We start from the raw sequence: 144,179 nt of genomic DNA on the forward strand, positions 1-144,179 counted from the left end.
AATCGGAATCGAATTCCAGAGAAACCGAGCAAACAAAAATGACAGTAAAATGACTTTGTGTCGCCTGCATAGAAAACATATAGGGCTAATGGTGTCCAGTGTCGTCGTTCTGAATATTCCGCTGTGTGTCGTCCGCTATAATAATTCATCCTTTCCTGTTCAATATATTTACCAAACTTTTTTGACAGTCTGTATTGAAAGATCTTGCAACAATGGCATGAAATTGAATGTTTGTAATAAAAAATGATATTGCTATCTACTGCAGAAGAGAAATTGTTTTGATTAAACGTTTCATTATGTTTCCTTATTATGACAGCTTACCACCAACATGTTAGCATTAAATTCTCATATTCTAGCCACATATGATTGCTGGCAGCAGGCACGCATTTCATATAATATTTGTTATTAGAGGCCGCGTCTATAGGGATACATGTTTGCAATTGTCAATGGGAAAGTTTAAAAGGAAAAAAATTAGATATGAAAAAAAGAAGATTTGTTAATGATATCAACTCTTACTCAACTTTACTTAAAATTTGTCGTCAATAACCGTTTTGATGCGTGTAAAACTTCCAAAACGTCATATAAAACGAATAAGCCTAATGTTTAAAACAAGAAATTAAAAAAAGTAATTCTCTGTGTTTTTATATTGACTGGTCGCCGGTCAAATATAAGTCCCAATAACGAAATTAACAGAATTAAAATTTAACTGATATAAAATGAAAGTTCAAAGCGTAATTCACACGATTTAAAACAAACATTAATGAATAAAAGTAGGCCAAAAAGGATCAGGCCGAAAAGATATCTTGGCCGAATCGACCCGACACCAATAATTTTATCGGTGGTAATGCAAGGTACCAGTCTACATAATTTACGCATGCCGGAGACGACCGAGTAACTACGATCAAGAAAGTTGATAGTCATAGTTCGGCTATGTCCGTCTTTATTCGGAATGTTAACAATTGTATATATTGTCACATGACTTTATTGAGCCAATTGGGTATCGCTATTTTCCATGTGACACAACGATTCAGCATCCTCCTCCATCTTTTTGCGGGGGAAGAAAACGCGAAAACTCACTATGGTAAGAGGTGTTTTAGGACATTTTCACCAAGGGCAAACTTTGTTTGCTCCATACAATGGCATGCAATGTACCGCTATGGCTCTGGTTACATTATTGGCTTTTTAGTTACGAACACAACCACATGTCCTCATTAACGGCTGTCGATGTAGAGTCTGTATACTGAATGAGGGAAATGCTTTGTATTCTACCATAGTCGAAAGTATAAACGAGGCTCGATATTTATCGCATAATGATTTGCCAACATCCGTTAGGTTTAGAAATGATGTATTTTGTCCGCAATATATGCTTGATGTTTACTATGGTAACGTAAACGGTGATAATGACGTCCATTTGGGTCAATCCCCATGTTTCATGAACATCAATAGATATATATTAATATTCAATAAAACCCATTCAGCCGCGTCTTTGATGCCAACATCAACATTCGTTTTGTTATTATTATGTATTATTTACCTAACTATGTCACAATGTTTATTGGCATAATTTGGACTGATATTGATTAAAATACGGACCCCATTACTGGCTCAACTCATTTGATAAAAGTAAACAAAGGCCATCGACCAATGAAAGCAAGAATTTTAAGATTTTCCATATTTGGCAGACATTGTAGACGCCATTTTGAATGTTTATGATCTGAACTATTCATTTGATATACAGTGACATAATTATTTCCTTCATGTTATACTTAAAAAGGGATCACTTGCAGCTAAATGTTAAGAAGCATGCATTTACCTATAACTTTGATTGAGGTGCTTTTACCTTGATCTTCAGGTTAGACTCATTCGACTTTCATGTTCTGATATTTAATGTTTAGCTTAAGTAATATGATATTCCCGCCTCTAGAGTTTATTTATACTGTTATACTGCTAGGCGCACAGTTGTCTTGCTACGTTCTTGGTGTACATATGTAGATGAAAAAAATGAAATACAAAGTAAAGTTGTATTGTTATTCCATAAACACCAAACATTAAAACATTTCACAACAGTTTTGTTAGAAAATTTTTAAAACAGAAAAAAAACGTAACAAACGGAACACACCGTCAAGTTAATGAAAAATTGTAGAAATGGCTGTGAAACATATTTTCTCCATGGTGTGTATTTCAAGAGAGAGAAAAACTATTCAGGCACTCGCGCTGATTGTATTGCAAAGATAACGCATTTATTTGGATGATATAAGACTTTTGTTCCGGACCAATTGGTCTTGTCTAGCAAACCTCATTAAAAGATATAACCCTAGACACATCCATACGGCTAATTCGATCAAAATGTGTTTGTGATGGATTTTTGTAACGTAGAGGAAATATTTAAATATAAAAAAACATGACATTAAATTGTTACAGTAGTTTTCTATTCAAATCTACTGGTTAAATAGCACGCTGATATAATTATACAGAAACTCTGAATTTATAAATTATGTTTTATTCGTCGGTTTAACAAAAAACACAATTGTCTGTCGAAAATGGGTCCAAATAAATGTTCCGGGTTGATTTGCAGTGTTTCTTGCAAGCAATGGTGCTTTAAAAAAATGTCGCCTCGATAGAATGCAAACCATTTTATTTCTCTATTTCACATAATGACCCTATTTTTGACTAGTCGCTAATTTCTTTTGCAAGGATTAGCTACAAGATGTAAAAACTTCAGTTGAGATAATATACCATACATTATTATGTGTTTTTTCTTGATCTCAACTGAACAACAATAGCCATATTTGATCCACATCCAACAACAATAGACATTTAAAATCTACATCCGAAAACAATAGCCATATTTGATGTACATCCGACAACAATAGCCATATTTAATCCACATCCGACAACAATAGCCATATTTGATCCACATCAGACAACAATAGCCATATTTGATCCACATCCAACAACAACAGCCATTTAAAATCTTCATCCGACAACATTGGCCATATTTGATCTACATCCGACAACAATAGCCATATTAGATCCACATCCGACAACAATAGCCATATTTGATCCACATCAGACAACAATAGCCATATTTGATCCACATCCGACATCAATGGCCATATCTGATCCACATCCGACAACAATAGCCATATTTGATCCACATCCGACAACAACAGCCATATTAGATCCACATCCGACAATAGCCATATTTGATCCACATCCAACAACAATAGCCATATTTGATCCACATCCAACAACAATAGCTGACATCAATGGTCATATTTGATCCACATCCAACAACGATAGCCATATTTGATCCACATCAGACAACAATAGCCATATTTGATCCACATCTGACAACAATAGTTATTTGATCCACATCCGACAACAATAGCCATATTTGATCCACATCAGACAACAATGGCCATATTTGATCCACATCCGACAACAATAGTTATTTGATCCACATCCGACAACATATTTGATCCACATCTGACACCAATAGTTATATTTGATCCACATCCGACAACAATAGCCATACTTGATCCACATCTGACAACAATAGTTATATTTGATCCACATCCGACAACAATAGCCATACTTGATCCACATCTGACAACAATTGTCATATTTGATCCACATCAGACAACAATAGCCATATTTGATCTACATCCGACAACAATTGCCATATTTGATCCACATCTGACAACAATAGTTATATTTGATCCACATCAGACAACAATAGCCACATTTGATCCACATCCGACAACAATTGCCATATTTGATCCACATCTGACAACAATAGCCATATTTGATCCACATCCGACAACAATAGCCATATTTGATCCACATCAGACAACAATAGCCATATTTGATCCACATCCGACAACAATAGTTATTTGATCCACATCCGACAACATATTTGATCCACATCTGACACCAATAGTTATATTTGATCCACATCCGACAACAATAGCCATACTTGATCCACATCTGACACCAATAGTTATATTTGATCCACATCCGACAACAATAGCCATACTTGATCCACATCTGACAACAATTGTCATATTTGATCCACATCAGACAACAATAGCCATATTTCATCTACATCCGACAACAATTGCCATATTTGATCCACATCTGACAACAATAGTTATACTTGATCCACATCAGACAACAATAGCCACATTTGATCCACATCCGACAACAATTGCCATATTTGATCCACATCTGACAACAATAGTTATATTTGATCCACATCCGACAACAATTGCCATATAGATCCAGGCTGCAAATTGGCCATCCTAATCCAACCAGCACAACCATATACGAGTTTTTGTAGTTGTAGGCTCAAAATGCAGACTGATCATGAAGAAAAACACCATGTTTACATTGTGAATAGTGTTAAATACATTTTGGAATATTTCACCAAATGATTTCAATGTTTTACAAATATGTTAAACCATTTATCGATCTATTGTTGAACTAGATGTGTCAAGTAATAGATAACACAGCCCATCATATTTCAACACATTTATTCATTAAAAAATAAAACAAATACATAAAAAAATATAGAAATACAATAAAAATACACATTCCGTTTAATATAAAGCAATCTTCATCGATTATATGTTACTATATACATGATTGCGACCAGACTTTTAACCAGAGTCAAATCAGACAAAATATGAAAACATCCATCTGACCCACTTCTTGGTTACTATGATTAGTCAATACATGCATTGTAAAATACAGTTAAGTAAGTCTAATTAATGTGAAACATACAAAAATTTTGATAGTTTAATCAATGCGATAATTGAGACTCAAGACCTCAAAATTCTAAATTGGGTTTTGTTATAAAACTGCTATAACATTAGCAATTTGATATAGATGGCCTTTCCAACAACTGAGTCTTACAGGTATATACATGTACACATCAGTACATCAAAGAGAGTTTATTACATGAAATAATTCGCTTTCTGAATTTGAATCTCAAGCTGAGACTCGAGACATTCAAGCTAAACATTGTACTGGAATCAATACCATGAACCCAAGCCAATCTCACAACAACATAAAAAATATACAACAAGTTTAGGTTAGCTACAGAAATAAGTAAAATGGAAAATACAGATACAAAAATATATGCAATATTGTGGCACTTTTTTAACTGTGAAATTTGTGGTCACATATCTACTGATAATTTAAACATAATACAGGCTAATATTTTTTATCTATACCTAAATCAAATGCATTTTTTTAATCATAAAATTCCAAGGAGTTCAACGTAATAATGAATTGAAATTTGGCATCAACCTCTATTGTGCACCTTATAAAACATGGCCTCCCAGGTCCAGATAATATCAAGATGATTGACACTCAGTTTTTGATTGAAGCCGATTGTCAAATGTTCTATTTAATATATTGTTTTCAGAAAATGATGTAAACAAATTCATACCTAGTAACAAAATATAACAGAAATTTTGTTTCAAACATATTCTACCTCTCCAACTGTTGATAAATCATCTCAAAAAATGTTAATGGACAACTTAACTGAATGTTTTAATTGTACAAAAGAATGAATAATAAAAAAACTCCTAATAATGTTCATTAAATAATAACAGAAAAGTTCTACTTTCTTGTAAAATGTTTATGAAAATACCTGATAACCATGCTTAACTCTGATATGTTTCTTAAACATTGTGTATTCTATTTATCAACTCTTCCCAGTTTCTCAGAAACCTGTAAGGGTAACAAGCTTTAGAATCTTATTCCAATTTGCAGAACTAACTCAAACTTGGCATTACAACTTGTAGATAACAAATAGATATTTTGCTTTACAATTCTAAGAATTATTCTAAAGGAGAATATTTTGAAGACTATACAAGTAAAGGAGTTATGTCGGAAAATAGCTCATTGAGCTAATGTTTCTTGTTAATACATACCCTACTTAAAATAAAGATTCTTGTATCAACAAAAACATTGAGCTTAGATCAATCATGTTAGAAGGCATAAGAATGTTTGCCAAATTGCTGTCAGTTCTACATGATTTCAAACAGATATACTTGCATGTTGCATTTCTTGTCTCTGTTGGGACTTCTATCATTATTGGCTTATACTGACGACAACGATGTAAAAAATCATAGATATGATAGAAGAATTTATGAGATTCTTATGAATTTCAATAATTTCAGGTGCTGTAGTTTGTGACATCTGTCCACATATATCTTCATTCCTCAAATCTTGCTGGGTGACCACTTGTATGTGCCCGTGTAGACAAAGTTGTAGCGGGCAAATAGCTGATTACTCTCGTCCGGGCCTCGACTGGAATATAGGTGAAGCGCACATGAAGTCAATAATAATAGAACTTTTTAAGGCGCGAACTCTTAGAATATTGCTTTAAAATTCAATTTTCTCATGGGGAAATAGTTTCGAATTCAGTTCTTGTATTATGTCTTTAACCAGATTAAACATCATTTAATTTCATTACTTGAGATATGATGTACAGTACAATGGTGAATCTGTTATTCATTTTGAAGTAATATGAAAATAGTATATTTAATGCATCAAGTTAATTTATTTGTTATTGATAAAAAGAGTAAAATGTGTTTGGAATTACCAATTGTTAGAACAGTCACTCCTCTAGTGATGTTAAGTACAATGTTAAGAACATATAGTTGAAGTCTTCAAATGTATAAGAACATACAATGATTAACATTTTATTGACCTTTATGTAAATATAATTCAGATTTAAGAAATAACTAACAACTATATAAAAAGATATGAATATACAACAAAGAAAAACAAGAGGTCCGAAGAGTAAAAACTTAACTTGTCTGTTGCAGTTTTTTTCAGTTCAACAAGGGGGGAAAGTCAATGATAAGTAAAGCCACAGTTATGCACTTAAGCTATACATTTAGTGCTTTGTCTCTGACAACATGTGTACCAAGTTTGATTTGTACATCCTCAATGGTTTTTGAGTTATTGCAGAGCTATGATTCAACAACACAAATGCTATAACATTACCTTGACATTTTTCGAAAAACAGACCAGCTAAAACAACAACCTGGGATTGTTCTTAAAGAACACACTGTCAGTAATAACAAGGCAGCCAACACATCAAGTCTGTATACAGATCAACTATGGTATGTCATGACATCTTATATGAATTAATAATTACTAAATACCATCAAATCTTAACTGCACCTGCTTTACTTTCAACCAAAAACAAAGTCAATAACTGCTAGACCTGATTAAGCTTCAACGTATAAAACATGAAATTTGTATCTTGCTCATTGATGAAAAGATGATCACATTAGTGAGAACACAATGTTAGTACAAGTTTAAAAGCACCTGCCACATAAAAAAAGAAAAGGCACATATTCTATGGTTTCAAAAACAATGGCTGAATTCTACAAGATGCTTTTAAATGTCTTGCAAAAGATATATTTAGGTATATTTTTGTTTTATCATTTAAAACTATGATGATAATCATGATGGCTATAAGATTCATTTTAAGGAGTATGACAATGATAACAATAAGTCAGTGGTTTAAGATATTTGGAAGCTGTTAAGCTCTTGATGCAAGTATGTCCAACCATCCAAAACTATTTGAACAAACAATACAAAACACTTCTAATACAATGTAAAATAAACAAACAAAAATTGACAGTATAAGTCTGGATTGTCTCACATAGACTACTGCCATAGTAAGGACATTATAATAATGTCTTTGTTCAGCTATATGCAAATAAGCATTATTAATGTTTAAAATAAATCTACAGTTTTGAGCCAGTCTCTGTTTTCTTAAAAAATATGACACTATTCCTTTGTTCGAGATCTCAATATAAGCCCCTCCATTGGTATGAGATTAGAGTTTCTGCTGAGGAGCCCACTTATACTGCCCGGTGTACTTGAAGTCGTACTTGTCACACAGTTGGTCTGACTCCCTCGGTCCACGGCTGAAAACAAGAAATACACCACTGCAAGAGGAAGCACTACAATGGGTGGCTATATACTTGTACAAAATGCATTAAGATACCCGAAACACAAATGAATTTTGGATGCGTGGTGGTCCCATATAACTTAGGTATCATTTAAATAAGTATTGTGTTTGCAGGAAAAACGATGAAAAAGAATACCAATAACAATAAATCATGTTTCAATAAAAATTTTAAGCTTCAAAAATTGCAAAGATGTCATTTCACGAACTATTTCAGTCGACATTATATACAAAGTTACAAACTGTTATAACTTCATATATAAGACAAATATGGTCATTTGTTTTATACTTTTTAAAGCTGTAAACAGCTATTAAATACCTTTCAAATGATACAAAAAAATAATATGAGGTCACCAGGTATCATAATTTAACATGAAGATGTTTACGTCAATTGAGCTATCAGAAAGCTAGTTTATTCGTGGGTCGGATTCCTTCTAGTGTCAGTCCAAGTACCAAGGTACATGCAGCTACAGATACAGATTGCATATACATGAGTGTATCAGACTAAAACATCACACATTTAAGAATGGACTATTAGATGAATGATTTCAGGAATGATATTACTGGTTGTGAAACTATTAACTCCACAGACATAGCTCTACATGTTAAATCAGTACTAGACTAAGACATGCACATCCTGTTTCTAAAATTTGCTATTTCTACCCTTAAATATGTCTGAAAAAGTTTCCCAGTACCTTATTCAATTGAGAATTTTACAAACTACCCCATCATAATTGGCTTGCACTGCAATTTCAGTCCTACTACATCCCTAAACTTGAATGACATTGTGTATTACTAAATTTTACTCAATTTTAAAAACTCAAACCATAAATAATGCTCAAGTCTACAAGAGAGGCATAGAGCCTTAAACAGGGTTTCAAACAAACTTGTAAGCTTCCGGCCACAATCTCGAAATATCTTAAGCATTACAGGTTAAAGTATCATAACTCCTTTCGCCAAATAACTTTCTTATACTTCAACTTTAATAATACCGAGCATAGTTTTTCATGATGATGATTAATATAAATTCCTGTGAAGGTCTCAACACCTTTTAAAAGGAGAAAATTGACAATTTATTTGAAGATGATGTTTCATATATTTAAAGAAATAAATCATCACATTAGTGTCAATTTATGATATAAATAGAATATAACATTCATGGTCATTCAATAAGAAATATTTTGAATAATGACTGACCAATCAATGCACTTCTACTCATAACATGTTCAACATGTTTGATAATCTCAAAGCACTTATAAGCATGGATGTTTTTAGACTTTGTACTCAAACTCTAAAATAATACAATTTACACTATAATTTTATTTCCAAGACAATCATAGTATGTCAAAAATGCCATGAAATGAAAACTACAACCAAGCTGCTTGTTCCTTTTAAAGCTATTTTTTCCAAGTATATAGAGGACTAAATGTGTATGAAACGTGTTAGTAGGATTTTTCTTCCATTAAATATATGTCAGTAAAGGTTTGGAAGCAAATCAATATCAAGGAAATCAATAAAAAGAAAGAAAATAAATCAAGCACTGCACAATACTTAGAGTGAGTCATACAAGACTGGGGAAACACCTATATTTCATACCTGCCAAACTTGTATGGTATAGGTTTGACCTTGTCCTTCTCAATCTGATGAAGGACCGGAGTAAATACCCTCCAAGCCTCGTAAAGTTCGTCCGATCGCACAAAGTTTATCTGAGATCCAGTGAACACATCCAGTATCAATCTCTCATAAGCCTCTGGCATCCTCACATCCTATAAAGTAGAGTAATTGTAAGTAAATGTTTGATCATTTAATGTTAAGGAAAACGTGCAAAATTTTTGACATCACATTAAACAATTTACAAACAACTTAAGCTCTGAAGAGATTAGAAAATAATTTGCAGTTGAGGGGGGGGGGGGGGGGGGGGGGGGTCCAAATGTTTGTGGATAACAGTGCAGAAACTGCATTTATTAGTGAAAACTAGACGCCAACAGGCAACATGTTGAATCTGAAAAAAGCCTTTGACAGCCATTTTTCAACCTTTGACCTATTCACGTGAACATGACCTTCGAGGTACAGACCTAGGCTTTGTGCCACATCACGGTGAACGTTCATGGCATGTTGTTTTTTCAAATCAGCTATAACGCTTGTTTAAGACAAGGATCAACCTTGGTCTCTAAGCATGACCTTGACATTTGAGATAAGACCATGGTCAAGATACAAGGACAAGGATCATTTCAACTTTTTTCCTCTAAAGGAGACCTTTACCTCGGACACACAGACCTAGATCTTTTGCAAGACACACCAACTAATAGCGAACTTTCATGGCCATTTTTTTTTTAAATCCTATAATGGTCAAGACAGAGCTCGGACCCGAATCATTGAATTTTTTTACCTCTATAGGTGACCATTGAGTTTCAGACCTGGGTCTTGTGCATGACACCACTTCATCATGGTGAACCTTCATGCCAATTTTTTTGTAAATTAACTATGCATTGCTCACCGCACACAAGTTTGACATAAAAAATCTCGTAATTAAAGTTTATCTTTTGCCGATCTGTATTTCAAAATTTTAAGTAGGTACATTGCACTATGCACAGAATAGAAGCTATTCAATTAAGGAAAGGCTGAATGTGGTAGAATTGTCTTTTATGCACACTGAATTTAAGTGAAGAGAGCAACTAGTTGGTCAATGCCATTGTTTTATAACTATCCCTGAATGTAGTTTTCCTGTCCAGACCTTGTATCTACTGTGGTAAGTGAGATCCAGCTCCGTCTCCTCACAGTCAAAGTGCATGCCAGGAGACTTGGTCATCATCTTCATATACACGGCCTCATTAGGCTGCACCCGGATCACAAGCTCATTACGCTTCACCTTGCCGTCAGAGAATATGTCCCCAGGAACGTCCTTGAACTGGACACGCACCTCAGCCTTACGCTCATTCAATGCTGTGGATGTGGAATACAATATAGATTTATGAAGACAATACAAGTACTAGTTATCGAAGCGTCCTGTCTGACATACCAACATATAATACGGTTTATGAGGTTTTTTCTCCTCTTCAAAAATAGGTCATAAGCAGGTGTTTTCATGAGCATTTCATACTTTACAAATAATAACCTAACCTTTATATCAGTAAAACATATGAAATAATAAAAATATCTTATTAGCACCGACAGACAGAAAGGCAGTTGAATGGACAGACAGAGGGGAAATCTGCAGTCCTCACAGGCTTAACCTGTAGAGACTAATTACCCTTTTTATATATACATAAACATAATTTCAACATTGCGCAGTTACATATAATATTATGTGAAAAATGGAGCATGGCTGCATTGCATTAGGTTGAATATGCTCAAGCATACTTTGCGATATGTATTGCATTTTGATGCCCTTATTATAAATTCTGATAATTGACAAGAAAGTTCACCTTTGCCACATCTCAGAATGAAGGGCACGCCATCCCATCTCTCGTTTTTGACAAACATGGCCGCAGAGACAAAAGTAGGTGTGACAGAACCTTTTGGCACTGTTGGGTCATCGAGGTAACCCTCGCGCTGGTCTGGGGAGCCGTCAGGGTTGCCGACATACTGCCCTAACACCACGTCCTCCAGCTTGATAGGGGGCATGCTTTTCAACACCTTCACCTGGTTGATAATGAAATTCGGTAAAAAGTTATGATACTGGAGATTACCAATCAAGTCCTGGAGTGACGTTTGCAGCGCCCATATTCACCAAATGTTATATCTCGAGTCAGAGTTTAAGACTCAGAAAAAAGAATTTTAGTGTCTTTGATATACTTATTTTTGACAAAAGGTATATTGTCGTAAAATATGTTATTTTAAACATAAGCAGCATTTGTTACAATTGTTGCTCTTCAAATAGAAATTTGACATTGAAAATAAAGATTTGGAGTTATGAGTCAGTTTCATGATGCTAGTGAATAAGGGCACATGAAGGAAACACATTTATGAGAAATGAGAAAACGCAATATTGATACATTAACAAGAGAGAAACATAAACGTCAAACTAAGAATTTCTACAAGAAGCCTTGAATTAAAATGAATGATACAGTGCACAATACACTTCATTATATATTATATTCTTATAGTCACATGTGAAATAAAAACCTTTTCATTTCTGATATCCTCTGCCCCGAGTGTGGGTGGTTTCTCCATTGCAACCAAGGTAAGCAACTGAAGCAGATGGTTCTGCATTACATCCCTGAAGAAAGCATAATGTAAAATTAAAACAACCAATTCGAAACTCAAGTATCCATGATTGGATAACAGTGTTCGCTAGCATTGTATGTGATCACTTTGTTTACTAGTCTATGACTGTGTCAAACCATTTTTCTGTACTGTGTTAATAAGCCATAATTAAATTGCAAATATCCTGTAAGAATGGGAAAGGGCTTTACTTTTCCATGTCATACAAGTGAAACAAGAGCTATCTCTGAATAAACACCCCTGAACACCATCCTGAAAGGAAATGGCAGTGAAATAATTAGAAATCTTAACTTAAAATGGTAATGCTGTGAATATGATTCATTTGTTCTCTTTTGGATTTTCTATCTAATAGTTTAAAAATAAAAGTACTTTTATCTTCTGCAGTAAATTATAAATGTTAAAAGTTTTTGACTTATGCTGATGGGAAAAAAAATAAATAACAGAAATAATAACCAAAAGAGCACTTGAAATGTCCATTCAATAAAACCAAAGATTCTTTGCTTGAACTCAATATACTCATCAACAAGGTTCTTTTACATTTCAGAAGCAGCCAGTGCAATTATACATATTGTATGAAATGTCATTAAACTCAATAACTTAATAATGTTCTGTACACTGCATTTGCGCTTATCATTCTTAACCAAGTGTCCATTGAGAAATTTAGAAGTTATGCTGTGGAAAAGAAAAATTAACAAAAAACAATAACTCTGTAATTTGCTAAAGCAGAGTTATGGTTCTTCTACACTGTACTTCTTTTCATTGTGTTTTACCCCTGTATGAAGGCAAATTTAATTCCATTCAACAATTATAAAGTTTTTCTACAGACAAGTAAAAGTAACAAAGGGCAACTAACTCTTGAATAAGCTAAAAAAACAGAGTTATGATTTCTATACACTGCACCTCATCATTTAGCAACAATGACCTTGACCCTGACCACCTCAAAAACAATCACAAGCAAGCTATTCACATAAGCTACCTTCAAATCAACTTTCATTACGGTTACCCCGAACCTCTCATGAGCAATGTCATGCTATCTTTTCAAAGAAGCTACCTACACACCAACTTTCATCACTATTCATTACTTAAGTTATTGGGCTTAAACATTTTTTTCTATCATTAGTAACAGTACTTTGACCCTGACCCCATCACTCATAAGCAGCCCAGAGCTAGCTCTTCACATAAGCCACCTACACACAAACGTTCATTACTATCCATCAATTCTAACTGAAGTTATTGAATGGAAAACATTTTCTTTTTTAAATAACACTGACCCTAACCCAACCCCCCTCAAAATCAATTCCAAGCTAGCTCTTGTTTCATTACTTTTCATCAATGCTAGCTTAAGTTATTGGGGTGAAACCAATGTTTGACATTTCATAATACCTGATAATTCCAAACTCGTCAAAGTATCCCCCTCGGCCCTGAGTGCCAATTGGTTCCTTGAAACTGATAACGATAGATGCCACACTGTCCCGATTCCAAATCGGGCTGAATATACGATTGCCAAATCTACAATTTTTGGTAAAAAATAGAAAGTATGTTATTAAAAATAAATGAAAACTTGATGTCAGTTTTAGATAATCATTTTACCATTAAACTGTTTCAAAAAGCAATCAATTACCATACATTTCAATAGATTATTTAATATAAATATTTAAACTGCAATATGAAATCACTTCATCTTTTTAAAATCCATTGGCATATTATAAACTCAACAGTATCAATACATATATACAATGGATTTTCTTTTATTCAACAACTATGAGTACCATAGGAGAACCTGCCAGTACAACAGGAGTTGTAGGAAAAGAACAGGAAGTCACCCACCTGAGAACCATTAGGTTTTGGACCATTTCCTTGCCCAGGTAGTGGTCTATGCGGTAAAGCTCCTCCTCCTTAAATAGTGAGGCGAGGTGTCGAGACAGATGCTCCGAACTCTCAAGGTCATGCCCAAATGGCTTCTCAATGATCACTCTCGTCCATTTGTCTCTGATAAAACAATACAACCATTATTTGGATTAAATTTGATGCATCATGACAGAAGTTTTTTAAGTATTTTGCACTGAAATACATGAATACATAAATGTTGCTTTTACTGGGGTGTTTTAGGCAATAACTATCAGATATAACAAGCATTTTAACTGTTAGCATTAAAAGCATCAACCATTTGTTCTAACTTGTAGCTTAGAAGGAAATGTAATGTATGCTAGGTCAAGATACTGACCCTGACGACATGCATGTGGCTTTGAGGTTCAAGGTCACACTCTCATACACAGAGGGTGGGAGTGCTAGGTAGAACAGCCTGTTGCAGTTCCCTGTAGCGTTGATGGCATCATCAAGCTTCTTGAAGTCGGAAGCTTTGTCATAACTCCCAGCCACATAACTATTCAGCTTTATAAATGCCTGGTACTTTGTTTTATCTTCATCTGAAATCTTGAAATATGTAGACAATCAAGGAAGTAGTAAGGTGTTATTCAAATAGAATTGCTGAAATTGATGTATGAAATATTAGTTACCAGTACGAGTAAAATGTACTATGTGCATGCATGTTTTTAAAGAAGTATTGAACAGGGACAGAAGTGGGTACTATGCTTTACAAAAACAGTAGATCTAATTGAGTTTATATTCATAATAACAGTACTAGAAAGCAGAACATCAATCAGAACATTACGCCAGAGTCACAGATAAGGGCCTTAATTTGTGTCTTTACTCTTTAAATAACAAGTAATACAATTTAAATAAGATTGTGAACAGTGAATTTTATATTTTAATTCATTGACTGTTTATATCTAGATGACACCAAAATGTACAATTCCATTTACAAAATTGCTTTATCTTGTACAATACACTTTTGTCAAAAATGTATCCTGTTATGTGATTAAGTTGTTTGTTAAATTTCAGTCTGTGTAACATGAAACAAGTTAGATTATAAATGTCTTAAGTTAGACTAGCCAGCCTTTCTTACTTTCATGAATGGAGCCCATCTTTTCTCAAGCTCGCCCATTGACAGTTTACTTCTAGCATAGCCGATAATGCATGTCTCTCTTGGCATTAACTCATCTTTGTACAGGTTCCTGCAAATTATAACAATAAAGAAACAGTTTCCTCTGTTCATCTTAAAGTAAGCCATCACCTGATGTACAGTTTACAAATAATATATGCAAATTGATGCCATCCTTAAAACCAACAATCATGTTAAAACACAAGACCATGGCAAGTTGATTAAGGATAATATAAGACAAAAATCATTTAAGCCAGAGTAATGGGGCTTACTACACATATCTGTACTGTCACAGCCTCATAGGTAACATATTTTCATGTGATGCTTCGGACAAGAAAAAGTAACAAAGGGTAGTAACTCTGTAATTAGCTGAAATAGAATTGCGGTTCCTGTACACTGCATTCCCTCTCATTATGATCTATCACTGTATGAAGTTTTATAAAAATTCCATCCAAGTTTTATGTGAATATCTTGAAATAATTAAAGGGTAATGTTTAACATTAACCCTGCAGCGTACACTGAGGCTATAAACGAACCTCGAATATTTTCCTTTGATAGCAAAGTGCAAAGTAAATCTTCTTTTCATTTCTATTATTTATTGAAATACAAGATTCAAAATTAAAAACAACAAATTAAACTTTCCACGCAACAACAGATTGGGAGTGTCTTGTTACCACACAGTAGTTTGATTGCAATGAACTCCTACTTTGTTCTCATATGAACTCCTACTTTGTTCTCATATTGCCTTTAAAGTATTTAGTGACATTTAAACTAAAAACTTTTTTTTTCTTCAGCTTTATCAAACGGGTCACTCCTACCAATGATCAAGCATAAAATAACTATAAATTCATGATTTGATGTATTTAAAAATAAAAATTATAATAATATTAATAATAATAATAATAGGAGTTATAATAATATAAAGTGCATCAGAACTTAAGATAAAAACACTTGATATTATTCTAACAACATCCCAGATGATTAATACAGTTTAAGTTCTTTCAAGAAGGAAGATTAAAGGGGATTTTTGTTTTTCACAATTGTGATAAGAAAAGTCGCTTTTGAGTTGAAGATTGTGATGAGAACAAACTACTTCAAAACAATTAAGATTATACAAGTTCTTGTGGTAAAAGTTTCATTAACTGCATGTTAAAAATCCCTGTATACATATAGATCTACAGTTTTGCTATGTCATTGAAATGTAAACTGTTGATGAAAGTTTAATGAACCAAGGTCATAATGTTACATATTGTTCACTCAAGTTTACAATTTGCTTTACTACGATTATTAATCATTTAAACTCCTGTTTTCAGAGATGATAGAGTGTTTAACATGCATAAAAATCTGTTTAACAGCCTGAGGTCAGCCTTTAGTTTCATTGCTTCTATGTCCATTGTAATGCCTTTGTACGTATGGTCTTTTATATTTGAAAGATCTGTGTAAAAATTTATCATGATAAATAAAGCATTGTTGTTCTGAAGTTTGATAATCATTCAGATAGGCAATTAATGTCTGGCAGCCTCTGGCATGACTACTTCATTCTTTTTCTAACTTGTCATAGTGCAAGAAGATATATCTTTCTTTTTAATACTAACCTAAACATTAGAAACAGATACTTAATTGCTGGTTACATACATTCAAGGTTAAAGTATCTTTCACAGGTATGTCCAGTCATTGAATTTAACCTTTTGGAACAATCAACTCTGGCTCTGTTGTAATAATTAAAGAGATCATAAGGCTTATGATCAAAAATTTGCAGGCAAACCTTGATTTGGGTGTAAACTGCATTTTAATAAAAATATCCTAAAGGAATCATTGCATAGATTATACCCATCACTTTATGGGTGTCCCCGAGCACCTAAGCACCACGGTTTACTAAAGTTTTACTGAAATCTGGCCCTGAACTTATGTCAAGTTTAAATTTACTGTATGCTGTGCAGATCAAATTTCAGAACCAAGAGCATGTGAACCGGATACAGATAAGGCTTGAGGATTGGAAAGTTTGATTTTTCTCACATATATGGCTCTTTGTGGCACAGTTGACTTGGCCGGTTGAGATTTCCCGAGGTTCAGTAAAAATACAAAGCCTTGGTTTCTTTCCAGTTAAAGGGCATGGTAGATTATAATGTCTTATTAATACATACCAAAGGACAGGGTAGATTTTTTTCTTTGCAAGGTCACCCTAAAAAATAAGAACAAAGATTTAAAATTACATTTGCCAGTGCAAACAGTTTTATTCTCATTGACCCTAAGAAACTTTAAAAACAATATTGATTCTTAGTGTTTACACTCATTTCACTGCCATGGGTTTGCTAGAAGGATTCCAATTTAAACATTAAGAAAGCAAAACCTCCAAACCCATTTGTCCTTAAATGGTTTCATTTAGAAGGTCAATGTATTACAGTCCAAGCATGCACACTGCACATTGGCTGGAATAGAGGCAATTCATCGCAAAAAATAAGATAGTTATTAACGCACCCTGCAACAAACAATAACTATAAATTATCTCTGCATGGTCCATTCAGAAAATTGATCTCTGAAATCATAATTTTCTTTCTCATAATCTAAACACATTTTATTGCTTGAGGGTCATTTATTCATGACCAAAATCACTTGTATTGAACATGAAGTAATCCCAGTATGTATGTTAAGATAACGAAGAATATATAGTTCATCTTAACCAACCTGTAGCAATTATATTATATAATAATGAATCAAACTTGTCCTGCAATACAGATAAACAACAAGAACTCAAGCGTAATTGAATCCCTACAGCTAACTAAAATATTCAAAATTGAAAGACAAACAAGAAGAAATTTTGGAAAAAATAATGAGTTCAAATATTCATCAGAGCTCTCTGGGAATAATAGTCTTACAATAAATGAATTGCATTGATTCTGTAAACAGAATGACCAAGTCAGACTTACAGAGGCCCCATTGATTCTGTAAACAGAATGACCAAGTCAGACTTACAGAGGCCCCCATCACAACGAACACATATCCTTGTTTATCCAACTTTGCACTTTGTTTTAAATCCAACAATGCTTGTGGCACTGGGGGCTTGACTCCGACCTCAGGTTTTGTCCGACCTTCCATTTTTCCACTAGCCATTTTATTAACTGTCTCCTTGTACTCCCTATACATAGAGTGACGTCTGCTAATGGGTGTCTTGCCTTTAAGTAGGTATTGTATATCTTAATACAGGATACCTGGTAACTCGAGCGTTTAACTGCAGATTTTAGATCCGGGTTTGTAACTTTTTGTCAAACATGACTCTCAACTTGCTTTGCAGGATATGTTATGTACAATTCATGACTTTCAACAAATGTTAAAGACTATCACAAAGTGTACAGGTGATTTCTCAAAACTGATTAATGTCCCAAATTGTTAACTATCTATCTTTTTCATACAGAAATAAAAATCTAAACTAGAACATGTGACATTGTCACTAGAAAATAGAAGCAATTTAATCCAACAATGAAGAGCTTTCCAAACATAGAATATTAACAATGTTTGCAGAGAAAAACTGTGTTATAAATCTAGCACAAGTTTATAGTTTTATTAAATGTTTATGCTCATTCCTCTGTCAACTGGATTGTCGACAGATTATGAATAAATCAATTAGAAAGCTCTGATAATAATAACTGCCAAATTTTTTATTTGATCATTGATTGGTTTTATTAAGTGAGTTATTTAGGGGTAGAGCATGCAAGCTGGCTAGTAAAGAGACATTCCAACCAACACTAAGTTATTATTCGGTAGCCACATGCAAGCCCAGCTTATGTCAAATTAATGGTTTAGTGAAACTAAAATAAATAAACGCTATTACTTATAAACACTTGAGTCTGACTTGGCAAAACATTGATGATAGATCCAAGTTTCAATTAACAAACAATATTAAATAATATCTCAAACAAGAGGCGGACTTAACTTAATAATTAATCTATAACTATACATCAAAACTAAACACGTAGATCATAATCTAGAATATTGACATGATTAGGAAATACGTTTCGTACTAAAGTACTTTATGATCAGCTCTTTGGTTGTATTTTAAATATCCAACAATGAAATCAATTTTTAATTGAAGGTTTTTGAAATATGTAAATCCTCTTCAAGGGAAATAACTCTGTTGTAACATGAAGTTCGGTCACAGCCTCACAAACCATTTTCTGAATAAAACATGCCGTAATATCATTGTTTGTTTGAAACACATATTTCAATTTATCTTTCTACTATATAAACTGAAATAAGCAAGGATATACTTCAGATTGGTCCTCCAAACCCCAATACCACATTTGGACCCTACTTTTTCCTAGTTTAAATAGTTGATAAGCAGATTTCAATATGGGGATTGCACAAGAACAAGGGAGACAAGTCTCTAATTCAAAATTATTTTCCTGCATACAAAAACCATCAATGTATCAAAATCTAACAAAGTAATATCTATTGTCTACAATAGTTTTGATAACATCATCAAAACCTGTTGAAAAACACACAAGTTTCAATAGTTTTACAACAATATAAAAAAAAAACAATATACATAGATCAACTATCTATATGAAAACATTTTAATAATTTTAATAATGATTTCGTGAACATGACATTATCAGCTACACTTCTGACTCCGTACTTTTCCTTAACCAGGACTGGCAATGCTGAAAGTGTGTAACTTGAAAGAAAACTGATGCCACAAGTTCAACTGCACCATGCAAAAAAATCAGATAAATTCTACATCAATTGCATCTCATACATAAGATCCATCTATTTTTAAATAATGTTCATCGGGCATTTTCCACTGGAAACTTTGCAATCTCTGTGGCTGAGAAATGAATTTATAAGCATTGAATGACTGCATACTTGTTTATGCATTTAGCACAGTCTAGATTTTAAGTGGCATTTTTTTACAAAAATGGCATATTATGGTTTAAAAGATGCACTACATAGGTTGAAGCAAGTACAATTTGTTTATTATAGTGCATAGTCATGTTTAACAAGCTAAATAAAATATAAGCCTTTTAGGCTTTATAAGTGTTTTATGTGGTATTTAATGTTTAACAGGTCCCGAGTTAAAAAAACGCCAAAACATCGCTTTTATCTTTTTATCGGTACCTAGTCAAATGTGTTAGATAAACACGATAATTTAAAAAAAAAAAAAAAATTATCAACATATATCGTGCACCCTTTTGCAGAATCAATTGCATGAAATAAGGCCCAATTTTTTTTGGTTTCACGCCAAACCATCTTACCCCACTACCATTGACTCGTACCATTAATGTTTATTGGTATCGTGCCATACCTTATGAAATTTATAGGGAAAGATGTTGTTATTCCAGAAGTGGGTATAGAATGTTGAACAAATTATGACCTTGAAGTAATATAAAGTAATATGAAATTCATGAAATACTTACTAGCTTACCTGAAAATGAGTCCTTATATTATTTGTGGTTGGGGCAGTTTGCTTGGTTTACCACCATGATAAGGACCTAGTGTGTTACCTTAAATGTGATTTAAAACACACCTGTTCAAAAATGCCCAACATGAAGCAAGTATTTTCTGAGTAGTAACAGTGTGTGTATACCACGTGATAAATTACGTCATATATGCTAAGTCGGAAGGATTAAAATAAAGACTTAAATCAAAGATAACTTTTCCTTTTCTTCACCATATTAAATAAAACGACGGGCAGTATATGCCACTTAAAGAGCCCCACCTTCGTTGTATTACCGAAGTTTGATAAGGTGATTAATTTCACGAAAAACTTGTTTCCAAAATAATATTTTGTGACTGCTCTGTCAGACAGCTTTATTGTGAAAAGGTTTGTCGAAGTGTTTTAAGAAACTAAACTCTCATTCAAACTCTGGTAAAAGACCGAAGGTGGGGCTCCGTAAGCGGCGTAGACTGCGCTATGTTTCATTAAAAATGGTGAAGAAATAGTGAAGTTATCTTTGTTTAAAGTCTTCATTAGAAGCAAAATATTGCCTTCCGACGTAGCATTTATGACGCAATTTGTCACATGGTATACACACACTGAGTAAGTAGAGCTCCAGATAAGGTGTGTATTATTGCGTAAAAACGTATAAATATATATATAATATTCATGAAAAACACAAGGGAGTTTAAACCTCAGGAGTTAAAACCTATGAGTATCAAAATGCCTGGGATAAATGGATAAAATATTAAAAGGTGGAGGGTAAGTAAGGCAGCATTTACTTTCCTTATCATAACAGTTATAATGTCCTATTCAAATTTAAGCGGAGGTCACTGCATCAGAGATTGTTATATCATTAGCAACTGGTTGAGCACCTATTTTAGAAATGATTGTTTAACTTGATACTTAATGATAAAATTGTTTGACTTGTTAAATTCACTTTGGGTTTGAATGAACAGCCTTTAAATATAACATATTCTTACCAAATCAGCCCCATCCTGTTAACATTTCCAAAGACAAGGCTGCCCTTATTTTATTTATTTTCCTACATTGTATATTACATGTTATAAAAAATAAACATGTGTTGTGTTAAACTTTTATTAATAGTTGTGGATTAATCGAAAATTCAAAGAAAATGTGACTTTGTTTAATGCATCCTTTGCCAGGCAAACTGTAGTTGTGAATGAATTAGTGTCTTTAATTTCTTAATGATTTTACAGGGAGTGTTTAAAGAAGATTTGAGTAACATTTATTGTGTTATTGGACTTTCTTTTTATTCATTTATTTTCATTGGAAGCTGATCATTGTTTCAACTGAAATATATAATTATGTTAAATCAGGTTGATGCATTTTTTTAGTGTAAACACACTTGACTGTCAATCAAGGGGTCGCATGTTGGATTCAGAGTCACACCACTAAAAATACTAATCATCTTCCAGAAGGTACAATGAATTGGGGTCCCGTGTGACAGTGCTATACACTGGTGCATGTTAAAACGTCAAGGGTAGCTCTAACCAGGGTACCATTCCTCTTGTGCACTCTTGTGCATTATTTTCCACAGACCTAATATGACTTACAATCTTATCAGAGCACTAACCACATGGGACTTGCCTGCGTGCCAGTATAAACTAGAGATTGCTTTTTTAAAAAGCGCTTGTCTCCCCTATTGTGTGGTCGTAGCTGAGAAAAAATAAATGATGTACATGAAATTTGTAATTTTGTACTGGAGACGAACCAACAGTGAAGTTTGGTTTATTCACCCGTATAAAATAGTGAAGAGAAAAAAGTGTTGTTGATTAATCTTGGAAAATGTAAACGAAGTTTGCATTGTATGACGTTCCTAGGCGCAAGCGTTATTCAATTATTGATCGGAAACCATATTTCAGCTCAAGGTCATCGTGACCTTGACCTTTGACCTACTGATCACAACATCAATAGGGATCATCTACATGACCGACTTGCATACCAAGTATTAAGTTCTTGGGTGCAAGTGTTCTTTAGTTACTGAGCAGTAACAGTTTCTTCACCTCAAGGTCACGGCAACCAAGTGATCTCAAAATCAATAGGGGTCATCTACTAGTCATGACCAACTAGCATACAAAGTATGAAGTTCCTGGGTGCAAGCTTTCTTTAGTTATTGAGCGGAAACCCTTTCTTCACCTCAAGGTCGAGGTGAAATTGACCTTTGACCTACTGATCTCAAAATCAATAGGGGTCATCTACTAGTCATGACCGACTAGCATACCAAGTATGAAGTTCCTGGGTACAAGCGTTTTTTATTTATTGATGGGAAACAAAGTGTGACCTTGACCTTTGACCTACTGATCTCAAAATCAATAGGAGTCATCTACTAGTCATGACCAACTAGCATACCAAGTATTAAGCTCTTGGGTACAAGTGTTTTTTAGTCATTGAGCAGAAACCATTTTTAAGCTTAAGGTCACTAACGTATCGTTTTTTACCTGAAGGTACCCTTGACCTTAGACCTTTTAATCTCAAAATCAATAGGGGTCATCTTCTAGTCATGAACAACCAGCATACCAAGTATGAAGTTCCTGGATCTAAACAGTTATTGAGCGAAAACCGTTTCTTCACCTCAAGGTCACGGCAACCTTGACCTTTGACCTATTGATCTCAAAATCAATAAGGGTCATCTTCTAGTCATGACCAACTAGCATACCAAGTATGAAGTTCATGGGTACAAGCATTCTTTAGTTATTGAGCGGAAACCATTTCTTCACCTTTGACCTACTGATCTCAAAATCAATAAGGGTCATCTTCTAGTCATGACCAACTAGCATACCAAGTATGAAGTTCATGGGTACAAGCATTCTTTAGTTATTGAGCGGAAACCATTTCTTCACCTCAAGGTCAGGGTGACCTTGACCTTTGACCTACTGTTCTCAAAATCAATAGGAGTCATCTACTAGTCATGACCAACTAGCATACCAAGTATGAAGTTCCTGGGTACAAGGTTTCTTTAGTTAGTGAGCAGAAAACATTTTTAAGCTTAAGGTCACTGCCAACTTATCGTTTTTTACCTTAAGGTTACCTTAACCTTTGACCTTTTGATCTCAAAATCAATAGCGGTCATCTACTAGTCATGAACAAGTAGCATACCAGGTATGAAGTTCCTGGACCCAAAGGATCCTTACTTATTGAGCGGAAACCGTTTTTTCACCTCAAGGTCACAGTGACCTTGACCTTGGACCTAGTGACCCCAAAATCAATAGGGGTCATCTACTAATCATGACCAACTAGCATACCAAGTATGAAGTTCCTGGGTCTAAGAGATCTATAGTTATTGAGCCAAAACAAAGTCAAGTGACGGACTGACTGAAGGACAGGGCAAAAACAAAACCCCCTTTCAGGGGGAGACATAATAAATTCCAAACTGCAACCACATATATTGAATTTAAATTCCAAAAATTACAAAAAAGTGTTAAAGGCCTAGTTTAAGCCTTCTATAAGTGACCCCCCCCCCCCAATTCGGTGAATAGTACATAACCTCTTTGTATTGATCTTAATCTACTTGCCTTGATCCCTCTTATCAGGATCTCCAATCTGGGTATCTTGCTGTGCAGTTTTGGAGGTTTCATTAAAATATTGGACCCTAAATGGCCTTAAGCCAATAAACTAATATACAGGTAATTGGCCCCTACTGTAACACCAGTGCAATTAGCAGACACCAGTGCAATTAGCAGAAGATGCACAGCAGGGGATTATCATGCCAAACATTCCTTGTATGTATGTATTTCTTTAGACCTTGTGGTCAAGGATAACCTGTGAAAGTACAAGCACTTATTTCCAACGGGGTCCTTTGTTTTTTGCTGAAGGGACAGCACGCTGAAGAGACAGTGGTGGGATACAAGGAAGTCCGGTTGCAATACCCTAGCTCTTTTTCGAGGAGACCCCTTGGTTCTTTTAAGTGCTCGGTGTAAAGCACTGATCAATGGGGTACAACTTTCCTCGGTTAAACCAGTACTGAGTACACCACTTTTCCAGGCACTACCCTTTAAATGCTGAGCGCCAGGCAAGGGAGCTATTTGTACCAACTTTTAACGTCTTTTGGTATGATGCGGCCGAGGATCGAACCCACGACCTCCCGCTCCGTAGGCGAACGCTTATCCACTAGGCCACGGAGACAGTTAAACTAGGCATTAAAGTGAAGTTTGCAATTGATGACTTGTAATGTGCATTTAATTTGCTACTCTTACTTTATTAGAGATATTAAATTTTATGAATATCTGTTTGTTATGTTGAATCAAAAATCTTTTAAAATCTTTTATTAAATAAAAATATGAAAATATCTACTGTTTTTTTTAATCAAATTAAAACTCACCAAAAAAAATTAGGGGCCTAAATGTTCATGTTGAAAATAAGTAAGGGTCTGCAAATTAAGTTAATATTTATAAGGGGTTGAAATGGCAGGTCCAAAGTCTCAGGCGCCGATTTGGTATTGGGCCGATGTCTCACTAAAATTGAATATACTTTGGCCTTGACCTAGTTCCTTATATTGACCTCTACCTGCAATAATGAGTGATCAGGGATACTTTTATATTATTTAAACATTTCTTACATGTATGTATCCGTGTAACGAGCCTGCCATAGTAAAAAAAAAATCATCAAAAGATTTGTTGACGGCCGTTTAGGTGAACTTCTTGACCTCTTATTACCGGTAACAGAATTTTTGTTTCTAAAAATTCTAACGTGATTAATATAATGACATGAAGCTCTGTCATGGTTGACCATTATGTTTTGGTTTGCTTTCAAACAGCTTGTCCAGGCGTGGACGTCGCCTAAGGCCTTCTTCTTGTTTAAACAATAACAGTATCGCTGTAGCGTATGGTCAGTTAAATCTAAATTTCTAAAATTCTCACACCAATTTTGGACATAAAATCTCAATAAAAATCTAACATAGAATTTACCCTGTTGTCAACAATTGTTATGGTCAGAGGTTATTTAAAATACTTGTCTTTGAAAGAAACTTACAGATGCACCAAAGACAACGAATACATGGCGACCAGTTTTTCCCTTTTCTCTCATCATTGTTAAGGGGTCCGCTTCAACTGACATATTTTGCAAAGAGAGCTTTCTATGTTTTGTTTTTTTCAGTGCAGTAATCAGTACATTTGTTATGAGCTTGATTCTAGATATTAATCGAATAAAAGGTTATTTTCAACTATAAATATCCACTATTTCCCGTACGAAATAGTGTTTTGATGTACTTAAAAGCATTTGATACATGGTAAAAAAAAATAGGTTTACAGTACAGTATGCGATATTAAAAACAAATTATTTTTAATTCTCTGTGTACAAAGCTTTTTAAACAATTCCGTTTTGGAAATGTTGGAAATGGAATATACGGTACGGAGATTATTGATACCAAATAAATTATATGTTGTGTAAATTGCAAAATCACTGGTCAGCTGACTGCATCCAAAATGGAAAGAAATTTAGAAAAGCATCTAGACGATACGTAAGAACCGAAACGTTTTCTTTATTATTTTAATTGTTCGAGTATTCTATTTCATCAATTTATTATTCTTTGAGACCACTCACAGAACTATTCTATCCTGGTATTGTTAAGTTAAAAAAGTCACAAAGATCTATCACTTAACTTACTCCTTTTCAAAGGCTTTTCATATTTTGTTATTTCACTAATCAATTTAGTAAAAAGTTACTCGGTCACAACTTAAACAACGTATTGTTATGAAAATTCTTAAATACCTGTATTATTGATGTATAAATTTACAAGTAAACTGTGTGCGTGAATGAAAATCAGCGCCCTAACGCAGACGGTAGTAATATTCGTAAAACTCCGTAATATTTGTTGAGTTCCAGTCTATTGTTGGAGCTGGTATTCCTTGAAGATTCATGATTTATTTTGTTTATAAATCATGTTACCATTGAATAACATTCAACTTTTGTCCAGAATTATTATCCATTCAATGCTCACTAAATAACATTCCACTTTTGTTTAGAATTATTATTTAATATAATTGTCAATAAATAACATTCCACTTTTGTTTAGAATTATTATTTATGTTTCCTGACTTCTGACACCATGTTATGTTATGGAGGAATACATATAAATATAAGTATGACACTAAATGTGCTCTAACTATTTATTGCGACATGTATTGTACGATATCTAAACTAGAACTGATAAGCATGTGGCTGTGCCTAGGTATTTAACTCACTAGGGCAGATAACCCTTAGATGATAAAGCTATCATGTAACAACGTTGACAGGACCAAGCTTATGGCAAGGCTCCCCTGTATTTTGTCAAGACCAAAATTTAATTTAAACAAGATCACTTATCTCTATAAACCTAAAATTAAAATATCAACCAATTTATTTTTAAAATATATGTTGTTTTATGACTTAGTAAAAGTTGAGATGTTCAGACCCTTGGATGGCGTTTTTTGTGGAGCTAGTAACTTTTCTCCAGATAACTTGCATTTTGTTTCATAAACAAGTTTCAGAAATGTACAACTTTAACACACTTCCAACAACGAATACATATTTTAAGCTCAAACTATAAAAAATAACTTGTGTTTTCAACATAAAATTGCTTGTTAATGAAATAAATTGTATGATAGACCAGGTATATGTATTCTGATATTTGCATCCAAATATGAAAATGGAAGCTTGAAATTATTCATCTGTTTTTGCAGAAATCTTGCATGGCAGGTGACTGGCAGATGTACAGCAGACATAATTTATTTATAAAACACTTAAATATATATATATACTTAATCAAACAAAAGAATGAATGTTTGGATTAATATGGTAAAACATTTTAAAAAGATAACTTTTGACTGTTAAAAATGTTCTGTTTGTGTTTTTGCAGGTTCAGATTGCCGGGTATAGCTGGTGTGATATGCACAGATGAACATGGTCTTTGTCTTGGAGGTGAGAGTCTACGTATAAACAGTGAACAATTTCTTAAAATTAGATATTAAGCTGTATACATGTAGTTGATAACAATGACATGTTTAGTTTTGAAGCTTTGATATTAGCAAATTATTTTTTCTGGTCACTTTTTCGATACTGCTTTTTAACAATAGAATCAGTAGTTTGTATAGTGCTAGTGTCATCATAATTGATGAATTGGCATCTTGCCAAGCCTTTAAGACAATAAACAAGTCATGCAGCTGGATAAATGATTTAATTTACATTTCACAGTCTCAGTATAAACTGCTCAGTAAAATGTAATTATGATTGTAGACATCTATCATGTTGTACAAATACAAAATCATAATATATGAGGGCCATTCACAAGTAAAAATATACTCTACACTGCTATATCATGTTTGTGGAAGCATTAAATATAATATCATTGTACAACATCTTTAATTCAGTAATTATATAAAATTGGTTGAATATATTCACATGAAATTCAAAACACGTTTTACCAGTATTAAATGAAACAATGTACTCATTATATTAATGTGTATCAAAGACATCATTGAGTTATGCCCCTTTATCAACCAGTGTTCACATCTCATGCACCAGATGATCCACTTATTATGATCTTGATTTCATGTTACTACAATTAAAAAAGCTTACACTATTATCTCTTTATCTACTTGGTCACATCATTTTTCAGCCAAAGGAGTAGCAACCCGAGAGACATCTGGTCACATTGCCAACATTGCAGAGAGTGCAGCCAGACTGAACCCAAACCTGCCACCTCCAGTCATTGCCATAGAGTCAGAGGGAGGGTAAGTCTGCTGGAGTTCAGGTCATACTCTTATCATTGGTGTGCAAAAAAACATAATTTTTGCCAAAGTTAAAACATAACACATGAAACACACTGAAAGAATACGAAGATCATGCCATAATATCAATAATTGTCAACTTTTTTGTGGATCAATTGCGAGCAATGGACACACATCGGCACCTGTTCCTTGTGCTGTTGTTCAGTCCTTTAAAGATGCACTCTTACTCCCAAAAACGATTTACCACAAATAGTACTATTGTTTTAATATTCCTAAAATGATTAATAAATGTCTAAAACAATGGTTCTTACGAAGGATGCCATTTTTTTTTAAAGAAATGTGCATAAAACATGTTTTTTTCTACTTTATGAGACTATAGTAGATTTCTGTAAATCTTTAGCATTCGCCAATCATTTAATATTTTTGAGTTTTCAACTATTTAGTACACGGTGACAAATTTAGTATCAGAAAATGATATTTTCCATAAATGCAAGTACAGTAAGTAGTCAAAGGTTAATCAGCCAAAATTGAAGTTTGTTAAACATGTGTATGTTTTGATTTTGAATAAGAGTGTCAATTTAAGTAAAAAAAGCCTACCATGTCCTCTTAGAATAATTAAAAGTTGAAAACTAGGACAAGAATCAACCCATTGCTAGCTAGAAATTCTATAAACTTGAAATTTCAGGTCATCTTTTATTTTTAGAAAGTCCCTCAACAGACTAAACTAAATATATAGAGATGAATTTTCTTACATCAAATGGCAATTCAAGATGCCAGTTAACAATTTGAAAAAAAATATTTAGCAGAAAAAGAAATCCAACTTCAACATAAAAGATGTAGTTAGCGTAGAACTTTAGTCTTTGCATAATTCATTTTGTGAGGTTTTCTATTTTATTTTTCAGGAGTATACTCATCAAGAAAGAAGGGACCATTACTATGGGCATTTACAAATCACCAAATTGAACCACGCTACACAAGTATATGAACTGTGAAACCCATCAAAGACATTTTGTGTCAAAAAGAAAAACATTTTGTATTTGTTTAATTCTATTTTATAAATGAATACTAGAAGTGAGTGTTTAGGGCTGTTTTTCAAATGGTCACATTGTATGAATATCTGATTGTACATTTTGTAATATTTACATTACTCTAGTTACACGCTTCATGGATTTGCATCTCACCCTGGTGTTCATTTCTGCTTGAATACACGAAACATGAATCCATAAGTGATAAAAAGACAGATTATATTTATTAGACTGATTTTACCAATGTGCTTCAGTGCACTTCACCCTTCTATGGTTGCAATTTCTGAATGAGTTTAGTTCCAATTATTTGTACCATATTACATTCAAACATTTTCTATAACAAAATTGTTTTTGATCTTTAAATTTTTTAAGCAAATTATAATTTATTGCTCTTGTATTGTAAATAAATGAAGTATTTGTGCAATAAAATGTAAAATATGACACCTCTGTTTAACATTTGAAGTTTCACATATTGTATAACCCTGCATTGACACAGACTTTTGGAAGGAGCATTTGATTAAACAATTTTGATAAATTGTGTGTAAGAATGATGTAATTAGAGTGATAAACTCTTGAGTGCAAAATATAGCCTATACTAATGGAATAAACTTAATAAAGTAATTGCTCTTAAAATCATACTGGGCCTCAAATTTCTTCAATTATAGCCACTTTAAAGAAAATTTTATTCTGAAACTGTCACATAATGGGCCGATTGTTCAGAACTTTTAACGTCCTCGTTGCCAACTTTTAAATGTGAAAACATTGCTCACATGTTTAAATATAACACGTACAACTGATACAGCAATCCGGTGTATCCATTATACTTCTGGGATAGTAACAAGTTAACACCGATTACATTAACACCTTTGATAACTTAAAATGGTCCAGACCAATCGGCCCATTTTGAGGAAGCACTCGTCTGTTTCATGGAAACATTGATGTGATGAACAATTAGAGTAACAGCATGAATTAACCAAACATTTATTTCATCATTTTAATCATCAAGTCTTCTTATGCAGACTTTTTCTTGCTAGTATATGAAGAGGTGGTCATATTTGAAAGTTCAAAGCATGTAACTTCCAAGTTAATGTTGCTACCAATGATGCATGGTATATTATCATAAGCATTGCCGATACAGATCATAAGTTGCTCAGTTGCAGGCTTTCAATTCAGTCCAACGGTGGGTAATTGTGAATATTGATGTCAGTATTTGATATTTATGACTATACAAGGTTGATCATCCAATTAAGCAGATTTTGACTAGTTTGTTTAATAGGATTAAAACTTCTTATCTAGAGCACAGGGTATTCTAACAGAGGCCCTTTAAAAACAGGGCCTATGCCCTAGGGTCATGGCTTGTTTTGTATTTTTTTTTATCCAGAGCATGCACATATGGGTAATAGATAACATACTAATAGTTCACTTAGAACATTTCAAGATAGTTAATCGGCGCAGCCATAACAGTCCTGTAACATGCAATGTGAATATGGAGGCCTTATTTATGCCAGAAATGTAGCCAATTTCAAAGGCGATAATGGCTGCCTTAACGATCTGGCTGGTCCCGTCAATATTTTAACTGTCCAGGGTTGATAGAATCGGACAAGAAATGGAAGCTCTATTGTGTCCACAAGCTCAATAATAGCAATCAACCCATTTAATCAAAGGCAATAGAGATGTAAGCAATGAAAGCATTGAAAGATTGTAGTTGAGACAAGTGTGGTTTTACTGTTTACAGGCAATAAAAATGGAATCCAAATTATTTTTTGAGTGGGCCCAAACTGTAACCGATAACTACCTGTCATGTAGAATAGGTAAGAATAGATGAGGTAAATTTAATTTATTATTGATGAATTTTAAATACTCATTTCATAACAGTGACTTATAAACCTAGATGTTCTAAGACATATAAACATTGCTTTCAACTTGACAGTGTATTGCTAGTGTAAGTTGATTCTCAAATATAACCCAATATTGGCCAAGAACATTTTGACTATTTATAGTCAAGTATGGCAGTGCCTTTTAAACAACACATTACCATGTTCTGCATTAATATCTATAATTATCTATTCCCCTCTCTTCTTCACGAAGATTTATCTACAATACTTTACTTGCTTTAAAATTCACATTAACTTTGCAATCTTATGAATATTACCAAATAAAGCGGTCTTTTAAATTGCATTACTTTAAAACGACATACATCATTCGTCTCATATTGTAATTCTGGAGAATTAATTATCTTAGCAAGTAATGCCATAAAATTGATAGGATACCTGATTTCGATTTTTGGTAAAAAAAAGTCTGTAGGTCTTATAAAAGAACGACACTCTCTTGAGTTCAGGTTGTCTCCCTTAGACTGTAATTTTCACTTCAAGTGCCATAATCCAGTCATTCATGGGATATTTGGCTGGCTTACAAAAGGTACCAAGCTCTCAGGGATATCTAGCTACTGTATAAGTTTGATTAAGATATAATCAATACTGAAGATTAAATCATGTTCACAGGCAATTGTTTACAGACAGGGCCACAAACTGGACTTACGGTATGTAGACAGAAATTGAGATGTCAAGGTCACTGGATGCACTATCGCATTGATCACATGTGATATTCTTAAACCAAGCAAACCACTTGCCTTGCTCTGCAAATCTTTCATTGTTAACTCAGTCAACAGTAAATGGAAATTAATTTCCTATTTTGTAAATTAACGACCATAAGCCTGGTTTTTGCAGTCTTTAATATAGAGCATATATTGGATAATGCTGTACTTTGTGAGGGTCAACATTTAAAAAAATTGTCTTTTGATAACAATCTGCTTTGAGGAAGAGTATTTCATAATATCGAATTTTCTGCAATAAGTCTTAATGTGAATAGGAGTGCCAGCAACTCATCTGCTTTGTTTAGTTGACAACGGCAAAAACTTGACTGCTTGATGACATGTGTACTAAGTTTCAAATGACTGGAATAAATATTATAAATGGTTAAAATCACCCTTATTTGGCAAGCACATGGGTAGGAAACTATTGGGTATTGTGTTTTGGTAGGATTCATCCAATACTGGAGCCCATGATCTCATGTAGTGGACTTCAACCATTTTTACAGACCATATCTCAATTTGTACATAATTAAACATGTACTTTGAGTAATTTCCTATTACTATCATTATAGTGATCTATAAACAAACATATAACAACTGAATGCATGAAAATGTGTTATCCACTGATTTTGACCAGCACTGTGATTTATATACGCACATCTCTTAAGTTATACCTGGTAAGCTTGTGCCAACAATGCGCTTCATATGTAAAAAAAGAACATTTGCTTGTCATCCATTTATTTCAATCACACATTTGACAGAGGTCAAACAATTTATGGTTTTAATGGAAGCATAACTTTTTAAGCAGGATAATATTTTCCAACAGATGGGAGTTTTGTTTAACATGCACTTTTAATATTTGGTTGCAGGCAACATAACTTGATCATAAAAAAACACTTGTTTTGTTCAAATATCTTATGAAGTGTGAATGACTTGTGTAAGAATTTTAAAACTTCAAAGCTTTCACACATAATGATTGATACTACACAAACACAATTGTTTACAGCAATGAATTTGAAGTCAAAATGAAATAATTATAAATAACTAGTGTGTTGGGTTTTCACCATCTCTCATTTACACATAAGGAAACCATATATAAATAATAATCAACAAATTACATAGATCAGAGAATACAGTTCCTTTCACAAACATTTTTCTATGGATCCGACATGTAATTTTACAATTTTAACCAATGGCAGACACCAAAACTTCAGAGACACTAGGATCTGTAGACCGCACTGTCAGTTGCATGGTGACGCCGGAATCTGCCATGGCAAGTTTGGCTCTAACCAAAGCATCATGTCCACCACGGAACACGCCCGCTAAAAACAGGGAGTGTGAACTTTTACCCTCTGGCACCTTGTCAGATCGCTCACATGGCTGCATTCCCAGGTATTGGATTATATTTTTCACAGCATCTGAAATGAAAGCAAGTATGTCAAGCCTATAAAGCTCTGCAATATTTTGTATAGGATACCATTAATGTAGTTAGCTAATTCTAAAGAAACTTTTGGTGTTGTTTTTTTAAATCTCAAAATAACTGTTCCAGATGTTTGGATAAAGTAACTGTGCTATATAATTAATACAATGCAAACCTTCAAGAGTCTTCATGGTGGAAAGAGCAAATGTGTCCTCCATCTCATTATCAGGGCCGACCTCGTCCCAGGACGCGGCAAAGTTGGGCTTCATCACCTTCTGTACATGGTCAGCTACAGACACCTCCACGTCCTCCAACTGTTCAACAAATATACCATTAAAAATAGGGAAAAGAGATGGAATATAAAATTCTTTACAATTGTTTTCTCAATATTAAATTCTGAACTAGATTTTTAGTTTCCAGACTACAGAAAAAATGAAACTTTTATATTTACCACAGCAATGGAATTTGAACTAATATCCCATGTTTCTTGAGATGATTGTGGCAGGCTTATATCTTAACATAGAGATTGCATAAGTTAAGTAGAAGGTTAAGTCATATTAATACCCCCCGATATCTCAAACGTTAAGTCAACTTAAGTAGACACTATCTTGACTATGAGTACATACCACATATTCATCATCATATCCCTCGTCATCAGCCTCACCAGTGTTCGGATCACAATCTTTCACAACAAACTTCAGGGTGCAACTGAATGTCCCAGTCACTGGTAACATGAAAATAATTAAGACTTACAATAACAGATGCTTTAACACAAAAAACTTTAATTCATTAGCCTCTTGGCAATGGCTAAACATTAGATATGATTAGTTTGCTTTTACTATTTTAAAAGTAGTAATCAAATTCTATAATGAAGAACTCATCATTTTAAAGAATAGGCAGCTCACATTGTTTTATTAAACATACCTGAGGTGGCATCTTCAGGCAGCCTGGCCAGAGTGTAGGTGGTGCCTGGGGTGTCATAGGGCAGACTGGGACAGGGTATGTACTTGAGGACTTCGAATTCGTCCGTATTCTCCATATGAACCACCACTTTCTCCAGCACCTGGTCATTCAGCGTGTTTGTGCAGTCAAACTAGAACCAGGAGAGAAATTGTCCTTCATTGTTAGAATATGAATTGTTCATAAATAATTGCTATGGTGCTTGTGGAATCATTTTCTTGATGGATTTTAATACTTGTTTATGGCACTGTCAGATTGTGCAGCTATTTTCACAATCTGTAAGTGATTGAGGTTACATCGGTGTTGATGTGTTGATATCATTGTTTGAACCAATCGTACTTTTCCCAGATGGTCAGAGATTGGAATTTATTTGGTAGCCATATTTTACAATTATATATAGCTAATCATACTACTTTTCAGAGACCATGCATCTGGAAAAAGCATGTTTCACTCATCGTACCACATTCTGCATCAGACTATACAATCAACTAGACGTCTATGTTACTGGAGTAAGCATGTTCCATACAGCCAACCAACTACTCTGTCTTACTATACTCCATTTCAGACACTACACCCAAATCAGAAGTCTATGTACCCGAAGTAAGCATGTTTCACACAGCTGACCACATACTCTCAATCTCTATCAGACTATACACTCAACTGTAAGTGTATGTGTCTGGAGCAGGCATGTTTTACACCGCCAACAACATACTCTCTCTATGACTATACACCCAACTGGAAGACTAGGTACCTGACCTGGAACACCATGTATCTGGAAAAAGCATGTTTCTCACAGCCAATAACATTCTCTCTCTCAGGCTATAAACCCACCAGGAAGACCATGGAGTAAGCACATTTCATACAGACAACCAACTACTCTCTCTCAGACTAAACACCCACCTGGAAGACCATGTATCTGGAGTAAGCATGTTTCACACAGCGGACCACATACTCCGTCTCCGACTCGGTCAGCTCCACAGGCAAGCTAGAGGACTTGAACAGTGGGCCCAGGTTGGCAAAGTCTGGTATGGCTGCCAGTTGCTCTGCAGGGGAGGAAAAGACATGAAGGTTAATGGTAACTAAAAGGCCATACTCATCAACAGAAATATAAGAATGTAATCTTCATAAATGTTCTTTCTGCAATTACATCTTCAAACTTCCAATTAGACATGATCCGTCAATTATGACTAAAATACCTTCCAGTAGCTTTTTAGGAGAGCGACAAAAGACTGACAAACTAACTTTTTTACTTAATTATCAAATCTAAATAATCAACTATATAGTATTTGCTCAACGTATTGTTGTTTTGAAAACTGAATTCTATATAAATATAAATGAGGCTTCTGTTACCTGCATACACGTCTTGGCGAGAGGAAGCCACCTTGTCCGAGGCTTTGGCCGATACCGAGTCACCAGGCTCCTTGCCTATGAAGAAAATGTAGAAAGATTTTACAAACGAGAAAACACTTAACTTGCAAGACTTTGAGTGTTTATAAAACCAAGTACTTAGTAAATTAACACAAACTTCAAAATAGTATAACAAGTGAGAAAATGCATCTTGGTTGGGGGGAAGGCAATTATTTTCATAGTCTGTATGGGTGGGTGTCTTATTTTGCTAATTAGGGCTCTATCAGAGTAAATTTGCTTCTGTACGGGAGGGGCATCATTGAGAAGTGCCTTCCTCCCATCGGGAATTTTTTAAATGGAATAGCCCTAACCTTACTTAAACACAAGGTAATACTAACCTCCAGCAAGTGGCCTCTGCTCGGTGATAGGCTGGGTGGCGAGGGGCACGGTCTTGAGGTCAAAGGGTTTCTCGACGGGCTCAAGGGTGTACTGGTGCAGGGCACGCTCCAGGCCCACCACAGACACCTGCAGACCTGGGTGAAAATAAACACTGAAATGATTGAACTTTCCTGGTATATAATAAGATGTCTAATAAAAAGAAGTTTGATGTTACAAATAAAGTATAAAACATGAGAATTTTAAAGCTACCTGTTAATGTCCATTTTTGCTCTTTTGGTGTTTTGGTGATAATAATTTAGAACATTTTTTACATTCACATGACTTCAATACATTTTTTTTTTTCAATTTAATGGTCAAACTTAATCTGCTAACTATGAATATTATATAAATAGTTATCACTCTCTCATATAGTAGTAACTTTATCTTACCATTAAGAATGTATGCCGAGTTCAGGGCCTTCTGTCTTTCCATCAAGACATTTACATAGAAGGTGGCCCTGTCACGAACTTCGTCATCAGAGTCAAGGAGGCATCTCTCAAGAAGAACAATACAGCTGTCCAGCAACTCGTCACAGTGTGCACCGAACTTCGCCATAGCTGTAACAGCTGCTGCACGCACTGCGGCATTCTCCAGTATGACTCTGTTATAGATGAACCGGATATACTTAGATGGAGTCGGTGTCCGTGGGCCTTCCCGTCCCAACAGGTGAAGAATTTTCGTGGCCAAAACGGTGTGCTCACAATCCTCAATGAACTCGCAGAGGTGAGCGAGACCAGCCTCCTTGGCTTCAGAGTTGTCCTCAATGATGGTAATGATGCTGTCCACAATGGCCTTCTTGTAGTCGAAGCCTCCCTCATCACGAAGCATGGAGGACAGGAAGTTCATCATCACGCCATGTTTGCGTGGATACTTCAGGCACAGGGACTGGATGGCATGGACAACGACGATCTTGAACTCATCCGAGATTTCTGACATGAACGAGGAGATCTGCTTCATCAGGCGATCCACACTGCTCTCACTTCCAGTCTGCAAGGAAGAATAAAATGCTGAATTTGAAAACAAACCTCCTGAAGTATTGTCTAGACAATTGCTTTTAATTGCTAAAAATCATGTTTTTCAAGGAAAATAGTGAAACAAGCTATTGGTATGTAAGCAACATGAGACCAAAAATTTAAAAGCCTTAAAATGAGAATATTTCGTATCTTTAATGTCATGCTCAAAATAAAAGCTGACCTTGAGGAGAGTGGTGATAGCGAGCGTGGCAATGCTGCGGTTTGTGTCTGTGATGAGATTCTCCAGGTCCAGGTTGCAAGCTGTCACTGCTGCTGGGTGCTTCATGGCAACCTGCTCGAATAATGGGAACAAAAAGTGGCTATATCATATGAATAATTTATTGCATTAAATATTACATATTTACCAAGTTATTATTTTTGTAAAATTCATCACCATTTCTTTCCTTGGAAGAATTGAACAGTTGAAACTATTGTAAAATGTGCAATTTCAATATTACAATATAAGATTTTGTGCAGAAATTACGACAAAAATAAAAAAAGATGTAAAGTATATGGCAAATCAGGCATCTAACAGGAACAAATATCAAACACAAACATACCCTATTCAGAGTCCTGACCGCAGCAAATCTCAGAGTAGGCTTCGGTGAGCTACAAAACAGCTGAAGGACCGACACAGCAGGGGCAAGCTCCTTTGCTGTGATTCCCTTAATGTTCACCATAGCCTGGGCCGCCTCGTAGATCACAATCTCATTCTTGTGACGAAGACAACTTTCTATGAACTCAAACATCGGACTTTCCGATCCAGCATCCTCATCTGCTATTAGCTTGCTTGCAATACGGATCTGGAAAGTAAAGAGGTCATGAAGACATGGTAACAATGTATAACCTCATTATGTTAGAAACAAGAGAAATTAACAAATCTGTTTTATGATAAATATATTATACAAGTTTTTATTTACTATGGCAAAACTTAAAATGGTTGTTGTATGTCATAAATACAAACAAAGCCAATTTGTTAGAGCAAACAGATTCCAACCCATTTCTGTCGTTTTGCCCAGTCTATAATGGGTCATAATTCAACAATTATCAAATCCAGTTATGGAACTTGATACAGCTATGAATGTTGTCTTTGGCAACATGTGTACTAATTCTATGTGAATATTTAGTGTGATGGTTACAGTTTCAAGACTTACACAGAACTTTTCTCTTCGAAATAAAGACTAGCTAAAAACATAGAAAATTCAATAATTGCATGAAATATCTCTAGTATGCAAACATTCACTGTAAGTTTATAACGAGGGGCAATAAGTGATGGAGGCATAATGGCGTGATCACTGACAACTAAATGCAAATTAACATAGTGTTTTACAAAAAACAACACATCTTAAATCAGCGATCATTCTCTGTAAATATCTCTAGGATTGTAGCTGAAGTTGTGACATGGTGCTGTATACTGTCCTTATTGAGTAGCACCGTTCTGCCTTATTGGGACCAACATGTTCACCCTTCTGACGTAACAGAATTAAATGCTTTAGACTAACAGTAAAATTATAAAAACAAACAAACATATTTGGCAGTTGAAACACAATTTCTATTCTAACATTCAAATTCTGCACAGCCCTATACAATTTGCCCTTTTAAACTTTTATATCTTTTCTACAGCAACCTGTCCTTTCTAAAACCTGTCTTAAAGCTTTATATCTTTTCTACAGCAACCTGTGCTTTCTAAAACCTGTCTTAAACCTTTATATCTTTTCTACAGCAACCTGTCCTTTCTAAAACCTGTCTTAAACCTTTATATCTTTTCTACAGCAACCTGTCCTTTCTAAAACCTGTCTTAAACCTTTATATCTTTTCTACAGCAACCTGTCCTTTCTAAAACCTGTCTTAAACCTTTATATCTTTTCTACAGCACCCTGTCCTTTCTAAAACCTGTCTTAAACCTTTATATCTTTTCTACAGCAACCTGTCCCTTCTAAAACCTGTCTTAAACCTTTATATCTCACCAGCAGGCAGTAGGCATATGGAGACTTGAGGGAGTGCTTGCTGAACTTGCTAACCAGCTTTGTCACCGCCAGCTTGTCATGCTTCCGGATGTGGTACAGCAGGCCCAGGGCATGGTACTGGAGTGAAAACACAGGGAATTACAAATTATTACATGTTTATCATCACATCCACTTTGCCAAACCTGATATACTTATCAAGACATAATCTGTTAGGATTATCTTTAATAGGAAAGACATCTCATCTTATTTTTCTTTCAACTTCTTGCACAAGTTATTAAACATCAATAGGGTTTTAACATTTGTATCTGCATGGAGAAATATTTACGTTCAATAATTACAAGAACTCCTGATTTGATTTAAATATATTTGAATGCCTTTTTTGTTTCACTTTATAAAACTGTAGAATATGCTAACAGTTAAGACATAAGGTCTGAACATCAGCATCAACTGTTCAAACATTAGAACTCCTTCAATAGCAATATACTTGTCATCACATTAATGCAGATATTACATATGGAATGTACTTTTGATAACACCATCATCATTGAACCCTGTTAAAAAATAGTATGTTAGCCCTTGCATACCTTGACCATGATGTTATCACATAAAACAGCTTTCTGGGCCTCGTTCACCTGGCTGTTTGTCACCTACCTGACCTATAACGTCATCACAGGAAAAGGCTTAATGGGCATGGTTCAACCGGAATTTTGTCACATACCTGAACCATGATGTTATCACAGGAGACAGCTTCTTGGGCCTCGTTCACCCAGCGCTTTGTCACATCCTGACTTCCTTTGCTCAAGTGCTGAAATAAAGTACAAATACATTTCTAATACTACAATACTTAAAATCAAAAATGGTTCTCATAAAAGAGAATGTCATTTTTGTATTCAGATTATATTGCTACAGGAAATGAAAGAATAAATAAAATCCAAGTACACGTGCATTTGTTTGTATCTTGTAAATCACTTGATTGGTTTAACAGTATGGAATATTTATATCAGGAAGATTTTGCGTAATGTTAATTTTGATACCGATTGGAATTCATAAACTTTTTAATACTAACACATTTGTCACCATTACAACTTGAACTATTCAGAAAGAATGTGAGTTATCTGGGTCTGTAAGCTCTATTGGTTGAGCACCAGAATTGTTCCCAGAATAAACCACATTCTTTTTCCAGCATGTCACTCTTGTCACCTTACCAGAGAGGAGACAAGGGCAGCACTAGCCACAGCATGGTTCTTGTCAACTATTGCCTGCTTCATGTAGCGCTCAATACTTTGCAACATAGTTGTCTGAAATGAATTCCAACAGTTATACAGAGATATTCATAGTGAAATAGTTGAAATAATAATAAATCATTACTTACAATGTTATTGGCAAACGATATACAATGCATGAAGATTGTATATATCAACATCTTGTCTATTAAATCAAGATTTTTTAAGTTCTTACATCAGTGATGGAGCAGAGCGCCCTGATGGCTGGTCCGCGGAACTGGTCATCTTTCCCTGTCATATCCTTCATCAAGCTTTAAATAAACAATAACAGGATCCTGCATCACCAACATTAGAATGTTTGTTCTTTTTCCAAAACATTGAACATAATCTGTTTAAAAATAATCATTGGTGAGGAAAGGCTTAAATTATATATTTTCACTTTCAAATAGGTTTAATTTCAGCAGCGTACTACATGTAGTCTGTTAGATACATGTATGTAATGATGCAGACATCTGTATACTTATTTATCATGTAAACAGAGTGCAACGGGTTTGACTAAAATACAATTAAAATGAATTATGAACAATCCAAGTACCTGCTGGTAACAATGATGACATCATTTGCAATCTTGGACATGTCCTTGATACCCATGTACATCAGTCTTCTCAATGTTTGCTGTTACAAGTATTAGAAACATGTCACTTGTTTTTTAGTACACCTCATTAATACAGAAAGATTGCTGGTTGTAACAAATACCCACTGATGTTAATAAAAACAAAACAAAAAGATAATTCCATAGACTATTTTCTTATAATAACTTACATTGTTAATAGGATCAATTATTTTCATTCACTATACATAATATTATGCTAGTAGACTATTGGTCCGTTAATATCTGTATTCATTTTAAAATGTTTAAAGCACATAAACTGAGCATTTCTTCATGTGAATGTGTTCAGCCAGATGACAAGGATTTATAAAGATGACAATACTCAAATGCATATGAAGGAAAATTACCAGAGATAACTTATTTTCATCTTGTTGGTAGATCGTGAATTACAAATTTTCTCAGGGGTTTACTTACATCCTTGGACTGAAAGAGTTTGGTCATTGCAAAAAAAGCCTCTGTCGCCTCAGTGCTTCCAATGGTCTGATCTCCCTGGTTGATCATGTAGAGTAGCTTGGTGAGAATTAGGCCACATTTCCGTGGGTTGATGGGGGTTTCATTGAATGTCCTGGCCTAAAAATACACAATGACATTAAATGTAATCATCGACAGAAAGGCTAAAGGAATGAGTAATTGCAATCATTATTCGTTATTATGCTTTCCAGAAATAAACTTAAGAGCCTTAATTGAAAGTACATATACCAGGGATGTTGTCATTGTACTGAAAGATTTAAAACATGAGATGTTCTTCACTATTGGTCAGACCGAAACCTTCATATCAAGTTTGAGGGCCATGGGTGCAGGCATTGTCATTTATCACTCGGCCACCTTTTTATCATTCAAGGTCACTGTGACCTTGACCTTTGATCCCTTAAATTAATAGGGGTCATCTACTGGTCAAAGTTTGATGACATTGGTCCAGGAATTGTCAAGTTATCACCTGGACAAGCTTTGGTTTTCAAACAGACAGACCAACCAACAATATGTAAAAGATGCAAACTTTGAAAGTGAAATCTTGAGTGAAACATAAGTAATAAGTACCTCCTGAAGGACACTGGTCTTGTCCAGATTGTAGAATGGATTTCCACCACCTGCAAAAAGATCAAATCAATCAAAACATGGCGTTGCATTATAAAGTATGGCACAGTGACAAACTTGAAATAACTACTCTGGACCAATTTGCCTCCTGTGATGACTAGATACAGTGTTATTTTCCACTTTAAGGGTGGGGAAAAATAGCGTTGTTTTGGCAAAATGAAGAAAATGCTAACATGATTCATAAGGCTCAACTTGTTTTAAAACCTTTTATTCAACAAACCTATCAATGTATTCATGAATGGCACTAAAAAACAAATAATTGACTTCTAAACAGCTTATTCTGTCACCAATGCCTGGACTCAGTCATTCAAGATTTTATCACACTCAATGACAGATCTCAATTGTTCGTAAAAAAACATAGAAAATTTCAGTTTTCTTAAAGCATTAGTAACATCACTTTTCTACCATAATAATGAAAAACCGTCATCTAATATTAAGTCAGCATTTTGCGCTGGTTTCCAGACATTCATGCAAAAATGTAGTCATTGCAAGACAAAAAAATACACAAAAGTTGTCAAAACGGTCAATCTTTGAGAGAGCATCTTTAACTTTTAAAAACTAAGGAGGCTCTAATTACGGTAATATTCTATCAGTGAGACTAATTAATTTATAATATCTGGATCAGTAGAAACTGTTAAGTTGTTAGCTAATATTCTACGTTATAGGTTTATTTCCCAAACTTTAGCCACTGTGGTTGTTCCACTGAATGTTTCGTCTTTGACGGACATCTTTGGCTGGCCTGATTTCAAAACGCTTTCGGTCAATATACTGTGATTTTGATATATATAATCACACAAAAAAAACAAGTAAATACAAACCATCTTCTTCTTCCTTCTTGTCCCTGCGAAGCATGTGCATTTTCACGGAATAGAACCTTTTCCTCGTCTTAAGTACAAGTGCGGCGCTGTCAATTTTCTAAACACGTCACGTACTTGCTTGATTGTGACAGCATCAGAAGTGCTAACCGGTTTAAAATTAATCACTAAAGTGGCAACGTGTACTGCATGCCCACAACAATATGTTACAAATCTTACAAATAATTAATTAAACTAAGAATAAAAAGTATCTGATAAATTCTGCCATCTGAGACTATGCTTAATTAACACTTCAAAGTGCTCCGCCATTGTCACTTGACTACAGTACTGTTGTCAGGCGTGTCTGTCATCGGCCGCTATACTGTTTATTGTTCGGTATTGTCACTAAACTTTGAAGAAGAGTACTTCTCTTCTGGTTTTGAGGATGAATTCCTTACAAAAATATATACTCTAATCTATTGTCTTTACTTAACTAAGCTTTCAGTTCTTTGATTTTAATAGGTATTTGCAGATTTGTGTTATCTTTAAACCGTTATTTTCAGCCGTTCGGTTTACTCAAAATGTTTCTGCTTATCACGTCACATTTTCACAATGATTTACTTAGGTTTATCATTTGGAAGAAGATTTTTAGGAAATATATATTGTAATTTTAATAATGTTTTTCTTGCTTATTCCACAAGCTAGTCCAAGGAAGCTTGCATTATGAAACTTTATGATCACACATTTGTAAACATTTTATTTACATTTTTATAACACTTCCTCAACTCAGAATGGATCTTAAACGAGCAACTTCCATGCCGAGAGAGTGAAAATAAATGTACTGTTGTGTTTGGAAAGTGAAGACCATATACATAGCCATCAACTACAAAAATAAATATTCTTAATACCACCTACACTGCTTGTTTAATTTCTATATAAAACTAAATGATAAATGTAATAACAATTCAATAATGATTGCTTATTTTCGTTCCGACATAGTCTTATTAAGCAGACTTTAAAAAAAGCTGAATAATTATTATCTAATTATCACCTAAATATGCATAATATTTTTATATCAACAAAACCTACTTCATAACAAATATTATTTTCGCGAACATAATTCGTAATTAAGTCCAACATTTTATCTAATATCATTAAGTGGTACTCGTCTTCTAATTCAATAGAATCACATATTTGACAATAACGCAAGTTTTTTCTAGTCTGTCATATATACCAATATGCATTCTTAAAATATTAGAACAAATACGTAAATTTGTACAAGCAATGGTAAGATTTTTTGATAAGATATTATCTAAATAAAACTCAACACTAAATGTGGTTTTCAAGGTCTCTATACACAGTTAAAATACCGTTTTCATTGGGTTCTCTTTGCCATTGTTGTAAATATTAGGCAAAAAGACGTTGCTTAAAAATGGTTTTAAATATTATATTGAAACAAAGCATATATGTAATTCATGACCAATCATGAATATTATTTTAGAAAATGCGTATCTTCGCTTTTACAAAACCAGCTGTTTTTATATTAAACTCCTTTATTAACATTTGTTTAATTATTAATTGTTTTATTTAAATTGAATAAGTTATTTTTTCATTAATCAATTACATGTAATCTTATTATCCCCTTCATTCACACTTTCTCAATTAAAATAAAGAGACCGGATGAGAACAGGACCGGGAAATAGTATCGCCCCAAAATAAGAAGAAAATGTTTTATATTTCAGCAGAAATAAAGAAATTGCTAATAAGAAAACAATAAAGAAAAGTAACATTTATAACGAAAAATAACAATCATAAACGATACTTGTACACGTAATTTCCTGTAGACGTAACGCTGCCATTTTAACAAAATGAAAGTTCGTGGGATTTTTACGCTCATTATATGCACAATTGAGGGAAGTTCGTGAGTCAATCGCTATTACAATTGATGGTTAGAATTCGCTTTTTTGTTTCTATTAGCGAGCTGCTCATGTTTATGATAATGCTACAATGTATGTACCTCGAATTGGCAAACAACTAGTTGTCTAGATAGATTTGAACTGTTATTTGCGTTGTGCTTATCCTCACCTTTCTTTCACTTCCCCAATATCCACTTTAGGGATACCTCTCTATTCCAAAAGGCCGGGGAAATGCTTTACAAGCCCCGTAGAACATGGATGAATCACGTTTTCTTCTGGACACCGACTCCCATTCGGTAACGTAAAGGCAAACCAAGCCGCACCTGAACATCTAGGGAACATTGCCGTCGCCGTATCTAAAGTCCGACAGGTTCCGTGGCAAGATGTGTTGAAGAAAGCCAATGCCAATGGTAAGAGGCGGTATGCAGTATCCTGAAGTACATTACTAGATTCCTTCCTTTTCGGTTTCTAGGTGGGAGGTGGGGGGGGGGGTGATGTAGATGTGTTAGTTGAGAAGACGGATGATTCAACGATATGCTGAAGCGACTGTGCATTTCATGGATGAACATTCGCGTTAATAAAGTGAGTCCACCAGCAGACAGCTATGTCAGTGACCCTATATTGTCAATGAGCACTGCAAGACGAAGGGGAGGCTACTGTGCAGTATCTGAAATCTAATCGATTCAAACACAAAAAAGGACGAGCATTGCCCTCCCATAGTTCTTCACGGCATATCCGGTTGACTTTCATTAATTTATTAGTCTTTATCATAAAATCATTTCTTTTTCAGTGAACGGCTTTGATGTTCTATTGGTAAGACGATAAATTATTGCATCAATGCACGTTAAATGCATTATATTTAGTCATCCCGTTCGCTTGGAACAATTAAAAATGTTGCAAGTTGTTAGCCTCGATTTGGATTTTTTGCTACTGCGCACAGAAGGGTTTCTTTCAACTTTCTTACCCTAAATTTTATAATCTATCGAGACAAGCGATGGAACACATTTTGATTTTTTTTATTAAAGACTTTAAAAATGTAAAACAGTTGCAGTGAGTGATTATATAGATATGTTTGTAAAGACTATTTAAAAAGAATTCTTTTAAAAAAATCAACTCAGTAATTTAGTGCTTCCTAAAGTAAACCTGGGAGGAAAAGTGTGCCCGGTTTGGGGCTCGAACCCACTACCGCCAGAACACTAGCACGGCGCTCTAACCAACTGAGCTTACCGGGCGGCTGGTTCTAACCCACACACACTACACTCCTCCCCCCATTAACCTTTTTAGGCCGACGGAGGCACTCCTGCCATCCCATCACTGCCACCAGTAAAGTAAACCTGGGAGGAAAAGTGCGCCCGGTGTTGGGCTCGAACCCACGACAGCCGGAACACTAGCACGGCGCTCTAACCAGTTGAACTAACCGGGCGGCTGGTTCTAACCCCCACACACTACATTCATAGTCAAATAGCCCCCATTTTAGTCAAATAGCCCCCACTCACATTTTAAAATTGGTCAGAAAGCCCCCAAAAAATGCCCCCAATTTTTACTTTTTTTATGTGTTTGCATACATACTGATGTTATGCCTAAACTTTTTAAACCTTTAATTTTACAAAATTAAGTGCAACCAACACTGTCTGTATATTGATAAATCTCACAATTTAACCATGTAAGAATAACGTTTTAAAATAAATTATAAATAATATATCAAATCTACATTTTAAATGTTTCTAAGCCATATGTTATTAAGTATTTTCTTTCTTTTACGCATAATTAAAGGAACAACAAGAATATATAATTGAACTTTTTCTTAATTTTGAAATAATTTGCACATTGCATTCTTCACATTTTTATTTCACGTCTTTTAAATACACATTTATACTGTATGGTAAAAAATATTCACATTGTAAAATTTACACAATATACATTAACATAGAAGGAAAATGTTTATTATATATAGATAAATAATTCAAGTCATTTGGATTATTTAATGAGGTTATTGTTTATTAATAGTATTTATTATCAAGTTTCAATTTTATTAAATAAATCTCATGTCACACTCATGACAAGAAGAGTTTTTATATAAAATATATTACAGGGATGATAACATTCCGGATTAATCCGGAATTCCGGATTTAAGGCCTCACGGATCGATTTTGAGATTAATGTAAATCCGTTGAGTTTTTTTCTAGGGGGGAAGGGTACAGGGAGCGATTCGAGCTCAGTTCGAACAATATGGGTACGAAAGGTGAGTTTTCCGGAAGTGTTAAGCCGGAAATTAACGAACCTATTTACGTCTTGGCAATCGAGCTATATGATTTGTTAAGATAGCATCCGGTGATTACGGAAATTACCGATGGGACTAGAAGACAGTATCCGGAAGGTCGTATCCGGATATGACAGACGACGAAGACGAATAAACGGGTATTGGAAAAAAAACGACCACCACCAACTTCTAAAACATCGATTCGTCGATTTTAAGGGTATATTTGCCATTTATTTTTGAAGAGCAATTTCCAAAACGTTTCTTTTTAAGTTAATAGAAAGTGATCAAACTGAGAATGAATTTTTCGCATGTAGCATTATTTCGGACATCCCGATTCGGATTGTGTCATAATAATGGATTTTTATTTGGCCGATTGAAGTTTACGCTGTTTCTTTATTTTTCTCATAATGTTTGAAGCATTGTTCTCAATAAGAAGTGGCTGTTGACCATAATGGGAGGTTTAAATGAAAATTGGTTTGTTTCAAATTTAAAAAAACAAAACATGAATAAATATTTTGTAGTAGTAATATATATTACGTAGAGGCAGTCATTTTATTTTCTATTTGAGACAGTTCAACAAAACCTCAAGAGGTCTTGAGGACCCAGTTTGAGTGAGATTTAAATTCTATAGTTGTAATTTGTATTTCCCCATCCAGGTATGTTGATGGTTACAAAAGTCAGGGATGAAAGACACCTCAGCCAGTGCATCCAGTGACTGACAATTCAATCCAGAGGCCATGATACTTGGATTTATGGCTGGACATGCTCCCTGGCACCACAGTAGTGTGTCTTACTTAAGACACTTGCCAAAGATACAAAAGCTCTCAGCGACATAAAACTTCAAAGGTGTACAGCATCATACAAGATGACTTACGGAGTGGCTAGCCATTTCAATGATGAACATGTGGAGGAGCTAATGGATCTCGGTTTTGTTTCAACTAAGACAAGTCAACACACACAAACAATGAGAAAACTGTTGCAGCTATTTTTCGGCTATAGAAAAAGAAATAGTGTTGAGATAATTGGCCTCCTTAAAAATCACAAGGGCTGATTCTAAATCAATTTTCATAGAATTTGAAAGCCTGTTTGAGAGACTTGAACTGCCATGGGACAATCTAGTTTAAGTGTGCTACTGGACTCATGTAACACCATGAGGGGAAAAAATCTGGCTTGGGGACCAGAATACGTCAATGTCCACCATGTCCACAACGGCTACGCTGCCAAAGCATTTAAGTCCCGTTTGGATATTACTTGGAATAATATATATAACATTTAATGACATTATATTCTCATCAAATGTGCAGAAAATGGAATTGAATAAATACCACTTTTACCTGACAATAAACATTTGCAAGCATGATAATTGATATGTTGTTCATTATTATAAATCAAACATCCCACAGTGTAGACTGTTCATACACAGACATTTGATCATAGCCAGTTGAGTTTTATGGGAAGTGGACAACTGAATCAAAATGTCAGGTACAAGTCTAATGCCTGTGACTTCAGGTAAAAAAAAGTAAATTTAACTGTTTAAAGACAAAGGTGTTAAACTTCACTGCTAAGATTCCTTATTATTGTTCTGATTGTGGATGTCTCGTGTTGAACATAATTATATCTACTTAACCGAAAGGTGTACTCCTTGAACACTATTCTAAGGCAAAAAAGGGTATTAGAATCCCTGAAATACAGAAAGCTTCGGGGGGCTTCGCCCCCCTTATCCCCCCACGAGGGCTTTGCCCTGGACCCATCGGGGGCCTTGAGCGGCCCCCTGAACCCCACGCAGACATTTTCAGGATTGGCAACTTGGCTCTGTTATCATCCCTGATATAACTGTAACACAATATTGAGAATGAGACTAGTCTGTATATACTATCTATTTGTCTATTATTATACTCGACATAAGTCCAGCTTCCAATTTTAACTGGCAATTTATTATATCTTGTTCTAATCACATATTTAAAATTGGTATGGTGTATATATGTAAAAGATAATTTTCAAATTCAATTTTTTCTTTTATACAGACTTTACTCTAATTGATGTACTTATCTGTACTCGTACACTATACAGCATCTTTACAAAGTAAAACTAATAAATAAATGCAAGCAAGTGTATTTTATGTTTATATTTTTAACTCATTTAGGGTTCGAATTTTGACTCGCATACTCGCAAAATGCGAGCGACATTTGGAAATTGCGAGTGACTTTTATTCAAGCTCGCAAAATTCTGCGAGTGGCTTTTTCTAGACCACAAAATGTTAAAAGGAAAGTAGAATAAAACATGAACTTAATTCCACTATGTAGTCGAGTGTAAACAGCCTATAAGTGGCATGTTTACACTGCCGGTATAAAGAAGACAGTACGGAGTCACGCTCTAGTAGGTTTTCAAAAATAGAACAAATACGGAAAAGGCCGAGTTTTATCTCGAATCTTTCCGGGATGCTCCGAGGCGTGCATAATACAAAGTAAATACGAATGATGTAATCACCTAGCTCAATCATTGGCTAAATTTAGCGCTTTTGCGCACTATATGTAAACCCCATCATCCTTTGAATATATTTCCGCTCAACTGTCAAAAGGAATAGACTTCGTTCATCGATATATTTCATGGTCCAAAGTATCCACGCTACATTTACTGTTGCTTTTTTATTTTAAATTTATTATTTTATTGTTTTTAATACTTAGAGACTTAATAAAATCTGTAGCGTGCTTATCGAATGGGTATTAAATTACCCGATGGCGTGGGTAAATATACAAAGTGAACAATGTTAAATTATTGGACAGCTTTGTTATCAAAAAGCTGGGCCAGCATCAGATGAGTCTTTCCATACCCCCCAAATAGAATAAGCCATCAACAAGTTCTAGTAGTCGATTCACTCAAGATTGATACTTTTTAATATTCATAATATGTCTTAGGTGTTAATTTCTACTTTAATTAGACAATATTATAAGGGAATAAAGCAAATAATAAAACTGCAAGTTGATTTGTCATTTTGCGAGTTGCCTCAAAATGCACTTGCAAAATTTTGCGAGTGCTCCTCAAAGTTAAATTCGAACCCTGTCATTTCACAAATTTATGACAAAAAAATGTACGAGTACATACTTACATTGGTGCAGAAATGGTGAAACTTACTAACTGAAGTACCACATAGTTTACAATTAATTTATTTTTCACAGTTTTTTCGTATTTTTCCATTATAAAAGATTTCTAGGTATGTCTACCTAGTAGAATTCATTCCTTATGCGTGATTGGCTAGTCAATGTTATCACGTGATATTACAAAGTTAGGTATATAGCTTTAATATTCCAACCCTTTAGGGTAAGCCTTCGTAGCACAGTGGATACAACACTGAATGTAATTTTGGCGACACCGCTTCGAACCCAGTCTCTGACTCAATTTTTTTTTCATTTTGGTATTTTCTTTACAATTATGATATCAAAGAGAAAAAACATTTTATTAAATAATTGTCCTGAGATTCGTTACAGAAAATTCTTTTTTGGTGCCAACCTGATGTACAGTCCCTTTAATCAATTTGTTATGACACAGCCATCGCTAAAATCCAAAATATGATTTAACCTTTCTAAAATCATTTTGTGTGCAATGTTGTGTGAAAAAACAGTGATTTTTTGGTGCAATATACTGCGTTCTAAAAGCTGTTTCCCTTTTGAAAAAATGCCAATTTTATAAAAAAAAAAAATCCCAATTTGATTAATGAAGATTATGTTTATGAATATAAAAGCAATGTATTTCTTGAAATATAGATTTTGCAAGGCACAGGCGGTAAAAACAATTCAAAAAAAAAAAATCACTGAAAAAACTTTCTAAAATCATAATTTGCGCAATGCTGTATGAAACATTTGCTAAATTAAGCTCTTGTTCAGAATGCAATATTTAAAAGAGTGCATGCTATGTGAATATTTTATGCTATTTTAATGATTTACATAGGTAATATTTGTCATATGATTGATTGAGGCAAACTTACAGAAGTATTTTTTCTGTGTCACAATTGTAAACCTGTGTCAGGATTGCCCAAATGTTGTTCTATCCCTTGTCAATAGACAATAAATGGGTACAAAAATGGAGAGTCACCCTGTGATTGCACATTTAACACATTTCAACTAACAAAATGTAGAATATTTTTTTCATTTTTGTTACAGAGAACATGACTTCAGATTACCCAAATCCATATGATAGCACTGACTACAGTGACTATCAAGATCCCTACAAACTAAGTAGGTCTGAAAACTCTGAATACAGCGAATACAAAAGTGAAAACCAACCTCAGGAATATGCAAGCTATGGAGCACAAGATCATTATGGCTCAGAGGATAGTTACGGATCTTATGGAGACAGCTACAGTGACAGAAGTAATGATCAGGAAGAAAGAGACAGGTACAATTAGAAAAAATGGATGATTATAAATGCTATTTTGAAGTGCAGGGCTGTCTGTATCTCTCTGCTCTAGCAATATGTGGCTGAGGCCCTTCCAAATTTTTATCTTATATTCTCAATGTATATATATAGAGAAATATATCTATCGGTAACTGGGAAACCGATGTAGTTTGCTCAAAGAATTAGTAAATACAATGGATGTGATTTCTGACTTACAGTGTAAAATCACTAAAATGTACCACTACCTTAAAATTTACCAAGGCCTAAAAAAAATACATTTGGTTCGGGTGACCCTACCTACGGAATAGGCGCCGACCCAACCGTTTTTATAGTCAGTTTGAATTTTTTTTATGAAAAACCAAAAAAAAAAAATTCTTTTTTTTTAATTGCTTTTCAATATGTAGTTTAAAACCTTTACTGCTTATACAGAAGAAAACTTTAACACCATTCTCCAATGATGAAAATAACATTCTTAGATAAAGCCTAATAAAAAAATAAAATAAAAAAAAGCCTACCTACCCTACCTATTTTTGAAAAGGATGTAACCCTAACCAAACAATATTTTTTTTCGGCCCAACCATTGAGATGTCAAGGCCTTTCACTTTAGAACACCACAATAGTTTTACCCCATATTGTCTAACATTTTCTAACACTTCTTCAACTCATAGCATTTTATTGCAATGTTTGTGTTTGGTTGTTGTTTTTTGATAGTGTGTTACTGTTTTCTCATCAAACTTGGGCAAAATACCAAACTTTCTTTAATGTGATATTTTCTGGTAAAAATCAACTTTCCTAGTAAGTCACTATTCATTAAAAACTTAAATACAATTTAAAGTTTCTTAGGTAAGGGCTATTCCATTTAAACTGATAACCCCTAGAGGGAAGGCACTACTAAAACAAATTAACCCATCTGGGGTCCAAATTAGGGGAAAAAGATAACCTCCCATTTACCAAGAAAATAATAGGGTTTCCCCCCGGGGGGGGGGGGGTAATATGTTTTACTGGAATTGTTCTAAGTATCACTGGTTTAATTCAACACAAACCTTGCACTTTAAAAATGCTTTCCAGTCTAACCTTGCTTAATTTTTGTATTTTTTATAGTTGGGCTTGTCAGGGCTTGACGCTTATTCTAATACTTGGTTGCCCTTCGGGCAACCACCTAGCCATTTTCACTTGCCCGAATGGATTTTTTACTTGCCCAATTTTTTTTTGGCTCATTTTGTTGTTATACTTCACATCAAAACCCATTTCCAGATTCAACCTGCACATCAGGGCTTGCTGTATTTGAAATAAATCAGTTGTCATGAAATTTGTAACTAATAGCACATACATTCAAATTATTAAGGATGAAATAAAATTGAATTATTAGAACGAACAGTCAACGTCTATTATCTTAGCCTTGTAATCTTACATTTATTTTGAAGTAAATTACAATTTATCGCAATGTAAAGTGAAATCGTAAAGTTGCAAAAACCGAGCCTCCGAAAATTGGAGCAGTCCGAAAAATAGCCAAAATGACCATTCTCGCTGTGTCTGAGTCCAGGAAAATTGTTTCCCCAAGACTCGACCCAGTGCATTTTCGTTTCTTTTCATAGCTGGTCTTTTTCTCGGATGACTTAGCCTTTTTTGTTTGAAACATTAAAAAAACTTGACAGTGTCGACTGTCAAAACACCATTTGTGTACATTGTGAGGGCATTAACTGGAATGCTAGCTATATGGATTTTGTGCAGCTCACGCGATTGGCCAACGGATCTAGACGGAATTACTCGAGCTCTATCGGAAAATATTCGGCAGTCTTCGCCATCGCAGTTTCGAATGAAAATGTCAGAGGAGCTCCGTTTGACCCGATTTTTCGAGTCAACAACCAATGAGTGCATTAGTTTCTGTTTGATAAATACTCTCCAAGAAGGAGAGTACGGACTATTATTTTTTACCCGAAAAGTCGCCACTATTACAAGTTTTTTTGTTACTGCCCGATCGGGCAGGTAGATTCTAAAAACTACTGCCCGTCTGCAAAAATTACTTGCCCCAGGCAATCGGGCAGTGGTTAATGTCGAGCCCTGCTTGTTAATAAAAAAGATGCAAAGCAATTATGTTAGAATTTAGGCCTGTCTAAGAAAATTCTAATTATTGTGACTGAATAATGCTGATATTGCCTGTGGTTGGTTATTTAGACAACAACGCAAGAACAGATCTGAGCGAAGAAGGGAGCTGAAACATGGACATGATAGAAATGACAGAAACGATCGTGAAAGAAGTAGAAGAGACTATGACAGATATGAAGTAAGCAGTGATTCAAGTTAGCACAAGCCTCAAAGCCTGCAGTTTAAAAAATAAAATTTGGTGTTAAGTTTAAAATGGACACTCATTGTTAGAGGTAACATAACTTTTTAGTTTAATTTAGAGCAAATTATGATCAAATGCAGGGAAATGTTGAATATGTATTATAATTAATTATAATGTGCATTAGAAAAAGACATTTATCACATCATTAGTCTGTCAACTGTTCAATGTTTTAGTATTCGACCCTTTGTTAAATGAGAAATGATGACTGGTTGAAAATTGCAGAGAGATCGTGATAGAGACCGTCGCGAGTCTCGTGAGGACAGAGCAGGAGAGAAGTGGCTCACAGACTCACCCACCAATACCATCATCCTGCGAGGATTGCCAGACTTCATTGAGGAAAAAGATGTAGGTTGTTAATAAGAAAATTAACCTAAAAGGAAATACTTTTTATTATACATGAAACCTGAAAAGTTAAATTGTATTTGCCTGTACAGTTGGGCTGTTCTAAGGTCAGTTATAGTTTTGAACTTATATACATGTAAATTCTAAATGTTTAAATCTGAATGTTTAAATAGTTGTTTTACTTGTAAGACTAGATCATTGTGAATTTAATATATATCTTGCAAGTGTTATTTAATTGAAGAGGCTTAAATTCCTCCACCTTCAGATAAAAGCAGAGCTGATGTTGTTTGGAGCACCGATCAGAGATGTACGCCTCATGAGAAAAAGTTCAGGTGAGCTCTCCGTTTGAAGATAGAAATTATTGAACCATGTTTCCCCTTCTGGTCCTGCAACCTGCATGTCTGTAGGAATTGGAACTGATCTCCTTCATCCATGTCCCAACATGGTGACAATTTGTAGGAGCTTACTGTATTGGTTTATGATGTGTGCCTTGCTGATTGGTCAAACAAAGTTTTAATTTTGATGACGTTTCATGAAAAGCCTTTAAAAAGTAATTAGTTAAAGTATTTTGGGTCTTTCTTTGATTTCAAAATTCTTGTTATATTCCCCCGTGATGGCCAGTATTTTACCCAAATAATGACATTGTTCCTTTTCAGCATATTTGTCTACAGTGAATTGGTAATGGTATCACTGTGTGTGTAAGTCATTATGTTGGTATATTATCCATATTGAAATTTAAGCGCTGTGTGGTAAGTATTGTGGGACGATAGTGTTTTTATTGTTTGACCAAGATCAGTAAGGCACTAGATAGAAAAAATCAGATGCAATGACAGATTCAGGAAAAGAAAAGCCTGAACATTCCAAAAAATTGGCGTTTGTCTGCTCATTGAACGCAAATATCTGTCATTGCTTGTTGTAAAATAGTTAATCATGTTATTTAATGTGACCCGTTGGTATCATGTACAGGTGCATCCCGGGGATTTGCTTTCGTCGAGTTTCAGAACAAGGATGATGCACATCGTTGGATGGATATCAATCAGGTTTTGATGACCAACCTTACTTCTTCTACACTGTTTATTGCTATATGTCCCTCAAAAGGCAACGGTATAGTAATCCAACAGAAAAGTCAGAAATGTGAATCATGTGACTCAGTGTTGATCAGGGGAAATATTCATGATGTGTTTGTACATCTGTTTTGAAAGGGATTTTTTTTTTCCATTTTGGGTGCAGATTAGGGGTTAAGGAAGGTTTGGATGAGTCAATAATTTGAGATTCAAATAACTTCAAAGTAATATTGCTAAATGTTATCTTTTGTGAAAACTCTCAATAGGGGGTTCATTACTATTTTTTTCTAATATCAAAGGTTAAATGTATGATGAATGTATTTGAAAATGTGGGATTTGTTTAGTTCTGCTTAACAAAGTCCACATAGCTTTTATAATGAGAGGATGTTATCACTGAGATAAGAAAAAAAGAGAAGATCTGCTAGTTCATATCATAATACAAGAAGTTGTTGGGGGATGGAAAATATGGCTGATTAGCAGACTGCACAGCTGTAACACTAGTGAACTTTGAGATGTTGAAAGTATTTTGCCGACAAAACAAGACTTAAGAGACAAAAGGAAGACAGTACCGTTCATGCATTTCTTGCAAATGTCGTACATTGTTAAATTTTCCTCATAACAACCACCTAATTTAAGTATTGTACGTCAGCACTGCATAATGCATGAACTTTGACTGTTACCAAAATGTTATAAAAACGATGTAGTATGCTTCTGCCAGAATCAATATCCGAGTTATAAATATCAAACTTGTATGAAATCACACATGTCTTGAAATGTCAATCACTCAACTGGTAGCCGCACGGTGGTGTTCTGAGAACTGACTTACATCCAGTTTATACAGTATACAATTTGTGACTGTTTGCCTTTTGTTTTCAGAGAAAGCTGGTTCTCCAGAATCAGTATCCTTGCACTATGAACTTCAGTACGCCGAAAGATCCGAAGGATAAACAAATGACCTATAGGATGGACTGGACCTGTGTCAAGGTGGGTAGTTGTGTTTTTCGCCCGATTTCAACTGTACTCTCCTCTTAAATATTATTTAGGCATAAACTGATTTCCATGTATAAAGCAGCCAATTGTATAAAACTTTAAAAGTTGACCACATGTGATGTACAGTCTTGCACATTTGGGTGATATGATTAGCTAGTTGTTGGATAATTTTGGGCAAATGAGTAAACATTTTTGCAAACTTTAACTTATTGAATAAAATAGCAGATTTATACAATTGGCTGCTTGTCCCAATTTATCAAAATTTTAAGCAAAACAAACTTTATAACAATCTTAGTACATTTAGCCAAATTGTATTTTGGTTTTAAAAATTGAAATGGGTTATTGTGATTATGATACAGATAACTTCCTTAATACACCTCGGAACACCTTAAAATCATAACGTAACAGAAATTATACCAATACAAAATAGTGTGCTTGATATTTTTAGGGAATTTAAAAATCTTAGTGAAATTGGGGCCAGGTCTTTTTTCTGAATATATAAGACTAGACTCCTGTTATATTTACTTATAGAAATCCAAATAGCACAAGTCACTTTTGACCATAATATAAACTTGAGTAAAACTTGTAGAAACACAGCACAATTGATACATAATTTACTTTGATGTTCAGAAGCAAACTTTTGAAATATTGAAAATTGATCTGAAATAGGAATTCTTTATCTTTGGTGTGTTGAAATAACCAGTCCTCAAAATTTGATGATTTTCATTATGTACCTAATGGGAAACTGAGATTATCTGTGACATGTTTGTACCTTACAGTGTGGTGTACATAATTTCAAGCGGAGAGATTACTGTTTCAAGTGTCATTTGTCCAGATATGGTAAGACAAAACAATGTGACAACAAAGAAATGTGTGAGGTGTTTTTCATTCCTCACTAGATTGTTACATGTTTAGTGCATCTCAGATGTATATGTTGTAATGTGTATGGTATTGAAAATATCAATGAGGTTATTTTTTGTTTTGAGGTTGAGAATACCACTAGATTCCTTGGCATTTACTTGGATTCTTAGGTATTGATATAGAAGAAAATGTCGCTTTGAGCAATACTCTTTAAAGGAAATATGAGGGCATAAATGTAAAAAAAAAATACAAAATCATTCAACAGTGAAATTAATCTTTTTAAACAAATGGGTCCTTAATTGTCTTAATAATATGTGCATTAAGAAGCTGTCAAAAAAAGTTATTGAATAAGATGCACTTAAATGATGAAATATATCATTTTTACATGAAGAATATTGTGTAATTGAAGAAATTATTTAAGGTAGATGCTATGAATTTTATAAGGATAATGACATATATGGATCTGTTTGTATCAGCTCCAATTCAGGTACCCTGTATGCTCAGGCAGTTGGCTTGCAATTCAGGAATCACTGAAAAAGAACACTGAATGCTTCAAAAGGGTCAAAGGTTCACAGAAGATTGTCAACACATTTTGACAAGGAAAATGTGAAAATACTTCACCTTGTCATCTTCTTATTGTTCACTTTTGTGTTTTGTTTTAGAGTCTGGTAAACAGCAGCTGGATGGTTTTGACCATGTAGGGACCAATCCTTGCAACAGTGAGTAGTATTATTACATACCAGGTACATGTTTGTAGATTTGTAACAGAAGATTTTCATTGCACAGTTAATTGTACATGGTTGATGCATGTAATGATTTTGCATCAAATGATTTTAAATACAAAATGAACCCTCTTGCCATAGAAAGCGTCCTGTTAAAGCGCTTCAATGTGCATGTTATTTTGCCATTTATGAATAATGAAAGATGAATTGACTTAATTTTTAAAGCTTGATTGTGTTTTATTATCCACCTTGCCAGCCCTGGTGTTTAGAGGTCTAGATGCGCTCACAACAGAGGAGAACTTATTACGAGCACTGAACAATCATACACCGCTTACTTGCAAAAACATGCAGGTACTTGTGTCTGTTTTATTTTGTAGAACCTATGTGTATTGTTATTGCCTTCATCAACAACATGTGCCTAACACTAGATAGTTTGCCAAAAAATGACACAAGTTGTAGTGTATTTTTCTTTCACCACAGACATGTTAGCTTTATTTATCATCATTTTCCTTTCTTTCATAATTTAAATTTGCTGCAATTCTTAACATGATATTTTCAAGGATATAGTATCAACATAGCAAAAAAGGCCTGGAGAGTCTTAATGTTTTATCAAATGAATGAGGAAATACTTCGTATTATTATGTCTCCCCCTCTCTGGGGGAGACATATTGTTTTTGCCCTGTCCGTTAGTCCGATAGTCCGTCAGTCCGTCCGTACGTCACACTTCGTTTCCGATCGATAACTGGAAAACCGCATGACCTAGGTTCACCAAACTTGGTAGGGAGGTTGGTCATGAGGTGTAGAAGATCCCTATTGTTTTTGGGGTCACTAGGTCAAAGGTCAAGGTCGCGGCGACCCCCAATGTAAAAAACATTTCCACTCAATATCTTGAGAACGGTTTGACCTAGGTTCACCAAACTTGGTAGGGAGGTTGGTCATGAGGTGTAGAAGATCCCTATTGTTTTTGGGGTCACTAGGTCAAAGGTCAAGGTCGAGGCGACCCCCAATGTAAAAAACATTTCCGCTCAATATCTTGAGAACGGTTTGACCTAGGTTCACCAAACTTGGTAGGGAGGTTGGTCATGAGGTGTAGAAGATCCCTATTGTTTTTGGGGTCACTAGGTCAAAGGTCAAGGTCGCGGCGACCCCCAATGTAAAAAACATTTCCGCTCAATATCTTGAGAACGGTTTGACCTAGGTTCACCAAACTTGGTAGGGAGGTTGGTCATGAGATGTAGAAGATCCCTATTGTTTTTGGGGTCACTAGGTCAAAGATCAAGGTCGCGGCGACCCCCAATGTAAAAAACATTTCCGCTCAATATCTTGAGAACAGTTTGACCTAGGTTCACCAAACTTGGTAGGGAGGTTGGTCATGAGGTGTAGAAGATCCCTATTGATTTTGGGGTCACTAGGTCAAAGGTCAAGGTCGCGGCGACCCCCAATGTAAAAAACATTTCCGCTCAATATCTTGAGAACGGTTTGACCTAGGTTCACCAAACTTGGTAGGGAGGTTGGTCATGAGGTGTAGAAGATCCCTATTGTTTTTGGGGTCACTAGGTCAAAGGTCAAGGTCGCGGCGACCCCCAATGTAAAAAACATTTCCGCTCAATATCTTGAGAACAGTTTGACCTAGGTTCACCAAACTTGGTAGGGAGGTTGGTCATGAGGTGTAGAAGATCCCTATTGATTTTGGGGTCACTAGGTCAAAGGTCAAGGTCGCGGCGACCCCCAATGTAAAAAACATTTCCGCTCAATATCTTGAGAACGGTTTGACCTAGGTTCACCAAACTTGGTAGGGAGGTTGGTCATGAGGTGTAGAAGATCCCTATTGTTTTTGGGGTCACTAGGTCAAAGGTCAAGGTCGCGGCGACCCCCAATGTAAAAAACATTTCCGCTCAATATCTTGAGAACGGTTTGACCTAGGTTCACCAAACTTGGTAGGGAGGTTGGTCATGAGGTGTAGAAGACATGTATTGTTTTTCGGGTCACTAGGTCAAAGGTCACGGCGACCCCCAAAGTTAAAACCAATGCCGCTCAATATCTTGAGAACGGTTTGACCTAGGTTCACCAAACTTGGTAGGAAGGTTGGTCATGAGGTGTAGAAGATCCCTATTGATTTTGGGGTCACATGTCAAGGTCAAGTGCTTGAAAGATGAAAAATAGTTTTCAGATCATTAACTAGGGCTTATTGTGTGGAAATCCCTATTGAATTCTCACACCCTGCTTTCCAGCCAGATGTATCAGTACTTTACACCTCTAAGTCTTACTAAGCCTTCGGGGGAGACATGCGCTTTTCTCAAAAGCCCATTCTAGTTTTAACAAAGATGTTAAAAGTATTATACGTTTAAACATATTTTATATGAATCTTCAAGAGCTAACTGGTTTCTTGCCAAGTTGGAAAAAACACATGGTATTTTTGAGACCTTATAGAAGTATTTTTGTTTCAAAAAGGAAAAATACATGTGTTGTGACATATTGGTCAATTTCAAAACCATGTATTTCAGGTTGTACGAGATGCTACCACACAAGCTTCACTTGGATATGCCTTTGTTGAACTGTCTTCAGTAGCAGAGTCTGTCAATGTTCTGGAGGTGTTGAAAAACATGAATCCACAACTTGAGGTCGACGGCAAACAAGTTCTAGTCTCTTTTGCCAAAAATACTTTCTCAACATCGTAAGTAAAAATAGAAGGAATGTTTGAATCGGTTTGAAAATTTGTTATACGTTTGTCTTGAAAGTGATTTTGAGTATTATTATTAAATCACCCAGTACAACTTTCAGAATGTTGAAACGATATACCGGTAGTATATATTTGACATGGAAATGAAGTTTGTGGGTTTAAGTTTGAGAATAATGGAAATGTTGGTTCTCATAGACTGGTAGACACAGGAATGCCATGAGTTCTCATAGACTGGTAAACATTGGAATGCCATGAGTGGTAGACACAGGAATGCCATGAGTGGTAGACACAGGAATGCCATGAGTTCTCATAGACTGGTAAACATTGGAATGCCATGAGAGGTAGACACAGGAATGCCATGAGTGGTAGACACAGGAATGCCATGAGTTCTCATAGACTGGTAAACATTGGAATGAAGTGGTTCTCATAGACTGGTTAACAGGAATGCCATGAGTGGTAGACAGGGGAATGCAATGAGTTCTCATAGACTGGTAAACACTGGAATGAAGTAGTTCTCATAGACTGGTTAACAGAGGAATGCCATGAGTGGTAGACACGGGAATGCAATGAGTTCTCATAGACTGGTAAACACTGGAATGAAGTAGTTCTCATAGACTGGTTAACAGAGGAATGCCATGAGTGGCAGACACAGGAATGCCATGAGTTCTCAAGGAGTCCGGAGTTAGAAGAAAAGTTAAACACATTTAAATAGATGTAATTATGTGATCTATACATCTTTGTCATCATTGCCTGATGTACACATGTATACATTGACCCTAGCATTATATAAAATGTTGGATTGTCTCATTTTGCAAGTTATAAGATTTCTTTCAATCAGTTATTTTTCTTTCCACAGGATAGCCACTATTGCAGCTAGTAGTCAGCAGGCTTATGATCAGAGCTCCGAGTACTACCAGAACTATGACTACTCCCAGTATGACCAAAACTCTGCTTACTATCAATCCTATGATGGCCAGACCTATGACTACTCCGCCTTCTACACTACAGATACTACCGGCTCAACGTCCACCACAACAACAACAACTGCAGGTGTTTATGGCATTTTTAAAAAAAGTAATATTTACAAAAATATATGTTTAATCCGATCTTTGGATAAACTCTAAAACAGTTAATATCTGTGTAAATTACATATGGGAATTTGGGAACTTATTCAAATCTTATCATTTTAACTCTTTGTTATGTTAATGATTAAACAGACAATCATGTAAATCATAAATAATATTGCTCATGATTCTTACTGCAGACACAACCAACACTGCAGCGGCAGTGGCTCAAGCAGCCATACAGCAGGCTCAAGCAGCTAAGCATTTCCAGAAACAGGTACGTCACACTCACTGTGGCACACATGAGATTCAGAACTTACCTAGAATGTGTTACCATATAGAAGATGGTGACTGGTCCTTTTTTATGGACATGAAGTGCAAAAGCTATCATTTTGGGGGCACATTGAATTCAAGGATGAAAGCAAGAACTTGACTTGGTAACTAATAAGAAAGGGGAAATGGGTGTGCATTATGTTACAGATGTTATGTATGCAAAGTAATGTAAATGTGTAATTTTCTGACATTGATTAAGAAAACAAGCCTTGTTTAACAGGAAAAATTGAAAGCATGTCAAACAGGACAAAAAGGACAATGGTGCCAGAGGTCCAATGTTAAAGACAATTTCCATGATTATGTATGAAACATGAAGGAAATAAAGAGCGCTAACAAGACTCCTTCTCTGGTTTAATTCTTAAGGTTCAGCAGCAGCAGAAAATAGCGGAAATGTCATCTGAGGAAAGGTTGGCCCAGCAAGCCCAGGCTTGGATACAGAAAACTGACGATCAGGAGACCAGCTCCACCATGCCTGGCACTCCTGGGGAACTCCATACTTACCGTGAGTAAACTAGTTTTTTTTTCTTATATAGATTCTGATATAGATATTCTGACTGTTTGGAAACAAATGGTACAAAGCTAGAAGCCAGTTCGCCTGATAATAAGGAAATTTTAGTGTTAATGTATCAACATCATTTTCTGAAAATTCAATAAGACATTTTCTTTGACTGTTTATATAGTTTTATTTTGCTTAATTTCAAAAATTCCTCAAAATCAAAATTAGGTTGGCTTGCATCATGCTTTATCTTATTTCATATTTGCAGCGGCCCCAGATGTGTCTTTATACCAGTATGATGAGAATTCAGGCTACTACTACGACCCTGTCACTGGGCTGTACTATGACGCAAACTCACAGGTACACACATAATTTGTAATATGTAACAAGGGCCAATTAATCATGAGACTTGTTTAGAAATATATGTAAGCTTAGATTGCTTGAAAAACTAGCTGAAAACAAATTTCTTTGTCAAATGATATGCATTTTATATTGTTTACCTTGTGAAATATGTGCAAAACAAAACTGAAACAAAACATGTTTATTATTTTACCAAATTAAATGAATATGTAACTTTTCCAGTACTACTACAACAGTGTGAGCCAGCAGTTTATGTACTGGGATGCAGAGCAGTCCACCTACATCCCTGCCCCAGCAGAATTCCAGGATGGCGGGGCCCTACACATCAATGACAAAGATAGGAAGGAGGGCAAAGATAAGAAGGAGAAGGTCAAGGTCGCAAAGAAAATTGCAAAGGTATGTTTTCACTGATCATACAAATGAGTTCAGTAACTCCAATATTAATTGATAATGGTATATATAATGGTATATAAGTATTTATTGAATTTAGGTATTGTGTTAGACATTTCTTTTCACGACTAGTGTCAGTAGACTTTAAAACTTGTAACATCAACAATTCCTTAAACTAGGCTTTTTTTACTTCTGGGCTTTTTAATAAGGTTCGTAAAATTGTTTCATCTTTATTTCATAATATCTAATGATTTAATTGCTAATAAGGAATATGAAGTACACACTACTTGATATAGTTAAAAACATAATATGTTGAGTGAACATATGCTGTTCAATCCTTCACAATGCTTTTTACAGCGTGAAGTTCCTTATATTGTAAAAAAAAATTCTTTAGGACATGGAGAAGTGGGCGAAGTCAATGAATGCTCAGAAGGAAGCTCTGAAGGACGGAATGAGGAAAATCAACATGCCCAACGTCACTGCTAGGAAGGAAACTGCCGCAGCTGATGCTGGCTTTGCCATTCTAGAGAAGGCTGTAAGTGCTACACTTGTTAAAGTGAATCATTTCTTTGAAATTTAAGTACAATTTTTATAATATGTTATTTTAATGCGGAGACTTCCAATGCCCAAAGATTTATACTGTTTAAAATATAGTATTACAGTTATTGTAATTCATTTCTTTATCAGTATTGAACTTCAATATTGACTTGGATGAAAGAGTTCACAGCTAATCCTGATATTGAGATTAAGAGCTCTCAATTTCACAATGCAGCAAATGTCATAAAGGTTGTTTTTAGCTGCGTATTTTCATTTGAAATAGCAAGAATTGCCTTAAAAATATAAATGGCTTTGAAATCAATGTCAACAGGGTCCTGATCCTTTCTAACTATGATTTAAGGTCAAGTTTTAGATTATGTGGATGAGCATAGTTCTACTTTATCTTTATAGAAACATGGTCTGCCTGAGGACAAGAAGTTGATGCCCCCTCCACCACCAATACTGGTAATATTTTACAATGAAAATAAAATACAGATTCCACAAACCTTTTTTGCAAAAATATTTTGTTGAGCTTCATGGATATGAAATCTAAATGTCACATTTGCACTCATAAGCATCAGCATTTTGAACAAATTATGTATGCATTTAAAACTTTTCTTAGATGTAATAATCATCTAGGATAGCTAAAAAATAAACAATAATGTACTCGCACATCAAGGGTGGAGATCCTTCAAAGGCATCAGAGCGGTCCAAGCCTGGTCTTGTGGCATCATATGGCGGGGATTCAGACGAGGAGGAAGATGATGATGTTGGGATGAATGGTTTTGACGAAGACAAGCTCCTTGATCTGAATAAAATGGCATGCCTACTGTGTAAGCGCCAGTTTCAGAGCAAAGACCAGCTAACCAGACATGCGCAGATGTCAGACTTACACAAGGTAACATTAAATAATGTATTCCTTATTGATATGTGTTTTCAATGCATTTATTTTCTGACAATATCAGAAGGGTAATTTATGCTTTGATGAAGAGGTGTTTAAGGTTTAAGATGTTTGATTCTTCTAATATTGAGATGTTCTAAAAGTGACATTGAAATCTCAGTTTACAATCATGTTAACTACATTCCTTCTTGCTGACTATTGATTGTGCATTTATATTTTTGTATAGATAAGTAACCAGTTTAAATTTACCATGGTCATATTGATGTCTTACATGTATCAATGCAAATGTAATAAAACCATTTTTAATAATAGTATAGTTCAGAACATCAAGAATACACAGGGTCATATTGCATGATTATTATCCTTGCAGCAAAACCTGGACAAATTACGTCAGAGCCATGGGCTGTCTTCCCCGGGTGGTACATCAGGCATGCAGTATCGGGACCGAGCCAAGGAGAGGCGAGAGAAGATTGGCTCTCAAGCTCCACCATCCAAGAAACGACCACAAATGCCAGAAACGTATGTTAATTAACTTTAATGCTCTCATTAGCAATTGAATCACAAGCTAAGATACTAAGGTGAAGATGCATGGGTTTACTAAGGTAAGAATAATGGGTAAGGATTTATTGAGCTTACTTGGGTAAAAATATATGGGCTAACTTAAGTGAGGATGTATTGGCTTACTTAGTTAAGGATGTATAGGCTAATTATACCCCCCAAAACAAAGTTTGGGGGGGTATACTGGAATCGGGTTGTCCGTCTGTCTGTCTGTCCGTCTGTCCGTCCGTTTTTTTTTTTGTCCGGGATTCATCTTTGTCGTTATTGAACAAATCTTTTTCAAACTTTCAGATATTAATGGCCATGATGTAAACTTGCGCCTCTGTGAAATTGGTACGGGTCACATGACCCTGACCAGAGTTATCTCCCCTTGATGTGTTAAAGTAGGCAAAATAAGCCCTGTCCGGGATTCATCTTTGTTATTATTCAACAAATCTTTATCAAACTTTCAGAAATTAATGGCCATGTTGTAAACTTTCGCCTCTGTGAATTTGGTACAGGTCACATGACCCTGACTGGAGTTATCTCCCCTTGATGTGTTAAAGTAGGCAAAATAAGCCCTGTCCGGGATTCATCTTTGTTATTATTCAACAAATCTTTATCAAACTTTCAGAAATTAATGGCCATGTTGTAAACTTTCGCCTCTGTGAATTTGGTACAGGTCACATGACCCTGACTGGAGTTATCTCCCCTTGTAGGCAAAATTAGCTTTGTCCGGCCTAACTCCAGGGCAAACAACCTAGACATGGAGGGGCGGGGGGTATTCGTTAGCCTATGGCTTACAGTTCTAGTTTAGATAAGGATGTATGGACTTACTGGTTGTATGGGATAGGTAAGGAAATGGGCTTACTTAGGTATGGCTGTATGGGCAAGAATGTATGGGATTTCTTATGTAAGAATATATGGGCTTACTTGGGTAAAGATGAATGGGCTTGCTTAGGTAAAATTGTATAAGCTTACTTGGGTAAGGATGTATTGGGCTTACCTGGGTTAGGATGGCAGGGATGTATGGGATTACTTAGGTAAGGATGTATGGGCTTACCTACGTTAGGATGGCAGGGATGTATGGGCTTACTTAGTTAAGGATGTATGGGCTTACCTGGGTTAGGATGGCAGGGATGTATGGGCTTACTTAGGTAAGGATGTATGGGCTGACCTGGGTAGGATGGCAGGGATGTATGGGCTAACTTACGTTAGAATTTATGGCCTTTATAGCCCTATTAATGAATAACACAGAGCAGTTTAGCAAGTATTGGTTTACTGTTGATACACTATACAACAGAGAAAAAAAATTCAATTTTAGATTATCATATCAACACTTAATTTTTGCCTTCATCTTTCCTATTCGCTAAGTCTGTGTTTATACTTTTTTTGTTTTCTTTAAGAAAAACCCATTGAACCCATTGAAGTGTATCATTACCTTACAGAAACATACAGGTTTTGTGCTGTTTAGAAGCATGGCTGACACATTTTTCATACTATTTTGTATCATGTGTATTATTATTTCTCAAAACTTAATATATGAATATCTGCCTTTGTAGGATAGAGCAGCCAACAAGAGGTGGTATCCAGGGTGACAATATTGGCAACAAGTTGCTGCAGAAGATGGGCTGGTCTGAGGGTCAGGGTTTGGGCAGGGTCGGACAGGGCATTGTCAACCCTATTCAGGTATGGGAATCACAAAGGTTTTGTTCATATACATATTTCCATAAAAACAATGTTATTGACATAAGCTTGGGTTGCAGTATTTATTGACACAGTAGATAAAGGAAACAAAGAGCATTCCTTTAAAAATAGGTCCAAATGGTGACTGATGTTGATATAAATAAAACAAGATTATCTTTTCTCCCACCTCAGATAAGTAGATCCATTAATTTAACCATGCTAGAAATTCTTATCTTGCCCACAGGCGAAGATAAAATGCCCGTATAGAACTTCTTTTAATGGTAACCACATTGTAATTACCTCCCTTGTTGAAGACTGTCGTCTGTAGCGCATCATGGAAACCTTGTCTGGTGGCAACATTTAGAACTCGAGTTAATTATTTCTTGCTTCAAATGTCACCAGAAAACAGTTTTCATGCACCTATCAAGAAACAATGCTTCAGTCTTCTTAGAACTGTTTAAAGACCGATCAGACTCTACATCCTCTGAATCACTGCGCGAATATGTTTTGCGGAAACTCTGTAAACCTCGTTTCCGCAAAACACTCTACGCTCGGGTCGGAATGAATCTTACACTCTCGGCCATGGAAGATACTTATAATCTTGATGTTGTATATATTAATATTTAACTGTTGTTAAACAGTAGAACTCACCAAGTGAGTAATGAATATTGGGTTTCCCTCACTTGTACTCGTTAAATACACATCTGATTGCTTCATCATTCAAGGCATTGTGCCCTGTCATGTTTTTTGAAAGGTTTATCATTCTTCAAAATTTAACATACAATTAGTTTATTATATGTATGACCCTATAAAACATGGTGGATCTCTTTAATTTGTAGCTTTTATATTTACATTTATGTCATTATAATTATAATTTTGAGGTGTGTGTTTGTTACAAAGAAATAAAACGTCGGTCAATTGTCTCCAAAACAAAAGTTAGTCTGTGGAATCATTTTTTGTATGAATATTTCAGGCTGAAAGGAGAAACCAGAGTGCAGGGCTTGGAATGAGGGGTTCTAAAGTTCAGATTGAAGACACAGACAATTACAAGTCAGCTCTGAAGAAAACACTATTTGCAAGATACAATGAACTAGAATGAGGAACTTGATCATTTTGTTGATTTAGTACGAAGATTTCAGAGAAGTGCTTTTGAAATGTTTTAGGAGCCTGTTCTGCCTGGCACAGAATAGTTATGTTAAGAAAAAGCAGTTATTGGCAAGAGAAAGCCCTCACAAAGGTCATGTTCTTTATCACAGTAAAGAAGCATAGACCAGGGTGCGTCTTTGAACTGCGAAATAATATCACAAAGTGATCAGCATCAGTCATGAACAAGAGAACTGCTATAGGGTTTTAGAATTTGAGATAATATTGGAAATCTAGCCATCCAATGGCTTTGTGCTGTCCCAGTTGGCTAAAAGGTCACAGGTTGTAAACAGCATATCACTATCATTGAGAAATGCTGGGCATTGTTTAATTACCAAGTTTGTAGTGAGGTGTATATCATCTAAATGATCTATCACTTTGTCATGTCATTGTATTATATGATTTGTTTGCCTTATTAAACATTTGTTTCATTCATGTACTTTTATTGATTTTGAATACATACACAATAGCAATGTGTTTAAAGAAAATGTGCTTGTCTTTGGTTTCTTAATTGTTGAATGAAAGAAATGGTCAACTGTTGACTCCAGTCTCAAATGATTTTTTTGCATTTGTTTTAAACTCAACTGTTAAACTCTTAACATTAAACGCGTTAAAAGATTCATGCTAGAGAACTCTTACACCAGGAACTTGTTCTTGGTATGCAGGTTGGTCATGACCATTAGATGACCCTATTGATTTTGAGATCAGAAGGTCAAGGTCATGGCGACCATAAAGTGAAAAATGGTTTCCCTGGTTTGAGTCAAGGAACATCATACTTAGTAAAGAAGTTGGTAACGAACGTATGATTATGACCCCTATTGATTTTGAGGTTATTGATCTAGGTCACAGACCATCCGAGAAAAATCATACCACACGTTGACTGACCTAAGCTAAAAAAGGGTTTCAACTCGATAACTAAAGAATGCTTGCACCCAGGATTTTCATACTTGGTATGCCAATTGGTCATGACTTGTAGATGACATCTGTTGATTTGGAGATCAGTTGGTCAAGGTTGCAGTGACCTTGAGGGGAAAAACAGTTTCCAATAATAAGTAAGATCATTTGAACCCATATCTTCATACTTGGTGTGCCAGTTGGTCATTACTTGTAGATGACCCCTTATTTTTTCAGGGTCAAAGATTAACGTTGGGTATAGGTCGCAGTGACCTCTAAACTAACAAATTTGTGTGCCCAGGGGATGCAACGTGTAGGTAACCCCTATTGACTACAAGGCTAGTAGGTCAAGGTGACCTTGAGGTAAAGCAATGGTTTCTGCTGAATACCTAAAGAATGCTTGGGCCAGTTTCATATTTGGTATATATTAAAAGATGTCCCTATTGATGTTGAGGTTAAGGTCACAGAACCTTGAGGTGAAAACCAATTAATTGGTCGCCAGTCCATACTTCTTTCTGCGCAATAGCTTAAAAATGCTTTGATCTAGGAACTTGGTATCAGGCGATTAGGATGAATACAACAATGAGAACACCATCAGACACTACAATACAAGGGAGATGTTACACAACTGATATCTTGATCCAATTTTACCACTGATACACTAAGCTTCATGAAAGTGTTAAGAAAAAAGAATGCTTGAGCTTTTAGAAAAACACAATAATAATGAAAAGAATAGACTACCCCAAACATAATGAATTGACTGCACAACAGTCTGTCAACAGTTTCATTATCCTGCAGATATGGCAACATAATTAGGTGCTCTGGTAATGCTCACACGAATGTCAAGAAAAGTTCTGTGTTGAACAGTGATGTCGAACTATATAATGTTGTTGAACTGTTTAACATATTACTTCATACTCGGTTTCAAGAGGTAAATGGACACAACTGCAAATATTCATCTTTTTATTATTTCAACTGGCTGGACTACACTGTTTTACTTATTGTCTTAACACTATTTAGACAACGGGTTGATCAGGATAATCCAGCAAGTCGAAATCAATGACACTGTTCAATATTGTGGACCAGGAAGAGATAAGATGTGACCGTTCCACGTCAGACTTAGCTGGCAACCATAAGAATATGTCTATTAAGGCAATATGAGATTCAGTACACGATTGCCAATAACTGTGCAATTGCCTATCTGTTACTTTGCATATCCAATGTTTTTGTTAAAAGCCTTCAATGATTTTCATAACACTGATGTCCAATGTTCATGTTATAGGCATAACACTCCCAATGCATAATTCCCAACGTCAGATGTCATAGAACATAATGAGACAAGAATGAGTGAGTATCTGTTAATGTTTGCAAAACAACCATCGCTTTGTTTAATGCTTTACCATATCTTTAAACTTGCAACTATTGTGAACACTAAATGAACATACATTTTACACGATGTTCAAGTTTTATTTTCAAACAACTCAGTTCATGTAACATGACGGCATGAGCATGTGAAAAAGAAATACATAATAACAACGAGGCTGTTGTAAAAAGTTAACATTCCATATACAAGGGTACAAAGCAAATAAATTGATATATGTTATACAATGCTTTATATGAATATGTCGAGAGTTATAGAGTATCGGATACATGTGTTATTGTACAATACAAATATATTAACATTTAGAACCGTTTAACTATTTCCTTCACAAATTTACACAACTTTTTATATTTCGACATTTGAGTGTTACACATACACATTAGAGATTTAAATTTGATGACATTCGGATTGACATAGTCTTTTTTATCAATAAATCGCTTTCTGCTATTGGTTAAAGGTTTACATTCAAGTAGATAGTGATATTCGTCTCCAATGCTACTGTTTGCTTGACACAAAGGACACTTCCTTGATGACATATCAAGTCCAATCCAGCTTCCTGTCTTAATAGGAGGACGATGGTTTCTGGTTCGAAATTTAATCATAAACTTTAACAATTTGTAAGGTGAAGTTTTTAGATAGTTCTCAATTCCGAACTCGTTCTTAAACAATTTATAGTTGTTGCATTTACTGGAAGTGTTAACAATGCTATACCATTCATTTAAAAACAAACCTATGAGGTTCTGTTTAACATTGCAAGTCAAGATGTTGACTACAGCGTAATTCATTTTGAAAACTTCCTCCGATGTTCCAACTCAGTTAATGGCAGTAATGAAGAAGTCAAGCTGTTAAGTGTTATGTTGAGCCTCAATATAAAAATAATGGTTCTCTTATTTACTGTTTAATGCCATTGCGCGGTGTATGTGCGTTTGTGTGTCTGTAACAAAAAATAATGGCTCCAATTCTGTCAATGCATTATTGAACTATGATCCTTAAAATTTCTATTAAGCTAAGTGAAAAATTACAGTCTCAGGGAGACAACCTGTATTCAGTGGGTATAGTTTTTTTTCTTTCACTCCCTTGTCTTTTCTAGCCCGCCCTAGGGGTCTGAGGTTTTCTAAAAAGATATATTGTGATTTTCCTAAATGTGCAAATTGACAGCACAGACCCTTGGTATTTAACATATTTTCTCGTGCAGTAGTTTTTAACCAACCCAGTTCCAATTGTGCTCCTGGTGTCAAAGTTAGTCGCACATTTCTACATTTATTCTATAAACTCCAAGGCATATACCCTTAGCAACTTCCTACATCCATAGCAGCCAATGCCAGCCTAAGCAACCAGTGTCTTACTGTGTAAGAACGACTTCCTTTCGAAACAACCCATGACTTCCTTAGCAACCACCTTCTTCCTAAGTACCCAGTGACATCCTTAGCAACCAATGACTTCTTAATCAACACTTTCCTTCATTCAACCATTTCTTTGTTTCCCTGCCAATCAATGACTTTTTCTGTAAACTATTGTTTTCTTAAGCAACCAATGACCTCCTAAGCAAACAATATCCCGCTTAGCAACTTCACTCTTTCTTAGGAACAAAGAACCTCTTTGGCAACCATTGACTTACATAGTGACCACTTACTTCTTTAGCAACCACCTGTTTCCTTATCAACTTCCTTCATCCTTAGAGACAAAAGACATCCTTATTCACCTACAACTTTCTTAGCAATCAACAACTTCATAAACAACTACCTACATCCACCATAGCAATCAATGAATTCCTAATACGCACTAATGAATTTCATAAGCAAGCAATGACTTCCTTATAAAAAACTTGTATCCATAGTAACTAATGACTGCCTACGACATCAATGACTTCCTTATCAAAACATGACTTTCTCAGCAACCAATAAATTCCTCAGTTATTACAATAGCAACCAATTACCTTTTTGACAATCAAAGACTTTCTTTTGCACCTTTAACTTACATAGCCACCAATGACTTTCATATCGACCATCAAAAATTATTTTAGCTCTCGCTAGGCTTCCATTGATGGCATGATGGTAACTTTGGCGTTATCCTGTATATTGTAGGGGGCCTTTGTAATAAAGCTGCCTGAATCTTAATCAAGCCCATGTCTTTCTTGTATACTTTGGAAGTGTCCACACTTTCGCCGCCTCATTATTCACTGTTATGCGACTATGTTAGGTTATTTGATCACCTTCTTTGTGTGTCAGTTTCTTATCAACTCTTGCTTGTCATGAACTTAACCGAGAGTGGTCTAGTCAATACATCTGCCTGAATTAGGAAAGGAGGGCAGGTGGGGAACAAAATGCCACTTTAAATATTAATATCCAAACCCTTTACATCCCATCTCTTTCTTCCCATTCCTCCTCAGCAGGTTTAGCGAGGTGTGGGCATGTTTCCAGACACTAAAAGTCTGCGATTACTACTACATAAAAAACTATTCGACCGTGATCACAGTAAATATTTTAGCACTCACCGAACATTTAATATTTTTGCGTGTTCAGCTGTTAAATACACGGTTACAATCGTGTTGTCAGTACTAAATATTTTCCAAAAATGCATTTTTCAGTAAGTAGTTGAAGGTTTGTCTCTCAAAATCTATGTTTGTTATACATGTGTATGTATTGATTTTGAATAAGAGTTCGAATTTGATTTTAAGTCTGAGAATGTAAATTGCATGTTCGCGCTTTAAGGCTGATGAAGGTATTCATTCTATACCCATCTTGTCTTTACACAGTTGACAAAGTGGAACTTTATTCTTGGGAATTTCTGCGTTAAAATAGCTACACGGTACAAGTTTTCCGTTTCAAGATCAATTCAGGCATTCTCTACATCTCAACCATACATGCTTTAACTCTGTTGGCAAAAACTGTGACGGATGTGTTACACTGAATTAGAGTGGTAAGAACGGGGCTTAATAAAACAAAACTAAATAATTATGTATATCATAAGTTTTAAAGTTTATTGAACAAAAGGCCCATACACAAACACAAGAGCGTTATACAAAGGACATATAAACAAAAAAGGAGTTCACACAACATTTGCAGTATGGGCAGGAGCGTTCTCGGTGTATCCCAAACTGTCTACCAGTTTCAATATAAAGATTGTGTACGGAACATCTAAATGTGCAAAACATTTATGAAATTAGCTGCACCTAAAACATAAACGTATGGTCAATTTTTTAAAACAAATACAATGAGACTGTAACGATAACTTTCTATTCGCTATACATCTGGCTCTCAGCATTGGTAAATACTGATTTTTTAACCTATTAGTATACATAAATAAAACAAAAACAATGTAACATTATCGCCATGCTGGCCTTCCTTAATGTAGCCAAAGCCATTACTATATAGAATTTCTCTAACAGTAGTTACCCACTTACAAAAACCAATACTATCATAATATAAAGGCATATTTTAACATAATTATGGATATCTAGTATTTGGCATATTAAAATTACAAGTTCAATATGTAATACAACTTTTAGTGGAATATTTATTCATAGAAAAACGTCCCAAGTCACCTAGAACAACACCATAACAAGCATTTTGGGGCTGGTATGGAGGCCTAGCTAGAATAAACTAGACGATTTGCAATGAACTCTACGCGTATGTTGACACTAAAATGTTCGCAGCGATACACTTTCGATTACCAAGGGTGTTAATTTGCTCAAAACGATTTATATGCCGAGTTCGGAGCATGCCCTCTGAAAAAAAACACAGCCAGAATATTGGATAAACAAATGTAGAAGTATGTATTTTTCTTTACATTTTACTTAAGAACTATAAATGTATATATATCAGGCATATTTATTTCTTCAATTTTTCAAACAGACCGTGAAAGCCACGACCTACATAGTATATAAGAAGCAACGCCTCTGATTACTATCGAGGGGAGGTCACTGCGTATATAATTGCCAAAATAATCGTTTCAACAATCAGTATAAATTGACCTTCTTTGACCTTGACCTTTTTTAAAACACACACAATAGTCATTTCCCTTAGCGTCGATGCCTCGTGCGGTGTAACAATGTGGCCCTTTCCTGCTTGTCCCTCGATATTCTAAGCAACCTAGGCTACGAAACAGTAGGTTTAATTCTGTTCCCACGCGATCCACGACGGATCCACATTTTTTATAAATATTTTTTGGAAGGGCTTATCTTTTGGTCGGAAAGGGTCGAGTTAAGTTGAATTGTTGTCCACTCCCCACCCACTCATTTAAGTTGTAGTCCCATAAAGATGCCGTTGTTTTATGAACAAAAAAAAATAAAAAAATATTGAAGCAATTTTATTTGTATATGAGGGTGTACAGGTCAATTGTAACCATGGTCCCCACAGATTTTGGGGTATACAGAGGATAGCCGGTGGCCATGCAGTGCCGGGTGAATGTGGTGGTTTTGGCTTCGCTTCTAAAATAGTGGGGAATGGGCCCCAGGCCCCTGGGGTGGGGGGCATTTGGCAGGCATTTTACCAGCTGTTCATCCCGGCCTGACTGGACCATAAGTCAAAGTCCCCACTATTTCCCAAACCTCGGAGGTCCGTGGTTACAATATACTGGTGCTTTACAGGCAAAAGTTTGGTTTGACCTTAATAAAGTAATCACAGGAAAAGTGTGCCCAAACTAGCATGGCGTTCCAACCAACTGAGCTAGCCGGGCATCTGGTTCTTACCCACACACACTTTTTTTATGATTTTTGATATGGCAAATCCTTCACATACAGATTGTTTTGTACCAAAGGCTGGGTAGTTATTCTGATCTGGATTCCGGGTTAAAGCATATAAAATATAAAAAAAAAGTTTGAAACAACTTGTATAATTAAGTCTACCTGAATCACTTAAACATATCATATGCAACTGTATTTAAACATACTTGATTGATTTTGGATTTTAAGCTCGACTATTCGAAGAATAAGGAGAGCTATCCTACTCACCCAAGCGTCGGCGTTGGCATAACCACTTATGTTAAAAGTTTGCGTACCACCTCAAATATTTTCCAATAAGTCCATTGACCTATGGCTTTGAAACTTTGCACACTTGTTCACCAATATGCCCCCACCCTATACACAGGAGGAGGTAACTCTATCAAGCATTTTGACAAAATTATGCTCCCTTTTCTACTTAGAATTTACGTTAAAGTTTGTGTACCACCTCAAATATTTTCAAAGTCCATTGACATCTGGCTTTGAAACTTCCCACGCTTGTTCACCATCATGCCCCTTACCTGCACACAGAAGGAGGTCACTGTATCAAGCATTTTGACAGAATTATGCCCCTTTTTCGACTTAGAATTTACGTTAAAGTTTGCGTACAACCTCAAATATTTTCCAATTCAATTGTCATCTGGCTTTGGAAGTTTGCACACTTGTTCACCATCATACCCCCAACCTGTACACAGGAGGAGGTAACTCTATCAAGCATTTTGACAAAATTATGCTCCCTTTTCTACTTAGAATTTACGTTAAAGTTTGCGTACCACCTCAAATATTTTCAAAGTCCATTGACATCTGGCTTTGAAACTTCCCACGCTTGTGTACCATCATGCCCCTTACCTGTACACAGGAGGAGGTAACTCTATCTAGCCTTAAGACAGAATTATGCCCCTTTTTCAACTTAAAATTTGCATTAAAGTTTGCGTACCACCTCAGATAATTTTAAAGTATTTTATATTGTCCGAGTCACTAAGAATAGTCGAGCACACTGTCTACTGACAGCTCTTGTTTTAGTTTTGCCAGGAGAATAAGTCCAGTTCATGTTAACTATTATTATGCCCCCCTTTGAAGAAGAGGGGTATATTGCTTTGCACATGTCGGCCGGTCGGTAGGTTGGTCTGTCGGAATACCAAAGCTTGTCTGAGTGAGAACTTAACAATTCCTGAATGTATGGTCATCAAACTTGACATGAAGGTAGGGACAGACCAGTAGATGACCCCTATTGATTTTGGAGGTCATTGGACCAAAGATCAAGGTCACAGTGACCTTGAATGGTAAAAAGTTGTCCGATTGATAACTTCATTATACCTGCACCTATGTCCCTCAATCTTGACTTGGAGGTTGGGTCTGATCAGTAGTTGACACCCTATTGATTTTGGGGGACATCAGCCAAAGATCAAGGTCACATTGACCTTGAATGATAAAAGGTTGTCCGAGCATTAACTCAACAATGCCTGCACCCATGGCCCTCAAACTTGTCTTGGGAGGTTAGGCCTGACCAGTAGATGACCCCTATTTATTTTGAGGGTCAGGGTCACAGTCACCTTGAAGCCAACTCTTTAATTCCTGGACTTATGGTCATCAAACTTGACTTGAGGGTTGGGCTTGACCAGTAGATGACTGATGCTGATTTTGGGTTTCATCGGGTCAAAGGTCACAGTGACTTTTAACACGAAAAAGTTAGCAAAGTTTCTCCCAGTGATAAATCAACAAAGCCTGGACATATTTTCATCAAACTTGACATGAAGGCTAGAACTGACCAGTAGATGACCCTTATTGATTTTAGGAGTCATTGGGTTAAAGGTCAATGTCACAGTGACCTTGAACATGAAAATGTTGTTTGAGTGATAACTCGACAATGCACCCATGGCCCTCAAACTTGACTAGGGGGTTAGGCCTGACCTGTAGATGACCTCTTTTAATTTAAGGGGTCATTGGGTCAAAGGTCAAGGTCACAGTGACCTTTAATGCAGAAAGTTGTCTGTGTGATAACCTGACACTGCCTGCACCCATGGCCCTCAAACTTGACTTGGAGGTCCATGCATATTTCATTCAATTGTCCAAATAATCCGGACAACAACGGGCTCGGTGGGAGGCATAATGTTTGACAAACATCTCTTGTTTAAAACAGTAGAGATAAACCCAGTAGCTATAGGATTTTATGGGGATTTCAATCAGCACTTGGTCAGATTAATGTTCTTGATTAGTAAATTTAAAGCTTTAAAGTTTTAAAATTGATGTTTTATGCATTTTCCTTAAACCGTTAGTTATGGTATAAGCCATAACATTAATTTGCGAACAGAAGTATGAAAAACTACAATCTGATATTTCGTCAGCAATCTTATGTCATGGGTTTGAAAATGTTTACACAAAAATTTGCTCTTTCCAAGACAAAAAATAAAAATGTTGTAAAAATGGTATATCTGTGAGAGTGCAGCTTTAATGCTCAATATAATAACATTATTATCACCCTTAGGGGTTTTCTTTGTAAACACAAATACTGTATATTTCTAGAGTATACAATTAAAGAGATAAACACTTTTATTGTACTGATGTTGTACATTTTTGTATACCTATCCCAACTATTTTGACCTTGACCTTGTGAAATTTCTTATGGAAATTCTAAGGTAAACTTTGAGGTAAAAACAAAAAAAATTGCCGATACCTTTTTCATAAAACGATAAATAATTGCATAATTTGTAATAGAGAACTTCATTATCTGAAATAAATAATTGCCAATCTGTAATAAATAAATTCAAAATCTGTTATGAATTTTCATGTTATATACAATTGGTATTTTTTCTGTATAAACAGGTGAGACTGATGGCTTCCCTTGGTTTGTATATGACATCCAGCAACCAGCGAGCAGCGTTGTAGGACTTTTCGCATCATTTTGGCAGTTCCCATCGACTTTGGAATTGGGGGAGTATCATTTTTACTTCATATTTTGATTAGTATGTTTGTAATGCTCCCTGAAAAAATCTGGTAGCATATAGTCACCGCTTCGTCCCTCTGCCTGTCTGTTTTTGTTTTCATTTTCGGCTCATCTAGATGATGTGTAGTACCCAGATCAAGGTCAAGGTGTAACCAACGGCCTTATTTTATTCCCCTGCCACAAATTGGGAGGGCAATATAGGAATGCCTCTTAGTTGACAGTCCATACATCATTCACCACTTCAAAGGCCTGTTATGCCATCCTTAATTTAAAAGAACAAACTTAACTGTAATCCAGTTGCTTGACCGACACACTGTTAACTTTTCTGACTCAAATAAGAAAAAAAGTTTAATGTTGGGTTTTCATTAGGAGCTGTCTGTATAATAATGATTTATATTTGCCTTTGATTTCAATTTTAGGTTCAATTACTAATAAATACAAAATCGTAACAGGTGAAATAAAAAAAGAATAAAAAAAAAGAACCAATTATTTTAATCAATTATTTTAATCAATTCATATGGAAATTACAGACTTTGTGATGTGGCAAGTTTAGATAACAGTGTTTTAAACACAGCATTAAAATCAACAGTAACACATTTTTTCACAAATACAAATGGGAAGAAATCTACTTGTGCATTGAAACTTAGTAACAACACAATCAATAGTCAATATTCATTAACATTCAACACCAATAAGTAAGAAATGACATCTGTAATAAGGAAGCGTAGTAAAATTAGTACCGGGGTATGTACAAAATTGCAAGGGAGACCATGCCATGGCAGTACTATTAAATACGCTGACAGGAGTCAATGGACATGGCAGTACAATGAAATACCCTCACAGAAGTACCAACTGAGTCAACTTCGTTTAGGAACTAATCCAACATGAATATCAACAGACACGGCAGTACGTAAAATATGCCAACAGAAGTAACAACGGACACAGCAGAACTATAAAATACGCTGACTGTAGCATCGACAGACAACAACTGGTGATTTGCACAACTCTCTGTAAAAGCGATGAAGTTTGTTTGAATTCCATTCTCTGGTTCATTATAATCATTACTATATTTAAGCAATATCCAAACACCAACTAACTGCAAACAGTCTGGATCAATTCACTGCAAAAAGCACTCATTTTGTAATGATTTAAGGATGGCCTTAGCTGCAGTCACCAAATAATTAAACATAATAACATCAAAAAATATTTTTTTATAAATATGAAAATAAAGAAATATTTTTCCTGTCTTTACCTTATTTGGTGGTGCTTTGAAAAATACAGCATTATGTAGCACAACACAGAATGTCTTCATACTACAGACATAGATGTCCGCTACCAGCAGAGGGCCACTTTCAATAGCAGCATTTAGGACAGCTCAGCCCTGCAATTCCCGAGTAGAGATCTGCATCCAACAGAAGCCTAAGAACAGCTCAGCCCTGCAATTCCCGAGTAGAGATCTGCATCCAACAGAAGCCTAAGAACAGCTCAGCCCTGCAATTCCAGAGTAGAGATCTGCTTCCAACAGAAGCCTAAGAACAGCTCAGCCCTGTGATTCCAGAGTAGAGATCTGCATCCAGTTAAGCAGCAATGAGGACAGCTCAGCCCTGCAATTCCTGATTAGAGATCTGCTTCCAACAGAAGCCTAAGAAACAGCTCAGCCCTGCGATTCCAAAGTAGAGATCTGCTTCCAATGGCAGCCTTAGAAAAGCTCAGCCCTGCAATTCCCTAGTAGAAGTAGAGATCTGCTTCAAGCAACAGTCTAAGAACAGCTCAGCCCTGCAATTCTAGAGTAGAGATCTGCTTCCAACAGAAGCCTAAGAACAGCTCAGCCCTGCGATTCCAGAGTAGAGATCTGCATCCAGTTAAGCAGCAATGAGGACAGCGCAGCCCTGCAATTCCTGAGTATAGATTTGCTTCCAACAGCAGCCTAAGATCAGCTCAGTCCTGCAATTCCAAAGTAAAGATCTGCTTCCAATGGCAGCCTTAGAACAGCTCAGCCCTGAGATTCCCTAGTGGAAGTAGAGATCTGCTTCAAACAGCAGCCTAAGAACAGCTCAGCCCTGCAATTTCCTGGTAGAGATCTGCTTCAAACAGCAGCCTAAGAACAGCTCAGCCCTGCAATTCCCGAGTAGAGATCTGCTTCCAACAGAAGCCTAAGAACAGCTCAGCCCTGTGATTCCAGAGTAGAGATCTGCATCCAGTTAAGCAGCAATGAGGACAGCTCAGCCCTGCAATTCCAGAGTAGAGATCTGCATCCAACAGAAGCCTAAGAACAGCTCAGCCCTGCAATTCTTGATTAGAGATCTGCTTCCAACAGCAGCCTAAGAACAGCTCAGCCCTGCAATTCCAGAGTAGAGATCTGCATCCAACAGAAGCCTAAGAACAGCTCAGCACTGCGATTGCAGAGTAGAGATCTGCATCCAACAGCAGTATGAGAACAGCTCAGCCCAACAATTCCGGAGTAGAGATCTGAATCCAGTTAAGCATCATTGAGGACAATTCCAACCTTTAGGTTGCGACCAGTTGATGATACAGACCAATGATGAAGTACATTTCAACAATGTAATATACTATCAACAACTATCGGTGCCATGGGTGTACACTTTGATACAGTCCATGTAGAGGTCAACATCATTTTCTTTCACAATTATAATCTGTTTGAATAAAAGATCCGAACTAATAACTACATTTGTGATGGCTCTTCCAAATACACCCATCAAGGCAACATGTACATCCTATTTTCTTCTTCTTATATATGTGGCAGGGGAATAAAGCTGTTGCCCTTATTATCTTGTTAAGATTATGTTTATTCTATGTTAAGCAATCCTTGAAAAATAGTTTGTTTACAGTGGCCCTTAACCGGAGACTCTTAGTGGGAAGAAAAAAGTTCTGTAAAGGGTTTTTAAAAATGATTTCAAAATAAACAAAAGAAAGGGCTTCAAATATTTGGAACTTCTTTAGCTTGTCTGTTTTCTAAGAAAAAAGTTGAGATATTGTCATGGCTAAAGTGTTGTTAACATTGATGTCATAGCTTTAGTATTGTTAGCATTGATGTCATAGCCTTAGTATTGTTAGCATTGGTGTCATAGCCTTAGTGTTGTTAGCATTGGCATCATAGCCTTAGTGTTGTTAGCATTGACGTCATAGACTTAGATTAGCATTGACAACATAGCCTTAGTGTAGTTAGCATTGGCATCATAACTTTAGTTTGCTTAGCATTGGTGTCATAGCCCTAGTGTGATTAGCATTGATGTCATAGCCTTAATGTGGTTAGCATTAGCGTCATAGCCTTAGTGTGCTTAGTATTGGCGTCATAGCCATAGTGTGTTTAGCATTGGCATCATAGCCTAAGTGTGGTAAGCATTGATATCATAGCCTCAGTTTGGTTAGCATTGATGTCATAGCCTTAGTGTAGTTAAAATTAGGGTCATAGCCCTAGTGTGGTTAGCAATGATGTCATAGCCTAAGTGTGCTTAGCATTGATGTCATAGCCTTAGTGTAGTTAGAATTGGCGTCATAGCCTTAGTGTGGTTGGCATTGATGTCATAGCCCTAGTGTGGTTAGCATTGATGTCATAGCCTTAGTGTGCTTACTATTGATGTCATAGCTTTAGTGTAGTTAGAATTGGTGTCATAGCCTTAGTGTGGTTAGCATTGATGTCATAGCCTTAGTGTGCTTAGCATTGATGTCATAGCCTTAGTGTAGTTAGAATTGATGTCACAGCCCTAGTTTTGTGAGCATTGATGTCATAGCCTTAGTCTGGTTAGCATTGATGTCATAGCTTTAGTGTGGTTAGCATTGGTGTCATAGCCTTAGAGCAGTTAGAATTGGCAATGACCTAAGTGTGGTTAGCATTGATGTCATAGCCTAAGTGTGTGTGGTTAGCATTGATGTCATAGCCTTAGTGTGCTTAGCATTGATGTCATAACCCTAGTGTGGTTAGCATTGATGTCATAGCTTTAGTGTGGTTAGCATTGATGTCATAGCCTTAGTGTGGTCAGCATTGATGTCATAGTCTTAGTGTGGTTAGCATTAATGACATAGATTTAGTGTGGTTAGCATTGATGTCATAGCCTTACAGCAGTTAGAATTGGCGTCTGATCTTAGTGTGGTTAGCATTGATGTCATAGCCTTAGTGTGCTTAGCATTGATGTCATAGCCCAACTGTTGTTAGCATTGATGTCATAGCCTTAGTGTGCTTAGCATTGATGTCATAGCCTAAGTGTGCTTAGTATTGATGTCATAGCCTTTGTGTGATTAGCATTGATGTCATAGCCTTAGTGTGGTTAGCATTGATGTCATAGCCTTAGTGTGGTAAGCATTGATGTCATAGCCTTTGTGTAGTTAGAATTGGCATCATAGCCTTATTGTGGTTAGCATTGATGTCAAAGCCCACGTATGCTTAGCATTGATGTCATAGCCTAGTGTGCTTAGCATTGATGTTTTAGGCTAAGTGATAAAATGTTACCAGAGAAAGTATGTATATGTAGCAGTTCCATGACTCTAGATGTAACAATTGTTGGGGAAGTCTATGGTCTACTGAAAAAACATACTGGCGTTTGCATCAGTTGATAGTGCTCTTGTTGTGAATTATCTGGGGGGGGGGGAGGCAACTGTAAACAAACATTTTTCAAGGATGGCCTTATAATACTAATATTTATATATTGTATTTTGAAATGTATATTTTATTAATTTCATTTTGCTATGTTTATGTTTCCCCATTATAGTATGCTTCGACAATTTTAGAGACAATTTTTCATAGTAGTATGGGTCACTAAGTCCTCAGTTGAGGATTGTTGGTTCGAGCTCTGGTTTAAACCAGTGCTCATTTCTGTAGGATTTGGTGGGGTGAGCGGTGCTCATCTCTGTAGGATCGGGTTGTGTATCCTTAGAGCCAAGTGGACTGTCATCGCAAGGTAGGTGTTTGTGACTCACTTTCTGGGACACTCTTACGGCGGGCACAAAGTGTTTGTTCAACAGGTTGCTTAACAACTTCTGTGCTGATGCCCACTTTCCACTGTGGTAGCCCCATGTCAGTTAAGGTTTACTTTGATAATGACCCCTTGCAGACATGCCCACAACCTTGCCATGATTTATTTATCCCTTTCCGAATGCTTAAGGGAATATAGAAATGATAGGTGTGTGTTCTTGTGTGTGTCTGGCAATTTGACAGTCTGTAGCGATTTTTAGCTTGACTTATCGAAGAATAAGGAGGGCTATACTACTCACACCAGCGTCGGCGTCCGGTTAAAGTTTTAGGGCAAGTTGGGATTTTCACTTATATGTCCAATACCCTTCATTCAATTGACTTAATACTTCCGACAGTTATTCAGGGCCATCATATGATGAGGTTAGATAACTCCATATTATCCTTTATACAAATTATGGCCCCTGATTGACTATGGAACTTGGGTTAAAGTTTTAGGGCCGTTTGGGATATTTATTATGCCCCCCTTCGAAGAAGAGGGGTATATTGCTTTGCACAGGCATGTCGGTATGTCGGTCGGTCGGTCGGTCCGTCCGTCGGTAGACCAAAGCTTGTCCGAGTGATAACTCAACAATTCCTGGACGTATGGTCATCAAACTTCACATGAAGGTTGGGCCTGACCAGTAGATGATCCCTAATGATTTTGGGGGTCATCGGGTCAAAGGTCAAGGTCACAGTGACCTTTAATGGTAAAATAATTTTAAAGCTTGTCTGAGTGATAACTCAACAATGCCTGCACCCATGGCCCTCAAACTAGACATGGAGGTTGGGCCTGTCCAGTAAATGACCCCTATTGTTTTTGGGGGTCATCAGGCCAAAGGTCAAGGTCACAGTGACCTTGAATGGTAAAAGGTTGTCCGAGTAATAACGTGACAATGCCTGCACCCATGGCCCTCAAACTTGACTTGGAGGTTGGGCCTGACCAGTAGCTGACCCTTATTGTTTTTTGGGCTCAATGGGTCAAAGGTCACAGTGACCTTGAATGGTAAAAGGTTGTTCGAGTGATTACTCAACAATGCCTGCACCCATGGCCCTCAAACTTGACTTGGAGGTTGGGCTTGACCAGTAGATGACCCCTATTGTTTTTGGGGGTCATTGGGCCAAAGGTCAAGGTCACAGTGACCTTGAATGGTAAAAGGTTGTCCGATTGATAACTCGACAATGCCTGCACCCATGGCCCTCAAACTTGACTTGGAGAATTGGCCTGACCAGGAGATGACCCCTATGGTTTTTGGGGGTCATCTGGCCAAAGGTCAAGGTCACTATGACCTGGAATGGTAAAAGATTGTCCGAGTGATAACTCTACAATGCCTGCACCCATGGCCCTCAAACTTGACATGGAGGTTGGGCCTGACCAGTAGATGACCCTTATTGATTTTAGGGGTCAAAGGTCAAGGTCACAGTGACCTTGAAAGCAAACTCGACAATTCTTGGACCAAACTTGACATGAAGGTTGGGCCTGCCCAGTAGATGACCCCTATCAACTTTGGTGGTCATCAGGCCAAGGTCAATGTCACAGTAACCTTTAACGCAAAAAAAGTTAACAAATCTTCCCCCACTGATATTTCAACAATGCCTGAACCTATGATCATTAAACTTGACATGGATGTTAAGCCTGACCAGTAGATCACCCTTATTGATTTTAGGATCCATAGAGCCAAAGGTCAAGGTCACAGTGATCTTGAATGGTAAAAGGTTGTCCGAGTGATAACTCAACAATGCCTGAACCCATGGCCTTCAAACTTGACTTGGAGTTGCATCTGACTTGTAGATGACCCCTTATGATTTAAGGGGTCATCGGGTCAAAGGTCAAGGTCACAGTGACCTTGAACGAAAAAAACTTGTCTTGTGATAACTTGACAATGCCTGCACCCATGGCCCTCAAACTTGACATTTCGGTTTCTGGTGACCAGCTGATGACTCTGGATTTTGAGTTCATAGAGTCAAAGGTCATGACGGTCATAACACACTTTATCTTCACACTTTAATGGTCATAATCTTAAAACAGCAACAAATCAGCTGTCATTTCGGTCCATGCATATTTCATTCAATTGTCCATATAATCCTGACAACATGGCGCTCAGGGGGGCATAATGTTTGACAAACATCTCTTGTTAATAACTTCTATACCCTTCTTTCAATTGACTTAATACTTCACACAATTGTTTAGGACCATCTCTCAATAAGGTTACATAACTCCATATTATCCTTAATACAAGTTATGGCCCCTGATTGACTTAGGTTTAAGTTTTAGGGCAAGTAAAAGTTGGGATTTTAATAAAAACACTTCTATACCTTTCATTCAATGCACTTAATAAAATTCAAAATTATTGACAACCATCTTACAACAAGAAACATAACTCCATTTTAACCCTAAATACAAATTATGGCACTTGAATTTTTTCATAAAGGGAAAAAGAGTTTATGGAGACCTTTTATGGGAATGCAATTGAGCCCCTACGATCAAGGTCAATGTTACTGTTAATAGAAAAAGGGTTGGTATTGAATAATATTGAGTAAGGGTCTACATATTGTGACCAAATCGGTATATAGGAAGAGTTTATAGAGACCTTTCCTGAGATTGTGTTTTGTGCCCCGAGAGCTATGGTCTAGGTCAAGATCACTGTTGCTAAATAAAGAAATATGGTTAGTACTGAATAACTCAAGTAAGGGTTGACAAAGTATGACCAAACTTGGTATATAGGACAAGGTTATGCAGAGCTTTTATGAACTGACTTTTGGCACCCTAGGGTCAAGGTCACTGTTTCTAAAAATAGATTACTGTTTCAGTTATGGTTGACATACTGTGACCAAACATGATATGTAGGAAGAGTTTTTAGAGGATTTTCATGGGATTGTGTTTTGGGCCCTTAGGATTAAGGTCACTCTTACAAAAAATAGAAGAAAGCAGTTGAAACTGAATCTCTTCTGCCAATCATTAAAAGCCTGGTTTTGTCACATTTGCGATTTTTGTTCACTTTTTAATTTGATTGTTTTATTGCTTATGACAGGCACATATTACATCGTGATTATATTCACTTCTAGGTCAAAGCAGTGTAGTCGAGCACGCCATCTTATGACAGCTCTTGTTAAAAAAGTTCTTGAGGTATTGACTTCAATCTTCACATATTTTCACAAGGTTATTTCTCATTTATATTGTGTTTATAATTATCATCATTGTATTCATATTCAATCTCATCATTTCATCATTTTATAAAGTTTCATGTTTTATCATGTTTTTAGGATCTCAAGATGTTTCATATTTTTAGATTTATGTTAACAGTATTTTATGTACAGTATCTTTTAGTTACATAAGTACTGTCTGTGTTTAACCAAATTTCAATACTTTTAATCTCAAAGCAAATTGATTTTACAACTGAAAGGTCTGACTGACCATCTGGCCTTGACAATATTACATTTGTACAAATATTTCATTACTGGTCCAGACAACTATTGTATAACACTACTTAACATTTACTGACAAGTTATTACCTTATTATGCAACAACGTCTGGCTTTTGAGTATTTATACTTGGTTTGAGCATAGGCCATCAGACTTGAAATATCAACTGTTTGGCTCTCTTCAAACCAGGTAAGAACTTTTCTTATATTATTTTTAAGTAACTTTGTCATGTTTTCTTACATATTGAAATATATAAGTTCTGTTCTTTTAATTTAAGTACAAGTTTTATTTAACATTTAAAGATAAATTATATTTTAAATATTGACTGTTAATATAAGTTTAACAAGTTATGTTCATATATTGTTACAATTAATATTAGTAATGTACTGTTGTTTCATTATCATTTTAATACATTACTGGCATGTAACTCTGGCTAATGAACACATGTATGTTTTAACCAATTCCCTTTTTATTAAGTACCTCTCAACAAAAATGCTAAGCGAGTTTTATCATAAAAGATACTATTTTATAAGTACAATTTATCAGTGTTCATTTACCAGAAACTGCCAATTTAGTCATTATTGTTTTCATGTATATTCACTAGTAATGTAAAATAAAGAGACTTGAAATATCAACTGTTTGGCTCTCTTCAAACCAGGTACCCTCCAAACCAAGGCACAAGTGGTCTTAACGACAATAATATATTAATCAGCCAGGACTTTGACATACAGTCAACAATAACAACAACTAACCCACGAACGGCTGAAAACTGGTGAAGAATCCAAAATCAAAAAATTGACCACTTGTTGCACATGCTGAGGGTGCCACATACAAGATCACAAGGACCAGTCGAAGACACAAGACGTCCGTTGGTACAAGAACGTGAATCCATTCAAGCTCTCCCATCCAAGGAAGAAAACACTATGGCCGAACGAGGACAAGAAGTAGCCAGGCAAGCCGAGGCAGACCCTGGACTTCAAGCCGGGCCGGAAGGAGCTGCCAGAACACAAGGTAGGCCTCCTTTTAAAGTGGAGTTAGTTGGGAAATATGATCCCACTGTAGATGCTAAAACTTGGGTGGAAAGGTTCGAGTATTTTGGCCGTGTTACTCAAACCGATATGGCATCTCTCGCCAAATTTTTCGGCATGTATCTTGCTATAGGTACTGCCTTTGATTGGTTTACAACATTGTCCGATGACATAAAAACTGATTTCAATACATTAAAAACAAAATTTATACAACGTTTTGGTAAAAAAATAGACAAGGTTCAAACATTAGCTGATTTATTCCACATGAGACAAAGGTCAAAACAAACAGTTAGGGATTTTATTTATGAGGTGCATACAAAAGCACACACTGCCGACATTTCCCAAGAAAACATTTTAAGTGCAGTGAGTGGTGGATTACTACCACATATTAGGGCTGATTTAAAGCGTAATCCTCCACAAACACTTGAGGGATTAATTGAAACAGCAGAATTATCTGAAAACGCATATGCAATTAATCCACCACAAATAAATTTCTCTGAACAAAGTCTTGCAGAAGTAGTCAAAAACGCAATAGGTAATGTCAATATGGCAGAACTGAAAGAACAAGTTGATATTTTGGCGGCAAATCAAGCAGAAATATGCTCAATAAACAAATACAATCAAAGCAGTAATCAATTCAACAATAGAAACCAATTCAGATACCAAAACGCCACCTCACAACATAACAGAACAACTCATTTCAATCAGGACTCAAGGCACAAAAACTACAACAACTTCTCACCTGCATACAACAACCAATCAGAATGTAGAGCCTGTGGGAAGGCAAAACCTCATACTTTTGCACAGTGCCTTGCAAAAACCAAAGTTTGCCATTTTTGCGGCATTAAAGGCCATATTAAACCTGCCTGCTTGAAATTGAAGCAGCAAAATAGAAAATAGGGATACTCGCCTGCCGGTGGTAAAAGGGGGAACCACATGGATAGGCCAAACGTAAACAAACTACAAAACTCTTCTACAAATAGAACTTTCAAAACAAACAAGATTATTCTAAAGCCTCAAAAGCAACAACACCTTGAGAAAAATGAAAAAATGAATTCAAACACAATTCCATCTATAGCAAATGTGTCAAGTAAAACTTCTTTAAACAGTAATTCTATTGTTGTACAAATAAAAGATGAAGAAATTAAAACTTTAGTAGATTCAGGGAGTAGTTTATGTTGCATTAAGAAATCCCTCTTACAAAAGCTGTGTCCAGATCTGAAATCATTCAATAAAAGCAAATATTCACATGTTAAAGGCATAAGTGGAAGAATGATAAAAGTTGATGGTACTGTAAAATTGACAATCACGATAGGAGACAAGGACTTTGAACATGATTTTCACATTTTTGATGATATTCATCACTCCTTAATCATTGGAATTGATTTTCTCCAAAAACATGAATGTACTCTGAACTTTTCAAAGTCACAATTTGAAACCAACACTGGTGATCGAATAATAGGCTTTCTCTCAACCTTCAAAATTGGTCTAGTAAGACTAACTCAGTCTGTCAATATTGCACCAATGAGCGAATGTCTGGTGCCAGTTAGATTGTCAAAAATTGCTAATGGTGAGGTAGCACTTGTAGAACCAGTGAACTCTTTAACAGATAAGGAGATAGGATTAGCAAAATCGTTGATTAAATCAAAGCATGGTAGAGCTATGTGTAGAATTTTAAATCCCTTTCCATGTCAGAAATATGTTGAATCAGGCACTGTCATTGGCAAATTGGTTCCAATTGATGAAACTTCAATTAGTGCTCCTTTTCAAGAGGATGACAGTAATGACAATCATATCAGGGACAATGACAATGTTGAAATTGACAACAATATAGGAGTAAATTCAACCTCTCCAATTGACAGTGATGAAATATTAAAAACTTTAGGAATTTCATTAGAGGACTCTGATGTATCTCAAGACGAAAAATTAAAATTGAAGAGTTTTATTGTCCGGAATAGAGATATGTTTGCATTAGACACATCAGAACTAGGGTGCACCAAATTACACGCTCATAAGATAGAAACAGGAGACGCACATCCTCAAAGACAGTATCCTTACAGAGTAGGGCCTGATCAAAAGAAAGAAATTGAGAGTCAAGTCAATGATATGCTAAAACATGACATCATAGAACCTTCAGATTCCTACTGGGCTGCACCTGTCATTCTTTGCAAAAAGAAAGATGGAACATTCCGTTTTGCAATTGACTACAGGAAACTTAATGCAGTTACAGTTCCTCAAAATTATCCTTTGCCTAGGTTTGATGATGTTGTTGATTCGGTGAGCACCAATCAATCAAAAATGTTCTCAGTGCTAGATTTAAAAGCTGGATTTCATCAAATTCAGTTGGACCCTGAAACAAAGCACAAGTCTACTTTCACTTGTCACTTAGGAAACTATAATTTCAAAAGACTTCCCTACGGCCTTCGAAATGCGCCGATTGCATTCCAAAAACTTATGTGTACAGTTCTTAGAGATATCAACTTCAAATTTACATTAGTTTATGTTGATGACATTTTGGTGCATTCTGCCAATGTAAAAGAACATCTAGAACATTTACAAATTGTCTTTGACCGATTGCGTGAAGCAAATTTAAAATTGCAACCCAAGAAATGCAAACTTGCTACACATAGGGTAGAGTATCTTGGTCATTTTTTCTCAAGTGCAGGTATTGAAGTCAATCCAAAAATAATTGAATCCGTAAAAACTTTTCCAGTTCCTAAAAATCAGAAACAGGTCAGACAATTTATGGGACTATGTAATTACTACCGCAAGTTCATTCTCAACTTTGCAGAGATAGCTCAGCCTATGTATGAGTTGACAAAACTTGAAAAATCTTTTAACTGGAATGATAAGTGTCAGATAGCATTTGATACATTGAAGGACAAACTAACTTCAGCTCCCATACTTATTTTGCCAAACCTTGACAAACCATTCATTGTTTCAACTGATGCCTCGAGTTCAGCTATAGGTTTTGTGTTAGGTCAGGTTGACAACAAAAACAGAGAAAGAGTCATTTCATATGGAGGAAGAACTTTACATAAAAATGAGCAAAATTGGCCAATTTATGAAAAAGAATGTTTAGCATTGGTGGAAGCAATCAAACAATTTCGACCATATTTATCATCATCCAAATTTACAGTTTATACCGACAACTTTGGCGTCAAACACTTTCAAAAACTTAAAGATGTCAGTGGTAGGAAAGGTCGATGGGCAATGTTTTTGCAAGAATACAATTTTGAAATTATTCATAAATCAGGTACAAAGAATGCCAATGCTGATGCATTGAGTCGAAGAGACTATTTGCCGATGAATGAACAAATTGACCATAACTCAGTACAGGTGAATTGTCTAGATTCAAAATATTTACAAGCCGAGCTATGTTTTGATGAAACTTCATTAATAGCTGCAATGGATATTGCAGATGACAACGAAGATTTTAAGTCTTTAGATATATCGAGCATGTTCAAAGAAAAAATCGACTTGTCAAAGGATCAGTGGGAATGTCCTGATACGAAACCCATTCTTGCCTATTTGGTAAAAAATGAACTACCTGAAAGTCTTGTTGAAAGTAGGAAGGTCATCATTATGTCAGAGCAATATTTCATACGTGATAAAATACTCTATCATATCTATGACCCAAGCTTAAAAAGACATAAAAATCAGTCACCTTCATGGGCACAGGTTGTTTTACCTAGGAAGCATAGGTCAAACGTCATGAAATCTTATCACGAACAACACGCTCATTTAGGATTTGAGAAAACATATCTTGCAATTAGGGCAAAATATCACTGGCCAAAAATGTACCGTGACGTAGAAGAACACGTGAGCAGTTGCTTAGAATGTCATAAAGCCAAACGCAACTATGATAACTCGACACCACCATTACATCCAATTCCAGTGCCTCCTCATAGCTTTTATAGAATACATCTTGATATAGTTGGACCACTACCTCCATCGAGTGAAAACAAGTTCAAGTATATACTAGTAGTAGTTGACTCATTTTCAAATTGGTGTGAAAGTTTTCCAATGCGAACTCAGGACGCTGTTGAAGTTGCAAAGATTTTATTTGAAGAGATCATTTGTAGATATGGAGCTCCTAGGATAATTGTCACAGACCGAGGGTCAAATTTTCTTTCAAAGTTAGTGTCTGCTGTTTGCGAAAGATTTCAAATAACTAGGCACCATACATCTTCATTTCATCCACAAAGTAACTCAGTTGTAGAAAGGGTTAATGGATTCTTAGGACAAGCTCTTAGAACTCTGTGTATGGATAACCAAAACAATTGGGCAGAACTAATACCAGCAATTATGCTAAGTTTCAGGAACGCTGTTTCATCATCAACTGGGTTTACACCTTATCAAGTTTTGTTTGGTAGACATATGAATTTGCCTATTGATATAGCTCTTATTCCTAAGGAAGACTTGCCTGTAAATGTCAAGGAATTTGTAGACAACCTAAATGAACAGCTGAAGCTTATGAACTTGATTATAAATGCAAACAGATCTGGCCAGCAAATAAAACAAAAAGAATACCATGATAGGAAAGCAAAAGAACCATCTTATGTCGAAGGTCAACAGGTCATGTTAAAAAAGGAAAATGTCAAAGTAGGGCAATGTAGGAAATTGGCACCAAAATATGTAGGTCCATATGAAATTATTGAGTTAGGTCCCAATTACACCTACAAACTGAAACTAGTACACACGGGAAAAATTGTGAAATCATTGGTCAATGCTTCTCGTCTGAAGAAATACCACATCCCATTTGATCGGTATTCAGATGAAAACATTCAAAATGTTAGGGAAAATATGATAGGTCAAACTGGAGACCCTGAAATTGATGTCAGTGGCGATAGTCCAGATGATGATAATGTTCCCACAAACAAAGTAGAGAGAATACTAAGATATTCTCATCAAAATGGAAAGAAATGGTATAGGGTTAAGTTTGAAAACCTTGATAATTCGCACAACAAATGGCTTCTTGCGGATTTAGTCCCAGAAGAGATGCGCAATACCTTTCATTTTACATATACGTCTAAAAATAAAAGACGTAAGACGAAAGTATTTAAATATAGAAAGTGAACTGTCTTATTTTAAACAGTTATTTTAATTTTCAAACCATTTGCCTTTGGTTTGTGTATATCATATAATTTATTACACATATGATGTATGTTCACTACATTAAGCATGGTATTAATAATTTAGTTTATCAACTCCCAGAATAACTGTGAATAGGCAGACATAAAAATGTCATATTGTGTAGTTAATACCAGGTTTAAAAATTTGATTGACCAAACATTTCATTATTTATATTTTAAGTAATGAGCAGGCTCATGAAATATAGTGCTAAATGACGTCAAATAATGATATGTAAGCTCAAAATTATTTTGAATATGGGTATTTTCTACTTGCAGGCTATGTCCTGTTTTTCCTGACCTTATGTCTGCTGTGGCCAAATTCACATGGGCTGATGATTGAGACCAGACTAAATTATGGGACTATTTTTAAACCCATGCCTGATTTGTTTAGTTCTTCAGAACATTGGCAACACACTTTTTTCATTGATTTAAAAATACCAAACTTTCAACATGATGATCAACCAAAATGTAAATGTCCTGAAATTGCTGCTGTATCAAAGCATTTAAGTTCAGTTCATAATGATACAATGTTATATGTTGATACGGTTACCAACAATATTTTGGATATGGTTCATGTTAGTGATAAACTACCCTCTCGTCGTAGACGCAGTTTATTACCTTTCGTAGGAAAAATTGCATCAGGTCTTTTTGGTCTGTCAACATCATCAGATGTTCAGAAAATTGCAAACAATTTAAACGCTTTGCATAAAAATAACGATAAATTAGATGCATCTTTTAAACATCAAATTGATATAATGAGTTCATTTATGGCTACATCTAATGAAAGATTCAATAATGCTATTACTGGTTTGAAAAATAATCATGACATGATTGTTCAAATGGAAAACTCTTTTGAGTCATTTTCAGATAATTTTGAAGAAAAGCAGTCTTGGCTCTTTGCAAAGGTCATTGACCAATCTTACAACTATAACTTTATCAGGAATAACTATCAAAATTTATATTTAGGTTTTATTACATTGCTACAAGGTAAATTATCTCCGCTTCTCATATCACAGTCTGACATGAGCAAAGCATTGAGACTTGTAAAGTATACTTTATTAGCAAATAACCCTAGTTTCAAACTTTTACATCAGAAACCTTCATTTTATTATAACCATGCTGATTTTTCATTACACAAAAGTAATCACGCTATTCTCATAACTGTAAAATTTCCTATTTCGTCAATAGCGCAACCTTTCAAACTGTATGAAATTATTCATTATCCACTACCAATTAATAACACTGTAACACACTCAACTATGATTGAGGATTTGCCAGCATACATAGCCTCCAATGAGCAACACTATATATCTCTACCAAGAAACATAATTTCAGAATGTGACAAAAGCAAGCACTTTATAAACTGTCACATAAATTTTCCAGTAATACCGATTACCAAACCTGATTGTGCACTCTCAATACTAACATCAAATAAAACATCAGTCAAGAACAACTGCAATTTCAAATTTGTACCAAACGCTCTAAAGCCAACTTTCAGACAACTCAATCAAACTCATTTCCTAGCTGCAAACAATTCTCACACAACAATTCATTGTGGAAAACAAACACATGCTTTGGAAAAATGTCATTTTTGTTTATTCCAAGTTCCATGCAACTGCACAGTTACAACAGACACCGTCATTATACCACAACGAAACACAGGTTGTCATACAAATTCAGGCTTCACAACATTACATCCAGTCAACCTTATCATGCTACAACACTTCTTTGATGAAAAAGCAATAGCAGACATACAGCCAAACACCACATTTCCTCAACCACTTAACATTACAATTAATCCATTCCACATCTATGAACATCAATTTCAAAACCTTATTGCCAAAGACAAAGCCAACAACTTGAATCTTGATAAAATGATTTCTGCTGCTAAAGAAGACAAAATAATATATAGTGATTTAGCTGAACCTTTTCTGCAGGACTTTACAACTGACAATGAAACTTCATTTTCTGCTGCAACTGCATTAGCACTTATATCCATAACATTCTCTGTTGCACTGGCCATAGCTATGCTATTTATGTACAAAAAACACAACAAACTTATAACAGCACTGTTACTTGCAAACAACGTTCCAACCGTTACCAGTTCTAAATTACCTTCATTTCACTACACCGACCAACCCGCTATAGCTACAACAACAACACAATCCCCACTTGCACATTTCCATGAACATTTTCTGGAATTTAATGAATATGTCATCTGCACATTGGCAATACTTGTTTTTGTATATTTCATATACAAACGTATCAAACCATTTAGTCGTCCAGTTCTATATCTGGAGATTTCAAATGGAAAACACTGTGTGTTTTGTCCAATTTTGTATTTACCAACATGTGCCAGAAACTGTGTAGCTACTAAATCTACACTTACCCCATCAGTTACCATTAAGTTAGGATTAAGGTCAGAACTCATGATTAACTGGAATGAATTACACATTCAGGTCACAAACCCGTCCATTCAACTCAATCTACCACATTCAGTCAAACTCAACCCAATCAATGCATATTCTGTTTACCGCATACTAAATAATGAAAATCCTTATACACTGTACTTATGGGTAACACATAATCAGTTTTGTATCCCAATAGAAATAGGAGCGAGTCAGGTCCCATCTGCTCCGATGGAGTCAAATGAGGCAAAACCATTGCTATACCCAAAAATCAGCGAATAAAAAGAACCAAGCCTATCCTCTACCATCTGTATAATTTTGTGCATTCATTTTAACATCAGACAATGTTCTAACCAATTACATTTTTTCTTTTTATTAATCAGTGTCATTTTTTTTTCATATTATTATATTTTTAATTTTTTTTTATCACAGCCAGTTTTAGCATCGAGTCAATTATAATGTTCTCCACATGAACAAGGAGGCCTAGCCTAAACAACATTTTAATTTTAATATGCATGTCTTTAAATAATATGCATTTCAATTAACATTGTTATAGAATATGTGCTGAGTGCTGATGGTATAAGGCCATAGTTCTTAGTCATATTTTTGTGACATTGTATTCATTACTTATATTCAACATGTTGATTGTTGATACTTGCAGATGGAAATATCTTTATTTCTTCATATGTAAATATGTATAAAATTCTTATATTATTATTCTTTTACATTTAACTCCCCTGCCCTGTAATTCATTTTACTACTACACATGCATTGTGAACTGTGTTCAATGCAGGAGCATTGCTTTACTGGGCCAGAGGATGTTTTCACAAGGTTATTTCTCATTTATATTGTGTTTATAATTATCATCATTGTATTCATATTCAATCTCATCATTTCATCATTTTATAAAGTTTCATGTTTTATCATGTTTTTAGGATCTCAAGATGTTTCATATTTTTAGATTTATGTTAACAGTATTTTATGTACAGTATCTTTTAGTTACATAAGTACTGTCTGTGTTTAACCAAATTTCAATACTTTTAATCTCAAAGCAAATTGATTTTACAACTGAAAGGTCTGACTGACCATCTGGCCTTGACAATATTACATTTGTACAAATATTTCATTACTGGTCCAGACAACTATTGTATAACACTACTTAACATTTACTGACAAGTTATTACCTTATTATGCAACAACGTCTGGCTTTTGAGTATTTATACTTGGTTTGAGCATAGGCCATCAGACTTGAAATATCAACTGTTTGGCTCTCTTCAAACCAGGTAAGAACTTTTCTTATATTATTTTTAAGTAACTTTGTCATGTTTTCTTACATATTGAAATATATAAGTTCTGTTCTTTTAATTTAAGTACAAGTTTTATTTAACATTTAAAGATAAATTATATTTTAAATATTGACTGTTAATATAAGTTTAACAAGTTATGTTCATATATTGTTACAATTAATATTAGTAATGTACTGTTGTTTCATTATCATTTTAATACATTACTGGCATGTAACTCTGGCTAATGAACACATGTATGTTTTAACCAATTCCCTTTTTATTAAGTACCTCTCAACAAAAATGCTAAGCGAGTTTTATCATAAAAGATACTATTTTATAAGTACAATTTATCAGTGTTCATTTACCAGAAACTGCCAATTTAGTCATTATTGTTTTCATGTATATTCACTAGTAATGTAAAATAAAGAGACTTGAAATATCAACTGTTTGGCTCTCTTCAAACCAGGTACCCTCCAAACCAAGGCACAAGTGGTCTTAACGACAATAATATATTAATCAGCCAGGACTTTGACATACAGTCAACAATAACAACAACTAACCCACGAACGGCTGAAAATATAACAAATAGATCTCATTGATGAGATGTGCAGTGCATAAGAACCATAACTCTGGGTGCAGTATTTTTTAGCTGTTTCACACTTATTGTTTGTCTGGAGCAAAACTTTAAAGTTTTTGAGGTATTGACTTCAAACTTAATATTTATACCGGGAGACCTCATTGATAAGAAGTGCAGTAAACAAGAAACTTAACTCTGGGTGCAGCATCTCTTTAAATATTATCCATTGTTTTATTGTAATCTTCTGTCATAAGGCGAAGTTGATACTGTTCTTAATTGGCGGGGGATATGACAGTCTGTAACTGTATTTCTTTGGATAAGTCAAGTGAACAGATCGTTGTCAACTGCTAGCCTCCTATTTAAACCTTTTTAAAGCCATCAACTTTTTGGAAATCATTTAAAACTATCATTTAACTTAAAACTCCCAGAAGCCTTGTAGTTTTCTGTACAGGATCAGTGTCAGGCAATACAAAAATGCAAAATAGTCTTATAATTGAATGTAGTGCTTCACAGTACAATGATACAATTTAAAGTCAACAGATAAACAAAAGTTAAAAATTGAAATTGACAGATTTCTTTGCAACTTACATTCTAGCTTTGTAAAGTACCATGTATAAAACAAGTAAAACACATACAACGGATGCAAAAATGAATGGCATTTGTTGCATGCAATAAATTCTTCAAAATACAAGAAAGGTTTTCTTAGAACTTGTGGCTTATAATTGTGTTTAAGCCTTCATTAAGTGTTTACAATGTTAAGTCGTAATCTTAAAATATGGCTTGAAAATTTACTTATTTTTATGCCCTCCTTCATAGAAGAGGCGTATATTGCTTTGCACATGTCGATTGGTCAGTAGGTCGGCAAGTCAGTCCGTCGGTAGACCAAAGCTTGACCGAGTGATTACTCAACAATTCCTAGACGTATGGTCATCAAATTTGACTTGAATGTTGGGCGTGACCAGTAGATTACCCCTATTGATTTAGGGCTCATCAGGTCAAAGGTCAAGGTCACAGTGACCTGTAATGATAAAATAATTTTAAAGCTTGTCCGAGTGATAACTCAACAATGCCTAAACCTATTGTCATCAAACTTGATGATGGAAGTTGGGCCTGACCAATAGATGACCCTTTTTGTTTATGGGAGTCATCTGGCCAAAGGTCAAGGTCACTGTGACCTTGATTGATTAAAGGTTTTCCGAGTGATAACTCTGCAATGCCTGCACCCATGGCCCTCAAACTTGAATTGGAGGTTGGGCCTGACCAGTAGATGACCCCTATTGATATTAGGGGTCATTGGGCCAAAGGTCAAGGTCACAGTGATCTTGAATGATAAAATGTTGTCAGTGATAACTCAACAATGCCTACACCCATGGCCCTCAAACTTGACTTGGAGGTTGGGCCTGACCAGTAGATGACCCTATATATTTTAGGGGTCAAAGGTCAAGGTCACAGTGACCTTGAATGGGAAAATTTGTTTGATTGATAATTTGAAAATGCCTGCACCCATGGCCCACAAACTTAAATTGTTGTTGCGTCTGGCCTATAGATGACTCCCTATGATTTTAGGGGTCATTGGGTCAAAGGTCAAGGTCACAGTGACTTTAAACATGAAAACGCTTGTCTTTGTGATAACTTGACATCGCCTTCACCCATGGCCCTCAAACTTGACATTCAGGTTTTTGGTGACCAGCTGATGACTCCTTGAGGACATAGAGTCAAAGGTCATAGTCATAACACACTCTCTCCTCACACTTATAATCTTAAAACTGCCTCAACGGCATCCAATGTCAGTGACAAATCAAACATTACAGTTCATGCATATTTCATTCTATTGTCCATATAATCCTGACAACATGGCGCTCAGGGGGGAGGGGCATAATCTTTTCACATATGTCATTCTTCGGTTAGGTGGGGGAAGGTGCGGTTTCAAACTTAGAAAATGAATAACCTTAGTAAGGGTCAACATATTGTGACCAAACTTGATAGAAAGAAAAGGTTCATTGACACCTTTCATAGGATTGCTTTTGGGGTTCTTAGGTTAAGGTCAATGTTACCAACAATAGAAAATCTTCAGTTTGGATCATTATATATGACAAATCTTAATTTATTGGAAGAGATTATGGATGTCTTTCATTGGATTGCATTTGGGGTTCCTTGGGTTAAGGTCACTGTTACTAACAATAAAAAAGTGGTTGATAAACTTGGTCTATAGGAAGAGTTTATGGAGACCTTTCATGGGATTGTGTTTTGTGCTACTAGGGTGAAGGTCAAGGACAATGTTTCGAAAATGAAAAATAATGGTTGAAACTGATTTTTTTCGGTTTGGGTTGACAAATGAACCCAACTTGGAATATGGGAAGAGTGTATGGGAGATCTTTCATGGGATGGCATTTGGGGCTCATTGGGTCAAGGTCAAAGTTAATGTTACTAAACTGAATATCTCTCCTTACAGTTCATTTATTATAACTTAACATAGCTTTTAACAGTTTGTAAAATAGGAACATGTTTTTCACTGAATTATATATTACTGACAATTATTGAAAACCTAGTTTTGCCCCATTGTGACATTTCTGTTTTTGTACGTTGGACAATGGAATTAATCTTCTATTATCTGTTACAACTGGATATACTGTTTCATGATTTGGTAAATTTTTGCCATTAACGAAGTTGGTTTCATTTATTTGTGGTTTTATGTTTTGAGCAAAATCAAACTTTTTTGATAAGTGTGATCACGTAATGTACCAATATATTGTGACTGAGTGCAGCTGTCTCTAATATATAAGTAGAAAATGCTATAGATGACATTTATTAAGTACGGGTACATATTGTTGAATATTTAAAAAAATCCAAACCTTATTTCTAGCCAATTAATGTTAAAACTTTCCTGCACTAAATACCTGAAATTTTATGTTCAAATTATCTGGTCTTCAATTTATCCATCCAATCTGATTTTGCCAGTCTTTCTGTCATCAAATGGAAGACAGTTTACATTTAATTCAGTTTATTTTGTTCCTTGTTTATACATGTATTATCAAATTTCTTTCTCTGACTCTGTATATATATGTATATATATATATATATATATATATACAAACAAGTGTAACGTTTTAGGTTCACATAAATTATCATGTATGCCGGGTAGTTTTTCTGAGGCTAAAGATATATTTATAAAAGATGTAATCAGATTCTTTCCTATATTTCCTAATAGCCCCATTACTTACAACCATAAAATAGAAGTTTGCTTTTATATCTAATAGTTTGATTTGTATATCATATGGTAATGGAATTCTCTCTACCGTATATACTTAAATACATAATCATTGTCTTCAATTAAATATATGTAGCTGGCACTTCTAGTGAGATTAACTTCAATGTGTAATCCACTTTGGTTATTAAAAGTAAAAACCAAGATATTTTATAGACACACCAAGATGTTTCATTGTTTCATGCTCCAGTACATTGTCTCTAGATTTAAATTCAGGTTGATTTCTACTGCCACTTTACCATTTGCAAAACACTTTTTTACTGTAAGTGTTTATATATATATGTACTTTTTTACTTTCAAATTCCATTTGCTACAATTTTTCTAGGATACTTTTAAACTACTTTATAACGCTCCTTGAATGGAGAGCACAGCATTTGCCATTTTTTCTGTCTGTCTTTTTATCCTTCAGCCCATCACACCCTTGTCCACACCCTTGTCCAGAGAATAACCTCAAAACTACTGATGGGATTTTAATAAATCTATATATATATATATATGGCAAAGAAAAGAAGTGCAGTGCATAATATCAATAATCCTATCATGCATATAAATGAAGTTATCTCCCCTTACCCATTTGTTCATGATTGGTGCTTGTCTGGTCCATCTCTTGGAGAATACTAAAGGGATTGAAATAAAACTTCAAATATAGATATATGGCAATGAGAGAATCTGCAGTGCACAATAACCATTATCCAGCCCTGCATATTTTTAGTTATCTCCTAATCCTATTGTAAAAATTTATTAAGTTTTTTTTTTATTTTTTTGTTGTAATTGGTGCTTGGTGCTTGTCTGGGCCATAACTTCTAAACTACTGATTGAATTAAAATAAAACTTGAAATGCAAATAGATGGCAACGTGATGAAGTGCAGTGCCCAAGAACCATAATCCTATAATGCATATTTATGAAGTCACCTTAACCTTTTTTTCATAATTGGCGCTTGCACAACCTCGTCCAAAGACTTACTTCAAAACTATTGATGGGATTAAAATAAAAACTATATATATATATATAGAAAAGAAGTGCAGTGCAGTCAATATTAATAATCCTATCATGCATATAAATGAAGTTATCTCCCCTTAACCATTTGTTCATGACTGGTGCTGGTCTGGGCCATCTCTTGGAAAATACTAAAGGGATTGATTTGTAACTTCATATGTTTAAGTTATCTCCCCTTGACCTGATATTTTTCAAAAATTGGTACTTGTTGGGCCATATTTTAGAAAATACTAAAAGGATTGAAATGAAACTTAAAATGTTTATAGATTTGAATAAATTATATTGGTATGAAAAAAAATAATAGAGAGACATTTGGCAGCATGTCTTTCATTAATCTTTGAGATGAAAGAAATGGTCGTGTAATACCTGGGTTAATTAATTAATAAATTTTAAATCTATCTGAGATGATGGATTGGAAATACATTTGGACAGACTGATTTAACTAGACAGTAGAAGGAAAGATTATACACAATAGGAAATGGTGAGGGAAATCTGTTCAAATATCACTTAACTATGTTTAATACATTATTTAAGAAAAAAACGAGAATGAAAAAGCTGGTTTGAACTATCAATGAGACCAATATGCATTATTTAATTTTAATTGTTATTAAATACTTTTCAAATAATGTTATTGTAAAAGGTATTTAAATAACACAATATAATTTTATAAACAAAAACACTTTTACAGTCAATGAGATATTAGAATGAAACAAAACAAATGTAAGCTCTGAAAATGAAACACAATCAAAAAAACATTTCTATGTCAATTATGTATACTACAAATCAAAGAGGATAAAGTTTTGGTTAAATTGACCAATCTTATTTCAGTCACCTACAATCCTTCAAATTCCTTTTGGTTGTTGTCCATTTGAAAGATTTTTTGTCATTTTTGGTGAAGCGTCGCATCTCTCCTTTCGCATCGCCATGAAGTGGATCTTTGGGTTTTTTATTAATAATCACTTATATGGGACTTCATGCTCCATTATTCGGCATGAAGACTGATGTACTTGATGTTAGGGTCAAGATGATTTGAGGCAATCATGCTCCAAGCGTAGATGTCCTCGTTCTGGCATCCTCTATCTCCCTGCGTTGGTTTAGATATGCCTGCCGCTGGCTATCCATTTGTTTGAAGAGAATTGTAAAATGGATGTCACCCTTTCAGATTTATGGCTATTGTGGTTCTGCCTTTCTTCAACATGTCCTTCATTATGCTGACAGGTATGCGCTCAGAAGTCATCCAGGAGAGGACAAGCAAGGGCTAGTAACCCCCCCCCCCCCCCCAACATCAGACTTCGACAAATCAGTGATCATACAATGATTCACAAGATAAACTTCAACAATTTCACAAAAACATGATGGGATTACTATGTATTATGATGTATGCTAGGATACTTACCACAATTCTCTTGGAATACATTCTGATTATGTATGCTAGGTAAATTACCACATTTCTCTTGGAATACATTCTGACTATGTATGCTAGGTAAATTACCACATTTCTCTTGGAATACATTCTGACTATGTATGCTAGGCAAATTACCACATTTCTCTTGGAATACATTCTGACTATGTATGCTAGGTAAATTACCACATTTCTCTTGGAATACATTCTGATTATGTATGCTAGGTAAATTACCACATTTATCTTGGAATACATTCTGACTTTCTATGTTAGGTTAAAAATACCACATTTTTCCTGGAATGTGTCTTCCATTGCTAATCACCATTTTCAACATGCAACTTTCAATAAGCAGGCAGTGGGTCAAATGCTGCCATTTCTGTTCCGTTGATGGATTTTCGCATTAACCAATATAAAGATTCATTCCAAAATTGCACCTATGTCTTGACTAAATGAGGTTTTGCTTAAAGAAACATTGAACAGACCTGACAGGCAATACTCCGCTGTCTATCATCATCATTGCCATCAACATGATCATATTCAGGAATTGTACTCCCCACAGTCTTGATGAAACAGTTGCTATGGCAGATAAGGCAAGTTTTAAGTGCTCTCATCTTCAGTATCTTACTTTTTTCATATTTTACAAACATGCTGTTCTTGAAAAAAAGACCGTTCATCTTAAGCATTGTTTGTATTACTAGGTGTGTTACTTCCCCTTTTTCTAGCTGAAACTGTTCATCAGAATTGTAAGGGTTTTTTAGCCAAATTTTGCCATGCCCTGATCTCTGATTCATGAAACGTGGGTAAAATATAGACATGGCATCCTAAAGATCAAGTCTTAAAAAGATTATCATGGCATCAGGCAGTCTGCTGAGCATTTAATGTCAAATTTCTCTGTAGAATTTCCCATGATCTGTATGACTCAACCATCCATGACATCCTCATTATTGTTAGCAATTAAAATTTCTCATCTGCAGTTTGAGAATTAGGATTACCGACTACGCTGAAAACATATGCTCTCTATAACTGAAAGGCAAACAGCCTTGAGAGCGTCCTTGTTATCATGTTCCCTTGTTCTTCATTATCAATTAATGACTTTAATTGCTTGTTTTTCTCTCTGTTTATATCTTTCTTGTGATCCAGCTGATTATCCTCATTGCCTTTGACCATCCTCAACAAGCTCCTGTCTACTTAGTATTTGCTTGATAATGTCCTTACAGTATTTTCAATTGACTCAGTAATTACTAGTATTGTCATTGAACTTAACTCACCAGATGATCCAATGTTCAATTATAAGGTTATCTATTGTGATTGGTATTTGTCTGTTGTGTGTCATCAGCTGCGCGTCATGAAAAAAATGCTTCATCAAAAAGTTACTCTTGAGTAGGAATATTTTAACCCAATCTTTATAAACTTGATTAGAATGTGTGCCTCTATGAAATTAAGGTCAAGTTTTATACTGTTATACTGATGGTATTGGGTAAAAAAAATGGTCACAAGGTCAAATATTACAAATAAATAAATATTTTAACTCTCTGAAGACCAAATTTTCTTTAAAATGAACAACAGGTAAGAATACACATAAAAAAATATGTATGTTAATTAATAGTCACATCTTAATTTTAATGTATTATAACTCTCACATTTTAAGGTATGAATAAATTATTAAAATAAACAACCATTCTACCTCATTCTAAAAGCATGTAATGGAGAGTGGTTTGATGCACTTTTAAGACCATGATGACTGATTTTAAATGGACGATTCCTAATACTGGTATTCCAGAAAGACAGTGGTAACCTCATGAAAAGGTTCATGGATGATATACATCGAGTTTATAGACAGGTCATACCTCTATATTATTTATCTGTTGAGTATCATTTTCATAATTACATATTTCATTTATGGTATAAAGGTATCATATATATATATATTCAGTAATAAGAATCAAGTAGGAGAGAAATATCACAATCAAGTTCAGTCTGTTTTGCTGAACATTATTTTTTAACATAAATTCAAGCTAATAATGATTAAAAGTATTAGTGAAATTGTTAATATTTTTAAACTTCATTCTGGCACAACATTGACTTATTTATTGATGTAATAACCTGGAGCAGCCCCTGGGGCTGGGTCTCAGGGGGGATGAACAGTCAGGACCTTTAGGATCACTTTTAAGTACACTGGCAATGGCCCTACCTGTCCCCCTGCCCCCCTACTCCATGGAAAGCACCTGGTCTTGGAAGTCACTGGTAAAAAAATAATAAAAAATAAATACATCCAGTGACTCCTATGTGACTCCTTCTTTACTTCTGTTATTGATATTAATTATTCAGTGTTTGAAAACATATATTTTTTTCCTTGATATATTAACTTAAAGTAACCCGGAGCAGACCCTGGGGATAGGTCTCAGGGGGGACGAGCAGTCAGGACTTTTCAGAACCTTTGAGCGTGTGTCGCCCATTGGCTCTGTGTGGTACTGGATGGGTTTTCAGAATTTATCACTTATTAGTGAACTGGAAATGGCCCTACCTGTCCCCCTGCCCCCTACTCAATGGAAAGCGCCTGGTCTTATGGAGTCACTGGTTAAAAAATACAACCAGAGACTTCTTCTTGACTATTGTTTATGATATATATACTTAATTGATTGAAAACATGTATCTTTTACTTCCTTGAGCTACATTTTCTTGTACCATGTTAAGTTTAAAAGGCGGAGTATCAAGCTGGAATTGAAAGGTCATATTCTCCGCCTTAGTTTGCCTGAACACTTTGTGACATTCCTTTCCTATATTAATTCTTATTTGCTTTATTTTCATTATTGCACATTAAATTGTTTTAAGGTGTGGAGACCCTGGGGGTAAAAGAAAAAAAAAAAGAAAAAAAAAATGAAAAGAAAGAAGCAAAAAAAATGTAAAAGAAAAAAAAAAGAAATGAAAAGAAAGAAGCAAAAAAAAATGTAAAAGAAAAAAAAAACAACCAGGGGCATCCATGTATAATTCTTAACTTGTTGATTCTTGTGCATGTTGCTTTAAAATCAATCACTTCTGAAATTGTATAATTATGTTTAACTGTTATCACCAAACCTATGTATACATGAATTCATTTAGTTTGTTACTATTACAACACTTTAAATTAAGGTGTCCAGGCAAACACATGGGGCTGTGCTCGATCACTTGGAGTATAATGATGGTCTTTAACAGTGCAAATTATGTTTAACTAACTTTCCAATAAGGGAGGGCATGAGCAATACAGTCCCATGGCACACTTCCAGCATTATAAAATCCACCCAACAATGGGAGGTTTAGGATGCAGGCTGATCGGCAATCCTTTTTAATTGTCAATTGGTCAGTATGTTAGAAGGGCATATGAAATGTGTATTTGTAAAAAAGTAAACAGAACATCAGTCTAAATTACTTTTACTACTAATAAAAAAAAATGCATGTAGATGAGCAAAAAGCATGTTTAGAAATGTGGACCCTGTTGGCTATGGATCAGACCCTGTTTAGAAATGTGGACTCTGTATGGCTATGGATCAGAATATGTGTGGAAATGTGGACCCTGTTGGCTATGGATCAAAACATGTTTGGAAATGTGGACTCTTTTTGGCTATGGATCAGAGCATGAATGGAAATGTGGACCCTGTTTGGCTATCAGTGCATGTATGGAAATATGGACCCTGTTGGCTATGGATCAGAGCATGAATGGAAATATGGACCCTGTTTGGCTATCAGTGCATGTATGGAAATATGGACCCTGTTGGCTATGGATCAGAGCATGTATGGAAATGTGGACCCTGTTTGGCTATCAGTGCATGTATGGAAATATGGACCCTGTTTGGCTATGGATCAGAGCATGTATGGAAATATGGACCCTGTTGGCTATGGATCAGAGCATGTATGGAAATATGGACCCTGTTGGCTATGGATCAGAGCATGTATGGAAATATGGACCCTGTTGGCTATGGATCAGAGCATGTATGGAAATATGGACCCTGTTTGGCTATCAGTGCATGTATGGAAATATGGACCCTGTTGGCTATGGATCAGAGCATGAATGGAAATGTGGACACTGTTTGGCTATCAGTGCATGAAGGGAAATGTGGATCCCTGTTGGCTATGGATCAGAGCATGAAGGGAAATGTGGACCCTGTTTGGCTATCAGAGCATGTATGGAAATATGGACCCTAATTGACCATTAGGGCATGTTTGAAAAAGTGGACCCTGTTTGCTATCAGAGGATTAGTGGAAATGTGGATTCTATTTGTCTATCAGACCATGTATTGAAATGTGAACCCTGTTTGGCTGTAAGTGCATGTGTTGGAATGCAGACTCTGTTCAGCTTAGATAAGAGTGTGTGTCGTAAAAAAGACCCTGTCTGTCTTTAAGGGTGTGCGGCAAAGTGCGGACTCTTGCTCTTATGAGCATATGCAAAAGAGCGGACAATGGCTATAAAAGCATGTGTCTATGTGCAAACATTGTTTGGCTTTAAGCCAGCTATTATGGCACTATAAAATGTGACACAAACAGTCTCAGCAATTAAAGAATGATAAAAATGAAAGATAACTTGGAAGATGAGGCTTGTCTGGGATGCTATTATCGACCTTCAGAGTTGTAGGCTGAGCAAAATATGTCAAGATGTTGGACACACAGGTTTTGGTGGCCAAGATTTCTATGCTAAAAGGACAAACTGTTACTGGAGCAGTCTATGCCATATGTGCAACCTTCAGTTGTTTATCACTACAAAGCAGCCCATCAATGCACTTAGTTTGTGGGGCCTGACATGTAAATAAAGGTGTCAGCCCTGCATTTATTCCAAAGACAAACAGACTTAAGATTCTTATTTAAATGCAGACTGATATCATAGAACCATGGGAATTTTGGTGAAGCAAAGTCTTTGAAGAGCATCTCTGATGTCACAATTTGAAAACGTGGCATGTCCTGGAATTTTACTATTCATAAGGACGACTTTAGAAGTGCCTTCTTGGGCTGTATTGAGCACCTGGAAAGTGTCTGGATGTGCATTGAAAATATTATAAGGGACTCTTCTGAAGGGCAGTGCCCCTGCTCACATATCAGCCATGATAAAAAGGGTGTCTAGAGACAAGAAGACCAGACTCTTACACATGCAGCCTGATCTAGCCTTTACCTAACAACATCTGTTATTGCCTTGTTGGACTGGGAAAGTGTCTGAATGTGCATAAGGAATATTTCAACGGACTTGGCTGAATGATGAGTGCCCCTTGCCACAAGTCGCCATGATAAAATGGTGCATATAGACCAAACAACTTCAGACTCTTACACATGCAACCTCATCTAGCCTGAATCTTAAGTGGACTTTTCACACTGTTTCAAAAATGTACATATGCATGAGGAATATATTTTCATATTAAGTTGTTTTATATCGCTATGTGTTAGGAATGTTCATATGCCCCGAGTATTTTGCCAAGGAAATTTATATTATTGTAATACTAAACTGTGCCTAGAATGTGGTTTCTCTTTACACAGGTGTTCTTTTAGCTTTTTGTATTCAAGACTAATATAGATTTTTACTGTATACACTTGTTGGTAAGTTGATGTAAGGAATATTTGATACAACTAAAGCTGGTATGTCTAGTTCTATAAACTCGAATATGCACGCCAAATGGGTCTTACCTGAAGAAGCAAGAAACAAAAAAGTCAATTCTTTCCCTTTCTTATTTCAAGCTTTTTCAAACTTGGTTAGAATGTTTGTCTATGACATCCAGGTCAATTTCTAATTTTGGTCATGTGTATTTATTAAGAAGGTTAATCTTTTTTTTAAACTTTCTTATCGCTAGAGGTCATACTTTCAACTCAATCTTAATGAAACATGATCACAATGTGTGTCAGTATAAAATCATGGAAAATACTGGAAAAGGGTAAAAAACAACCCAAAATGTCATTATATTAAAATTTATGTTCTTAAATCCCAGGTATTTCTTACGAGGCCAAATTTTCTGCCAAATCTGCACTTTACTCTACCTTTTTCAGAATGTTAATATAAAGTATAGGTTGATGTGGTTATGTGTCATGTCAAGTCAGTAAATAGGTCACTAGGTTGAATGGTTCAACAACCTTATGAACACTTTCAACCCAATAATGAAACTTGATTATGATCATATCTATAAATTTGAGGTCAACTTCTATTAAAGTGGATTGCTAGGTTAAATTCCAAGCCTTGCTTTAATATCAATTTTGAGGCAAGATTTTCCACTGTGGTCAATTAAAGACAAATGTTTGAAAATACAGTAAAAGCTGTGATACTCAGGAGAGCAATATGATGTCTTTATGAACCTTTTGTGATTTTTGTGAACTTTAAACTCTACTGCATGACAAACTGCTGTATTTCAATTTGACAGCCTCACTTGCCTGACTTTCATCTAAAATCTCCCTAAAGCATATACACAGTACTCTTGCTAAGCAGAGTTTCTTCTCACTTCTCACTTCTCAAGGTGCTTGGTTGGGTATGATAAACTTGTGAAATCTCCTAACAATATCATGACATAAGGCAGAGAGTTGTTTTGATGCAGTTTGTTCTTTCTTGGAGCTGTCTAAGTGCTGTACAGGTTTGTTGGACTTGTTGGTGATGATGAATTGCTTCTGATTCTGATCGAAAACTTAAGAATCATTTGCTAGCTTCTAAAAAGGACTCATCTGAGACAGATCTTTTCATTCCCAAGACCTTTCAACCCCTTTTGTCATTTGGGAAATAAAAGACTTCAACCCCTTCATCATTTCAAACCCTAAAAAGCCTAAGACTGTTCAATCCCACCTTAAGCATTAGGACATTTCAACACTAATTTAATGAAGACTTTCCAACCCCTTGATTTCTTTTTGGAAAAATTATAAATAGATAATAAACAATTTATATCTTAATATATTTTCAAAATGAGGAATATATGAAAATAATGAAATACAGTTCAATTAAAATGATAAATAAGAAAAATACATAACAAATAATTATACAATATATACAAAGAGGGGATTATATATGAATAAGTAAAAACCATTGATATTTAATAAATAGATAAATGTTCATAATTCCAAAATACATGCAAACTTAAGTGTTAATATATAAAATAGTACAAATATATAAACAGAGTACAAATATATAAACAGATGAGAAATAAACATAGAAAAATATACATCATGTACTGGTATGACTATTTATATTGACTCGATGACAAATTTCCCCTGTCTCCCTCAGAAAATCCTCACACAGGATATCATGGGCATCATACTGGTCCCATAGCTCCTGGAACACTGTGTCTACGAGGGTTGATCCAGAATTACGTGGACTTTTTTAATAATTCAAATATCGTTGCACATACAACATAGAAACTTCATATACAATACATATTGAGTATAATTCCTGAAATTTTCAGAGCAAAACATAAAAAATTCTCTGAATTACAATCCATTAAGGACATATGGTTGAACCGAACCGGCGCAGTCCAATGACGTCAATGATGTTGCACTCATAAAGCATCACATTTTTTTCTCATCAACACTGACACACTTTTCATGGCATGTAATCCACTTTGTATAAACATTCGAATACAACTCTTTAGAAAACATGGGTATCGCATTATGCACATTTAGTGTATGGTTTCATTGGTAGTAATGATCCAGTTCATAAATTGTTCACCTTCCCGTGCATATTTTCATAAAATGTTTTGAATCATGAACACGCTTTTTTTTATTGTTTTCTTGCTAAAATCGTGGTACCCATCTTGCACAAACATTTTACAGGTCCGTAAACCCGCCCCAACGTAGCTTGCTACATCACGGACTATCAATCGGTGACCCCCTTCGATGACGTTCTTCACCGACGTTATAAATGTAGTGCCCCTCGTCTTCTTCTGTCCTCTTCCCTTTTTGTCTTATATTGAATCTGGCCCTTCTCTAAAACGTTGATGCCAGTTGAATACTAATGAACAGCATAATGGTTGCTTGTGCCTTGGTGCTCATTTTCATTGCATTTCTTCAAAGACTGATGACACAATGTTGTATCCAAGACTGTGCTTATTATCAATTCAGAAAATAACAATTTTTAAATGGAAATGACGTGAAAATTTGAACAGTATATTGGTATGATGTCTGCGTAATATGTGACGTAATTTGGCGGAAATTTCTAGATCCACCCATGCATGCCTAGATTGCTTGTGAACACGATACAGTCTTCAGTTTTGATTGTATCTCAATGAAACTTGTACAGTATTTAGATATCCATTCGAGCTCGGCTACTTTTAAAATCCAGCCAGATCTGCCCTTTCATGGCTTGATTATGGGCCTTGAAAGTATAAAAAATCAGTACATCTGTAAACAATTGATTGTGAACACGATATTATGCCCCTGTGGTCATTACTGCCCAGGCCCACAGGTTTGGTATACGTAAATTGGGAAATGTTAAAAACCCTTTTGTCTAAAACAGCTATGCAGATCCTTGCTATTTTGAACAAGGCTTAATTGAGTGTCCACTACCATGGTTGTTCAAATTATGCCCCTTAGGTCAAAACTGTCACTGCCCCAGGGCTCATGTGTGTCCTAGAGACTTATTTAATAAATAAAAAAAAAAAAAAATCAAACCACAAGGCTCATACCTTTGTTGTTGAGCATCATATGATGACTGTCTAGCAAAGCATTTGAAATTATGCCCCTTGGGCAAAAGCTGGCCCCACCTCTTTTGACTTACTTTTTAATTTTTAAAGGAACAGCAATGAAATTTTGTCCATGTGTACAGTTTTGCAAACGAGCATCAATGTTTTCCTAGGATGTCCTTGACTTTGACCTTTTGACCAACTTTTTTATTTTTAAAGCTACAGAAATGAAATTTTGACCATGAGTACAGTTCTGAAAGCAAATATATTTCACCCTCAGAGTACCTTTACTTGGCTAATATTAAAATAGTTCATGCAACTTATCCGCTTACAACACTTTCTATACTCAGATGTTGAACATGCAGTGTCTTCAGCTAACCCAAACACAAAAAGTGAACTATATATTTGTTGCCTATTACTCATATGAACTGGATTGAGTAGAGCTTTGGCCCTCTTTGGCCTCTTCTTTATATTATAGTTTAATATTAGTTTAGTATACAAACTCGCCTGTATCATTGTTGGTAAGGATATTCTTTCTGTAGACCGTCCACTTGTCTGCTGGCCCACAATGAGTTCTTCAGCCACTGGTCACTTGCATACTCAAATGATTCCTGCAGCGGCCAAGATCTGCCAAGGTATTTGTCTTTCAGCTTTTTGCACCAATATGGAATCTCTCCTGACGGCAAGAAAGCAAGAGCCAGCAGCTTCTGCATGTGTTGGTGGATGCCATCATGTTGCTCATTAGTGGCCTGCAAACAGACTGCCTGCACTGGTCACTGAAGCTTAAGTACCTGCTTCATGTCCATTGTGAAGGCCTCTACCACTGGTGCCTCCTCCAGGATGTCAATGATTCTCCTCAGCTACTGTCAAATTGAAGATAACATTTTAGATCTAGTTTGTTTGTTTTTTGAAATGAGCATGGTAATTTATAAACCATTAGCCAGATTCATCAAATGTTGCTGGCTAAAATGGTCATTACATACCATTTTTTTAGTTATGTGTTGTTTTTTCTCAGTGGTATTTATCAATTGGCAAAGCAGTTTTCTTATATATTTCAGTCACAAATTCATCATTACAAACTACACCCTGGATAATGTTATTTGTTATAGCGGAAATTTATCAATGTCATTTTCAGGGACCTTTCGAAAATCTTTAACATAACATTGTCAGGGGGGCCTTCCAGTTGCTGCTGTGGTTTGTGATGGCGTTATTGACGTGGTTTCTTGTTCTTTTCGTTTCTCATCTTCTTTACTGAAGTATTCTAGCACTTGGTCTCTCAGGATATCCCCGTTAGTCCTTCACCATTTCCATTGGTGAAACAATGGTATAGAAAGACATAAGAACATGTGAAATAACACAATTAAAGTAGCACATTCATGCTACAATGTAATGGTGAATTGATTAATAATAATCATCATCAATAACAATATGCACTTACACTCTTCCAAGCTGTGACTGTCGAAAAATTTAAAGGACTTATTTTTTACCACCCCTTAGAATAACAGATTTCTGTTAAGATGCTTTCTTCTCATTCTCGTTTGATAGTGCCTTACATAACACTGCATGGCCACTCATACATGCCATATTTTTTGGAGACCATTCAATGAGATTTGGTCCAAAGGGCTTAAAATTGAGGGGGGGGATATGGAAAGCATTTAGGTGGACTTTATTTAGAAAGTCTAAGTTTAATAGCAAAATATCAAAAATATAGACTCAAGTATGAACAAATTTATTCACATATATTTATTTAACATTGCTATGACAACGACAAACAAAAATTAGACTGGTGTAGACTGTTCCAGTTTGTCAGTTTGTCCCTTTTGCATAGAAAATAGTGCATACCATCATCAAGGTGTTTAATAGTCTGATCTGTGCGACATTTAAAGTCTATATCTTTGTTCACCAATTTAGTCCATGCTTTAATTTCCATTTGGTTAAAATATTATTTTTTTTATAACCACTTCCTACTTCAGACAAATTGTGTAATTTTTTTACACTTCTCAGACTATGTGGATATCCAAACAGGGTCCACATTTCCATACATGCTCTGATATCCAAACAGGGTCCACATTTCCATACATGCTCTGATATCCAAACAGGGTCCACATTTCTACTCATGGTCTGATATCCAAACAGGGTCCACATTTCCATACATGCTCTGATATACAAACAGGATCTACATTTCCACTCATGGTCTGATATACAAACAGGATCTACATTTCTACTCATGGTCTGATATCCAAGCAGGATCCACATTTCCACTCATGGCCTGATAGCCAAACCGGGTCCTCATTTAAGATATTATGCATAACACATAACATTCAAGGTATATACATTAAATGTTTGACAATAAAGAATGAAAATTATTGCAGTAAGCATAGTCCTCCAAAAAATATCATTTAATGCACTTCACAGTACTTTTATATATCACGTAGTCCACATGGCAATCCTGATTACAAAACACATATATTGCAACAATTAAGTGGGTTATTTAACATCGACTTTGATGGAACAAATAAACTTCAAATGCTATGATGTTTATTAGATTTAACATCAACCGATTATGGATCTGTTATATAAATGGTATTAGTTATAAATAGGAAGAAAGACCGAACTTGAGATATGCATGAATTATTGCCTTAAAACTATAACGTTCATATATTTTTCTTGGCAGGTACTTGAAATTCAGACAGGTATACCATGTAGAAAATCAAGTATAAAAATCCTACAGAAATTGAACATCATATGGAAATAATGAATGTGCATCTTGTAATACTACAGATAGTAAAGATGAATTCCATTGTCAATCACAATACTATCATGGAAAGAAATATGTTGTTACACATCCTTCTGTTCCCGAATATTTACAATTAATAAAACCATTATTTGACTAGAATAAAATAATTGAACTCTTGGTATATGTTTAATATTGAGCTGGGAGCTTGTTATTAGAAATACTGCATTAATAACAGTTATATAATGAATAATTGAATTTTAATCTCATTCTTAAAATAATTATTCAAAGTATTTATATATTCAGTTGTGTTAAGCCAGGCCTTGCTGAATGTTACGCACGAAAGGTGGAGGGTTTTGGGGGGAATAACCCTGTAGCCGATGGGGGGTTCAAGGGGGGGGGGAGCCAACCCAGGGAAAAAAATGGAACAAATATGTTAGGCTCTGAGATGTATTTGGAGGGTTTTATAGGTTCAAGGCCGCCGACTTTGTAGTGAACAAGTGATTGATTTAGGCTCAGTAACTTTGGCTGATCTTCCCTTTATTTTTATATGAATTTTTAGCTTAGCCCTTAACCTGATGCAATTTTTTGCCATAATAATATTTTCATTTTTTAAATTGATGTTATGCACATGCGTAAGTGCGTAACGCCCCTGATATTACATGAATTGTGCCGTCATTGATAAAAAGTATGAGTTAATAATAGTAATATCTGTATGTTATGCATTGCAACGGCCATGTACATTACAGTTCTGTATATATACACTTCCAAAAGATTTGTTAGAAACAAGTTTAAAATATGCAGATGAAAAAAAATAAAATATGCAGATGATAAACCATGTACAGTAAAATGTTTAATAGCTGACAGGAAAAAACAACTTTGACTATTATCTCCAATCAAAGAACTTGCAGAATTTCCCATACTTGTCTAGCATGCAAAGGAATGTGGCTAAAACAATTCTTAACATTTTAATAGTATCATTTTACCGATACCAGGCATTTCCTATCCACGGTTTGAAGGTCTGTATTTATATAGATTCAATTTCAGTTTAGGTAACTGTTGCTTTATTCATATGACAATATCCTACTCAGTGATTTCCCCTGATAAACTAAAAACAGTATTACTGCAACTGCCCTGAATTCATGAGACTAGTGAAGCAATCAATGTTGGGCTTTATTAATATGAGTGTGCTTAAGGAAAACGGGCAATTGTCACCTTGGTGTAAAGGCTTACATTTGTTTTGTACAGTACACAACATACTTGAATCAGAGTCACTTAAAAAAACAGTATTTTTTTCTAGATATTTTGTGCAAATGATCCTGTAAGGCCTGTTTTGGCTGAAAAAATTATTCAGTTTATATTTTATAATCAAATTGAGAAGCATTCATAACAAAGCATAATAGTATAAACCTTAAATGGAAATTTTAAATCTTCTGTTAAAAAGGAGAGTATATTAAGTCAATTGCATTTATTATTATTATTATTTGCAAGTTTTTATGCCAAAAGCTCTTAAGTTAGTTACTTAGGGCAAACCAAGTGTAAGTGGATAAGAATAAGTTTGTAACCAAAAAATAATTTTAAAGCATTTAATCGAGTCAAATTTTATGTTTAAAATACAGTTTATTATACCAGATATTTTGACAAGAAAAATCAAAATTAGTTTTTATTGCCTCTCCTAAAAAATACCATTATTGTGAGTACTTCTTGCACCAAGGTGACTCAAGCATCTCAGTAATGCCATCGCAGAAAACTGTTTGAGTTTTAGGTGCTGCTTGACTAGGAGTTTGAGGCATGTTTGCAAGGGGTTCTTATCTTTTATGTACACCCTTACTGTTTTGGGGTCACCACAGAGGCAAGTGGGTATCCGCGCAGAAGTTGTTAAACAATCTGTTGAACAAAGTTTTACTCTTTTTGTCCGTCATACGGGTGTCCCAGACAGTGAGTCACAAACACCTCTTGCGATGATGTCCATTTGGACGGGGATACCTCCTGGTCCTGCATTATGAATCCTGCAGAAGACCCGGTAGTACCCATTGTTTTACGAAATTTGTCTATATTGTCCCCTGCATATTATTATCCTAGTCATTCATTAGGTTGTTTCATTATTGTACTGTAATTGTATGATGTGTGTAAATTTTCTGTGTCTGGATTTTTATATAACAGTTTTGGATGAATTAAAACTTATGAAACTTTATTTCATTTCAGGTCGTTCTTCTTCGGCAGTGCAGCACTTCTTTCAAATACTGGACTAAGGTAATGATTGATGTACAATTTAAATTTCTTAAAGTGTTTTGTGATGGTATTACAGTATAAAAGCTTGAATCTGGGAGCTGTCATTATGACACAATGTTTATGACCCAGACAAACAAAGTTTGAAGTGGGTATATTGCAGTTACCCTGTGGTAGGTCAGTAGGTCGGCCAGTTGCAATTTCCCTTATCCGTAGGATGACATGAAATCTTATGCAGGGAATTCAGTTAAACTTCATATGATGACAAAACATAATGAGAGGAGGTGGAGTGCACAAGAATCACAAATGTATTTCAGCTTATAGAGTTATTGCCCTTTATTACTTTTTCTCATCCATAACATTATTAAACTTCAAAACTACTAAATGCTATGAAATTCAATAAAACTTCATGCAGTGAAAGAACATAATGAGACGAAATGCAGTATGAAAGAACTATTACTCTATTTTAGCTAAGTATTACAGAACTATTGAACTTTGTAACTCTTTCTTGTCCAGTGCACAACTTGAAAACTATAGCATGGAATTTGATCAAACTTCATACAATGATAATATATAATGAGAAGAAGGGCAGTTTGTTACTATTGTAGCTAATTACAGAGTTATGGTCCTTTGTTACTATTCTGTGTTGGAGCACTACTTAGAACTACTGCATTGAATTTGTTTAAACTTCAAACAATTGAAAAGCACAATGAGAGGAAGTGCAGATTGTTAGAATCATAACTGTATTTCAGCTGACTATAAAGGTATCGCTTTTCTCTAAGAAATAGTTTGCCATTCCTGTGTCTTACAAAGGTGGCATAAGGGGGTGTTTGTCACTTGTATGACACCTATAGATTAATTAACCATTCCTGTACTTATGGGGGAAATGTTCCTTCTTATATCCCCCTTTTTATGACCTCAAAACTATTCCTCATCATCCACTGGCCAGAAATCATTGTGAGTTGTGATATTTGTAATGTTCCTGTGAACAAATCTCAATCTTCTCAGTCCAATCTAAAATAATGTAAGCTGTGGGTCTTTCTATGTCAAGTGTGATTAAATTAGTTCATCATGCCAAAAAGTAGGTCACTAAGTGACAACCTGTCTTGTATCTAAATTCTTCTTTTCCTGAATGTTCATGGTATTTTCCCACTTATTTCAGGCAAAAGAACTTAGCACAGTACAGACATAAGGATTACCAGAGGCGCATGGTGGCAGATGTTGACCTCTTGAAGGATTGTTGCATGCAAGTAAGGCATCTTGTTTTGCTGTAAAAAATATTATGGAATAAAGTAACATGATACACATAGGTATTGTTGGTTTCTAACTCTGATAGTACATGTTATTTTCCGACTTATTTCAGACAATGGACTTGTGCAGTACAGATAAAATTGACGAGGGACCAACAGTGGCAGAAGTTGATCTCTTGGAGGGCTGTTGCAGAGCATGCAGGTGGGCACCTTGTTTAGCTACTAAGTAATACAATAAAAGAGTTAAATGATACACATTGGTCATGTTTTTTTCTAACTCATGACAGTACATGCTATTTTCCCTCTTGTTCCAGCAATGGACTAGGCTGTACAGACTTGGATGGAAATGATATTACATGCTATTTTCCCTCTTGTTCCAGGCAATGGACTAGGCTGTACAGACTTGGATGGAAATGATATTACATGCTATTTTCCCTCTTGTTCCAGGCAATGGACTAGGCTGTACAGATTTGGATGGAAATGATATTACATGCTATTTTCCCTCTTGTTCCAGGCAATGGACTAGGCTGTACAGACTTGGATGGAAATGATATTACATGCTATTTTCCCTCTTGTTCCAGGCAATGGACTAGGCTGTCCAGACTTGGATGGAAATGATATTACATGCTATTTTCACTCTTGTTCCAGGCAATGGACTAGGCTGTACAGACTTTGATGGAAATGATAGTACATGCCATTTTCCCTCTTGTTCCAGGCAATGGACTAGGCTGTACAGACTTGGATGGAAATGATAGTACATGCCATTTTCCCTCTTGTTCCAGGCAATGGACTAGGCTGTACAGACTTTGATGGAAATGATAGTACATGCCATTTTCCCTCTTGTTCCAGGCAATGGACTAGGCTGTACAGACTTGGATGGAAATGATATTACATGCTATTTTCCCTCTTGTTCCAGGCAATGGACTAGGCTGTACAGACTTGGATGGAAAGAGGGCCATGTTGAGTGCCATAAACAGATCTCCGGGAAGACTGTAGCATTCAGATATACAACCTTTTTCTGTGAAATATTTCTGAAACACAAAGTTACATAATTATCCTGTAAATGTAACAGGGGAGCTTAGATAATGGTGATAAATGGTTCAGGCCAATCATGCCTGTCAACGTTTAGTTTGTGAAACTCTAGCATCTACAGTTTATAGTCTATTTACTTGAAACTTGATCATCATTTGTGTTGCTTTTAAAGTTGGTTAAGTTTGATAACAAGTTATGTATGGTCAAAAAGTAGGTTGCTAGTTGAAATGTTTGATAGTACATTTTTTTTGCTACTTTCCTACTTATTCCAGGTAATGAACTTGCACAGTACAGATTAAGATAACGAGGTTGCATGCAGGTAAGCACCTTTTTTTGCTACTAGATAAAACTATAAAAGATAGTTAAAAGATACACATAGAGTTTCTAACCTGACAGTACATGCTATAAAAATCTCCCACTAATTTGTTCTAGGCAATGGACTAGGCTGTAAAGACTTTGATGGAAAGGGTGTCATGCCAGGTGTAAGAACATATCTCTTGGAAGACTGTAATATTCAGGTTTACAACCTGTTTCTGTGAAATATTACATATGCATAGTTACATATTCATCTTATACATGTAACAGGGGAGCTATTGTGTTCAGACCATCCATGCCTGTCAACAATTAGTTTGTGAAACTTTACCATCTACATTTCCTGCTGTATCTATTTGAAACTTGATCATCATGTGTGTTGCTTTTAAAGTTGGTTAAGTTTCATAACAGGTAATGGCTTGTGAGCATTCTCGATGATGCCACATGCATACATGCCATATTTCTGGAGACCATTCCAGGGGATTCGTTCACAAAGGCTGAAATTTCAGGGGGATTTTGGTAGTATTCAGGGGATTTTTTAAGCTGGTCTTAGTTGGGGAAATATCAAAATTTAGACTCAAGTATGAAAAACCTATATCTTTTTTAACAGAAGTATTTTATAAATGATCATATTCTTATTATACACTGTCATGTCATAATGTAATGCACTTGCCAAACGTTAACAATTCTGCTTTAAAGTTTTCATTTTATGTAATAAAATCAAGAGTTTTTGTGAGACTATTTGTCGGCATGTTATCTTGAATATGGGTCATCTCTAGTCAAAAACTAGGTCACTAGAACATTAATCTTTAGAAGAAATATTTCATGGTAATAAATGCAACAATTTTTATTAAATCTTGATGAAACATGGTCAGAATTCTTGTCTGCATTATATCTTGCATATTTATAATATGGGTCCAGCTGGGTCAAAATCTAGGTCACTAGGTCAAATCTTAGGAAAAATGTTTCCACGTCCTAAATTCAACAATTTTTATCAAATCTTAATGAAACTAATGGTCAGAATATTTGTCTGCATAATATCTTGCTTATTTTTTATATCGGTCATCCTGGGTTAAATTTTAGGTTACTTGGTCAAATCTTAGGAAATTCTTTCCACCGTCATAAATTAAACAATTTTTGTCAAATATTTATGAAACTTGGTCAGAATATTTGTCTGCCTAACATCTTGAAAGTTGTTTAATATGGGTCATCCCCGGTCAAAATCTAGGTCACAAGGTCAAATCTTAGGAAAATGAATTCCACGGTCATAAAAATTCATTAACCTTTGTCAAATCTTTATGAATCTTGGTCAGATTATTTGTCTACATGTTGTCTGAAACATTTGTGAATATGGGTCTTCTCAGATAAAGAACTAGGTCACTAGGTCAAATCTAAGGAAATATTTTCACGATGTCATAAAAAAATTATATGCTTACCAAACCTATTCAATTGCTATTTAATAAACACACATCTTAATCAAGAATTTCATATCAAGCATATTTTTCAAAAATTTCAATTTTAATTAACTTTAAAAATATTTGTGTACATGAACTTTAAGATGATAAAGTGTGACATCTAGGGTCAGAAACTAGGTCTCTGGGACAGATCTGATTGGAAAAGCTGATAAAATGTTCAATTTTTCCTCACACAAATGGAATAGTTCCTGTTGATCAGATTATTTGTATGAACAATATCTCCAATAAGTATAAATATGGGTCTTTTTGGTCAAAAAAAATATTAGGTCACTAGCTCATTCCTAGGTTTGCAAAATTGTATCGTCAAATAAAAAATCCGGCTTGAATGGCCGGCGTTGCCACATTGGCGTCTTGTTACAAATGAAATCATCAGTTCTTGTTATAGTTTCCTTTTGGCATTTATCATATATTTTTGAAAATATTAATTGTAATCCATGAAGTTATTTTCTCCTAAGTGTAGTTGATTGCTAACATTCAGTCTCACTCATATAATGATGTTTCACTTTGTCATTATTGCCTGTTGTTCAACTTCCCTCTTTGGTTATTTATTATTTGTTTATTTCAGGGGATTTTTTATCCACCGCCAGGAGACCAGGGGAGGATAAAAATTCCCAGGGATTTTTCCCCCCACCTGGGGATGTGGTATGTATGCAAATGGTTTACTAAAGTCTTCATCAAACTTAGGTGGAATGTTTTTGGTTTTTTTGTTAACATTTTCCTTCAAACAGCTTCTCCTAAATCATGGGAAAAAAAATCAACTTAACTTTGCAGGAATGTCCCTTGGGTGGTCCTCTTCCAGACTCCTTCAATAACTGGTTCCTGGTATAATAATTCAGAACTCTGGTTGTCATGGCAAACTGTAGTTGCCATGGCAACAAAAAGGAAAAATTTTGTGTCAGAAACTGCTGGTCTGATTTCAGCATAATTTAAAAAAAATTCTCCTAAGGTGACCATAAATGAAATTCCATCACCCCATGTGTAATTGTTTAAAAACATGGCCGCCAATGGGTGGGCTACGTTGCACTATATTTTTACGTAGAAAACTTTTTGAATCTTCTCCTGATTGGAATCCGCTTGCTTGATTTTAAAATAGTTTCACAGAAATGTTTCTTAGGTGAACCTCTTATCAAATTCCTTTCCCTATGTTGATTTGTTAAAAACATGGCCACAAGGGGACGGGGCTGCTTTACATTATATGTCTATATGGAAAACTTTGATTTTTTTTATCACCTCTTCAGAAACTATTTGCCCTATTTTAAATAATTTCACTGTAGTGTTCCTAAAGTGACCCTCAGTAAATTTTTAGCTCGACTATTTGAGAATATGGAGAGCTATACTACTCACCCATGCGTCGGCATTAGCTTCAGCTTTGGCGTCACACCTTGGTTAAGATTTTGCATGCAAGCACACATAGGTTAATATCTCAGCAACTACTTGTGGTATTGCATTTAGACTTTATACAGTGGTACTCAACCTTCGAACCTACCTGATTAACCAAGTTAGAAAACTGTAATTTGCATTTAATGCAAATAATAGGCCTTTATTATTCGACTTAGAAATTTTGGTTAAGGTTTTGCGTGCAAGCATATATAGGTTAATATCTCAGCAACTACTTGAGGTATTGCATTGATACTTGATACAATGGTACTCAACCGTCCAACCTACTTAATTAACCAAGTTAGATAACTCTTGTTTGCATTTAATGCAAATAATTGCCCTTTATTATTCAACTTAGAAATCCTGGTTAAGGTTTTGCGTGCAAGCACACATTGGTTAATATCTCAGCAACTACTTGAGGTATTGCATTGAGACTTTATACTGTGCCACTCAACAATCAACTTTCTTTATTAACCAAGTTAGATAACTCTTGTTTGCATTTAAATTTTTATTATTCGACTTAGATATTCTGGTTAAGGTTTTGCGTGGAAGCACACATAGGTTAATATATCAGCAACTTCTTGAGGTTTTGCATTGAGAGTTGATACGATGGTACTCAACCATCCAACCTACTTAATTTACCAAGTTAGATAACTCTTGTTTGCATTTAATGCAAGTAATTGCTCTTTATTATACGACTTAAATCTGGTTAAGGTTTTGCGTAAATCTGGTTAAGGTTTTGCGTGCAAGCACACATAGGTGAATATCTCAGCAACTACTTGAAGTATTGCATTGAGACTTGATACAATGGTACTCAACCAATTAACCTACTTAATTAACCAAGTAAGATAACTCTAGTTTGCATTTAATGTAAATAATTGCCCTTTATTATTCAACTAAGATATTCTGGTTAAGGTTTTGCGTGCAAGCACGCAAAGGTAAATATCTCAACAACTACTTGAGGTATTGCATTAAGACTTATACAATGGTACTAAACTATCCAACTTACTTAATTAACCAAATAAGATAACTCTAGTTTGCATTGTATTCAAACAATGGCCCCTTTTTTAAACATAGAAATTCTGGGTAAGGTTTTGCTTGTTACCACTTTTAAGTCAATACCTCAACGAATACCTCATGTATTGCATTGAAATTTTACACACATGCTCCCAACCATTTAACCTTCTTCTTTAAGCAAGTAAGATAACTCTATCTTTGATATTATATAATTTTTGCCCCTTTATTATGCGACTAAATTCTGGTTAAGGTCTTGCATGTTAGCACACATGGGATAATATCTCAGCAATTACTTGATATATTGCATTGAGACTTTATACAATGGTATTCAACCACCAAACGTAATTGAATAACCAAGTTAGATAACTGTATTTTGCAAATAATGGCCCTTTATTATTAGACTAAAAAATTCTGGTTAAAATGTTCCATGTAAATACATTTATGTTAATATCTCAGCACATCATGTATTGCATTGAAATCTAATCTTACAGTGATCCATGCATGTTTCACCAAGACTTTTCAATCCTTACATTGAAAAGCGGCGGAATAGTCGAGCGCACTGTCTCTGTGACAGCTCTTGTTTTTACTCCATGTTGATTCATAAAAATACATTGTTGCCAGGGGCGGGGCTACTTTTCACTTTATGTCCATAATATTATGAAAACCTATAAAAATCTTCTCTCATCAGAAACCATTGACCCAATTTCAAAATAACTGCACAGAAATGTTCCTTAGGCAACCATATATTTCTTCACCTCATTGTAATTTATAAAAAAACATGGTCACCACGGGCTTGTTTTCAATATTTTTTTATATGGAATTTGTTGAAAATCTACTTCAGATACCATTGGCCCAATTTAAAAATAATTGCACAGAAACTCAAATTCCTTCATCACATTTATAAAAAACATTGTCGCCAGGGGCGGGGCTAATTTTCAATAAATTTTTATATTATGGAATTATTTGGAAATCTTGACTTCAATTCTGTCTTTGGCATTTGCCCAGTGCCACTAAACTGGGTTTATGTTTAAACTTTTTGCTACTGAGCATTCTGTAGCTTTTTGCATAAATATTCAAAATCTATTGGCATGATTTCAAAACATTTCCACAGTTATATTTCTTAGATTACCCTTTTTATGCCCCTGAAGCTGGGCACTTAAAAATTGCACTGTCAGTCCGTCCGTGTGTCCAGCTCAATAACTTGTTCCTAGGCTGTTACTTTCTCTTGTAAGGACATATTTTAAAATAACATTGCCACATGCGTTCCACATACCAAGACGATGTGTCATGTGCAAGACCTGTGTCCCTCTAAGGTCAAGGTCACACTTAGGTGTTTATTCACAATGGAATGCTGCATATAAGGACACAGAGTATAGGTTGTCGTGTCCAGGCTGCAACTTTTTCTTGTATGGACAGAATTTAAAATGACTTACCAACGTGTGACGTGCAAAACTCTTGTCCCTACCTCTAAGGTCAAGGTCATACTTAGTGTTTTTCTTCTAAATGGAATGCTGCATATAAGGACACAGAGTATAGGTTGTCGTGTCCGGACTGTTTCTATCTCTTGTATGAACAGATTTTAAAATAACTTTCCACATGTGTTCGACATACCAAGATGACATGTTTCATGCAAGACCCATGTCTCTACCTCTAAGGTCATGGTCACACTAAGGTGTTTATTTAAATTGGAATGCTGCATATCAGGACATAGTGTATAGGTTGTCATGTCCAGACTGTTACTTTCTCTTGTATGGACAGATTTTTAAATAACTTGCCACATGTGTTCAACATACCAAGACGAGCATGCAAGACCCATGTCCCTACCTCTAAGGTGAAAGATACACTTAATGTTTATTCACAATGCAATGCTGAATATAAGAACATAAGAGTGTAGGTTGTCAAGTATGGGTTTATTTTTTATGTTCGGTGGCAATTTAAAATAACTTGCCATATGTATTTGACACGTAAAGGCAAGATCAACTTTTCATGAACTGACAAAGTTCTTAGGTCAATGTCACATTGGGGGGCATTTGTCACATACTGTGACAGCTCTTGTTATTAAATTTTATGGTTTTTTTTAGCTCACCTGAGCATGAAGTGCTCAAGGTGAGCTATTGTGATTGCCCTGTGTCCAACGTCCGTCATAGTCATCCCTTGCCAACAATTTGACTGTTTACACTCTAGAGGTCACAATTTGGGTATAATCTTAATGAAACTTACCCTCAATAAATTCTTGGATGAGTTCAGTGTTAGGTCAACTGAGTTAAAAACTAGGTCACCAGGTCAAATCAAAGGAAAAGCATGTTAACACTATAGAGGTCACATTTATGACTGTATCTTCAGAAGACTTGGTCAGAATGTTTATATTGATTAGCTCTAGGCCAAGTTCAAATCTGAGTCATGTGCAGTCATAAACTAGGTCACCAGGTCAAATTCAAGGAAAAGCTTGTTTACACTCTAGAGGGCACATTTATAACTGTATCTTCATGAAAATTGGTCAGAATGTTTATATTAATAATATCTAGGTCAAGTTCGAATCTTGGTCATGTGCAGTCAAAAACTAGATCATCAGGTCAAATTTAAGGAAAATCTTGTTAACAATCTAGTGGTCACATTTATAAATGTTTCTTCATGAAAGTTGGTCAGAATGTTTATATTAATAATCTCTAAGTCAAGTTTAAATCTGGGTCATGTGCGGTCAATAACTAGATCATTATGTCAAATCATAGGAAAAGCTTGTTAGAACTCTAGAGGTCACATTTATGACTGTATGTTCATGAAACTGAATCATGATGTTTATATTGATTAGCTCTATGCCAATTTCAAATCTGAGTCATGTATAGTAATAAACTAGGTCACCAGGTCAAATTTAAGGAAAAGCTTATTAACACTCTAGAGGTCACATTTATAACTGTATCTTCATGAAAAGTGGTCAGAATGTTTATATTAATAATCTCTAAGTCAAGTTAAAATCCATTTCATGTGTGGTTAAAAACTAGGTCACCAGGTCAAATAATAGGAAAAGCATGTTAACACTCTAGAGGCCACATTTATGACCATATGTTCATGGAACTTGATCATAATGTTATTCTTGATGATCTTTAGGTAGAGTTTGAAACTGGGTAATCAGAGGTCAAAAACCAGGCCACTAGCATAGAAAAACTTTGTAAACACTGTAGAGGTTACATTCTCTCTTTGATCACCATGAAACTATGTCAGAGTGTTTGTGTTATTGAAGTCTATGTCATGTTTGAAACTGGATAACCTGAGTTCAAAAAATAGGTCACGAAGTCAAATCATAGAAAATATTGTTAAAACACTGTTGAGGCCATATTTTCTACTTTATCTATATGAAACCTGGCCAGAATGTACTTATTACAGCAAGGTAAGTTTTATACTGACTTTAATTGATGGTACTTCTTGTTGAAATTATGTTTGTATTACTGTTCATACATTACTTTTTTTCTCATTTCATCCCTACCTATTAAAACCTCCACTCGCCTAATTTCCCTTGAATTGTTTTGTGCCATATAAAGAAAAATAGATAATCCTCTATAAGAAATTAAACAATGTTACAAAAAATGTACATATTGGCACTATGCAGATTTATTGAAAATATACTCTGTAATTTAATAAAAAAAAACTTTCATGATGTAGTCAAATGTATGTATACTAAGTTTTCAATGTTTTGTGCATTCTCATGTTGAACAAGTGTTTTAATCACACTCACTGCTAAAATACATTCTGAATTGAATTAAACCATTTTTTATGTTTATACACCATCCATAACAAGAACAGAATATAAAAATGTACAAACAAAGACAAGTACGCATCCTTAGTAGCAGACCACCAGACCGACATTTCAAATTCTGTAAAACTGTAATACCCTCAACTATAATATTTTACATGTAGCATTGAAAACTAGTCCTAAATTTGTTTTATTTAAGTCGTCTCATGTTGCACTTTCCATTGCCCTGAAAAACTCCTATTCCCTCCCCCTGTCACAATTGCCCGTGCCCTGAAAACACTTATTTCACACTTGAATTGGATCAGGTAAGCGATACAGGGCCTTGAGGGTCCTCTTGTTTAAATAAATAAATATTTTTCATGTTTTAATTTTGGGGCATTAAGGGGGCTTGGGTCTAGTATGTTGTCCAATCAATACCCAGTGGCTTTAGAACCATTTGTCCAATCAGGTGAGTGGCATTGGGCAAACTTGGCCCTCCCTCTTGTTATGAAATTGAGGTCAATTTATTTTAAGTCATTTGAACACAGTAATTTACCAGCTCACAACTGGCCATCTTGATATGAAATTGAGGTCAATTGATTTTAAGTCCTTTGAACACGGTAGTTCACCAGGTGACGACCTTTTCTTTTGTGTCTTACTCTGAATGTACATGGTATCTCCCACTTATTCCAGGCATTGGTCTAGTGTTGTACAGACTTAGATGAGGAGGGTCCTTCTGATGGCAGATGTTCATCTCTGGGATTGGATAACTGTTTTATGCAGGTATGCAGCTTGTTAATACTGTAAAACAATACAGTAAAAGATGGTTACACAATATATACAGGTCCTGTTCATGTAACAGGGGAGCTGTTGTGATCGGTGGTTGTTCAGCCATGCCTCTTCAACATTTAGTTTGTGAAAATGGAGATTGACCTTGTTTATGCAATAGAGGCCACATAAAATCTACTAGAAAGTGAATGTCTTAAGAAAAACTTACGTTCAAATACGGTGTCCCATACATCATTTCAAATCAAAGACCCTGTGGTCCTTTTGTTTATTCTGAATTTTTGCCTCGACCACTTGTAAAAGTGGGTCATATGCGGTCAAAAACTAGGTCACTAGGTAAAATCTTAGACAAATCTTTGGAACATACTAGAGGTATAATACATGGTCAAATTTTCATGACACTTAATCAAAATGTTTTCCTTGATGAACTCTTGGTCGTAAATAAAAATGGGTCATGTATGATCGAAAATTAGGAGTCACTAGGTCAAATCTTAAAAATCTTGTCTGGAACCATATCATGGTAATGATTGGTCAATTTTTTATGTTCAAAATTGGTCTTGATGTAATATTGTCTACTTAAAAAAGTGGGTCAGTGAGGACAAAAACCAGGTCACAAGGTAAAATCTTAGAAAATATTTTGTAACATACTGGAGGCATTATACGTGGTCAATTATTCATAAAACTTAATCAGAATGTTTTCTCTGATGAAATCTTGGACTTGTTTAAAACTGGGTCACATATGATCAAAAATTAGGTCACTAGGTCAAATTTAGAAATTGTTTGTCCGGAATGGAAATGATTAGTCTGATTATGTTCAAACTTGGTCATGATATATCCCTTGATGAAATATGGACCGCTTGTAAAAGTGGGGTACATGGGGTCAAAAACTAGGTCATTAGGTCAAATCTTAGAAACATCTTTGAAACACATTAGAGGCATTATATAAGGTCTAATATTCATGAAACTTGACCTTTGATGAACCCTAAGACATGTTTTAAACTGGGTCACATGTGATAAAAATTAGGTCACTAGTTCAAATATTTAAAAAAATATTGTCCGAAACTATTTTATGGTGGTTATTGGTCTGATTATGCTCAAACATGGTCAGAACACTTTTGGGTTAAATTTTGACTTTGTTGTAATTGTGGGTCATATGAGTCTAAATCAAGGTCAATAGATCAAATCTTAGAAAAAGTATTGGGAACACACTAGAGGCAATCTAATATTCATGAAACTTAAACAGACTGTTTTTCTTGATTGTTGTTAAATAGTTTAAAACTGGGTCACATGAGGTCAAAAACCAGGTCAGTAGGTGAAATCTTTGAAAAATCGTGTCCCAAACCAAACATTGGTATTGAATATTTGCCTAAATGAAATCTTTCAAGAGTTTTAAAATTGGTCACATGGTATCAAAAACTAGGTCACTAAGTAATATCATACAGAAAACTTGGGAACACTTTAGAGGCAATACATCTGCACTAATTTCTGTGAAACTTATTCAGAATGTTTGCCTCGATGAAATCTTGGAATATTTTGAAACTAGTAGGTCATGTGGGTCAAAAATGAGGTCGCTGCGTCAAATCTTAAAAAAACCTTGTGGACACCTAGGGGCTATATTTTTTGCAATATACCTAGACCAATCTTCATGAAACTTGATCAGAATGTTTGCCTTGATAAAATCTTAGATTAGTTTGAAACTGGGTAACATGGAGTCATAAAGTAGGTTTCTTGGTCAATTCTAAATGCTACATAATAAATAATATTTTTTTTGTAATTCATACAGTTGCAATCAAACTTAAACTCATATATATATATATATATATATTAGGTATGGCAATGAGTACCCAAGTACTCGAGTACTCGATAAATCATCAGGGTACCTGAGTATCAAATCACTTCTCGAGTACTCGAAAAAAATAAATATTTGTTTTATAAAATTCACCAAATTCACAATTAACAGACGTAAGTATCAGATCTTTCGTGTTTCCAAGCCAACAATTAACGGCCCCTCTAATCCCTGCTGTGTACACAATAGACCATACTAAATTATTATGCCCCCCTTCGAAGAAGAGGGGTATATTGCTTTGCACAGGCATGTCGGTATGTCGGTCGGTCGGTCGGTCGGTCCGTCGGTAGACCAAAGCTTGTCCGAGTGATAACTCAACAATTCCTGGACGTATGGTCATCAAACTTCACATGAAGGTTGGGCCTGACCAGTAGATGACCCCTATTGATTTTGGGGGTCATCGGGTCAAAGGTCAAGGTCACAGTGACCTTTAATGGTAAAATAATTTTAAAGCTTGTCCGAGTGATAACTCAACAATGCCTGCACCCATGGCCCTCAAGCTTGACATGGAGGTTGGGCCTGATCAGTAGATGACCCCTATTGTTTTTGGGGGTCATCAGGCCAAAGGTCAAGGTCACAGTGACCTTGAATGGTAAAAGGTTGTCCGAGTGATAACGTGACAATGCCTGCACCCATGGCCCTCAAACTTGACTTGGAGGTTGGGCCTGACCAGTAGCTGACCCCTATTGTTTTTTGGGCTCAATGGGTCAAAGGTCAAGATCACAGTGACCTTGAATGGTAAAAGGTTGTTCGAGTGATAACTCAACAATGCCTGGACCAATGGCCCTCAAACTTGACTTGTAGGTTGGGCCTGACCAGTAGATGACCCCTATTGTTTTGGGGGGTCATTGGGCCAAAGGTCAAGGTCACAGTGACCTTGAATGGTAAAAGGTTGTCCGATTGATAACTCAACAATGCCTGCACCCATGGCCCTCAAACTTGACTTAGAGAATTGGCCTGACCAGGAGATGACCCCTATGGTTTTTGGGGGTCATCTGGCCAAAGGTCAAGGTCACAGTGACCTGGAATGGTAAAAGGTTGTCCGAGTGATAACTCAACAATGCCTGCACCCATGGCCGTCAAACTTGACTTGGAGGTTGGGCCTGGCCAGAAGATGGTCCCTATTGATTTAAGGGGTCATTGGGCCAAAGGTCAAGGTCACAGTGACCTGGAATGGTAAAAGGTTATCCGAGTGATAACTTGACAATGGCTGCACCAATGGCCCTCAAACTTGATTTGGAGGTTGAGCATGGCCAGAAGATTGTCCCTATTAATTTTAGGGGTCATTGGCCCAAAGGTCAAGGTCACAGTGACCTTGAATGATAAAAGGTTGTCCAAGTGATAACTCAACAATGCCTGCACCCATGGCCCTCAAACTTGACATGGAGGTTGGGCCTGACCAGTAGATGACCCCTATTGATTTTAGGGCTCAAAGGTCAAGGTCACAGTGACCTTGAAAGCAAACTCGACAATTCTTGGACCTATGGTCATTAAACTTGACATGAAGGTTGGGCCTGCCAAGTAGATGACCCCTATCGACTTTGGGGGTCATCAGGCCAAAGGTCAATGTCACAGTAACCTTTAATGCAAAAAAGTTAACAAATCTTCCCCCAATGATATCTCGACAATGCCTGAACCTATGATCATTAAACTTGACATGGATGTTAAGCCTGACCAGTAGATCACCATTATTGATTTTAGGATTCATAGAGCCAAAGGTCAAGGTCACAGTGATCTTGAATGGTAAAAGGTTGTCCGAGTGATAACTCAACAATGCCTGAACCCATGGCCTTCAAACTTGACTTGGAGTTGCATCTGACTTGTAGATGACCCCTTATGATTTAAGGGGTCATCGGGTCAAAGGTCAAGGTCACAGTGACCTTGAAGGAAAAAAACTTGTCTTTTGATAACTTGACAATGGCTGCACCAATGGCCCTCAAACTTGACATTTAGGTTTCTGGTGACCAGCTAATGACTCTGGATTTTGAGTTCATAGAGTCAAAGGTCATGACGGTCATAACACACTTTATCCTCACACTTTAATGGTCATAATCTTAAAACAGCAACAAATCAGCTGTCATTTCGGTCCATGCATATTTCATTCAATTGTCCATATAATCCTGACAACATGGCGCTCAGGGGGGGCATAATGTTTGACAAACATCTCTTGTTTGACAGTTGTTGTGGTAGTTGCAAACTGTTAACAAAGGGCCCTAATTTCCAAATAGCACTGATGTCAATTAGTGAAGCTTTGATAGCGGTACATCTCCTACTGAATTGTTTTGTTTACCAATTAGTGTGTTTTCACCAAACAATGGATGTTGACGAGCGTTACGTGCATTGATTCCTGAATGGGCGTATTTTTGCAATGATTATCGCAATTGATTGGTGGATAACTTAATCATGGAAAAAAACAATATTAATAAGGAGAACATAATTATATTTCAGTAGGAAAATTTATCATTTTAAAAAGTTTTTCGTAGAGAAAACAACTAAACAATATTGCTTGTTGTATTTCTGTATGTTGTTCATTATTGAGTGTAGTCTCGATCATCTCGACACTTGAATATGATCAGAGTTTTACTTTCCAGAGTTTTTTTATATAGTAGTACATATACGTATAAAATGAAATGAAAATGACAAATTAAAAGCATGAAAACAATATTTGTTTTCTTTTTATTGATTTCTCTGTTAAGGTACATAATGACAGTCTTATTTAAAGATGAAATGGCCAATATTACAACCAACGCACAATGTACATGACCAATACATGTATACACAAACTTGTCTTTCCCGATAACCAATTCAAGTTATCTGAGTAATCGAGTACTCATCGGAAGATTGTCTGAGTACTCGAGTACCAATTTTACTACTCGTTGCCATCCCTAATATATATATATATATATATATATATATATATATATATATTTATATATTTCACTAACAATTGATTTCCATTCCTTGACTTAGCCCAATCAGGCGGGGATATCAATTCAACAAATTTGCTTGTTCTAGAACCCAAACTCTTGTCTTCTGTGTTAATGTAATTATTGCCTTTCATGTTCTTTTCTGTTACTGTTCCACATCTGTTTGTCTCCAATTAGCTGGCCCATGCAAATCTACAAAGCTGTGCTTGACAACACTGGTTTCTTTTGAATTTATCATGTTTTGCCTAATAATTTGCCATGCTTTGCAAATAGAAATAGTGTCCAACAATAACTTAAGAACACTTGCACCCAGGAACTTCATACCTGTTGTGCCAGTTGGTCATGACTAGTTGATGACCCCTTTTGATTTTAGGATCAGTCAAAGGCTAAGGTTAAAGTCGCCATATAGGTAGCAGTGACCATGAGGTAAAATATGGTTTCTGCCACAGGGGGCTTAAATTAACAAAAACAAAAAAAAAATGTTTCTGCCCCCTGTGGTTTTGGATCAATATCTAAGGAACACTTGCACCCAGGGATTTTCAGGCCTGTTGGTCAAAGGTCAAGGAAGCCTTAAGGTAAAATTAAGGTTTCCACTGAATATCTAAAGAATGCTTGAGCCAAGGAACTTCATACTTGGTTTGCTACTTTGTCATTTTTAGTTGATGACCCCTATTGATTTTGAGGTAAGTAGGTCAAGGTCACAATGACCTTCAATTAAAAAAACAATTTGAAAGTCACCAGGTCATTCTCACACTTCTTTCTGCTCAATAACTTAAGTATGCTTGGACCCAGGAATTTCATACTTGGTATGCAGGTTTGTCATGATCAGAAGATAACCCCTGTTCGTTGGTCTCCAGTCCAGTTTTTGTGTCACCTGAAAAGACGACATATAGGGGTTACTTTTGTCGGCGGCGGCAGGCGGCGGCGTCGTTGGCGGCGTCCGCGTCCCATTTTCGCTTGTCCAGGGTATATCTCCTAAACTATTAGTGGTATCAATTTGAAACTTCATATGTAGATAGATCTAATTGAGGGCAAGTGCAGTGCACAAGAACTGTTACTCTTGCTTCCATATTTTTAAAGTTATTGCCCTTTGTTATTTTTCATGCTTAAAGTTTTGTCCGGGGCATATCTTGTAGAATATAAGAGTTATCAACTTGAAACTTCATATGTAGATAGATCTCATGGAGGGCAAGTGCAGTGCACAATAACAGTAACTCTTGCTTTTTTAGTTTTAAAATTATTGCACTTTGTTAATTTTCATGCTTAAAGTTTTGTCCGGGGCATATCTTGAAGAATATAAGAGGTATCAACTTGAAACTTCATAGCTAGATAGATCTCATTGAGGGCAAGTGCAGTGCACAATAACAGTAACTCTTGCTTTCTTAGTTTTAAAGTTATTGCCCTTTGTTAATTTTCATACTTAAAGTTTTGTCCGGGGCATATCTTGAAGAATATAAGAGGTATCAACTAGAAAATTCATAGCTAGATATATCTCATTGAGGACAAGTGCAGTGCACAATAACAGTAACTCTTGCTTTCTTAGTTTTAAAGTTATTGCCCTTTGTTAATTTTCATGCTTAAAAGTTTTGTCCGGGGCATATCTTGTAGAATATAAGAGTTATCAACTTGAAACTTCATATGTAGATAGATCTCATGGAGGGCAAGTGCAGTGCACAATAACAGTAACTCTTGCTTTTTAGTTTTAAAATTATTGCCCTTTGTTAATTTTCATGCTTAAAGTTTTGTCCGGGGCATATCTTGAAGAATATAAGAGGTATCAACTTGAAACTTCATAGCTAGATAGATCTCATTGAGGGCAAGTGCAGTGCACAATAACAGTAACTCTTGCTTTCTTAGTTTTAAAGTTATTGCCCTTTGTTAATTTTCATGCTTAAAGTTTTGTCCGGGGCATATCTTGAAGAATATAAGAGGTATCAACTAGAAAATTCATAGCTAGATATATCTCATTGAGGACAAGTGCAGTGCACAATAACAGTAACTCTTGCTTTCTTAGTTTTAAAGTTATTGCCCTTTGTTAATTTTCATGCTTAAAAGTTTTGTCCGGGGCATATCTTAAGAATATAAGAGGTATCAACTTGAAACTTCATAGCTAGATAGATCTCATTGAGGGCAAGTGCAGTGCACAAGAACCGTTACTCTTGCTGCCATATTTTTAGAGTTATTGCCCTTTGTTAATTTTCTTGCTTAGGTTTTGTCCGTGGCATATCTCGTAAACTATAGGAGGTTTCAACCTGAAACTTATTCCGTAGGTATATCTGATTAAGGGTTCAAATGCCACCTACAATTGAAAGTTAAATGGCAACATCATTGTCTATAAATGAATAAAATGCCAATCTAACAGCTATAATGTCGACAGTAAATAATTCGTCAGGAGACACATACGACTCGCGGAGTTCTAGTCTTAAAAACGATTTGCCTCGGAATCTGCTAATTATGACATCAATCAACATCGCAGCCTTCAATTCAGTCATATAAGATAACTTCCAATAGAACAGATCTCATTTTGTTTTAAAGCATTGGTGACGCTCTTAGCCCCAAGACATCAGTTTTCAAACATATTTATGATAACTGCAATCTGCTCATTTGTCAGCATACTTACATCACTGGTTTCCAGATATTTACACAAAAATATACTCATGCCAAGACAAAAAAAAAAGTTATCTTTCTGTGAGAGTTCTGCTTTAAAATTTCTTTTCACATGTGTTGAGTACATAAATATGAGGTGTCACATGCAAGACCCATGTTCCTACCTTGCCAAAGGTCAAGGTCACACTTACAGATTATCATTATTGAATGCTTCATATTTGCCATTATGCATATAAAGTACATAGATGGTCTTGTCCGGGCTGTGATTATGTCATATATTCACATATGGCAATTATAAGGGTAATATTTTGGATGAAAGACCCACAACCCTTCTTCAAGGTTTGAGGTCAAACAAAGAGTTTAATGGTTAATGAATGCTGCATATATGCATATAAATAGATGATCTGTGAATGCGCTGTAATTTTTTTAGCATTTTAGGATTATAAAAAATGTCATAAGAAAGACCAACGACCTTGCCCCAAAGTTTTAGGTTATACTTATTATGAAATGATTATTAAGGCACATAGAGTTTAGTTGGTGTTTTCCAGGCTGCAACTTTGATTTGCTTGGAGACATTTTAATATTACTGTACTGTATTTGGAACATATGATGTGTCTCGTGCAAGACTCTTGTCTCTACATCTAATGCATTATCATTTTCTTACCTTTTGCAGACAAGAAAAACTACTACTGTCCTGACTTTGATGGGACCCAAGATGTCATAAACAGATCTCGGGGAAGACTGTAGCATGCAGGTATGCACCCTGTTTTCTGTGAAGTATTACCGTAATAGATTGTAACATATTGAATCATATACCTGTAATGGGGGAGCTATTGTATTTGGTTTTACAGTCATGCCTTATCAACATAGCTGTCAGACTTTTCAACCCCAAGATTTTCCCACCCCTCTGTTATTTTTGAAATCAAAGACCTTCCAACCCCTTTGTCATTTCAACCCCTAAAAGTGCTAAGACTTTACAACCCCCCTTAAAACACAGTCTTCATTCCCTAATGAACAAAGTCTTTTCAGCCCCCCTTAAAACACAGACTGATTAGCCCTTAATTTATAAACGAAGTCTTTTCAACCCCTTAATTTCTCACCCGTTTTAGCTCACCTTAACCATAGCCATGGGGTCAAAAACTAGGTCACAGAGCCCAAATATGGAAATACCTTGTTATCACTCTAGATGTAACATTTTCAGCCTTAATATCCTGGAAATTTGTCAGAATGTTTGTTATGATTATTTCTAGCTCAAGTTCGAATATGGGTCATCTTGGGTCAAAAACTAGGTCACAGAGCCCAAATATGGAAATACCTTGTTAGCACTCTCGAGGTAACATTTTCATACATCAGAGAAGTCAAATCCCTGTTATTCCGCTTTAATTATCAACAAGTCTATAGCACAAAGTTTAACTGAGGTGAGTGATATAGGGCCATCTTGGCCCTATTGTTTAGATAATTATACCTTAACAATAAACAAATTATTTTCATTTATTTTTTAAAAATACTTAACAAATATGTAATACTTGCAAAATATACACACTTGAAACACATTATAATACAATAATTCATAAAATATTAACATGGAAATAAATATAAATAAAAAATGCATGTTCATTCAGCTGTTTAGTTGCTTAGCCATAAATCTCCATTATCCCCCTGAGTAAATCCTCACACAATATACATACATGCCATATTTTCTGGAGACCATTCTGGCGGATTTGTTCTGAAAGGCTGAAAATTCAGGGGGATTTTGGTAGTATTCAGGGGGATTTTTTTGAAGGTTTAAGTTGGTGAAATTTCGAAGTATTTTGAACAAAATGTATTCACATATATTTTGTTATAAAAACCTTGAACTTTTTCATTGTACAGAATTATTTTATGTCATGATTTATCATATTCTTATGGTACACTGTCATGTCATACTGTAAATTAAATTTAACTTCCTCAAAAGTCTTTAAAAAAATTCTGCTTAATACTATCAGCTATGATGACGTTCAGACAATAAGAGAATGGAATGAAAATGATTAATTTCTTCTTTTCCCATTTTTTTTTTTTTAAATCTCGGGGGATTTTTATCTCCCAGCGGGAGACCAGGCGATTGATCCAAATTTTGAGGATTTTTGCCGGGAGGGGTGGGGGATATGGCATGTATTACAATGGGTACCACTTAAGATACCCATGGTCAAAATACCCACTCCTCAAAAATTGCAAAGTATTCAAAATACCCACAGCAGAATTTTCAGGGTATTCAAAATAGTCCCACAGTAGAATTTACAGGGTTTTCAAAATAGTGGGTATTTTGACTACCCTGTAAATTCTGCTGTGGGTATTTTGAATACCCTGAAAATTCTGCTGTGGGTATTTTGAATACCCTGAAAATTCTACTGTGGGTATTTTGAATACCCTGAAAATTCTGCTGTGGGTATTTTGAATACCCTGAAAATTCTGCTGTGGGTATTTTGAATACCCTGTAAATTCTGCTGTGGGTATTTTGAATACCCTGTAAATTCTGCTGTGGGTATTTTGAATACCCTGTAAATTCTGCTGTGGGTATTTTGACTACTTTGCCATTTTTGAGGTGTGGGTATTTTGACCATGGGTATTTTTACATACACTCTTTAAATCAGGTAATAGTAACTTGAAAATGACAGTTGATTAAGATTGTAATTTTAAAACAGAACAGAACAAAATATTTATTACACTTAAGTATAACAAGTGTATGGTCATAATAACACATAACATACAAAAACTATATATGGCATGCAACAATTTTAACAAATATCATATTATTCAATAAATTTATTTGATTTTATTGTTTCTGGTATTAAAATGGTGAGAATGAATTTATATTATATTTTTAATTGAATATCAAGTAAAATTGAAGATGTTATTTAAGATGGATCAAACATAAATCACGTATAAGTTATGTATATAACCACCTTTGACTGAGTATCATGCATCATAAGGTCAAGGAAAACGATGCAAATATGTACAAAAATAACACGCATAGGCCAAAATACAACCAAGAAAATTTTAGTCTCTACCCTATCAAATAAGATAGGAAACATCCATAAAACATGAATTATATCAAGAATCACAAAGTTTGAATGCCTTGTCAAAATACATTGCTAATTTTCTAATGAGTATTCTATTACTACATTGCATCAATGAAATATATTTCATCAAACTAATATTATAAATGTGTGCATAACAGTACTTAGAAGTATACTGGTATCTAAGGTCTACATACACAGGGCTTTTTAGAAAATGAACAGATTGAAACATCGGAGAGGTTATCTCCTCTTAAAACAAGCCAAGGTAACTGTTGAATTAATCTGACTATGTTCTAAGTGTTTTACACAAAGTTTAACCTCGCTATCCTGATGGCCATCATTTCAAACTATGAGCAGCTTGATAAAGTTTGTGTATGATTTTCCGAATTTAAAAACCAACAAAAAATTAATTTAATATTAACCTTTTAGCCTTCCCCCATCTTCTCTGAATTATTAGATAATATATATTGGTTATATTCTCAACAGCTAAAATCAAACTGTACTGAATAATTAATATAGAACTGTAAAAAAAAACCCACCTGGCTGACAAAAATAAAAGGGGTTGAAAAGTCTTTCATATAGGGGTTGAAAGGTCTTCACTATGGCTATTAAAACATTTCAATTATGGTTTGAAAATTCATTGATATAGGGGTCAAAAAGTTCAAATAGGTAGGGTTTGAAAAGTCTTTCAAATAGGGGTTGAAAAGTCTTTTAAATATGGGGTTGGAAAGTCTTTCAAGTAGGGGTTGAAAAGTCTTCGTTTTTAGAAGGGGGTGCAAAGTTTTGGCACCTATATATCAGTTTGCACGGCATACTGTCCTGTCATGTCATGTCGAAACATATTGCATATATGCATTTAGTTCCAAAAGTACTACATATTCACAAACTATGTAGCATTTTACTATGTTTAACAAGTTCTGGCCCTTCATTTATTTATAAATTATCTGTAATTTCTTGTGTTACATGTTGCTACTGAAGTATTGCACCTGCAATTATAAAACTTTTTAGAAATGTTGAAAGTCATAGGTAATTGTGCAATTTGTGTGACCTTTAACATTGTCTTAAAAGAGTAATTGCCCTTGACTTATTAAAATATGGCCTGAAAAAATATTGTGATAGTTGTAGCTACAAAAGTATTGCACACTCATGAAACTTCATAGGAATGTTGTTCAGGATGGAAAATTGTGCACCTGGTAATTGTGTGACTTAACTGGCCTGACAGTAGTCTTTGGATGCTCTTACATGTACATGTGTAGCCCCATAAATATTATACATACATTTAACTTCATAGGAATATAGAGGTAACAAGGGAGTTATATGACCAGTGGATGTCCAATCATGGCTGCTCTACATTTAGTTGGTGAACACTGATATCTACATTTCATTTCCAATCTTCTTGAAACTTACTCAGAGTATGTGTCATTGTTGAAGCTAGGTCAATCTGCTAACAGGTAATGATTGGTCAATAAATTCAATGTAGGTCACTTTGTGGAATGTTTAAAAAGCGTGTTCACACTCCAGTATAGGCTATATTTTCCACTAATTTCTACCTCAGTCTTCATGAAACTTTTGTTTAATAAGATTTAGGTCAACTTTGATTAAAGGTTTTGTTGGGCAATGATGTGGCTAGGTCTCTAGATTAAAGATTGCACAGACCTTGTTACACCTTTGAAGGAAATAACTAACCTTTCTTCATGAAGCTTCCTGACCCTTTGTATGCACCTCCATGAAATCTAGGTCATTATGGGTGATATCAAATAAAACATTTGAGTAACATTTTAGTAAAAATCTATGAAATCTTGGTGAAGTTTATGTATACAAATCATCAGGTCTAGTCAAACAGTAGGTCACCAGGTTATGACTTCTTTTGTTTTTTTCTTTCCCTAAATTTGTACAGTATTTTCCCACCTATTCCAGGCAACTAGGAAATGATGTAGCGCTGTATAGACATGGATGATGAGAGACCAAAGACGGCAAAAATTATCTGGAGGTGGACAATTGCATGCAGACAGACAGCTTGTTTGCTGTGAAACATTACAGTAGAAGATAGCTACACAATACATGTAAGTCATGCATATGAAACATCGGAGCTATTGTCATGTGAAGTAATCAGATCATACCTGGTCTGCATTAAGGTCAACTTCGATTATAAAATTATAAGTACGGTAAGGTTTTAAAACATTTAGGGTCTAATAGTCCTCAATCTTTGTAACTCCTTTAAAGGAAACAATTATGTCTTTTATATTTTTTTGCTCTGTCCGTCAGTCAGTCCATAAGTCTGTCAGTCAGTCAGTCAGTCAGTCAGTCAGTCAGTCAGTCAGTCAGTCAGTCAGTCAGTCAGTCAGTCAGTCAGTCAGTCTATCACTACGTCACACTTAGTTTCCCCTCAATAACTATTGATCGCTTAGACCCAGCCACTTCATACTTGGTATGCTAGTTGGTCATGACTAGTAGATGACCCCTATTGATGTTAGGGTCACTAGGTCAAAGGTCAAAGTCACCGTGACCTTGAGGTGAAGAAACGATATGTTGGCAGTGACCTTAAGCTTAAAAATGGTTTCTGCTCAATAACTAAAGAAAGCATGTACCCAGGAACTTCATACTTGGTATGCTAGTTGGTCATGACTAGTAGATGACTTCTATTGATTTTGAAATCAGTAGGTCAAAGGTCAAGGTCAACCTGACCTTGAGGTAAAGAAACAGTTCCGCTCAATAACTCAAGAATGCTTGCACCCAGAAACTTCATACTTGGCATGCTAGTTGGTCATGACTAGAAAATGACCCCTATTGATCTTGAGATCACTACGTCAAAGGTTAAGGTTGCTGTCACCTTGAGGTGAAGAAACGGTTTCCGCTCAATAACGATCCTTTTGGTCCAGGAACTTGAAGATGACATGTATTGATTTTGATATCAAAAGGTAAAAGGTCAAGAAAAACGATATGTTGGCTTAAAAATGGTTTCTGCTCTATAACTAAAGATTGTTGTACCCAGGAACTTGATACTTGGTATGCTAGTTGGTCATGACTAATAGATGACTCCTATCAATTTTGAGATCAGTAGGTCGAAGGTGAAGGTCACACTGACCTTGAGGTGAAGAAACGGTTTCCGCTAAATAACTAAAGAATGGTTGCACCCAGGAACTTCATACTTTGTATGCTAGTTGGTCATGATTAGAACATGAACCCTTTTGATTTTGAGATCACTAGGTCAGGTGAATGAACGGTTAACGATCAGTAACTAAAGAACACTTGAACCCAAGAACTTAATACTTGGTATGCAAGTTGGTCATGTAGATGATCCCTATTGATGTTGTGATCAGTAGGTCTAAGGTCAAGGTCACAATGACCTTGAGCTAATAAATGGTTTCCGATCAATAATTGAATTATGTTGCGCCCAGGAACTTTATACAATGCAAATTTTGCAAAATTAATCAACAACACTTTTTTCTCTTCACTATTTAATACAGGTGAATAAACCAAACTTCACTGTTGGTTCATCTCCAGTCCATAATTACAAATTTCATGTCCATCATTTATTTTTCTCAGCTACGACCACACAAGAGGGGAGACCAGCGCTTTTTAAAAAAATCAATCTCTAGTTTTAAACCTGTCTGTACATTTTTATGAAATCCAGGCCAAAGATAGTTATGGGTTATGTCCAATCAATAATTATCCCCCGCCGAATAGAAGGTCTAGGAAGGGGGATATTGTTCTGGCGTAGGTCACATGGGGTCAAAAACTAGGTGACTAGGTCAAATCTTAGAACAATCTTTGGAACATACTAGAAGCATAATACATGGCCAAATATTCATAAAACTTAAATCAGAATGTTTCCTTGATGCAATCTTGGTTGTAAATAAAACTACGTCACATATGATCGAAAATTAGGTCACTAAGTCAAATTTTAGAAAAATCTTGTGTAATGATTGGTCAAGTGGGTCACATGGGGTCAAAAACTAATACACTAGGTCAAACCTTTCGAACATACTAGAGGCGTTTAACATTGTCAAATATTTATAAAACTTTATCAGAATGTATTCCTTGATGACATCTTGGACTTATTTAAAACTGGGTCACATATGATCGAAAATGAGGTCACTGGGTCAAATCTTAGATTTTTTTGGTCCGGAATGGTAATGATTGGTCAGATTATGTTCAAACCTGGTCACGATGTACCCTTGATAAAATATGGACAGCTTGTAAAAGTGGGGCACATGTTGTCAAAAACGAGGTCACTAGGTCCAATCTTAGAAAAATCTTTGAAACACATTTGAGGTATCATGTTTTGTCTAATATTTATGAAACTTGATCAGAATATTTTTCTTCATGAACTTCTTTCCATGTTTTGTACTAGGTCACATGTGTTTAAAAATTAGGTCACTAGGTCACATTGGTCGGATTATGTTCAAACATGGTCAGAATGTTCTTTTGGGTTAAATTTTGACTGAGTTTTAAAAGTGGGTCATATGAATCAAAAACAAGGTCAATAGGTCAAATCTTATAAAAAAATATTGGGAACACACTAGAGGCAATCTAATATTTATGAATCTTAATCAGACTGTTTTCCTTGATTGTTGTTGAATAGTACAAAACTGGGTCACATGGGGAAACCAGGCCAGAAGGTTAAATCTTTGAAAATTTGTGTCCCGAACCAAACATTGGTATAAAATAGTCAGTTATGTTCAAATTTGGTCAGAATGTTTGCCTGAATAAAATCTTACAAGAGTGTTAAAATTGGTCGCATGGGGTCAAAAACTAGGTCACTTTGTCATTTCTTATTGAAATCTTGGAATCCATGAAACTTTACCAGAATGTTTGCCTCGATGAAATCTTGGAATATTTTGAAACTAGTAGGTCATGTGGGGTCAAAAATGAGGTCACTGGGTCATATCTTAAAGAAACCTTGTGGACACTCTAGAGGCTACATTTTTGCATCATATCTGGACCAATCTTCATGTAACTTGATCATAATGTTTGCCTTAATGAAATCTTACAATCATAGTTTGTAACTGGGTAACATAGAGTCATAAATTAGGTTTCTAGTTCAATTCTAAATGCTACATATGTACAAAAAAAAATTCAAACAGTTGTGATCAAGCTCAAACTCATATTTATATTTCACCAACAAATGAATTCCGTTCCTTGACTTGGCCCAATCAGGCGGGGGATATAAATTCAACGTATTTGCTTGTTCATCTTGAAACTGTGGCGTGATGCTTATTTTCCTTAAACGTAGTTCAAACAGTAGATCACCAATTGATTGATTGTCTTTGAAATTTTTATTTGGTTTGTTAGCATTGTTGGACACACCATGTCAAACAGTGCTGTAGATTAGCCAAAGGATTGTTTTCCAAAAGTGAACCTCTAGGCCATACACTTGTTTGCCTTCTGTAAAATGAGTTTTCATAATGTTTTTCAACAGTTGTGATACTTTGGCATAAGTGTCTTAAATTCTGACGAAACATGATTCTGTTTTATTTAAGGCATTTATATTTGTTTGAGATATAGCCTATAGGGCTTAGTTAGAGATATGAAACATGCCTTGTTGATGAATTACGTATAAAGATAGACAATCGTAATCACCAGTCTTGCTTGTTTACATTTTGATTAACTCTAGTTGCTACATTGAATATTCATGAAACCAACTATCATATTTGCTTATAGTTAAAATGAGCATGTGTTTTGAATTTTACTCCTAATAAGAAGAGTTATGCAGTCTTACAGATAAAAAAATGTTGTTTTTTTTTTATTTATTTGCAGATTGAAATGGTTCGTCTGCAAGCAGATTCAAGCACCGACCACGAACAGTGTTATTTTTATGTTCAATGTATTTTGTATTGATTATTATGTTAAATAAAATGATTATATATTTCCCACCATAAAGGTAGGGAGATATAGTAATGGGTTGGCCATTTTAAATGGTTTGCCATTGAGTCATTACAATTTCTAGCTCATGGTGAGCTGAAAGAAACATTGGCTCCACGTCTATCTGCCCACTTTTGGCTGTGAACAGTCCAGCATCCACATTCCTTAAGCACTCCTATTCAAACTTGGAATACAATTCAAACTTGGAATACAGTCAAAAGTTCTAGATAAAGTTTGATCATGGTAGATATTGCATTATTATGCTCCCCTTCGAAGAAGAGGGGTATATTGCTTTGAACATGTTGGTCGGTAGGTCGGTCGACCAAAGCTTGTCCAAGTGATAACTCAACAATTCCTTGACGTTTGATCATCAAACTTGACATGAAGGTTGGGCCTGACCAGTAAATGGCCCCTATTGATTTTAGGGCTCGTCGGGTCAAAGGTCAAGGTCACAGTGATCTTCAATGATAAAAGGTTGTCCGAGTGATAACTCAACAATGCCTGTACCCATGGCCCTTAAACATGACTTGGAGGTTTGGCCTGATCAGTAGATGACCCCTATTGATTTTAGGGGTCAATGGGCCAAAGGTCAATGTCTCAGTGACCTTGGATGATAAAATGTCCGAATGATTACTCAACAAAGCCTGCACCCATGGCCCTCAAAATTGACCTGGAGGTTGGGCCTGGCCAGTAGGTGACCCTTATTGATTTTAGGGGTCATTGGGCCAAAGGTCAATGTCACAGTGACCTTAAATGATAAAAGGTTGGCAGAGAGATAACATAACAATGCCTTTATCCATGGCCCTCAAACATGACTTGGAGGTTGGGCCTGACCAGTAGATGACCCCTATCGATTTTAGGGGTCATTGGGCCAAAGGTTACGGTCACAGTGACCTTGAATGATAAAATGTCCGAGTGAGAACTCAACAATGCCTGCACATCTCTAAAACTACCTGGTC

The 144,179-nt window shown here is 35.4% G+C and overlaps 4 protein-coding genes and 1 long non-coding RNA gene across 8 annotated transcripts; 3 read left to right on the forward strand and 2 right to left on the reverse strand.

Annotated features, from left to right (window-relative positions):
* Positions 1-4,518: 4,518 nt before the first annotated feature.
* LOC128217222 (glucose-6-phosphate 1-dehydrogenase X-like) lies at positions 4,519-25,810 on the reverse strand. Of its 4 annotated transcripts, XM_052924202.1 has the most exons (12): positions 25,648-25,810; positions 20,644-20,722; positions 17,369-17,406; positions 15,189-15,297; positions 14,448-14,656; positions 14,051-14,212; positions 13,607-13,732; positions 12,125-12,218; positions 11,425-11,641; positions 10,734-10,942; positions 9,596-9,765; positions 6,704-7,958 (listed from the first exon to the last, which is right to left on the reverse strand). In XM_052924202.1, the coding sequence occupies exons 4-12, from the start codon at positions 15,273-15,275 to the stop codon at positions 7,868-7,870; spliced, it is 1,365 nt and encodes a 454-aa protein (XP_052780162.1). In that variant the 5' UTR covers positions 15,276-15,297; positions 17,369-17,406; positions 20,644-20,722; positions 25,648-25,810; the 3' UTR covers positions 6,704-7,867. The 4 variants fall into 4 exon arrangements, with proteins under 4 accessions (XP_052780160.1, XP_052780162.1, XP_052780161.1 ...); XM_052924200.1 differs by lacking the exons at positions 6,704-7,958; positions 20,644-20,722; positions 25,648-25,810 and adding exons at positions 4,519-6,321; positions 18,198-18,447; XM_052924201.1 differs by lacking the exon at positions 20,644-20,722.
* Positions 25,811-26,064: 254 nt separating this feature from the next.
* LOC128217228 (ragulator complex protein LAMTOR5 homolog) lies at positions 26,065-29,848 on the forward strand. Its single transcript, XM_052924208.1, has 4 exons — positions 26,065-26,134; positions 27,512-27,573; positions 28,271-28,385; positions 29,285-29,848. Exons 1-4 carry the CDS (start codon positions 26,100-26,102, stop codon positions 29,343-29,345), a joined length of 273 nt encoding a protein of 90 aa, XP_052780168.1. The 5' UTR covers positions 26,065-26,099; the 3' UTR covers positions 29,346-29,848.
* A 2,872-nt stretch (positions 29,849-32,720) lies between these two features.
* LOC128217220 (coatomer subunit gamma-2-like) lies at positions 32,721-43,076 on the reverse strand. The gene is made up of 18 exons (XM_052924197.1): positions 42,949-43,076; positions 42,074-42,123; positions 41,450-41,605; positions 40,961-41,040; positions 40,601-40,676; positions 40,348-40,440; positions 39,861-39,947; positions 39,143-39,259; positions 37,736-37,978; positions 37,357-37,467; positions 36,552-37,149; positions 36,123-36,257; positions 35,728-35,802; positions 35,278-35,420; positions 34,342-34,510; positions 34,044-34,141; positions 33,593-33,731; positions 32,721-33,415 (listed from the first exon to the last, which is right to left on the reverse strand). The coding sequence occupies exons 1-18, from the start codon at positions 42,986-42,988 to the stop codon at positions 33,183-33,185; spliced, it is 2,643 nt and encodes an 880-aa protein (XP_052780157.1). The 5' UTR covers positions 42,989-43,076; the 3' UTR covers positions 32,721-33,182.
* A 2,464-nt stretch (positions 43,077-45,540) lies between these two features.
* On the forward strand, positions 45,541-68,380 carry LOC128217221 (RNA-binding protein 5-like). The gene is made up of 22 exons (XM_052924198.1): positions 45,541-45,653; positions 51,258-51,492; positions 53,668-53,776; positions 54,062-54,184; positions 54,447-54,513; positions 55,148-55,221; positions 56,122-56,229; positions 57,015-57,075; positions 57,759-57,815; positions 58,075-58,169; positions 60,323-60,492; positions 61,355-61,548; positions 61,763-61,839; positions 62,259-62,397; positions 62,660-62,751; positions 62,974-63,147; positions 63,536-63,676; positions 64,090-64,143; positions 64,358-64,576; positions 64,950-65,098; positions 66,679-66,805; positions 67,776-68,380. Exons 2-22 carry the CDS (start codon positions 51,263-51,265, stop codon positions 67,899-67,901), a joined length of 2,586 nt encoding a protein of 861 aa, XP_052780158.1. The 5' UTR covers positions 45,541-45,653; positions 51,258-51,262; the 3' UTR covers positions 67,902-68,380.
* A 50,110-nt stretch (positions 68,381-118,490) lies between these two features.
* LOC128217229 (uncharacterized) lies at positions 118,491-143,224 on the forward strand. Its single transcript, XR_008258208.1, has 6 exons — positions 118,491-118,544; positions 120,578-120,654; positions 126,827-126,916; positions 134,973-135,053; positions 139,273-139,418; positions 143,116-143,224. It is a non-coding gene; the product is annotated as an uncharacterized LOC128217229 (long non-coding RNA).
* Positions 143,225-144,179: the final 955 nt, after the last annotated feature.

The sequence above is a fragment of the Mya arenaria genome, chromosome 14 (assembly GCF_026914265.1).
Source record: "Mya arenaria isolate MELC-2E11 chromosome 14, ASM2691426v1".
NCBI lineage: Eukaryota > Metazoa > Mollusca > Bivalvia > Myida > Myidae > Mya > Mya arenaria.

Coding starts and splice junctions, on each gene's coding strand:
- LOC128217222 (XM_052924199.1), bottom strand. CDS start 18,368: ATGTATAGGGAGTACAAGGAGACAGTTAATAAAATGGCTAGTGGAAAA. Junction 17,407..18,197: donor TCGTTGTGATGGGGGCCTCT/GTAAGTCTGACT, acceptor CTTATTTTTTAG/GGTGACCTTGCAAAGAAAAA. Junction 14,657..15,188: donor GATGGGCTCCATTCATGAAA/GTAAGAAAGGCT, acceptor ACATATTTCAAG/ATTTCAGATGAAGATAAAAC.
- LOC128217220 (XM_052924197.1), bottom strand. CDS start 42,988: ATGCACATGCTTCGCAGGGACAAGAAGGAAGAAGAAGATG. Junction 41,041..41,449: donor AACTCTTTCAGTCCAAGGAT/GTAAGTAAACCC, acceptor TACTTGTAACAG/CAAACATTGAGAAGACTGAT. Junction 37,150..37,356: donor CTATCACCACTCTCCTCAAG/GTCAGCTTTTAT, acceptor TCTTCCTTGCAG/ACTGGAAGTGAGAGCAGTGT.
- LOC128217228 (XM_052924208.1), top strand. CDS start 26,100: ATGGAAAGAAATTTAGAAAAGCATCTAGACGATAC. Junction 26,135..27,511: donor GAAAAGCATCTAGACGATAC/GTAAGAACCGAA, acceptor GTGTTTTTGCAG/GTTCAGATTGCCGGGTATAG. Junction 27,574..28,270: donor ACATGGTCTTTGTCTTGGAG/GTGAGAGTCTAC, acceptor ATCATTTTTCAG/CCAAAGGAGTAGCAACCCGA.
- LOC128217221 (XM_052924198.1), top strand. CDS start 51,263: ATGACTTCAGATTACCCAAATCCATATGATAGCACTGACTACAGTGAC. Junction 63,677..64,089: donor TTGCCATTCTAGAGAAGGCT/GTAAGTGCTACA, acceptor TTATCTTTATAG/AAACATGGTCTGCCTGAGGA. Junction 66,806..67,775: donor GCATTGTCAACCCTATTCAG/GTATGGGAATCA, acceptor TGAATATTTCAG/GCTGAAAGGAGAAACCAGAG.